The following is a 144,179-nucleotide window of genomic DNA, read 5'->3' as shown; positions in this document are numbered from 1 at the left end:
AAGAGATGTAAACGTTGTTACTGTTCAGCCCTACGGCCCTCTCCCCTCCTTCACCCGTTTGTGAAGGGGTTGTGCAGGCAAAAAAAACATTTAAGTCTTTGTGTATTGCTTGAAAATTAACATTATGGCCATTGTTGTGCATTTTACATTTTGATACCTGTTTTCCATGGTCTATACTTCTCTCCACACGTGACCGTCACTGCGACTCCTGACGCCTCGCTTTGGATGGGGCCACACTGGGGGTGAGGGATCGGTAAAGGACACGTGACCAGAGAAACTGCTTTAAATATCCGTTGTGCGGGGGAATTCAAGAAAACCACTTCCCTGTAAATAATTGGATGTTTGACACAAACATTTTGTTTATTGCTCTTCTCTGCACGGCTGTTTTTATAAAGAACCCCCCTGTGTAAGTCATGGAGTGCAGCAGCAGCAAAAGACACTGCAGTCTGTGCAAAGCAGTGAGGCATACAAAGTAAAGCTGACAGCGTGTGAGGGTAAGATCACATGACATGCAGCCTGTTTATTATTTGTCTACTCCGTTCAGAATTCACCTGTGCAGGCTGCGTTATTTTGATATGTAGAAGGGCCGGTTGAGAATAACTTTTTCTTCCAGGGCTTCTGCATTATATCCTTTCACTATTCACATAAACGCACTCATTTCCTGGTGTAATCACAGCTTCAAGGATAACCAAACTTACAAAATACAGTTCTCCAAAATGCCTCCTCATGAAGGCCCCACCCTTTTTCTTCTCAGACCACTGATAGCAGATTCCTCCTCACCCGTATCTGCAGGTACCTGAAAAACTGGTACAGTGGGTGTGTCCATCCAGCAGAACTGCTGCATCCAGCTATTGGGTTGACAGGAGGCAGACATTCTACCGCATTGTAGACCCAGCATTTGTGGTGGGGAAGTGAAGTTTGATGTAATCAGAAGTCCAGGCTTTTCACATTACTTGGCCCACTATGCTTGCAAAGCTGGAGGAGGTGGCTGTAGGTGGCGGTTTGTGAAGCTGTACTTTGTAAATACAGCTACCCTTTGCAGCATCTACCAAAACCTTAATTTCATTTGAACTCTGTTTTCTCGAGGACTCCGGCGGTGAGATGACCATAAAGGAGTCACTGTGTCTGCACTTCTGCTTTTTTTGAGGACTCTGGCGGTGAGATGGCCATAAAGGAATCGCCGTGTCTGCACTTTTGCAGTGAGCGTTACAAGATGCCGTACTCCCTAGGTGGAGTTTTTAATTTATTTTTATTGATTGCCTTTCACATAAAAAAAACTGGGAGAGAAGAGTGGAGAATAGAGATGGTCAATAAGTAGCTAACCTTTATGGCGGGCATGCAAATTGTATGCCGATTGGAATTGGGTAAATTCAGCACAAAGTGCATCCGCTGCAAACTACATACAACTTGCATTCAATTTGCGTGGCAGTCAGAAAAACGAGTGCTGATTGAACATCTGTGTTGGAGACTATCAGATCCAGAAAACTCGAACTGGACTATTTAGAAAGACCATACTTGGGTGCCAAAGGATGGCAACCCTTGCCGAGGAGGTCATATTAAGCTCCTTAGCGGTAACCCCGAGTCAGGCTTTGGGCAAAAAAACTGCAGCTCAGAGCAATAACCTCGAGCCTGACTCTAGGCAGACGCCGGGAGGTATTACATATCATTGTGCGCAGCGGGCATTTCAACTCGTCTCCCTCGGGATCCAGACATTGGCAGCCATTCTCCTTCCGGTCCACGGAGGCTCTGGATCCCTCTGGTGAGATTGCGGTCTGTTGTCGTGATGACAGCTGGGGATCTCACTATAGGGTTACAGCACCACCTGGAGTACTTGGGGAGAACTGCAGCACTGGATCCCAGGGAGGTGGGTAAGTGCAGGGGCTGTTCCAGGCTCTCTGAGAATATGATTTCTCTGTTGTTTTTTAGGGTCTAAAAGCTACTGAAAAAAATTGTTCAGCTTTTAGACCCTAAAATCTAAAACCCTGCTCACCCTTAGTGAAAAACAAAAGGTTTTTGCTAACCTTTCAGTGAGGGCTGCAACTTTTTTACAACTATTAGATACTTTTTAAAAGAATCAAAGTCCAGTTTTGCCGAAGTATTAATGGTGGGTACACACGATTGGAAAAACGTTGGGCAAAACATTGTCATTGCCAGCGACTGATTCCAGCTCCAAATCAATCTCTTTCTTGGTTGTAAGCAGATCAGACAGGCTGGAAAATATTGTTTGTTTTACTGGCTATATAGCTCAAAATATTGGCTATCGTTTTGTGTTTATGTCCTTTCGATCAATGTCCAGTCGGAAAAATGAGCAGAAAACTGATCGGTATTTGGAAAAATTGCATCTTGTATGCTTTTTTTTTGTTTTTTTAGATATAGCCGACTGATGTCAGATCTGAATATCGATCTGATCAATTGATCTGAAATACAATTGCATGGTGTGTACCCAGCTTAATATTCTCAACTCAAAGAACAACTACAACAAGAGGGATAGGGAGGCTGCCATATTTATTTCCTTTTAAGCAATACCAGTTGCTTGGCAGTCCTGCTGATCCTCTGCCTCTAATACTTTTAGCCCTAGACCCTGAACAAGCATGCAGCAGATCAGGTGTTTCTGACATTGTTCTGCAAATGGAACGGTTTCTGACGTTGTCAGATCTGGCAAGATTAGCTGCATGCTTTTTCCCTGGTGTGATTCAGACACTACTGCAGCCAAATAGCAGGGCTATCGGCAACTGGCATTGTTTGACAGGAAATAATGTAACTACGGCAGCCTCCATATACTTCTCACTTCAGTTGTCCTTTAAGTAAATCAACCTCAGAGATTCCAAGGTGGGCAGAAACTGTGGCAAGGTTGCATTTCCACCATGGGCCCCACAATATACTAGGAGTCAGGAGGTGGTTTAGCCCAGCAAATTCATTAGCTGAACTATCCCTTTAGGGCCTGCCGTCCCTTTAAATTATGATAGTTGGCCTATCCCTACCCCATTTAGGATATTCTACACGTTTTCTGACTGCTAAATGTCCTTTTATAGCAATGTGATGACCTCTGCTCCACCATATGGTGTACATAACAGAACTACAAAGATGTCTTGTAAAGACCATAGCTGATAAAGTTTAACCTGTATTTTTTTTGCTGAGAGAAATTTGCTGTAATATCCATAGAGTTTCTTTTAAATAACGTTTTTTTTCCTGTACCTTTAAACACAAGCGACATGTAAATAAACCCAAATGTGTATAATTTAAACTAAAAAAAAAAAAAAGTGAAATGCAATTTGCTGCTAGATTATAATGGGAGTTCTATTGTGCTTTTATTGAATTAAGAAATGTTTGTGAGCAGAATATTCAATAAAAAATATGACTTTGTCTCGCCTGGTGGTTGGTAGGAAAGTTTTGAGTTGCATAAAGAGAACTACACACGTCTGTAGAATAAAGGGTTAGGTTACTTTTTATTTTTATTTGCATAAAGAGAAAACTAAGTGCGATAAAGTAGAATGCAATAAATTATTCACAATATTCATTTTGTGGAAATAACGTAATGAATACAATTGTTTTTTAATTTGTTTTTTTCCACAATATTCATTTATAGATTATTTAGTCAGTGTTTGCCTGTTATAAAATCTTTCCTCGCCCTGATTTACACTAGGAAAATTCATCACAGATAGCGATATGTTTAGTCCTGTCAGGTGATCTCTGCGGAATGTTTGAAGATCTACCTGGTCTGGGAGGAGAAGTCCACATAGCTAATCTGCTTAGTCTAAGCGGCACAGAACTTTTCTGTCATGCCCTGTTACGCTCCTGTGGCTGGAAGTGTTCAGGGTTGGTGAGGAAGCCTACAATCTGAAGGGGGTTGGAGAAAGCCCCAGGTAAGTATCGGTGGTTTCATGCACTTCCTCTCAGGTACATTATAAGTGCCAGAAAACTAGGTTGGCAGGAAGAGCAGCTTCACTCTCTGTAACTTTTTGAATTTTAATTTATTTACTTTTTTCAGTTCCCACATAGCTGTCTGACTGAGCCAAGCCTGCCTGCTGGTCCTGGATTTCTGATGGTTACTAGTGGCAAAAAGGACCCCCCCCCCCTCCTTGTACTGCAAAAGATTCTTTCCCCTAAATCAGTTATGAATAGGAAGAAACAGGAAATAAAAATAAAGTGAAAATCTCACTCTCTCCTGAAAAGTCTGAACACTACTTAATCCCCTACTGAATGCAATTGTAGATCCAGAAATTGCTTTGATTAAATCACATGATTTAATTATTGCTGTGCGATTCCAAGCATTGTTACAGTACAAATTGCAAAAAGCTGCATTTTTTTTTTTTTTACAACCCACAAAAACAATATGTTGTAGTGATAAAGGGCTACCCCAATTTACATTATCTTGCTTGTGTCCTTGCAATTTGCAAAACACACTTGATCCAATAAGCGGGTTGGACAGCGTATGCAGTGGGAAACTGCTTTAACCTCTTGAGGACTGCAGGGCTAAAACCACCCCTACCCCTAGTGACCAGGCCATTTTTAGTAAAAAAGGCCACTGCAGCTTTAAGGCCAAGCTGCAGGGCTGCACACCATAGCACTTCCCCCCCACCCCCCTTTTCTCCCCACCAACACAGCTCTCTGTTGTGGGGTCTGATCGCTCTCCCCCATATTTTTTTTTTTTTTTTTTTTTAAAGACCTATTCCTTTAAAGCCCCCCCCCCCAGCCAGCCAATCACGGTGTCGCACGGCTGTCCCCAGTGCAGCGCTGCACCATATAAATAGATGGCATGATCGCCGTCTAACAGTCTCCCGAGCTGAAGGGGGAGGGAGCTCCGCCCCCAAGCAGGAGATGCTTGGTGTTCTGCAAATGTAAGCCCCAGGACTTTACGTCAATCGGAGTTAGGCGGTCCTGGGGCTGCAGCCACGCCCATCAGCGTGACGCGGTCGGCAACAGGTTAAGGGGAACCTAAACTGAGAGGGATATGGATTTTTCCTTTTAAAATAAGTTGCCTGACTCTCCTGCTGCCCCTGTGGCTCTAATAATTTCAGCCACAGCCCCTGAACAATCATGCAGATCAGGTGGTCTGACTGAAGTCAGACTGGATTAGCTGCATGCTTGTTTCAGGTCTATGATTCAGCCACTACTGCAGTCAGAGATCAGCAGGACTGCCAGGCAACTGGTATTGTTTAACAGGAAACATCCATAGCCCTCTCAGTTTAGGTTCCCTTTAACATGTCTTACACATCAAAATCCGGTGAGGTACTTACGTCTCATGGCCACATGGCGGCGCTCAAATCCTTTATTTAAAGCAAAACTGAAGTGAGGATCCTCGCTTTAGGTTAGGTACATACCTAAGAAGAGGGAAGGCTCTGAATTGAATGCAGAGTCTTGTTCCTCTGTCCACCCTATTGTATTGCGCCATCACCAGTTTAACCCATTTGGGACTGGCTGCCTAACCCCCCCCCCCCCCCCCCTTAAAGGGGAACTGAAGAGAGAGGTATGTGGAGGCTGCCATGTTTATTTCCTTTTAAGCAATACCGGTTACCTGGCAGCCCGGCTGATCCTCTGCCTCTAATACTATTAGCCATAGCCCCTGAACAAGCATGCAGCAGAACAGGTGTTTTAGACTTTAAAGTCAGATCTGACAAGACTAGCTGCATGCTTGTTTCTGGTGTTATTCAGATACTACTGCAGAGAAATAGACCAGCAGGGCTGCCAGGCAACTGGTATTGATTAAAAGGAAATAAATATGGCAGCCTTCGTATACCTCTTACTTCAGTTCCCCTTTAAAGCGGACCCAAACCAAACATTTTTTTAATTAAAAATCGTTATAAATCACCTTTTGCTCCGGCACCAGCAAACTCATCAGCAAGAGTTGCAGACACGACTCATCACAGCAAGCAGGAGATAGACTTTCTCAGTCATCTTCAAAGTTTGATGGAGTTTATTAAAGGGAACCAGAGGCCCCAGGAAAAAGATTCTATACATACCTGGGGCTTCCTCCAGCCCCATACGCCTGGATCGCTCCCACGCCGCCGTCCTTTGCTGCCTGGATCCGCCGGTACCGAGTCTCGTCATGGCGGCCAGTCGGCTGGCAAATTCGGCCAATTGTCCGCATCACACGGGGCTCCCTCCATATACGTACGTGTGAGGCAGCTTACTGCGCAGCCACATACGTACGGGTATGGAGGGAGCCGCTGTGATGCGGACAATTGGCCGTGTCCGCCGGAAGTGACGGGACCCGGTACCGCCGATCCAGGAAGCGGAGGATGGCGGCGTGGGAGCGATTTAGGCTTATGGGGCTGGAAGAAGCCCCAGGTATGTATTAAAGCTTTTTCTTTTTTTTTTCTCACGTTTCTTTCTGGTTCCCTTTAAGTACACAGCTATACCAATACAATTCGTCATATCCTAGCCAAGCAAAGTTCCATGTTGCGTTACATCGGCGTGATTACCTTCCTGCTGAGGGTAATCAGGTCCTCTTATGTCTATTCTAAGTTACATCTTCTAGACTACCTATGTACAGCATACATTATATCAGCTTACATAAAGAGGAAATTATTAGGTGTTCTAGTCAGCAGAACTAGTCAGTTCTAGTCAGGTGCTGAAATCGAAATACAAACAAATCAATTCTTATTAATGATTTGGGTTTCGCCCTGCGGCTTGTACTCTACACTTTAAATTAATCAATATATATACCGTAATTGATCTCGTTGCTTTATGGTTCTCATAAACTTTGTTTACTCTTTTTGGTAGATTGGAGTTAAACTTCTCTCCCCTACCTCAGTACTCTCCTAAGTACTTACCTGTTTAAAATATGCTCCCATAGACTTTAGACTTCACCTTTGGAAGCTCTCACCTCATTGCAAGCTCTCTCCACATCCCCCCTTCTGTACATACGCCGCCGTCGCATGCACAGATCACGGATGCCACACACCTGTTGCTGCTTTGCAGGTGAGCCTGCAATGCTCTTGCTCATTTTCGCATTTACTCACCTAGAACTTCTTTGCGATACCAGCTCTGCTAGAAGTTCTGTGTGTTGTACCCTCTGACCACTGTTTGCTGTGCTACTACCACCAGACTACAGAAAAAAAAATTTGGCTGCCTCCCTGTAGGAAGGAGCACTTTGCACTTAAACTACACAGGGTGCAGGGCTAAGCATTCCAGCGTCAAATGCCTGTGTGCAGATCCCTGAATGCCCACTTGGTAGGTAGTCATATGGCAAACACTGTACAGATACACTGTCACTCTGTCAAAGGCAATTATTTCATCTTTATAATTGCCCCTTGAACCGCTTCCAGTTCTGTTCTGTGCTAAACTGAATCAGAGCTGGAGAAAAGAAGAGAAAGAAAAAAAATATATATATTTGACCAATCGGTGGGTGAGGAAAAACACGCTAACAGCCCAGCAATGACTTCTTTGTCAATCTCTGGTCCTGTCCCTGACACAAAAAACCCCAGAAAAAAAACACTCTGCAGTCGCAGCGAGTACACCTGGATTGGTCAACTCCTTTTCTCTCTGTTCCTCTCTCCTTCTCCAACTATGCACTGTCCCCCCTATCTCTATTGGGAACACATGCTGCACCGCACTTTAAGATGCCTCACTTAAAGGAATAATCCCCTAAGCAACCCAGTACAAATACCCCCCCTGATCCGCTCTTGCAAATCACTCCCTGGGAAATATCTGACTTCTACGTGTCTCCATGCCCCTGGCTGGTAAACACTTCCAATCCGTGACCATGCAACTTGCTTGGCTCACATATGCGGACACTCCCTGTGCCCAGACTTCTTTTGAGGAAATCATCTGGAAGCCAAGAAACTCAGTAGAATCTCTCTTCTGTCCCCACTCTGGACCCCCCTCCCACCAGCTGCTTCCGTGCACGGCGCCGTGTGCACAGCTGTGACATGGGACGTGGGAATCCCCCCAGCACATCCTCCCCCCTGCCCTTGGGGCATGCCTATCGGTGGGTGCTTCCCGCACCCTCCCCTCCTAATACATCATGAAGGTGAGAGTGGCTTGCTCAAACCTCCGACTCCATTTTGAGTCCTGGCATGCCAGCAAAGATGGCTGCTATGTAATCCCCCATAGCAACCTCTTAATCCTATGCACCTTTAGGAAAAAAAACAGTCAGAACATACAATGTATATGCACACTAAATATTCCAGCATATATATCTCTCGGATACCTGCAGAAACAGACAAATAGCACAGCGGTTTGTGAAATTTCCTATCTCCTCCCCAGAAAAAAACGCAAATCATCTTGGACATGTAGACGGAGGGAAAAAAAAACATGCACCCAACCCCGTGCACTCAAACCTACGCTCTGCGATCCGTGAATCTAAAAAAAAACACACATGATACTGAACTGAAACCAGCTCTACTAGAAGTCCTGTACAGCTCTCTAAACTCCGCTATCCACTGACAACTAACTAGCCTCGCCGCCCAGCAACATAACAAAAAAAACACACAAACAAATAATACAGCTGGCCTCTCTAGCTTCTCTCCTCCATCCACTACTCGTAAACTGCAGCCCCCCTTTATCTCGCCTGCGGGGGACAGTTCACCCACATCTGGCAAACCTCCCAGACTCTCGCTGTGACACACGGGAGAAGGAAAAAAAACCTGAAACTGCATGCAGCTGCCACTAGCATAACCTGAGAGAAAAAAAAAACAACACATGAAGACCAGTAAGAACACACTAGAAAAGTTAGAATAAACACTGCTGGAGCAATCTGTCAACATGTAATACCAAACATTTGCATTAAAATTAAACAAATGAAACTATACTTGCCAGTTCCTTGAGACGTTCTCCATGAATGACCGTTCGTTACAGCATCGGTCAAGTTTTGCTCGCGAAGTTCTGGACCTTCTCGGGCTACTGATTCCTCTGTTCAGCAGATCGATACCACTACGGCACTTGCAACCAAGCCGCCGCCGGGACAGCCCACGATTTGTATTTTGGCGTTAGGTGTGTGTACAATCACACCTATATTATTCAGTCCACGAGCCTTCGCCGCTGTAATTACTCAAACGTCATTCCGTGCGCCTGGCTTCCTCGCAGCCTGGCAGCACCATTTATCGCTTCTCGATACGTTTCCAGCGAGCGTCTCAGCGTCTCCTCCGCTTGTTACTGTGGAAGTCCTGGAAAAACTAGATAACAGACTGACATCTGGACCGGTCCTTGCCTGCCTTTCCTGCTAGACAGCGCTGGGTTCTCGGCACCACTGTTATAAATCACCTTTTGCTCTGGCACCAGCAAACTCATCAGCAAGAGTTGCAAACACGACTCCTCACAGCAAGCGGGAGATAGACTTTCTCAGTCGTCTTCAAAGTTTGATGGAGTTTATTAAGTACACAGCTATACCGATACAATTCGTCATATCCTAGCCAAGCAAAGTTCCATGTTGCGTTACAGCGGCGTGATTACCTTCCTGCTGAGGGTAATCAGGTCCTCTTATGTCTATTCTAAGTTACATCTTCTAGACTACCGATGTACTGCATACATTATATCGGCTTACATAAAGAGAGGAAATTAGTAGGTGTTCTAGTCAGCAGATAGAGAGCATGAAAGTAGGAATCAGAGTGAGCTCCGTCAGCCCATCCGGCCCTTTAATACCGACTAGGAAAGCGTTAAATGTGACCTCATCTTAGCCATCCCCCAGACCCGACTATTGGCTTAGACCCCTCGTGGTGTCATAATACCCACCTACTCGATTCATATTTAATGACCACTTTTCACTTACTTACAGGAATGTGATATTTTGTAAACATGGCCTATGTTGATTGTTCTCGTAGTCCATTTGTCTGGGACAGTGTAGGCCTGTGGCCTTCCTTCAGGAACATGTTCTCAGTATCTGCTTGTTATCCATCTGCTTCAAGCAGACACTGAGATGCCTCTGCCTGCATCACAAGAAACTCTATTTTAAAGGTATATTCTGCGAACAAGCCTTTTACCTAAACTCAGTCCAAATAACTGAGGCCTACTTAAAGAGACTCTGTAACATTCAAAACATCCCCTGGGGGGTACTCACCTCGGGTGGGGGAAGCCTCCGGATCCTAATGAGGCTTCCCACGCCGTCCTCTGTCCCACGGGGGTCTCTCCGCAGCCCTCCGAACAGCCGGCGACTGTGCCGACTGTCATTTCAATATTTACCTTTGCTGGCTCCAGCGGGGGCGCTGTGGCGGCTTTCCATTCCGAACTACACGGAAATACCCGATCTCATTCGGGTCCGCTCTACTGCGCAGGCGCAGGAAACTTGCGCCTGCGCAGTAGAGCGGACCCGACGGCGATCGGGTATTTCCGTGTAGTTCGGAGCCGACAGCCGTCAGAGCGCCTGCGCAGGAGCCAGGAAGGTAAATAATGACGTCACCGCTGCCCGGACTCCACGGAGGGCTGCAGCGAGACCCCTGACGGATGGAGGACGGCGTGGGAAGCCTCATTAGGATCCGGAGGCTTCCCCCACCCGAGGTGAGTACCCCCCAGGGGATATTTTTATGTTACAGTTCCTCTTTAAATTCTAACAAAAATATTTAATTGCACCACTCTGACACATACAACGATAAATAAACACTCCTTCAAGCCTATGAGCATTTCAGTGTATGCTTTTCACCCTTCTCTTTTCATAACTCGGATTATCCTGGGGGCAGCCAGCCATTAGCAATTCCTCCATTGCTGGACACCACCTACTTCACCAGTTTGCCGGATTTTGTCCCGGCAATTTGAAAGGAAGGGAGGGATTCCTCCAATAAATGTAAAATATTTTATATTTGTCATCATGCAGCTGAAAAAGGCTGCTATTTATTATTATAAGTTTGAAAATAGATTTTATTTCTGAAATCTTGTATTTTTTATTTGGGTCCACTTTAAGGACCGGGTGTTTTTGCATGGGGGGGTGGGGGGCTGTGTAGCCCGTTGTCTACCCTGTAGCTGGCAGCCTTTACTCACCTCCCAGGCTCCAGTGATGAGCTGCAGTAGACCCATCCGCACGGCATCCCTGCTCGTACTGACTCTCAGTTCCAGGTCGTGGCTTGATGACGTCATCAAGCTGGGACCTGGCACTGAAGTCAGAGCAAGTGGGAATCCCGGCCAGAGCAGATGGGAGCGCCGATCGTCGGAACAGCAGGGAGGTGAGTGGATCCTCTTCCCCCCACCGCCGCAGCTGTCACAGTGATCACTATGATCCGCCGGTGATCATAGTGATCGCATGATCAGAAGCCATACGCGATGGCTTCTGATCACTGAGGGGAGATGTCAGCTGTCATATGACAGCTGAAATCTCCCCTCTCGGGTGCGGGCGGCGTAGATCCTAGGCTAGAACAGCCACAGGTGCGGCGTAGGATCTCGTATAAAAACGTATTTTATATAGTCTGGTTTACTTTAAATTACGGACTCGTAGCTACTTGGTATGAGCAATACTACCCATTACCCCCTTTCCTACAAAAAAAAAATCTACTTTTTCACAAATAGATCATCGGGTGCTCTGTATGGCTGAAATTGTAGTAAAGCCCCTCCCACAGTGTGATGTCAAACTTAAAGACTGCAGAAGATGGATCAGGGAACGTCCCGCACAATCCGATGAACGCTTGCTACCTGATCCATCTTCTGCAGAGGGTGCAAACGATGGCAAGCGACAGGTGTGAGATGATCACGGTGCTTTTGCGCGGAAGTCTATGGCGATCGGATCCGCCATGATGGTCATTTAAAAATGTGTGATTTGACGCAGGTGGCTTGTTGCAACATTGTTTAACAAGGCTTTGTTAAACGATGTCGTGAAAAATTGCTGTAAAAATTGTCGAAGATATGGGCCTTAACCTCATTGGCGGTATGCCCGACACTGTGTCGGGCATACCGCTCTGTGGCCCCAGAAGTCCCCCATAATTAAATAATTGTTCAAAATGACTGTAAATCCTTTAGCCAGCACTAGGCTAGCTAGTAAAGGTGTTGGGCACCTGCCGCTCCCCTGCGATTTCCCCCGTTTATACATTACCCTCCGTGGATCCAGCGATCGCGCAGCCTCCCTGCACAGCTTCAGTCTCTCTATGGGGAGGATCGGGTTTGTGCTTGGCGTTGGCGACGTCAAGTGTGATCCTCCCCATAGTGAAGACCGGAGCTGTCTGGGGAGGTTGCGCCGATCGCTGGATCCAGGCTGGGTAATGTATAAACGGGGGATCGGAGGGTGCTGGACACTTCTACTAGCTAGCCTAGTGCTAGCTAAAGGATTCACAGTCATTTGGAACAATTATTTATCTATCGGGCAAAAAGTAACAAAACCTCCTGAGCAGCGTAATGCTGAGGAGGTTAAAGGGAATGTCCAGGCTCCGTAAAAAAAAAAATATATATCTGCTTACCCAGGGCTCCCTCCAGCCCCTTGCAGCCGACATGTCCCACATCTCAGCCACTGTCTCCTGGTCCCCTCTGCTTCACAGGCTGACTTCGTGAGGTCATCCTCTACTGCGTCTGCGTAAGCATCACTGTCAATCAGAGTGTACTGTGCAGACGCAGTAGTTCTGCCCCTGCGGAGTTTATTCCGGACAATGTGGACTTGATTGATAACTGCGCTTGTGCAGGAACAGTAGAGGATGACTTCGTAAGGTCGATCTCTGCACTGGTGAGGATCCCGGGCCGGCGGCATCACCACGAGCGCTTTAATTACAGAGCAGGAAGATTTGAGTGCAGCCGCCGCCACCATAGGCTGTAATAGGAATTACAGCTATAACAGCGCACTCAGTAACTCTGGCGCTGTCAGAAGACGGAGCTGAAGTTACATTTAAAACACTGTAATTCGGCCTCCAGCAATTGCTGGAAGCCGAATTACATCATTCCCCAATATCCACATTGACCTACAGGGGGAATAGTATTTAACGCCGCCGGGACTTGTGCAGCAGCAGGATGTGCCATACCGGCTGTATCCTGCGCCCAAGTCTCCCGGCGCTAATTTTGTATCCTGGCTCCGCCAGCGAGCGAAGCTGCAGCATGGAAGGGGCTGGAGGAAGACCTGGGTAGGTAGATTTTTTTTTTTTTTTTTAATACAGAGCCTGGACATTCCCTGCATGCACATGCATGGTAGTTTTGTTTGTTTTTGATTTGTTTAACTTGATATTCAGGAGGAAATGAAGCAACCCTGCCCATTTCTGTATCTCTGCATATTGTTACCTATAGAAAGACTCCACATGCATCTTTTGGTCTGGCCTGGTCACAGATATGTATTTTAGTATCTGGGTACTTCCTTTATAAACATAACACCTTTTCGTTACTATCATCACATTGCAGTAAATGTTACCCTTGTAGAATGGACTATGCTGCCTTCTGTGTGACCACATCCCATTACCAAGCTGTTTTAAAATGGACATAAAGTAATTTTGTACTTGATGAAAAAAAAATGTATACTATATATACTTATATACTGCTCTGCCAAGGCTTTGAAACAATCTTCTTAGTTCTGAATTGGTTCTCCATGTGCTATTAAAGTGGACCTGTACTCAGGACTTACTCTCTGCTCTAAAAGATAAGCAACAATAATAACCTCTAAAGAAAAAAACGTTTCCTTGTTACAGCTTACAGAACTCCTACTGAGATGCTGCAGTGTGGTTACTTCCTGGTTTGCTGGGAGCACAGAAAAGGTTAATCTCCTGTGTTTACATATTCGCTATCAAATTGGAAAACAGCTGGGAGATCATATTACACTGGCTCTTAACTTGCTCAGTAGGGAAAATTATACAGGCTGTTCTCTATAAATACATGCAGGGTGTTTTCCATCTCCTATGCAAGAGTCCAGGTCCACTTTAACCACTTGAGGACCTAGGGCTTTACCCCCCTTAAGGACCGGCCACTTTTTTTCCATTCAGACCACTGCAGCTTTCACGGTTTATTGCTCGCTCATACAACCTGCCACCTAAATGAATTTTGGCTCCTTTTCTTGTCACTAATAAAGCTTTCTTTTGGTGCTATTTGATTGCTCCTGCGATTTTTACTTTTTATTATATTCATCAAAAAAGACATGAATTTTGGCAAAAAAATGATTTTTTTAACTTTCTGTGCTGACATTTTTCAAATAAAGTAAAATTTCTGTATACATGCAGCGCGAAAAATGTGGACAAACATGTTTTTGATAAAAAAAAAACCCATTCAGCCTATATTTATTGGTTTGGGTAAAAGTTATAGCGTTTACAAACTATGGTGCAAAAAGTGAATTTTCCCATTTTCAAGCATCTATGACTTTTCTGACCGCCTGTCATGTTTCATGAGGGGCTAGAATTCCAGGATAGTATAAATACCCCCCAAATGACCCCATTTTGGAAAGAAGACATCCCAAAGTATTCACTGAGAGGCATAGTGAGTTCCTAGAAGATATTTTTTGTCACAAGTAAGCGGAAAATGACACTTTGTGACCAAAAAAAAAACAAAACAGTTTCCATTTCTTCTAACTTGCACCAAAAAAAAATGAAATCTGCCACGGACTCACCATGCCCCTCTCTGAATACCTTGAAGTGTCTACTTTCCAAAATGGGGTCATTTGTGGGGTGTGTTTACTGCCCTCACATTTTGGGGGGTGCTAAAGGTGCTCATTGGACTTTGGGCCACTTAGCGCAGTTAGGGTGCAAAAAAGTGCCACACATGTGGTATTGCCGTACTCAGTAGAAGTAGTACAATGTGGTTTGGGGTGTATTTTTACACATACCCATGCTGGGTGGGAGAAATATCTCTGTAAATGACAATGTTTTAATTTTTTTTACACACAATTGTCCATTTACAGCCACCCACACCAATAAATCGCCCGCAGATCCGACATCAGATCACCACCCAAGCGCAGTGTTTACATCTATTCTCTACCCTAAACACCCACTAATTACCCATCAATCACCCCCTATCACCACCTGTCACTGTTACCCATCAGATCAGACCCTAATCTGCCTCTTGCGGGCACCCAATCACCCGCCTACATGCTCAGATTGCCCTTAGACCCCCCCTTATCAATTCGCCAGTGCAATATTTACATCTGTTCTCCCCTGTAATAACCCACTAATTACCTGTCAATCACCTGTCAATCACCTATCAATCACCCATCAATCACCCCCTGTCACTGCCACCCATCAATCAGCCCCTAACCTGCCCCTTGCGGGCAATCTGATCACCCACCCACACCAATAGATTGCCCGCAGATCCGACGTCCGATCACCTCCCAAGTGCAGTGTTTACATCTGTTCTCCACTCTAAACACCCACTAATTACCTATCAATCACCCCCTGTCACTGCTAGCTATCAGATTAGACCCCTATCTGCCCCTAGGGCACTCAATCACCCGCCCACACCCTCAGAACGCCCTCAGACCCCAGTCCTGATCACCTCGCCAGTGCATTGCTTGCATCTATTCCCCCCTCTAATCACACCTTGAGACACCCATCAATCACCTCCTGTCACCCCCTAGCACACCTACCCATCAGATCAGGCCCTAATTTGCCCCGTGTGGGCTCCTGATCACTCGGCCAAACCCTCAGATCCCCCTCAGACCCCCTTCCGATCACCTCCCCAGTGCATTGATTGCATCTATTTTCCCCTCTAACCACCCCCTGAGACACCCATCAATCACCTCCTGTCACCCCCCTAGCACTCCTATCCATCAAATCAGGCCCAATACAACCTGTCATCTAAAAGGCCACCCTGCTTATGACCGGTTCCACAAAATTCGCCCCCTCATAGACCACCTGTCATCAAAATTTGCAGATGCTTATACCCCTGAACAGTCATTTTGAGACATTTGGTTTCCAGACTACTCACGGTTTTGGGCCCGTAAAATGCCAGGGCGGTATAGGAACCCCACAAGTGACCCCATTTTAGAAAAAAAAGACACCCCAAGGTATTCTGTTAGGTGTATGACGAGTTCATAGAAGATTTTATTTTTTGTCAAAAGTTAGCGGAAATTGATTTTTATTGTTTTTTTTTCACAAAGTGTCATTTTTCACTAACTTGTGACAAAAAATAAAATCTTCTATGAACTCGCCATACACCAAACGGAATACCTTGGGGTGTCTTCTTTCTAAAATGGGGTCACTTGTGGGGTTCCTTTACTGCCCTGGCATTTTAGGGGCCCTAAACCGCGAGGAGTAGTCTAGAAAACAAATGCCTCAAAATGACCTGTGAATAGGACGTTGGGCCCCTTAGCGCACCTAGGCTGCAAAAAAGTGTCACACATGTGGTACCGCCGTACTCAGGAGAAGTAGTATAATGTGTTTTGGGGTGTATTTTTACACATACCCATGCTGGGTGGGAAAAATCTCTCTGTAAATGGACAATTGTGTGTAAAAAAAAATCAAACAATTGTCATTTACAGAGATATTTCTCCCACCCAGCATGGGTATGTGTAAAAATACACCCCAAAACACATTATACTACTTCTCCTGAGTACGGCGGTACCACATGTGTGGCACTTTTTTACACCCTAAGTATGCTAAGGGGCCCAAAGTCCAATGAGTACCTTTAGGATTTCACAGGTCATTTTGCGACATTTGGTTTCAAGACTACTCCTCACGGTTTAGGGCCCCTAAAATGCCAGGGCAGTATAGGAACCCCACAAATGACCCCATTCTAGAGAGAAGACACCCAAGGTATTCCGTTAGGAGTATGGCGAGTTCATAGAAGATTTTATTTTTTGTCACAAGTTAGCGGAAAATGACACTTTGTGAAAAAAAAACTATTAAAATCAATTTCTGCTAACAAAAAAATAAAAACTTCTATGAACTCACCATACTCCTAACGGAATACCTTGGGGTGTCTTCTTTCTCAAATGGGGTCATTTGTGGGGTTCCTATACTGCCCAGGCATTTTAGGGGCCCTAAACCGTGAGGAGTAGTCTTGAAACAAAAATGACCTGTGAAATCCTAAAGGTACTCATTGGACTTTGGGCCCCTTAGCGCAGTTAGGGTGCAAAAAAGTGCCACACATGTGGTATTGCCGTACTCGGGAGAAGTAGTATAATGTGTTTTGGGGTGTATTTTTACACATACCCATGCTGGGTGGGAGAAATACCTCTGTAAATGACAATCTTTTGATTTTTTTACACACAATTGTCCATTTACAGAGTTATTTCTCCCACCCAGCATGGGTATGTGTAAAAATACACCCCAAAACACATTGTACTACTTCTCCCGAGTACGGCGATACCACATGTGTGGCACTTTTTTGCACCCTAACTGCGCTAAGGGGCCCAAAGTCCAATGAGTACCTTTAGGATTTCACAGGTCATTTTGAGAAATTTTGTTTCAAGACTACTCCTCACGGTTTAGGGCCCCTAAAATGCCAGGACAGTATAGGAACCCCACAAATGAATCCATTTTAGAAAGAAGACACCCCAAGGTATTCTGTTAGTAGTACGGTGAGTTCATAGAAGATTTTATTTTTTGTCACAAGTTAGCGGAAATTGATTTTTATTGTTTTTTTTCAGAAAGTGTCATTTTCCGCTAACTTGTGACAAAAAATAAAATCTTCTATGAACTCACCGTACTACTAACGGAATACCTTGGGGTGTCTTCTTTCTAAAATGGGGTCATTTGTGTGTCATTTGGGGTCACGGATGACGCGATCGCTCCGCCCATGCCCCTACAAGGACCGCCGCCTTTGGGCATGAGCTGGTCCTTGTGGGGTCCACTTCCCGGCCGCCTCTGTGCGTTAGGCGGTCGGGAAGTGGTTAAAGGACAACTGAAGTGAGAAGACTGGAGGCTGCCATGGTTATTTCCTTTTAAAGAGACTGTAACAAAATTTTGAGCCTTATTTCTTCTATCCTATAAGTTCCTATACCTGTTCTAATGTGGTCTGTCTTACTGCAGCTTTTTCCAGTTGCACTGTCTCTGTAATAAATCTTATCTTCTTTCCTCTGTCGGCTCTGTCGGGCTGAGGCTGGAATGTGTGGAATGTGCAGCACTGCTTGTCATTGGCAGAAGCTTTACACACCCTCTTCAAGCTCTGCATGAGTCACACAGTAAGCTAGTTCTCAGCCTATGATACTCTGGTTAGAAGCCAGTCTTTTGTTTGTAAACACTGCCTAAAACTGTTAATTACAAGCCAGGATTGCAGCAGGGAGTGTCATAAACAGCACAGAGGGGCCCAGGAGAACATAATGAAGAGAATGGTATGCTTTTTATTATAAGAATTTTAGAGTACAGATTCTCTTTAAACAATACCAGTTGCCTGGCAGCCCTGCTGATCTGTTTGGCTGCAGAAGTGTCTAAATAACACCAGAAACAAGCATGCAGCTAATCTGTCAGATCTGACAATAATGTTAGAAACACCTGATCTGCTGCATGCTTGTTCAGGGTTTATGGCTAAAAGTATTAGAGGTAGAGGGTCAGCAGGGCTGCCAGGCAACTGGTATTGCTTAAAAGGAAATAAACATGGCAGTCTCCATATACATCTCTTTTTAGTTGTCCTTTAAAGCAGCTCTGTCCCATCAAGGAATAAAGTCAACTACTGGTACATTTACTGTAGCTGCCACTTAATTTGGGTGCCAGTTGGACATGTAGAACTGCCAGTTGCCATGTAGAAGCTTTGGTGTTTGTGGTGCTTCTTCTCAGATGTGTTCTTTTTGAGCCACAAATTATTATGAAAATTTAAAACACAAGATAACCTAAAAACTTGGCCCAGATTTGGCCACTACAATGTGAACCTAAAGCTGGTCATACACCTATAGATTTTTTTTTAAATTGAATTCTGGCCCATTTGAACCCGCCATTAGGCTATTATTCCATTAAATCCGATCGATATTTTTTTTGTGCAGTTTATCAGTTTATCTGATAAGACATTTTGGAAAATCTCCATCTGCAGGAGGCGGGACAGGAGCGGTGGGTGATCGATGGATCATGGCGTTGCACTTCATCCAGCAGTACAACCTTTGTGGTTCAACCAATACTCAATAGATTTCTTATGAAATCTATAAAAATTGAGATTGCCATAAGCGGAAGAAATTGATCACTAGGTGGATAGGGACCGATCAGCTTGGCGCATTAGGCCATAATTGATCCATGTATGGCCAGCTTAAGGCCTTTCACACAGCAGCAGGGGCGTAACTAGAGAGGAGAAGCCTCTGCAATCGCATAGGGGCCCAAAGCTGTGGAAGGCCCCCAACTACTAACCTTCCCTTCCTCCAATAAAGTGTGCCATACTTCACATTGGGTATGTTTTATGGGTGTGAACATCATGATGGCTACACCTGTTTTATAACCCATGTGAGATGGGCCCTAAGGCCACGAAAAGCACCAAGGGCAAGGAAAGAGGTGTGAACAGTTGGGGGGACCCATGGATTGTAGTTACGCCACTGCACGTGAGGCTGAAGTCAGTGAATACACTGCCTGTCAGCAGCTTCCATGCACCAGCTAGGCAGGCACTTACTAGATCCACACATGACAGGTGGTCACTGTACTGAGTCACATCTTAGCATGGCTGTGGCCATGCTCAGACTAGACATTTCCCTTTTTTTTTGCACTGACAGGCGTGGGGTTACAGACACTGCCATCCAAAGGCACGCGTGGCCATTAGACAGGAAGCTGAACCAGTCGTCTGTCTGAAAGAGGCCTTGTGCCTGGTACACACCATGCAATTTCCCGTCAGATAGGTGGGTCAAATCAGAGATGGATTAAAGTGGTCTGAAACTGACAAAACATTCAATAAAAATGTGTTTTCCTACTTTTTATTACTCATACAGTTATCATATTTGCTTTTGTGCACAAGTAATATTGTCTGTTTACAAATTACAAGTTTCCAAAGTGTACTTTATCTTGCCCTGAAGGCTGCCATTGCATTTTATTCCAGCTGCTTTTTATTATATATTAAAATCCTCTAGTGAGCTGCTCTAAACTGTGTGTGTATGCAAGAAGCACACAGCTTCTCAGAGAGTGCTTTGTGGATGATCCAGCTCTGGGTTGAAATTGATTATTTATGACAGATCTGATCTGATTTCCGATAGTCTTTCTGATCGATTTTGAAATCGATCAGAAAAATCAGACCTGTTGAAAATGATCGATTTAACCTGTCTATCTGACGGGAAATTGCATGGTGTGTGCCAGGCTTTACAGTGTCAGACAAGATAACTTTTTTCAGTATTGGCGAAGAAAGAAAACACTGAGCTAACTTACTGTCAATAACTTTATTGAAACAAAACAAACTCTCAGATACGTCACAAATATGTAATTTAAAAATGACTTCGCAATGTAATGGTATTTGTCAAAGCAAAATTAAGACATGGACAAACGAGTACAAAAAAACAAAGATTCAACATTATAATGGTAAGCTATGTACATTGGAGGAGCTGGTGTGGTAAAATGGCAGTTTTAGCAGCTGCAGCAGTGATCAGCTAATCTATACACCTGTAGGTTACACAGTGCCCTACTTTTATATTCAATGTGAAAAACATGCATTTCAAATTGGTGTAAACAGTTGTTTACTGTTTTGTGCAAAATCACCATGTGCCTTCAGCTCTATGTCATGTGACAGGGACGGGGGCAGCTGATTGGCTGGATGCAGGGGCGTAACTACAGGGGAGCAGCCCCTGCAATTGCAGGGGGGCCCAGAGCTGTGGCCTACCTACCTCCAATAAAGTGGTCCATCTTTCAGAGCAGGCTTTTGTGGCTTCACTTTTTATGAGTGTGAAAGGTATGATGGCCACACTTGTTTTATGACCCTTGCAAGATGGGCCCCCGGCTGTGAGGGTCACCAAGGGGAGGCAAAGGAATGCATGTGAACATGGAAGGGGCCCATAATTTGTAGTTATGCCCCTGGCTGGCTGAACAACACTTGTAAACTGAAAAGAAAGTGAAGCTGATTCACGAGTGTGCAGCGTGCAGAGCGTGCAGTGCCCACCAGCTCCCAGCCCACCACAATGGTGCGGGTCACTGGGGCTATTGTTAAGCATGTAGCTAGCCTATCGCTAGCTACATGCTTCCACCCTCCCTGCTCCATCCCTCCCACCCTTCTGATCGCCGCCGGCATGAAGACTCGACTGGAAATCCCGTTCTGAACGGGATTTCCTTTAGGGCTTCCCCCGTTGCCATGGCGGCGATCGGACTGACGTCATCGACGTCGTGACATCAGACGGAGTCCTGATCCACCCCTCAGCGCTGCCTGGCACTGATTGGCCAGGCTGCGCACGGAGTCTGCGCGCGGGGGGGGACCCTCTTTCGCGGCAGATCGGCAGCGATCGGAGAAACACGCAGCTAGCAAAACGGACCAGCAGGGCCTGAGTGGTGACCCCCGGCGTCTCTGGATGAGCTCAGCTTGTCCAGAACGCTAGGGAGGTTAAAGTGTACATGTCCTAAGTAAAAGGAAAAATGCACAGTATACCCTGTCTGGTGGAATTACTGGGCCGCCTAACAGAGCATCCAGGTGGCCTGGGAAGACAGCGAGGGATTGATCAGCCGTAAGGGAGCTGGAGGAAGCCCCAGGTATGTGTATATTTTTTCTTTTACTCGTCTCAGGTAAATCTAAATTTTCCACACATAGTGAGTGAATCAGAGTCATTGGCAACCTTCTAAAAGCACAGAGCACTTTTGTTAGGACTATTAGTGCTATGCACCTGTTTATTCGAGCAGTTGTCAGTCACTCGTGGCAAACAGTGCAATTAATACAATGTGGCAAGTGGTTATAACTTAAACCAGGGGCCTCTCACGTTCACAGACCCAACTCCTACGGTGACCTTACAGCCAGGAAGCTCATTTGCCAGTGATTATTTAACATGTATGGCTATGATGACCCCCCATAAAAGTACCCCCACCCAGAACAAGTGTGAGCACAACACCTGCCTTGCAGAATGGGCAAACAGTTGATCCCCCCAAAACCCTGGGCCACTCGCAGTTACATCTCTACTAGCAAATATGGGTCTGGACCTCGGGTTCATATCAAACAGAACAATGAAAAAGTGGAATTTCATTAATATAATTGGCATGATTGGCTGCTTTGAGTATTTCTGAATCTGCTGATCTCCTGGGAATTTTCTGCATAAACTCTGGAGTTTTTTTTTTTTGCATAAAATGCAGTTTATGCAGTGAGTTGCAGTTGTAGGGACAGAAATGGAGGTTATAAGAGAATGGTTTGACATGTTCAAGCTGACGGAAAGGCTACAGTAACTCAGAGCAGGCCAAATTTCTAGAAAGGCAACAAATACCTGGGCCTTGGGTGGCTGTAGCCAAAGGGGCGGCTGGACATGGAAGAGGAACGGCTGCATAAGGAGTGGAGACTGCAAATATAAAAGGGGAACAACACATGGAAGAGGGGGTGCTACTTCCCAAGACAGCTGTACATAAAAAGAGAGGTACTGCTGTGCGTAGATAGTCCATATGGGATGGGTGGCTGCACATGAAGTGGGGGTGCTGCTGCACACGACGGAGAAGGTTGGCCTAGGGGCTTGAAAAGTAAAGTAGTAGTAGTCTCTACAAGGGTGGTGAGCACAACAGCATCTCAGAATGATGAATGCCAGTCTGGCTGTAGTCTGGACTCTATCCTTGAGATTGGGTATTTTTGTGGCCACAGGTGTTCTGTATGGGGGGAGGAGGGAGAGGCTTTGATGCCACACTTGTTATATGAGATCTGGCAGATGGATCCCTAGGATGTTGGGGTCACCAAGGGAAGACAGGGAAAGGAGTGTGAATATTGTCCGGCTCCATTAAAATTTTGATGGGGGAGGAACCATGATTTGTAGTTAAGCTCTGTAAAGGAAACCTAAATTAAAAAAAAAATGCCCATTTACTTACCTGGGGCTTTTTTCAGCCTCCTGCAGTCTTCCGGGTCCCTCGCTGTCATCCAGCACTCTGCCGTTCCTCCAGTGTCCCCCTCCAATGCCAAATGCACGGCCTCATGCCTCTCATCTCATCCAACGCGCTACCATGGCCATGAGCGCTCAGCGATTGTGCAGTAAACAAAAACTGCCAACGCGCATGCCTATAACGCTTCCAGCCATGGAATCGCAATAGTCAACATGCACTGCCAGCCACTGCGTATGCATGACGCTGGCTGTGGGACTCAGTTGGCCAGATTATGGAGGGAGACTGAGCGTGGAATCACGGCGAGGGAGCAGGAGGACTTCCGAGGCCTGGAAGAAGCCCCATTTTAGTAAATGGGCAATTTTTTTTTCACTTAAAGAGAACCCAAGGTGGTTCTTGGGGAGGGGGGCAGATAGGACACAGAGACATATTATCTGCTTTTTGGAGGTAAACACAGGGGAGAGGGATTCCTTGTTCAAAACGCCCACCAGGGGCATTCCTGCAGGGTTTCCTGAGCTGCTATTGGGCAGCTCTCTCCCTAGCCACGCCCCCTGCCGCTGTGAATGAGGGACAGTCTATCGTTCCAGCGTCGTGATCAAGAGGTCACGAAAATGAAAGTACACCATTGCGGCTCACAGGAGTGGCGGGGAGCGGCGTTTTTTGCGTCTACCTGGTCCGCTCAGCCCCCCCCCCCCCCCCCCGGATCAGGTAGCCTACTTTTAGAAAAAAAAAAATGATGAGCCCACCTCGGGCTTTCTTTAAGGTTCATTTTAGGAGAAGTATTAACATCTCAACAACATACTACAAAGGCTAAAGCCTGGTACACGCCTTTAATATTGACTGGCCAATGACTAACCAATTTTACCTACTCCATGTAGTAGGAGGGTAATCAGATTTTGAATGCTATGAACAGTTGTGTAGGTAAACTCTTATATTGCATGGCGGTGGTAAAATTGGTCAGTGATTGGCCAATCAAAATTGAAGGTGTGTACCAGGCTTAAGGTTGACAAAAGTAGGACCTACTCACTATTAATCTAGAGTTCCTACAAAAAGTGCTCAGTGAGTGTAAATGATTAGACTACAGCAACTGCCCAAATTACTCAAAAAGTAGTATAAACAGAGGATTAAAGCTAAAAATAATAATAATAAAAAAATAGTATTAACGGGTCATCAAAGTTGACCTCTATATTTATTTGTTAACAGGACTATTTTACAAGCTTGGTGCATGAGCCTAGGTACTTAAAGGACAACTGAAGTGAGAAGACTATGGAGGCTGCCATGTTTATTTCCTTTTAAATAATACCAGTTGCCTGGCAGCCCTGCTGGTCTGTTTGGCTGCAAACGTGTCTGATTAACACCAGAAACAAGCATGCAGCTAATCTTGTCAGATCTGACAATAATGTCTGAAACACCTGATCTGCTGCATGCTTGTTCAGGGTCTATGGCTGAAAGTATTCGAGGCCGGGCCGAGGCCGAGGTGAGAGAGGCTCCAGCCTCAGGGTGCAGTGTAGGAGGGGGCACACAACTCACTCAGCTCTCATTCCCCTGTTGTGTTTGAAGCAGAGAGAAATAAGAAAAGAGGATACATGGCAGTGACTGCAAGCCAGATAACTAGAGATTAAGGTGTTGGGGGCCCTGGTGCGCCTCTTAGTCTAATAGCAATCAGTGTGTGACGGCTGGGGTGGGAGGGATGTAGGGGTTCACTTTGGTGTATCAGCCTTGGGTGCTGGAGGACCTTTTTCCGCTCTGGGAAGAGTGTCAGGAGGGCTGCCAGGCAACTGGTATTGCTTCAAAGGAAATAAACATGGCAGCCTCCATATTGAGATAAAAGTATTTGGAAAATGAAAGATCACAGACTGATTTTACCCCCTTCCATTTAGTATGAGAGCCATACTCAACACAGTCTATTCTATTAAGCTGAATACACCCATCAGATAAAAATCAAGATGCAGTACATAAAGATGCTGTATACATGCAAAAGATCAGTATCTGTAAAAGATCAGTTCCTGCATCTTTTGCAGGAACTGATCTTTTGCAGATACTGATCTTTTGCATGTGTGCAGCATCTTTATGTACTGCATCTTGCAAAGATTTTTATCTGATGGGGGTGCTCAGCTTAATAGAATAGACTGTGTTAAGGGGCCCATACACCTAACGATTTTCCCGCTGATATACAGCAGATTCGATCACTGTGATCAAATCTGCTGTGAAATCGTTGCACAAACGCAAACGATTGATTTTCATGCGAAATCAATAGTTCCCGTCGATTCCCGTCGAGCCATCCGTGCGGAAGATTTTTCTCAATCGCCGGCAGGTCGGGAGTGCATCGATAGCGGCGTTCGAATGTCCGATGACCGACGCAATACAGCTGCAATACATTACCTGACCCGGCCGGTGCGTATCCCCACTGTCACCACTGCTCCGTCTCCGTGCTGGGCTCCGAGTCCAGCAGGCTTCTCTTCTTCCTGTCCCGGCGGGAAGTTTAAACAGTAGAGAATTGAACTTTATCCCAATCAGTAGCTGATACCCCCTTTTACATGAGAAATATATTGCTTTTCACAAACAGACCATCAGGGGGCGCTGTATGACTGATTTTGTGCTGAAACCCCTTCCACAAGAAGCTCTGGGACCGCTGTACTTTTGGCAGTTTGTTACAATGTAACAAGGTTCACAGACAGGAATTAGCTGTTTACAGCTGTCTCTAACAGCCAAAACAGCTAGGAGCAGCTACATAACCTGCCCACAGTAAACATGTCACCATGTAATACATGTCAGAATGTAAATTGGGGAGAGGAAAGATTTTAAAGATTTTACAATGAGCAAACACTGACTAAATCATTTATACATAATTATTGTAAAAATGAAGCACTTTTATTACATTATTTTCACTGGAGTTCCTCTTTAAGTGTTCTCATACTACATGGAAGGTGGTACATTTGATCTGTGATCTTTCATTTTCCAAAGACTTTTATCTTAAGTGTGTACTGTAGCTTTAATGTAGCAAACACTTTCACCCGGCATAAATGGGTCGGGATGAGCTGTAAAGGCAAAGTAAAAGGTTTTTATACTGCTGATTACTTAACACATGCAGTGTGATTATGAAAGGTGACAGCAGTGTCACAGGTTCATATAAAGATCATTCTTTATACTGGTCACATGGGCTGAGTGGTTCAGGCAGACACACGCTGCAGAGCGGTACACCGAATTCATTTCCTGAAATGGTTCATCTGACCATTCTTCTCATCCAGGGGCCTAGAAAACAGACACAAGGTGATTCTTTAGCTAAATAACTTATATTGTCAGATTCTGCAGATATGTACAGGAAATTGGCATCAAAAATAAATTCTCTGATAAAATGCTTAGATTAAAGGATACCCGAGGTGACATGTGCAGGGACGGACCTAGACCAAATTGCGCCTGGGGCAAGGTCAGGTTTTGGCGCCTAAACTGCCATTCCCATCCAGTTTTGGCGCCTAAGGTCAGGTTTTGGTGCCTAAAGGTCAGGTTTTGGCGCCTAAACTGCCTTTCCCTATCCAGTTTTGGCGCCTTTTTAAGAATTCAACAAACTGCGCCTAGGGCAAGAGACCCGCTCGCCCCCCCCTAGATCCGTCCCTGGACATGTGACATGATGAGATAGGCATGTGTATATACAGTGCCTAGCACACTAATAACTAGGATGTGTTCCGTTTTTTTTCTCTGCCTGAAAGAGTTAAATATCAAGCGTGCAAGTGACCCAGTTGGGACTGGGTCGGACTATTGTGTAACCGTCACTGATGAGGAATTACAGCCACAAAACACTTTCCTTGCAGAAAATGGCTTCTCGGATCAGAAAAGAGATAAAAAGGGTCAATAGTTCATAGATTTGAGCTCTGGCATGCTTAAATTAAGCAGAGGCAATGAAACAGTAAACTCTTAAAAAATACATTTAAATATAAAATTAAATTGTGGGTTATATATAAAAAAGACATTTTTGGAGGAGGAGGAGGATAGAAATAATTGTTCATCTCATCAGTTTATTTTCATCTTGTGTTTCCTTTAAGCATAAGGGCCTGTTTCCACTACAAGCAGATTGGATGCAGAAAAGCTGACTCCAATGAAAGCCTATGGGTCTGTTTCCACTAAACGCGATCTTTCTGATGCAGATTTTCCCATAGGCATTCATTGGGGTCAGTTTTTTCTGCATCTATTCTGCATCCAATCTGCATATAGTGGAAACAGGCCCTTAGGGTCCTTTCACACTGAGGCCCATATGCAATTCACTTTTTCTCCTGAGATTTCTCCTAGGAGATCAATTTTTATCTTCGATTTAAAATAACTTTTTGGCATTTTACAATTGAAAAAATACCAAAAAGTAGGTAAAACAATACTGTAAAAATGATTTGGGGTATTTGTTTGCTTGCTGTCAGTTTAAAAGGCATTTTATTTACACATTGTGAAAATATCACCTAGGAGAAAACGGAGGTGAAAAAGTGAATTGCATACTGTATGGGCCTCACCATATGCAATTCACTTTTTCACCTCAGTTTTCTCCTAGGTGATATTTTTTAACTTGTCAATAAAATGCCTTTTAAGCCCCCAGAAAGCAAGAAAATACTCAAAATAATGTTGATATTACGTTTTCGCCTACTTATTGGTACTTTTTAGTGGAAAAGTGTTGGAAAATGATTTTAAATCGAAGATGAAAAATTATCTCCTAGGAGAAATCTCAGGTGAAAAAGTGAATTGCATATGGCCCTGAATCTGTTAATACACAACATTTGGCTCAATTTTTACTTTCTAAGGAAGAAAATCAGGGGCTTAGCAATAGCCATAGTAACTGCTATGGGGCCCTGGAGAGGAGGGGGCACGGGTGGTACTTGATGCGTTCACTTTGTTTCTCTACCCTCTGACTCTGTCTCAGTGCCCATGGACTATACACAGTGTACATTGCATGGAAATGGAAATTGCCCGGTCAACTCATATCCAAAGAGTAGGGGCAGGTGGCGTTGCTCAAGAGTGCCTAGTTCTGATGGCAGGCCCAGATTTACATCACAGGAGCCTATAGGCACATGTGTCCTGGCATCCTAGACTTCGCCCTCCATGGACCTACAAATCCCTTCCAAATAGCACTGCACATGTGCTGGCAGGCCCAGCTGTCACTTCTCCCTTAATCTCTTTGCCCAGGCTAGGTAGCTGCATGTGCCATTTAGTATTAGGTAGCCAGAGGTACCCTCAGTATTAAGTAGATAGAGGTTAGCCAAAGTATTAGGTAGCTAGAGGTGCCCCCAGTTATAGGGAGATCTTGTCAGTGGAATGCTGAGAGCTGGGTGAGTATCCTCTCATTTACATTCCACTCAGGACTCTGCATAGTGAACGAGAGAGGGAGGCACTAGGGGAGGGGAGTGAGCCGCCTTTCCATCATCAGGCGCCTGTAGGCAAGTGCCTATAGTGCCTTATGGTAAATCCAGCCCTGTCTGATGGCCCCATAAAAATGTTGCTATGGGGCCCCATAGCAAATCTAAAGCGTCCTGTAAACTAAAAATCCCCCAACGAGCTCACCATTACTAATGGGAAACTGTCAGATTGTGAAGAAGTGAAACTGAACAGTTTACTTGTCTTGTGACCACATGAGAATGTCTTACCTAGAAAACAATAAACCACAGTTCACCTTTAGACTGTGTGTGGCCAGAAAGTTGTTTTGCTGCTATTACCAGTGACATCAGTAACACCCTCCTTCTATTCTTCACACTGACCATCAGTGGAACAGAGCTAATTACAGATCATCGATGGAAAAAGCTACATAGCAATGGCCTGTTGTGAGACAACCATACAGCACAACAGCAGCTTCAACAGAACTACAGTCACAAATCACTCTCCAAGAAACAATTCATGTGCTTATTTCATTACTTTCCTTTAAAAGCCAGTGGCCTAGCAATAGGGGATGTAGAGGTAGTGACCGCACCAGGGCCCCTGGACCAGAGGGGCCCACTAAGGGTTTCCCCTTTCCCACGAGTGTTACCTTTTTTGGAATAGATCATCAGGGACGCCTGTATGGCTGATATTGTGATTAAACCCCTCCCACAGTGTGATGTCAGGGCCTGAACGTTCCCTGTCTGTGAACCTTGTTGCATTGTGGGAAATAACAGCTGTTTCCAACTGCCAAGCAAGCAATATCTCCCTGTGTGCATTTGTACATATAAAGCTATATATTTATATATATTAAAAAAAAACTTCTAGCCTATCATGTTTTTAGTAGGTGTGTTTATAGATAACGGCAGTTGGTTCTGCTTCTTTTTTTTCATATCTGAAAGCAGCAAAGATGATTACCTTCAGGGTCTCTGTGGATCAAACAACATGTATTGATTTATTTTTGTCCCCCTACTATCTTTTGGTAAATTTCCTCTTAAACAAACTGCAAAAAGACCATCTATAAACTGTACCAATTACATACTCACTTGTGTTTACATCGGCATCTCCTTCTCCTTGTGCCTAAAAGAGATAAAAACAAATATACACATTGTATATTGTACTTCCTTAAAATGGTGCATTTAGCTAAAACTAACTTGCTGCTTTGTCCCTATGACCTCTTTTCCATGGGCAGCTGAACTGCGCGCTTGTTGGGCAGTATAGCCTCCCAGCTGACTGCCACAAGCACCTTTCAGCTACAATTACATACAGCTGAATGGTAGTGTTTGGTAATACCACAGTTAATACGCAGTGGCATTACCCAGTTGCCCAAAAAAATCTCACGTCTCCTATAGAACTTATTAGATTGGACTGATCCCTAGGATCTCAGTAGGAGGCACTATTGTGCCCCATTTCCTAGGTTGAACGGTATGGACATTGGAATTTCGCTGTTCAATATATATATGCGTAGGATGTGTATCCACGTTTGATATTATTCTTTTTTTTTTTTTTTTGTATTTGTTCTGCTATCTCTAGCTTGTTGTTGTATTTGCCTTATTGTACAATAAAGCTCTTCATAATAAGAAAAAAAATAAAAAAAATCTCACGTCTCATCTGAAGATGGGCCGTGCTCAGATGCTACTCCATTGGATGTTGCCTGTCCATCACCTGAATGCTAGCAAGTGCCGAGTCAGCGAACAGCGGTTAATTCATCACCTTTAGAGATGAAACTCAAAAAATTAGAATATCGAGCAAAAGTCCATTTATTCAAGTAATTTAACTTAACCACTTAATCCTGTCTAGATGACTATTGTCGTCTAGATAGGAACCGCTCTATTCTATCAGGACACGTTTTTGCATCCAGTGTTGCTGCAACACGGGCACTGCTTGCTTACAGCGGGATTAAAATAGCAGTGATTGGTGAATTTAATCAATTAATTGAAGTGCCTGTAATTAATGGACATAACCCCATTCAAGGGCCCTGTTTATTCGTAATAATGAAAGTAAAAACAACCATAAAAAAAAAAAATCAAACACTTCCTGGTAAGGATAGTGTGTATAGTGACATCTAGTGGTGAAAAAATAAAAGTGCAGTCAGCTCCTATCTGCCTGGCTAACATCACAGGAGGAGACAGTTTTACTGCTTGAAAAGCCGTTAGCAACCCGCAGTGCAGTCTAATAATTTAAGCCAGCAGATATGAGCTGGAGCTGCTCTCCGTAGGAAGAGCTGTCACATTCACACTACCATGAATGTGTAAACAGCAGGGTGATTTATTTTTTAAAGCGGTATTGTCACCATAAAAATCAAATTTCATTTTATTAAGTGATAAATATGCTAACCCTGCATTCAAAACTTGCAAAACTTTTTCTGCTGTTATGGTTTGGAGTTATCACATACTTTAGGAGCACTGGCCCTTTAGTAGTCAGTGCCAAACAGTTGAATGCTGGGAGTTATTTTTATCTATAATATATTCCTCCTCTTCCATTTATTTCCCTGCCTAGCTGCTTATCAGAAACACCCTCTGATCACTTGTGTTTACAAGCAAGGCTGAGGTGACTCAGTGATTGGGGGAGTAAATTAAAAAAAAAGGCAGTGCAGTTCCTAGTATACCCCTCAGTGGGAGTTTCTGAAGACTCTGGGAGGAGGACAGCTAATGAATACACAATGAGCAGGAGAAGGGAGGGGGAAACAAGAGTCAGGGAGGATATGATGTCAGCATTAGCTTGGCAAAATGGCCACTGCCTAGAATAGGATTTTCTGCTTTTCATTTACAAAATTCACAGGAATCATTACATGGATAGCACAAGAAATCTGTTATGTAAGTAGAAGTCGTATTTATCTACTTATATATGCATTTTTTATTTCTAGGTTAGCATGGGTGTCGCTTGTTCTTGAATAAATTTTTAACCCTTCACTATCCCTTCTACTAGCATTCTTTCCAGAATAAATTTTTTTTTTTTTTTTTTTAGAAATTTCGTGATAGTGGTCCTTTACAACAAAAAAAAGCATAAATAGTTGCCTTAGGGACTCAGATTTTTTAATATGTATGTCACGAGGGTATATTACTGTTGATTAGCAAATAAAGGCTTATATTTATTGATCGGGTACAAAAAATGAAAACAGAAAAAAATAAACATTAACCACTTCCCAACTGAGGGGTTTTACCCCCTGACCACCAGAGCAATTTTCACCTGTCAGCGCTCCTTCCATTCATTCGTCTATAACTTTATCATTACTTATCGCAATGAAATAAACTATATCTTGTTTTTTTCGCCACCAATTAGGCTTTCTTTAGGTGGGACATTATGCCAAGAATTATTTTATTCTAAATGTGTTTTAATGGGAAAATAGGAAAAAATGTGGGAAAAAAATTATTGTTTTTCAGTTTTTGGCCTTTATAGTTTTTAAATAATGCATGCTACTGTAATTAAAACCCATGAAATGTATTTGCCCTTTTGTCCCGGTTATAAAACCATTTAAATTATGTCCCTATCACAATGTTTGGCGCCAAATTTTAATTGGAAATAAAGGTGCATTTTTTTCAGTTTTGTGTCCATCCCTAATTACAAGCCCATAGTTTATAAAGTAACAGTGTTATACCCTCTTGACATAAATATTTAAAAAGTTCAGTCCCTAAGGTAACTATTTATGTATTTTTTTTTTAATTGTAATTTTTTTTTTTTTTTTTAATTATAAGAAAAAAAATTGGGCAGTGTGGGAGGTAAAGGGTTAATTTTGTGTGTTAAACTAGTTTATTTCTATGTAAAAAATGCTTTGGATGTAGTTTTACTATTTGGCCACAAGATGGCCACAATAACATTTTGTTTATGCGACCTGCAAGCGTCAGGAAGGACGCTTGCAGGAAGTAGAAAGAGGCTGAAAACTTTTTTTTTCCCACAATGGTCGCGCTGCTCAGCCGAGCGGCAGCGGATCATTGCGGGGCTGAGATCAACGAACGGGAATGGATTTTCCCGTTCATTGATCTCCGGGCGAGCGGGCGGCGGCGTGTTTACTAGCGGCGGGCGGCGTGTTTACGAGCAAGAGCGCGGACAGCGGCGGGAGCGCGGAAAGTACGTATTTCTCCGTCCCTGGGGGTTAAAGGATGGAAAAAGGGACAGAGAAATATGTACGTGCGGGGGTAAAGTGGTTAAGGCTGGTTTCACACCAGGACGTTGCGTTTTAGGGGACGTTATGGTCGCATAACGTGCCCCTAACGCAACGCCTGGTGCTCTCTGATGTGGACGTCAGAGTGAGCCGCGTTGTGCAGCTCACTCTGGCGTCCGTGATGCGTACTCTTGGACGCATGCGGCATCACGTGGTCCCGCCCGGCCAATCGCCGCACAGAGTGGCGGCTCCAGGAAGTAAACACTGCACGTCACTGAGTGCAGTTAATATTAATTAGCCATGTGCCTGGCCGCTCTCCGCTCCTCCCCAACATTACTGCGCATGTGCAAGCAGTCTAACGCGGCTCTGCCGCTTATAAAGTACTGCATGCAGTACGTTCTGTTATGGCGCAGCGTTACTGTGTAACGCAACGTGGGCACTGTGAACAGCCCATTGATTTTTCATTGCTGTGCGGTGGGGTGCATTACAGGCTGCTCTAACGTGCGCCTGTAACGTCCCACTGTGAAACCAGCCTTATTTCCAAATAATATATTGTCGCCATACATTGTACTATGAACATAATTTAAATGTTTTGGAAACTGGGACTAACGGGCAAATAAAATGGGTGGGGTTTATTTATAGTAGCATTGCTAATTTTAAAACTATAGGGGATGGAATTGGAGAAATAGTGTATTTTTTCATTTTTTTCTTATTTAGCCCTATAAACCGCATAGAAAATAAAGTAATTACTGAAAACAACTTGCAGGTCGCATACACAAAATGTTACTGTGGCTATCTTGCGGCCAAATAGTAAAACTACACCCTAAAGCATTTTTCACATACAAATGAAAACAAAAGTTTGCTTTCCTAAAACAGAAAGAATTTGCGATAATTCAGGTTGGAGTGAGCTTGAGATGTCTCCCAGGGCATCACTGCTGAATATATGCAAATTAACCATTCTACCCTTAGAAGCTAAACACACCTCCAGAACCGCTGGAATGCAATGATGTGTCAGCTTGTTCATATGTACAGAGCCATAATAATCCAACATGCATACAGACTGTTTCGGATTTTTTGATTCTCATCAGTGCATGGCATGGATTAATTTGGCTCTATGGAGCATGGCTTGTAAATCCGAGAGGCACAGGCTAACCAGCAAGCTCATGGTGACTCAGAACTTATTGGGGTGTGTAAGGGACTACAATGGTCCTAAAAGCCCCCTTACTAAGATGTTAAGAAAAACAAAAGTTTGCTTTCCTAAAACAGAAAGAATTTGCGATAATTCAGGTTGGAGTGAGCTCGAGATGTCTCCCAGGCACCACTGCTGAATATATGCAAATTAACCATTGTACCCTTAGAAGCTAAACACACCTCCAGAACCGCGTGAATGCAATGATGTGTCAGCTTGTTAATATGTACAGAGCCATAATAATCCAACATGCATACAGACTGTTTCAGATTGTTTGATCCTCATCAGTGCATGGCATGGATTAATTCACATACAAATACTGTACATTACTTTTACACAAAAAATTTACTCCTTACCTCCCACACTCCCCAAATTTTTTTTTTGTAATTAAAAAAAAAATAAAAAAATGTACAATTAAAAAAAATACATAAATAGTTACCTTAGGGACTGAACTTTTTAAATATTTATGTCAGGAGGGTACAACACTGTTACTTTATAAACTATGGGCTTGTAATTAGGGATGGACGCAAAACTGAAAAAAAAAATGCACCTTTATTTCCAAATAAAATATTGGCGCCAAACATTGTGATAGGGACATAATTAAAACGGTTTTATAACCGGGACAAATGGGCAAATACATTTCATGGGTTTTAATTACAGTAGCATGCATTATTTAAAAACTATAATGGCCAAAAACTGAAAAATAATGAATTTTTTCCCACATTTTTCCAATTTTCCCATTAAAACATATTTAGAATAAAATAATTCCTGGCATAATGTCCCACCTAAAGAAAGCCTAATTGGTGGCGGAAAAAACAAGATATAGTTCATTTCATTGTGATAAGTACTGATAAAGTTATAGAAGAATGAATGGAAGGAGCGCTGAAAGGTGAAAATTGCTTGGTGCTCAAGGGGTAAAACCCCTCAGTGGTAAAGTGGTTAAAGAAAACCTGTACTGAAAAAAAGTTCCCCTGGGGGGTACTCACTTCAGTAGGGGGAAGCCTCTGGACCCTATCGAGGCTTCCCCCGTCCTCCTGTGTCCCACGGCGGTTTCGCTGCAGCCCCCAGAACGCACAGGCGACAAATCCAACAGCCTGTGCAATATTTACCTTTTCTGGCTCCAGCAGGGGCGCTGTTGCGGCTCTTCTGATGGAGATAGGCGAAAATAGCTGATCTCTGTTGGGACCAGGAGACTTGCGCCTGCGCAGTAGAGCGGCCCAACGGAGATCGCCTATTTTCGCCTATCTCCGTGGGAAGTGCGGATACTGTGTCTGCGCTGGAGTCCGAGAGGTAAATATTTACATCGCCGCCGCTCCGGGAGGATTTTCGCCGCCGCCGCCGTGGGACCGAGGAGGACGGGGAAAGCCTCGATAGGATCTGGAAGCTTCCCCCACACTTCTGTTCCCCGCTTCTGTTCTCCATGTACACCAATAACTGCACTTCCGCCTCGGACTCCATCAAGGTCATCAAATTTGCTGACGACACAACAATCATCGGTCTCATCGGCGGAAACGGAGAGCGGGAATACCACAGGGAGATAAAGAGAATCTGCAAGTGGTGCGAGAACAACAACCTGGTCCTCAATGCAACAAAGACTGTTGAGCTGATTGTTGACTTCAGGAGGAACCCTCCCTCCCACCCACCAGTCTACATAGGCGAGACCGAAGTCTCCAGAGTATCATCGGTCCGGTTCCTTGGCACAACCCTATCCACCGATCTAAGGTGGGAACAGAACACCATCAAAATTCAGAAGAAGGCACAGCAGAGGCTATTTTTCCTGCGCCAACTTAAAAAATTTGGCATGCCTCGGGAGCTGCTGACCAGCTTCTACACGGCTACCACGGAGTCTATACTTTGCTCCTCAGTTATCGTCTGGTACGCCCGCGCAACGGCCAGTGACAGGCATAAACTGCAAAGAATCATTAGGGAAGCGGAAAGGATCATCGGATCGCCCCTGCCACCTCTCGATCTCCTCCACGCGGCTAGGATGAGGAAGAGGGCCACCAGGATCTCCCACGACCCCGCCCACCCTGGCAGCCGCTTCTTCGAGCCCCTCCCATCCGGCCGCCGCTTCCGAACTATCCCATCCAAGACCACCAGGCGCAGGAACTCTTTCTTCCCCCAGGCAGTTCTGCTGCTCAACAACACCGACCCCTGACTCTTCCGTCCTAGCCTGAATCCAGCATACTTGCCTCAGTGTTGCTCTTCCGCCTTCTCGTCTGCATTTCTAACACACAATATCTCAGAGATGCTATCGTACTGTTATGCTGCTAGTATGTGAAACTGTAGCCGCTAATGTATTGTAAATGCTATTAGTATGTGTAATTTGTCACCGTGTATATGTAAAATGTACGTGTCCAAGCCGTGTGTATCACAAGCAATTCCGAGTATGGCACCACCGTACTTGGCGAATAAATCCATCTTGTATCTTGTATCTTGTATGTGAGTACCCCTCAGGAGAGTTTTTTTCATTACAGATTTTCTTTAAATTGTATTTTATCAGATCCCTGAGACATGAAACCACAGGCAGGCTACAATTCGTGCCGCCCTCCCCCAACCAAAGCTGTATTTGTGGTGTCTCCCTTAGTCTTCAGACTCATCCGCCAGGGGTCATTATTAGAGTGGCAATTCTTATCCCCGGACCTAGAACAAAGGATGCCACAACACCGTCTAATCTGCCGGATGGGGCGTACTCCGGGATTGGACACGGGTAAGTAATTGAGGCCCTCCACAGTTCTAGGCATCTCTGCGGTCACAGGTAGTGTTGGGCGAACATCTAGATGTTCGGGTTCGGGCCGAACAGGCCGAACATGGCCGCGATGTTCGGGTGTTCGACCCGAACTCCGAACATAATGGAAGTCAATGGGGACCCGAACTTTTGTGCTTTGTAAAGCCTCCTTACATGCTACATACCCCAAATTTACAGGGTATGTGCACCTTGGGAGTGGGTACAAGAGGAAATTTTTTTTTAGCAAAAAGAGCTTATAGTTTTTGAGAAAATCGATTTTAAAGTTTCAAAGGGAAAACTGTCTTTTAAATGCGGGAAATGTCTGTTTTCTTTGCACAGGTAACATGCTTTTTGTCGGCATGCAGTCATAAATGTAATACATATAAGAGGTTCCAGGAAAAGGGACCGGTAACGCTAACCCAGCAGCAGCACACGTGATGGAACAGGAGGAGGGTGGCGCAGGAGGAGAAGGCCACGCTTTGAGACACACCAACCCAGGCCTTGCATGAGGACAAGAAGCGTGCGGATAGCAATTTGCATTTTGTCGCCATGCAGTCATAAATGTAATACAGATGAGAGGTTCAATAAACAGGGACCGGAAACGCTAACCCATCACAGATGTTCATTGTTCATGTTACTTGGTTGGGGTCCGGGAGTGTTGCGTAGTCGTTTCCAATCCAGGATTGATTCATTTTAATTTGAGTCAGACGGTCTGCATTTTCTGTGGAGAGGCAGATACGCCGCCGATCTGTGACGATGCCTCCGGCAGCACTGAAACAGCGTTCCGACATAACGCTGGCTGCCGGGCAAGCCAGCACCTCTATTGCGTACATTGCCAGTTTGCGCCAGGTGTCTAGCTTCGATACCCAATAGTTGAAGGGTGCAGATGGATTGTTCAACACAGCTACGCCATCTGACATGTAGTCCTTGACCATCTTCTCCAGGCGATCGGTGTTGGAGGTGGATCTGCACGCTTGCTGTTCTGTGTGCTGCTGCATGGGTGTCAGAAAATTTTCCCACTCCAAGGACACTGCCGATACCATTCCCTTTTGGGCACTAGCTGCGGCTTGTGTTGTTTGCTGCCCTCCTGGTCGTCCTGGGTTTGCGGAAGTCAGTCTGTCGGCGTACAACTGGCTAGAGGAGGGGGAGGATGTCAATCTCCTCTCTAAAGTCTCCACAAGGGCCTGCTGGTATTCTTCCATTTTGACCTGTCTGGCTCTTTCTTCAAGCAGTTTTGGAACATTGTGTTTGTACCGTGGATCCAGAAGGGTATAAACCCAGTAATTGGTGTTGTCCAGAATGCGCACAATGCGTGGGTCGCGTTCAATGCAGTCCTAGGCCGAAGAGGTCATAGCCTAGGGTCACAAAACCTGATTATTTGGGCAATTTCAATGGTGGCGAGTCTGACGTACATAAATCGCAGCAATGGCCGTTAGCAACGTCTGAATCTCACGAAATGCCTCATGCATTTAGAAGACATATTGTTAGACTTGGGCTCCAAAGATGGGTTCCCTACATCTCTGCAAACCAGAGTTACAGGGCTCCAAATTTGGTAAAATCCCCCATAGGCTTTCATTGGGCCTCCTATTTACAGTTCCAAAATCTCACATCTTTTCAAAGGGCAATTACTCAGCAGTGGCAAATTTTCTAGCATTGTAGGGACCCTTAGGGGGAACATGACTGGTGAGTTTCGGGCCCCTAGGCCAAAGAGGTCATAGCCTAGGGTCACAAAAACCTGTTTATTTGGGCTATTTCAATGGTAGTGATGGTGACGTACATAAATCGCAGCAATGGCCGTTAGCAAAGTCTGAATCTCACGAAATGTCTCATGCAGGTAGAAGACATATTGTTAGACTTGGATTCCAAAGATGGGGTCCCTACATCTCTGCAAACCAGAGTTACAGGGGTCCAAAATTGGTAAAATCCCCCATAGGATTTCATTGCCTCCCTATTTCACTTTCCAAAATCTCACATCTTTTCAAAGGGCAATGGCTCAGCAGTACCAAATTTTCTAGCATTGTAGGGACCCTTAGGGGGAACATGACTGGTGAGTTTCGGGCCCCTAGGCCGAAGAGGTCATAGCCTAGGGTCACAAAAACCTGTTTATTTGGGCTATTTCAATGGTAGTGATGGTGGCGTACATAAATCTCAGCCATGGCCGTTAGCAAAGTCTGAATCTCACGAAATGTCTCATGCAGGTGGAAGACATATTGTTAGACTTGGATTCCAAAGATGGGGCCCCTACATCTCTGCAAACCAGAGTTACAGGGGTCCAAAATTGGTAAAATCCCCCATAGGATTTCATTGCCTCCCTATTTCACGTACCAAAATCTCACATCTTTTCAAAGGGCAATGGCTCAGCAGTACCAAATTTTCTAGCATTGTAGGGACCCTTAGGGGGAACATGACTGGTGAGTTTCGGGCCCCTAGGCCGAAGAGGTCATAGCCTAGGGTCACAAAAACCTGTTTATTTGGGCTATTTCAATGGTAGTGATGGTGGCGTACATAAATCTCAGCCATGGCCGTTAGCAACGTCTGAATCTCACGAAATGTCTCATGCAGGTAGAAGACATATTGTTAGACTTGGATTCCAAAGATGGGGTCCCTACATCTCTGCAAACCAGAGTTACAGGGGTCCAAAATTGGTAAAATCCCCCATAGGCTTTCATTGGGCCTCCTATTTACCGTTCCAAAATCTCACACCATTTCAAAGGGCAATGGCTCAGCAGTGGCAAAACTCACCAGTCATGATCCCCCTAAGGGTCCCTACTATGCTAGAAAATTTGGTACTGCTGAGCCATTGCCCTTTGAAAAGATGTGAGATTTTGGAAAGTGAAATAGGGAGGCAATGAAATCCTATGGGGGATTTTACCAATTTTGGACCCCTGTAACTCTGGTTTGCAGAGATGTAGGGACCCCATCTTTGGAATCCAAGTCTAACAATATGTCTTCTACCTGCATGAGACATTTCATGAGATTCAGACTTTGCTAACGGCCATTGCTGAGATTTATGTACGCCACCATCACTACCATTGAAATAGACCAAATAAACAGGTTTTTGTGACCCTAGGCTATGACCTCTTCAGCCTAGGGGCCCGAAACTCACCAGTCATGTTCCCCCTAAGGGTCCCTACAATGCTAGAAAATTTGGTACTGCTGAGCCATTGCCCTTTGAAAAGATGTGAGATTTTGGAAAGTGAAATAGGGAGGCAATGAAATCCTATGGGGGATTTTACCAATTTTGGACCCCTGTAACTCTGGTTTGCAGAGATGTAGGGACCCCATCTTTGGAATCCAAGTCTAACAATATGTCTTCTACCTGCATGAGACATTTCGTGAGATTCAGACTTTGCTAACGGCCATTGCTGCGATTTATGTACGTCACCATCACTACCATTGAAATAGCCCAAATAAACAGGTTTTTGTGACCCTAGGCTATGACCTCTTCGGCCTAGGGGCCCGAAACTCACCAGTCATGTTCCCCCTAAGGGTCCCTACAATGCTAGAAAATGTGGTACTGCTGAGCCATTGCCCTTTGAAAAGATGTGAGATTTTGGAAAGTGAAATAGGGAGGCAATGAAATCCTATGGGGGATTTTACCAATTTTGGACCCCTGTAACTCTGGTTTGCAGAGATGTAGGGACCCCATCTTTGGAATCCAAGTCTAACAATATGTCTTCTACCTGCATGAGACATTTCGTGAGATTCAGACTTTGCTAACGGCCATTGCTGCGATTTATGTACGTCACCATCACTACCATTGAAATAGCCCAAATAAACAGGTTTTTGTGACCCTAGGCTATGACCTCTTTGGCCTAGGGGCCCGAAACTCACCAGTCATGTTCCCCCTAAGGGTCCCTACAATGCTAGAAAATTTGCCACTGCTGAGTAATTGCCCTTTGAAAAGATGTGAGATTTTGGAACTGTAAATAGGAGGCCCAATGAAAGCCTATGGGGGATTTTACCAAATTTGGAGCCCTGTAACTCTGGTTTGCAGAGATGTAGGGAACCCATCTTTGGAGCCCAAGTCTAACAATATGTCTTCTACCTGCATGAGACATTTCGTGAGATTCAGACGTTGCTAACGGCCATTGCTGCGATTTATGTACGTCAGACTCGCCACCATTGAAATTGCCCAAATAAACAGGTTTTGTCACCCTAGGCTATGACCTCTTCGGCCTAGGACTGCATTGAACGCGACCCACGCATTGTGCGCATTCTGGACAACACCAATTACTGGGTTTATACCCTTCTGGATCCACGGTACAAACACAATGTTCCAAAACTGCTTGAAGAAAGAGCCAGACAGGTCAAAATGGAAGAATACCAGCAGGCCCTTGTGGAGACTTTAGAGAGGAGATTGACATCCTCCCCCTCCTCTAGCCAGTTGTACGCCGACAGACTGACTTCCGCAAACCCAGGACGACCAGGAGGGCAGCAAACAACACAAGCCGCAGCTAGTGCCCAAAAGGGAATGGTATCGGCAGTGTCCTTGGAGTGGGAAAATTTTCTGACACCCATGCAGAACAGAACAGCAAGCGTGCAGATCCACCTCCAACACCGATCGCCTGGAGAAGATGGTCAAGGACTACATGTCAGATGGCGTAGCTGTGTTGAACAATCCATCTGCACCCTTCAACTATTGGGTATCGAAGCTAGACACCTGGCGCAAACTGGCAATGTACGCAATAGAGGTGCTGGCTTGCCCGGCAGCCAGCGTTATGTCGGAACGCTGTTTCAGTGCTGCCGGAGGCATCGTCACAGATCGGCGGCGTATCCGCCTCTCCACAGAAAATGCAGACCGTCTGACTCAAATTAAAATGAATCAATCCTGGATTGGAAACGACAACGCAACACTCCCGGACCCCAACCAAGTAACATGAACAATGAACATCTGTGATGGGTTAGCGTTTCCGGTCCCTGTTTATTGAACCTCTCATCTGTATTACATTTATGACTGCATGGCGACAAAATGCAAATTGCTATCCGCACGCTTCTTGTCCTCATGCAAGGCCTGGGTTGTTGTGTCTCAAAGCGTGGCCTTCTCCTCCTGCGCCACCCTCCTCCTGTTCCATCACGTGTGCTGCTGCTGGGTTAGCGTTACCGGTCCCTTTTCCTGGAACCTCTTATATGTATTACATTTATGACTGCATGCCGACAAAAAGCATGTTACCTGTGCAAAGAAAACAGACATTTCCCGCATTTAAAAGACAGTTTTCCCTTTGAAACTTTAAAATCGATTTTCTCAAAAACTATAAGCTCTTTTTGCTAAAAAATTTTTCCTCTTGTACCCACTCCCAAGGTGCACATACCCTATAAATTTGGGGTATGTAGCATATAAGGAGGCTTTACAAAGCATGAAAGTTCTGGTCTCCATTGACTTCCATTATGTTCGGAGTTCGGCCATGTTCGGCCCGAACCCGAACATCTAGATGTTCGCCCAACACTACACGTGACCCGTTCGGCCAATCACAGCGCTAGCCGAACGTTCGGGTAACGTTCGGCCATGCGCTCTTAGTTCGGCCATATGGCCGAACAGTTTGGCCGAACACCATCAGGTGTTCGGCCGAACCCGAACATCACCCGAACAGGGTGATGTTCTGCAGAACCCGAACAGTGGCGAACACTGTTCGCCCAACACTAGTCACAGGCACTGCTGTAGTTATGTTTCTGAATAGGCTTTGTTAGATGCATTCATATGCATAGGTTTACTATAGGAGCTAATGAGTTTGGTATCACTAGACCAGCCTTTCTCAACCAGGGTTCCTTGAGAACATTGCAGGAGTTCTCTGGCATTTTTCCTCTTTGAGGTGAGCTGCCTCAGCTGGCTGGTTCTGAATGTTTCAGAATGATGTCCCTAGCTTCTCAATGTCCTCATTAGAAACATGGAATGTGGACTGTTACAATAATACAATGTTTAACCTCACCCACTTTTAATGACCAATCCTAATAAAAAATAAATTACCTCTACCTCCAGTAATCCCGGGGTTCCCTGAGATCTCAAAATTATTGGAAGGGGTTCCTCCAGGGTAAAAAGTATGAGAAAGGCTGCACTAGATGATAGTATTAATATTGGTGATTTGATATTACCAGTATAATGATATTATTCACGTACTGCTGCTTCAAATATGTCTCCTAATACTGTCTCTATACTGTACCACAACTTCTACTCTAACCTACTTCTACACTATGTCCATGTAATTAAGGTACTGGGAAATTTGGGCACAAGTTGAAGCTGAAAAATGGCTCACCCTGCTCCTGCAAAAGTCCCTGCAGCCCTAATTACTATTCCTCCTCCAGGCCATCTTGGACTCTTGGGTAAGGCGTAATTGCTGGCAGGCGAATTAAAAGGGCACTACGGCGAAACATTTTAAAATTTAAAATATGTGCAAACAGAGAGAAATAAGAAGTACGTTTTTTTCCAGAGTAAAATGAGCCATAAATTACTTTTCTCTTATATTCCTGTCACTTACAGTAGGCAGTAGAAATCTGACATAAGTGACAGGTTTTGGACTAGTCCTTCATAGAGGATTCTCAGCAGTGCAGTTTCTAGGCTAAAATGCACCCAGGGCGAGTGTGTAAAAATTGCGCCCCCCCCCCCCCCCAAGCAAGGTATGGGTGCCCGCAGTATAGGTTAGCCAGGTCTAGTTGCACTTAGTATAGGTCCCCCCAGTATAGGTAGCCAAGAATAGGTATCCCAGTATAGGTAGCCAGGCATAGGTGAGCCAGTATAGTTGCCCCCGCTATAGGTTAGCCAGGTAGGTGCCTCCAGTATAGGTAGCCAGTATAGTTGCCCCCAGTATAGGTTAGATAGGCAGGCGCCCCCGGTATAAGTTAGTTAGGTAGGTGCCCCAGTACAGGTTAGCTAGGTGGGTGCCTCTAATATAGGTAGCCAGAATAGTTGCCCCCAGCATAGGTTAGATAGGTAGGTTCCCCCCAGTATAGGTTAGATGGGTAGCTGCCCCCCAGTATAGGTTAGATTAGGTAGGTGCCCCCCAGTATAGGTTAGATTAGGTAGCTGCTCCCCAGTATAGGTTAGATTAGGTAGCTGCCCCCCAGCGTGGGTTAGATTAAGTAGGTGCCCCCCAGTGTAGGTTAGATTAGGTAGGTTCCCCCCAGTATAGGTTAGATAGGTAGGTGCCCCCCAGCGTAGGTGAGATTAGGTAGCTGCCCCCCAGTATAGGTTAGATTAGGTAGCTGCCCCCCAGCATACGTTAGATTAGGTAGCTGCCCCCCAGCATACGTTAGATTAGGTAGCTGCCCCCCAGTATAGGTTAGATTAGGTAGCTGCCCCCCAGGGTAGGTTAGATTAAGTAGGTGCCCCCCAGTGTAGGTTAGATTAGGTAGGTGCCCCCCAGTGTAGGTTAGATTAGGTAGCTGCCCCCCAGTATAGGTTAGATTAGGTAGCTGCCCCCCAGCGTAGGTTAGATTAAGTAGGTGCCCCCCAGTGTAGGTTAGATTAGGTAGGTGCCCCCCAGCGTAGGTTAGATTAGGTAGCTGCCCCCCAGTATAGGTTAGATTAGGTTGGTGCCCCCCAGGGTAGGTTACATTAGGTAGGTGCCCCCAGGGTAGGTTAGATTAGGTAGGTGCCCCCCAGTATAGGATAGATAGGTAGGTGCCCCCCAGCGTAGGTTAGATTAGGTAGCTGCCCCCCTCCCTTCCAGTATAGGCTAGATTAGACAGGTGCCCCCCAGTATAGGTTAGATAGGTAGCTGCCCCCCAGGGTAGGTTAGATTAGGTAGGTGCCCCCCAGTATAGGATAGATAGGTAGGTGCCCCCCAGCGTAGGTTAGATAGGTAGCTGTCCCCCATAATGGAGGGGGGAGCCGGAGCCGCGGGGAGGGCAACCCGACCTCTCCCTCCCTCTCCCCGGGCCGCCCTCCGTGCTCCCCCCTCAGATGTAGAGCGCAGCAGCAGCAGCCAGGGAGGAAGCGCTGTAAACAACATACCTCCCTGCGTTCCAAGTGCTGCTCTCTCGCCGCCGGTCTCTTCCTCTCTGCCTATACGATGATGCACACGCTGGTTCCTGTTAGCCGGAACTAGTGTGTGCATCATCGTATAGGCGGCAGAGAGGAAGAGACCGGCGGCGAGAGAGCAGCGCTTGGAACGCAGGGAGGTATGTTGTTTACAGCGCTTCCTCCCTGGTTGCTGCTGCTGCTGCTGCTGCGCTCTGCATCTGAGGGGGGAGCACGGAGGGCGGCCCAGGAGAGGGAGGGAGAGGTCGGGCTGCCCTCCCAGCGGCTCCGGCTCCCCCCTCCATTTCAGCGCCCACCTCCCAACAGCGCCCTGGGCGGCGGCACGGCGCTAAAAACGGGCCTGATTCTCAGCAAGGCTTTTATTCTTTATAAAGATATTCCCTAAAAAGGATTTCAACAATGATGCTGGCCAGCCTCCCTGCTCGCTACATGGTTTTTTGGCAGTTGGACAGAGCAACTGCCATTCACTAAGTGCTTTTGAAAATAAATATATCCCTGAGAATCCTATAAAGAGATGGACTAGTCCAAAACCTGTCACTTATGTCAGATTTCTACAACCTACTGTAAGCAGTGGCGGCGCCAGGGGGGTGCTTTGGGGTGCTGAAGCACCCCCTAAAATTCTCCAAACACCCCTAAAGCACCCCCCAGCGTGAACTGACTTTCGGCGTCTAATAGACGCCATGTCAGTTCACCGGCAGCTGCAGCCCGCAACTCCGGCAGCGGCAGAGAAGGGCTACGGTAAAATGGCATCCGAAGCCCTGCTCTGGAGACTGAGTCTGCAGTGCAGGGCTTCGGGTGCCATTTTCCATAGCCCTGCTCTCAGTGCAGGAGTTTTAGTTGCTGGCTGCAGAGGATCCTGGGAGCTGCGCGCCAGACGGAGGCCAGGACAGGAGGTCTGCTGCTGCAGGTGAGTAAATGTTTTTTTTTTTTTAATTTATATTAGCAGGTGTATGTTCTGGTCAGGACTGCCACATGATTGCACGTATTTTCTGGTCAAATCTGCCACATGATTGCATGTATTTTCTGGTCAAATCTGCCACATGATTGCACGTATTTTCTGGTCAAATCTGCCACATGATTGCATGTATTTTCTGGTCAAATCTGCCACATGATTGCATGTATTTTCTGGTCAAATCTGCCACATGATTGCATATATTTTCTGGTAAAATCTGCCACATGATTGCACGTATTTTCTGGTCAAATCTGCCACATGATTGCACGTATTTTCTGGTCAAATCTGCCGACATGATTGCACGTATTTTCTGGTCAAATCTTCCACATGATTGCATGTATTTTCTGGTCAAATCTTCCACATGATTGCATGTATTTTCTGGTCAAATCTGACGACATGATTGCACGTATTTTCTGGTCAAATCTGCCACATGGTTGAACGTGTTTTCTGGGCAAATCTGCCACATGATTGAACGTGTTTTTTGGTCAAATCTGCTGACATGATTGAACGTATTTTCTTGGCAAATCTGCTCACCTTATGTGTATTTTCTTGAGAAAACCTGCACAATTATGTAAGGGTTGGGTAGGAGGCGCCCGGTTCAGGGAATGTCACAATATAGGATGCTTGTAACACTGTAATGGTTGGTTAGTCCATTCACTACCACATATGAAATTACAAATATGGAATAATAAAATTGTCCTACCTCACAGGTGTTTGGCAGGACATAAAGGCTCATAGGAGTCACGATCAAATATTCGAAATTTTTTTATTTTTACAAATGGTGCACTTCGACAACGCGTTTCTCGGCCTAAAGCCGCTTCTTCAGGTCAATAAAAAGTGCCTTTTAGCTGCATCGGTAACGCATCCGGGCGCCAAGCAGTGGCGGCGCCAGGGGGGTGCTTTGGGGTGCTGAAGCACCCCCTAAAATTCTCCAAACACCCCTAAAGCACCCCCCAGCGTGAACTGACTTTCGGCGTCTAATAGACGCCATGTCAGTTCACCGGCAGCTGCAGCCCGCAACTCCGGCAGCGGCAGAGAAGGGCTACGGTAAAATGGCATCCGAAGCCCTGCTCTGGAGACTGAGTCTGCAGTGCAGGGCTTCGGGTGCCATTTTCCATAGCCCTGCTCTCAGTGCAGGAGTTTTAGTTGCTGGCTGCAGAGGATCCTGGGAGCTGCGCGCCAGACGGAGGCCAGGACAGGAGGTCTGCTGCTGCAGGTGAGTAAATGTTTTTTTTTTTAATTTATATTAGCAGGTGTATGTTCTGGTCAGGACTGCCACATGATTGCACGTATTTTCTGGTCAAATCTGCCACATGATTGCATGTATTTTCTGGTCAAATCTGCCACATGATTGCACGTATTTTCTGGTCAAATCTGCCACATGATTGCATGTATTTTCTGGTCAAATCTGCCACATGATTGCATGTATTTTCTGGTCAAATCTGCCACATGATTGCATGTATTTTCTGGTAAAATCTGCCACATGATTGCACGTATTTTCTGGTCAAATCTGCCACATGATTGCACGTATTTTCTGGTCAAATCTGCCGACATGATTGCACGTATTTTCTGGTCAAATCTTCCACATGATTGCATGTATTTTCTGGTCAAATCTTCCACATGATTGCATGTATTTTCTGGTCAAATCTGACGACATGATTGCACGTATTTTCTGGTCAAATCTGCCACATGGTTGAACGTGTTTTCTGGGCAAATCTGCCACATGATTGAACGTGTTTTTTGGTCAAATCTGCTGACATGATTGAACGTATTTTCTTGGCAAATCTGCTCACCTTATGTGTATTTTCTTGAGAAAACCTGCACAATTATGTGAATTTTCTGGGGAAAGGGTTACCAAAACTTGGGCCCACTGTCTTTGCGTTGCACTTTTAAAGGGAACCCAAGGTGAGAATAATATTGAGGCTGCCATATTTATCTCCTTTTAAGCAATACCAGTTGCCTGGCTGACGTGCTGGTCCTCTGCCTCTAATTCTTTCAACCATAGACCCTGAACAAGCATGCAGCAGGTCAGGGGTTTCTGACAATATTGTCAGAACTGACAAGATTAGCTGCATGCTCTTTTCTGGTGTAATTCAGTTTACTACTGCAGCCAAATAGATCAGCAGGACAGCCAGGCAACTGGTATTGTTTAAAAAGAAATAAATATGGCAGCCTCCATATCACTCTCACCTCGGGTTCACTTTAAATTAGTTAGCTCCGCCTTCATCTGGTCATGACCACACCCATTTTTTGCAGCGGCGCGTGATCAGCTACCCCAGAAATTGGTCCAGCGCCTGCATAGCACCCCCCCCCCCCCAAAAAAAAAGTCCTGGAGCCACCACTGACTTTGACAGCAACATGGGAGAAAATTAATTTATGGCTCATTTTACTCTGGAAAAAATGTACTTCTTATTTGTATATGTTTGCACTTATTTTAAATTTTACAGTTTTTCACTGTAGTGCCCCTTTAAAGAGAACCTGTACTGAGTAAAAATATTTAAAATAAACACATGCGGTAACTTCAAATGAACATTGCATAGTTACCTTGCCATCAGTTCCTCTCAGAAGCTCACCATTTTCTTCTGACAATGATCCCTTCCAGTTCTGACAATATTTTGTCAGATCTGAAATATATCAGTTGCTGTCACTAAAATATCAGTTGCTGTCAGTTATAGCTGAGAGGAAAACTGATGTACCAGTTAATGTCCATGTTTCCCTATGGCTCAAGTGGGCGATGTTACAGTTTAACTGTGTGCTGACCAGAAAGCTGTTATGGGCAATAGCCATTTTCAAAATGGAGGACGGAAAATTCCCTTGATCACAGTGAACAAACAGGACGCGGGACAGGAGAAAGATACTGAGGAGTAGACTACATGGAAGGTAAGTATGACTTGTGTATGCTTATTTAGACTTTTAATTTTCAGTACAGGTTTTCTTTAAAGAGAATCTGTATTGTTAAAATCGCACAAAAGTAAACATACCAGTGCGTTAGGGGACATCTCCTAATACCCTTTGACACAATTTCGCCGCTCCTCGCCGCATTAAAAGTGGTTAAAAACAGTTTTAAAAAGTTTGTTTATAAACAAACAAAATGGCCACCAAAACAGGAAGTAGGTTGATGTACAGTATGTCCACACATAGAAAATACATCCATACACAAGCAGGCTGTATACAGCCTTCCTTTTGAATCTCAAGAGATCATTTGTGTGTTTCTTTCCCCCTTCAGTTCTCATGCACTGAAGTTTCAGGCTGCTTGTTTCTTCCTGCAAACAGCTTTGCCCTTGTCTGTAATTCTTCAGTATGTGAAAGCCCAGCCAGCTCAGAGGACCATTTATCCAGCTTGTAAAAGATAAGAGAGAAGCTGCTCTAGTCCTAAATAACACACAACCACAACACTGAAGAACTTGGCAGCCTTCCAGACACAGGCCGACAAGTCTGACAGGGGAAAGATACACTGATTTATTACAGAGACAGTGATAGTATAGAGTGCTGCAGTAAGCCAGAACACATTAGAATAGCTTTTTGAACTTGTAGGATGATAAAAAACAGGATGCAATTTTTGTTACGGAGTCTCTTTAAGCTGTTTTTATAGTATATTGGGCTCTGTCTTTTCCTAATGCCTCCATGGCAGCACCTACGGGTTGTTGCCCCGCCCACAATCCCCATAGGACAAGTGAATAGATAAGTTAAACCCCACCCTGCTACTCCCTGTCTTTGCTTTTCGTCCTCCCCTCGGACATGCTGGATTGCTGCTGCACTCTTACCGGCCATCCCTGTGGTGGTTTTTTGTCGCCAGGTTCAGCCACTCCTGGTTGGCCCCGTGCACTCCAAAGGCGTGCCTAGAGGCAGGATCCCGTTGTGCTGGTCTTGGGAATCGTTTTGCTCCACGCATAGGGCTGTCAGGTAGGAGGCTAATAGCCACCTTTTCTTTTATGCTGGACGCTATACATGTTTGTTTGCTGGCTAATCGCCGGCTCTAGCGTGGGTCTCTGCCTCTTTCCGGGCTTCCGTGTGACACGCACCACACGCTTCCGGGTGCGCTCCAACATGCCTCAGCCTCTGATTGGTGTAGGCCGATCGTCACTTCCGGTTTCGCGGCGAAACCAGAAGTGGGGCGGCCGCCGGCGCTGTGTCAATATTTAAACAGCGGCTAAGCGGGGAGTCGGCGTCCATATGCGGAGTGTCGCCGGCAGTGCTCCAGGACGCCGATTCCCAGGGATTCAGCTACCGTATAGGTGGGTTTAGAGGTCTTATCCTCGGCCACTCTGTTTTTTTTTGTGTGAGCATGATGTTGGCTCAAGGAGCCTCCTGACTCAAGTTTATATATTATCTTTGTATGTCCTTTGCAGTTTCTTTCTATGGCTGATCAGGCTGAGGAGGTGGACGGGGTCACATTGAAAATGGAGACCACGCACATAGACCAGCAAGTACAGTTTAGGTAAGGATGCAGTAGGTGAGTATTTTACTTTTGAACGTATCAAAGAGCGCAGAGGAGTAATGGACATTTATTTGTTCCCTGACAGCCCTGAAAGACTTTCGAGTACTAGAAATTATTACTACAACAGAAGGCCAAGATCGCCACGAAGATCAGATTACCACTACTATGAAAGATCGCGGAGCAGATCTCCAAGAGACTATAGACGTTCTCACAGACATAGACACTCTAAGCCTTGCTGGGCTTGTGGAAAAACACCTCTACCCGGAAAGTTAGTTTGTCAGGATTGCTTTACTCAAATGTCCGCGGAACAGCAACAGCCGGTGGAAGTATCAGAATTAATTAAAAAGGCTGTTCAGGATTCCATGGCGGAGTATGTGGCGAAATTACCTCATGTAAATGACTCAGATATCCCGTCGACTGCTTCTCAACAGGAGGAAGATGAGGATTTCGAAGAAGGTCAGGCAGGATTTGACTTTGCCCTGGTTGAACCCTTTGTCAAGGCAGTCAAACAGGCCATAGAATGGGAGGAAGGGGAAGAGCAGGAGGAAGTACAGAAGAAAGTCTACTATAAACGTTTAAAGAAATCCTCGACTGCTTTTCCCTTCATGGAAGAAATAGCAGAAATTATTGAGGAAGAGTGGACTAAAGTCGAGAAGAAGGCTACCCTAAACAACAGGCTTGCGAAATTATATCCCTTACCAGAAAAGAAAACGAAGTCCTTAGACGAAGTTCCGTCAGTAGACGCCTCGGTTATGAGATTAGCCAAACACGTTACTCTCCCAATTGACGACGCAGTATCTTTCAGGGAGCCAAGCGATAGAAAAATTGACGCAGATCTGAAAAAATTATATACGGTTATGGGAGGAGCCATGAGGCCAGCAGTTGCCCTAGCCTCAGTAAGTAGAGCCGTTAGAGCCTGGACTGAGAACCTGCAGACCGCGATCACCACCGGAGCAGACAAGGAAACGCTAATTAACGGCTTACAGGATTTCAAACTGACAGCGGATTTCATTGGCGAGACAGCTATAGACCTGGTGAGAGCGATAGCAAGATCAATGCTATATGGAGTGACGGCTAGGAGAGCCCTGTGGCTCAGATCGTGGTTTGCAGACCCCATGTCAAAGCAAAACTGGTGCAAGATTCCGTTTGACGGGAAGTCACTCTTCGGTGACAGAATGGATTCAGCAATCTCCAAGGTCACCGGAGGTAAATCAGGACTAATACCACAAGATCGTAAGACAAAAAAAACATTTTCTTCCCAATCAGGCCGTTTCCAACAGACAAGATATCGTAACGCAAGGTCATATAGACCCGGCAAGGAATATCGCAAGAATTGGCAGGGGGGTCAGTCAACCCTTCAGCGACTGAACAAGCAAAAGGCAACACCGCCTGCTCCGAGTACTTCAAAGGGGTTTTGATGGTGTGTCCGCCCAGGTGAGCCCAGTGGGGGGAAGGCTCCAGTTTTTCGGACACACTTGGGCGGAGCATATTCAGAATCCCTGGGTGCTGGAGACAATTACTCAGGGTCATCGTTGGAGCTTCATAGACAAACCTCCACCAGATATTTTTGTAGCAACAAAAATTCCAACATCAAACGACAAGAGACAGATCCTAGAAACATACATTCAGGAGTTGGTCTCGAAGAAAGCCGTGAGGGAAGTTCCAACCGAGGAAGAAGGCAAGGGGGTCTACTCACCCCTATTCCTGGTGGAGAAAAAAATCGGGGAAGTTGAGACCAGTTTTGGACCTAAGAACTCTGAACAGACACATAAGATCACACCATTTCAAGATGGAATCTTTACAATCTATAATCCTATCAGTGGAGCAGGGAGACTGGATGTTATCCGCGGACCTAGAGGACGCATACCTACATATCCCTATCCATCGGGATTTCCAGCGCTATCTACGATTCTGCGTGGGAAACCTGCAATTACAGTTTACCTGTCTCCCTTTCGGGATAAGTACCGCCCCCAGAACTTTTTCCAAAGTATTAGTCCAGGTGATAGCCCTACTTCGTCTGAAGGGATTGAGAACACACCATTACCTGGACGATATACTTCTTCTATCCCAGGATATAGAGTTGATTCAGTCTCAGAGGACGCTTCTTTTGACCACTCTCCAAGACTTCGGCTGGCTAATAAGCTGGGAGAAGAGTCAGCTTACCCCTGCGCAGGATATGGTTTTCTTAGGAGCAAGCTTCCAAACCGTATACAACTCGGTAGGTCTGCCAGAGGCCAAGATACACACCATAATACAGAGAATACGACAGGTGGAACCTATTCAAAGGTGGAGAGCGAGACAATGCCTCAGCCTCCTTGGAGTCCTAACATCAACGATAGCCATGGTTCCATGGGCCCAGTGGCACACGAGAATGCTTCAGTGGGAATTCCTCACCCAATGGGACGGCATCAATATGAATCAAGACATCTTCCTAACAGAATCGATCAAGGAAAGTCTCCTTTGGTGGGGAAACAAGACAAATCTGTCAAAGACCCACAGTATAGTCAAACAGGAATCATTACTGTTAACAACAGATGCGAGCAACAAAGGTTGGGGGGCTTTTCTTGCATCAGCGACAGTACAGGGAACATGGCACAGGAAGGAATCAGAGGAGTCAATCAATATCTTGGAGCTGAGGGCAGCTTACTATGCTCTTTGTCATTTCCTACCGACATTGTCCAGCAAGTCGGTTCTACTGAGAATGGACAACAGAACTGCTGTAGCCTATGTGAACAGGCAGGGGGGCACCAGGAGCTGGAAATTGTTAAAAGAGACGGCTCGAATCATGATTCTAGCGGAGAAGAACCTGGTAGATCTGAAAGCCTTATACATTCCAGGGATACAGAACACGAAGGCGGATTTTCTGAGTCGGTGCAAGCTATGCAACAACGAGTGGTCCTTGAACCAGAAGATCTTCGAGGAAATCTGCAAGAGGTATGGGAGGCCACAGATAGATCTAATGGCAACTCCCCAGAATGCAAAATGTCAGAGATTCTTCTCCCGCTGGAAGTCGTACTCAGCAGAAGCAATGGATGCAATTTCTGCACCTTGGAATTTCAAGCTGGGGTACGTTTATCCACCTGTTCCCATGGTGAGCAGACTACTCAGGAGAATATCCCGAGAGACAATGGTAGTGATAGCGGTAATTCCATACTGGCCGCATCGACCTTGGTTTTCCCGGCTGTGGAAATTGAAGATACAGGCTCCATGGAGAATACCGATAGACAGGGCCGGCCCTAGACTTTTTGCCGCCTGAGGCAAATTTTTAAAAATAAATTGCCACTGCCGCCCCTCCCCCCCCCCTCGGGGGAGGGGCCGCTGTGGGGGGCCGCCGAGCTGGAGGGGTAGCTGGCAGGACGGGGGTATTGGGCCAGCGGCGGGGAGGGGGGTCGGACCCCCCCCCTCCCTCGCCTGGGTCCCCCGTCCTCCGCTCCCCTCCAGCCTAAATAGACGCAGCCGTATATGTAAGAGGCACGGGCGGGGAGGACACTCACCTCTTCCCAGCATGCGCTCCACTGACATCACTTCCTGCAGCGTTGCAGGAAGTGATGTCAGTGGAGTGCACGCTGGAGCGAGGAGGAGGTGGGTGTCTCCCCGCCCGTGCCTCTTACATATACGGCTGCGTCTATTTAGGCTGGAGGGGAGCGGAGGACGGGGGACCCAGGCGAGGGAGGGGGGGGTCCGACCCCCCTCCCCGCCGCTGGCCCAATACCCCCGTCCTGCCAGCTACCCCTCCAGCTCGGCGGGCCGGCTCCCCGCACCCACGGACGGGCGGGTGCCGCCCCTGGAAATTTGCCGCCTGAGGCAAAAGTTTCACCCCGCCTCATGAGCGGGCCGGCCCTGCCGATAGAGACGAACATGATACAACAGGGACCGTTTGTGCACCCCAATCCACAAATTAGCTTTGACGGTATGGCTGTTGAAGGGAGGAAGCTAAAGGATGCAGGATGTTCAGACGAAGTGATTGAGACACTCTTAAAGGCTAGGAAATCCACAACAAACCGGACCTATCATACGATCTGGAATAAATTCACGACTTTTGCGAACCAACAACAATTTAACCCCTTACATCCGGAAGTTCATCAAATATTACAGTTTCTCCAAACGGGATTGGACAAACAGCTAGGCTACTCGACTCTTAGGTGCCAAGTGACGGCTATATCAGCGCTAACAGGGAGAAGATGGGCAACCAACCCGTTAGTGACCCAATTCTTGAAAGCGGTGATGAAGATCAAACCTCCGATACGTAATATATTTCCAAAGTGGGACCTGCCTATAGTTTTGGAAGCACTTGCAGGGCCACCTTTTGAGCCCATGGAAGAGAGCTCATTATGGCATCTCACCCTAAAGTCTGTTTTTCTTCTAGCCATTGTTTCAGCTAAGAGGGTATCTGAACTTCAGGCCATCGGAATAAAAGAGCCTTCTCTGAACTTCTTTCCAGATAGAATAATCATACGCCCGGTACAACAATTTATTCCCAAAGTATCTACTGTATTTCATTTTAACCAGGAATGGACATTACCCACATTCCAGACTACAGATTCAGAGGAGCCGCACAGCCTGGACGTGTCACGTGTACTTAAACAGTACCTAAGGGTGACAGAAACTTTTAGAAAAACAGAAAGACTGTTTGTCATCGCGGCAGGATATAGGAAAGGCGAAGCAGCATCGTCTAGATCTATTTCATCCTGGATTGTAAACGCAATCGAAACCGCCTACAGGGTCAGTAACCTAGAACCCCCACAGGAGTTAAAAGCCCATTCCACCAGGTCCATGTCTACATCATGGGCAGCTTATTCTAGGGTGTCAGCGGAAAAGATCTGCCAGGCAGCTAGCTGGAGTTCTGTGCATACATTTATGCAACACTACAGGGTAGACCCAGCAGCTAATTCCACAATTGACTTTGGTAGAGCGGTTCTTTCTGTTACCAAACCTGTATCAGTCACGTAATACTTAATTTTGTATATATGCTGAGACTTACCTGTCTGACAAACTTTTGAGTGTTTGCACTGTAATAAAATAATACTTTTTTGTGCACCAGCAATAATAGCCCTCCCTTGATTCTGTTATTTAGCTAGTTATATCCCGTAGGTGCTGCCATGGAGGCCTTAGGAAAACGGAAAATTGTATACTTACCTATCAGTAATTTTCCTTTCCTGATGCATCCATGGCAGCACATAGGACCCACCCTATTGCTTGGTGAGGTCGAAAAGAGAATAGACAGGGAGTAGCAGGGTGGGGTTTAACTTATCTATTCACTTGTCCTATGGGGATTGTGGGCGGGGCAACAACCCGTAGGTGCTGCCATGGATGCATCAGGAAAGGAAAATTACCGATAGGTAAGTATACAATTTTCCGTTTTGGTGGCACTCAAATTACAGCCTGAGCGCCACTATAGCCGTAATTCACATTACAGCCTATGGGGGTGCCTGGTGCCCCCAAATTTTCTGTGCCATTTTTGCCTGTCTCGTTCTACACTAACCTAACCTCACTACCGTTACTCCTAACATTACCCTTACTGCTCCTACATCTAAAACTAACCTTACTTACTGATGTCTTCAGGACACTCGCCAAACCATTGCGCTGGCACCTCTCAATCATAAAAGTGACGTGACACAGCTTTCCCAGTCAGGACAAATGTATTGTTGATTAATGCCAAATCTAAGCACCCCGGTGCACCATAGCCGCAATTAAGATTGCTGGCTATGGTCCTGCTGAGGACACAGTTTGGGCACCCATGACAGTAAATTCACACATTTCAACAGTGCTGGCTCCACTCCCTCACTACATGCGACTGCTCTCTGGCCTGTGTATTGGTGTATAAGCCAGAAAGTGTCATCAGAGGTGGTTGTACATACAGAAATAAGGGCCCTGCCAGGGCACACAGGGAATCTGCTGTTTTCCTAGCTCCTTCATATAACGTAGTCTTATTGTTAGTTTCATTATTTTTGAGCAAGTTCAGAACGGGTTCAAAAAACCTCTAGCTCTAAGCCCAAACTTTAACTTGTGAAAAATGGATTCGTTTTGCTATTTTTTTTTGAAAATGGTGCTGGTGGCTTATAGGCATGAGCAGCACTAGTTAGAATTTACTTTTGAAATGACTATTATTGTAACTTATTCATAAGGATCTTTCTTCCCTGTACTACACAGTCATTTCTGGTATTTCACAACTCATTGGGTTACACCAGCTGCTTTGTATGCAGCAATGTATTTGCCAGCAAAACAACTGATTTGCCGATTGCTTTTTAACAATGGGTCATGTGTGTCTCACATGCAGTTTTTTCAGATAAAGACAGGCTAAAGTTAAAGTGTACCTGTAAATAAAAAAATTGATTTACAGTAAATTTAAAAAAAATTGTGTTGCTCCTTTAAGCATTTACTGCGGCCAGTTGCTTCCAGGGTTCCACTTGTTCATAGGCAGCGCTACACTGGGGCACCTTGGGGCACTTGCTCTCCCTGGGAATCCCCTGGTCCCCTCTGAATGATCCCCCCTCCTTCAGTAACATACAGTTAATGGTGTCCAGCCCCTAGCAGCGTACACTGAACAGGATGGGGTCTGTAAAAACTCTCCATGTCAGCGTGAGTCTATGTAAACATTAGAGTGTACCTAAGACGACAGGACATAAAAGTTTTATACATACCTGACCTTCCTCCAGCCCCCTCCACACAGACCGCTCCCTCACAGCCATCCAAAGCCTCCAGGATCCTCTTGTAGCAGCTCCCTTATCATTGGCCAGTCGGTGCAGGCGCTGTCCACCCGTGCATGTTCCCCCATCGCGCTCCAGAGGCTGGGAGAGTTCTGCACCTGCACAGTAGTAATGTGCAGGCATGGACCGCTCCCAGCCACGGAGTACGCCCTGACTGTTGGAGATAACGGTGCTACTACTGGAGGGTCCAGGAGGCTTTCAACAGCTGCGAGGGAGCGATCTGTGTCAAGAGGGCTGCAGGAAGCCTCAGATATGTATAAAACATTTATGTCCTGTTGTTTCTTTTAAGCAAACCAAGGGTCTCATCTATTTGCCATAAGTACCTCACAATCCTTTCAAGATCCCTTGTAATTAATGTATCTGGATGAAACTTATATTTGTCAAAAAAAAAATCTCCCTACCTCCTTCGGATTGTATGTTTTAGCATTGTCAATCAACAGGAATACAGTCTGAAGAAGGCTTACAAGCTGAAAGCTTACTGTTTTTATTTTGAATTAGCCAACAGAATAAATAATCCTGATTCGAAACTTCCTGTCTGTAAAAATACATGCTCTAGTCTCCAGCAAAGCTTATATTCAAAGATAAGGAATTACACACACAGTCTGGGCCATATCTCTTAAGAGGCACTTGCTGGCATGTGCCCCTAGCAGCTCTTTAATGGGGGCGGCGACTTGACTACACAGTTTTTGTTTTTTCTTGTGAAGAGCCTTCCCCATTGGCAACAGGGATAACTTGCACGGAAAAATGACCAAGCCAAACAAGCCAAACAAGGAGCATCAGCAGTATGGCCACCAGCAGGAAACGTCTAACAAAAGTTTTGCAATGTACTTTCAGGCTGCAACAGCCAGACCTACCACCATGTATGACTCACCAGCGGTGCCTCTCTGCTAAGGTCATTAAATTGCCCTGATAAAGACACCTACTTAGTCTTGCAAAGTTGGCTTGATATTGATTTAATAAAGTTTTATTTCAGAGTGCAACCACCATACTGGATTTTTAGCTTTGCCATGGGGAAGTGCAGGGCACATGATATCTTTTCATTGGTGGGTAGCGTACTGGTAAGGCTGCTGCCTTTGATGTGGGAGTAAAGCCTTTGACCAGGGTTTAAATCCCAGCTCAAGCCAGTATGTAATACAGCAAGAAGTCTTTGGGCAAGGCTCCCTAATTATCCTAGCTGCGAATGGAGAGCACCTTAGGGGGCTGCAGCCCTGAAGCGCTTTGAGTCTGCCAGGAGAAAAAGCACAATGTCAATGTTCTGTGTTTTGTCTTGTCGATCAAAGCGAACCGAAGGTAATTCAACCAACACTAACTGTTCCATCAAAGAAAATTGGATACAGATAGCTTGTAACTTATCAGCCAATCAGCTTTTAGCTGTGGAAATAAACAAGAATTCTGATTGATTGCACACAGCAACAGCTTATTTCTTGCACCTGTTTTATGTGCACCTGTCTTGATAAATCAGCCTTTCAGTTTCAGTTCTTGACATGAGCAGATATTTTACAGAGCACCTGTCTCTAAGCAGTCTTGATGTAATGAGGACAGGCAGATATGGCAAGATAAGACCAACAGTCTTTTTTGTAAGCACATTTTTATGCAAAAATAAATAAATAAAAATAAATGTTTTAAATGGAGGAGGGGGGGGAGGGGGGGGGGGGGGTTGCGGGATAATTAGCATACATTTACAGTGCTAAATTTGAAATAAATATGAAGCAATCACAGAGGCTGCCTACAGAGAGTTATTGTTGCAGATTTCACGTACGTTATGTCTGATATTTCTAGACTAAATTTCGTTTATTACGTTTTCACACATAAAGCTTATAGAGGGTCCCAGTAAACGGATGTCACAGAAACTGTCACCACATTTGACATATTCTGTACCATTATCAGAACGTGTATCTTGCACTGCCCCGGAAATCTCTCAACTAGTATTTTTATTCAACGGATATAAATTCAGTGGTGTACCCCGCACCTGCTAAGCATTCTTAAAGGGGTCGGCGAGGCTATGATAGTGTGAAACAAGGGAAAACGCTCTTTCAGTTTTGATAAGAGCTGTTAAAGGACCACTAACGGAAAAAAAAAATATGTAAGATTGAAAATACACACATATAAAATGTGCATTTCTCCCAGAATAAAATGTACTGTAACTTACCTATTCCTATGTTGCTGTCACTTACAGTAGGAAATAAAAAGACAGATCTGGCAGATTATGGACTAATCCATTGCCTCATTGGGTATTCACAGTATTACCTGTATTCTTACCAAAAGTAATCACTAGAAAGGGCCTATACAGAGATGCTGGCTGGCTTCCGTATTCGATTGAACGCTATTTTGGCAGATGGACTGACTAACTGCAGTTCAGTAAGTGGTTTTGTAAATAAAGAAAAACCCCAAAAATCCCCTATGAAGTCGGTCAGATTTTCAAAAATTAATGTATAGTTCATCTTACTCTTGCAAAAAAATCTACAATTTTATGTATGTATTTTAAATTTGATACTTTTTTTTAAATTTACAATTCTTATCCTTTAAGGGTATTGAAGAAATTCTGCCATTTATTTTTTTTAGTGCCGTGTTTGCACCATTAGCAAGATTTCCCCTCACTTGCTCACAGTGAGACAAAGAAGAAAACTGGAAACCTTCCCCAGTAAGGAACATCTCACAATTGTAGTCAGATCAGACGCTACAAGCGAAACTGTATCATAAACCAGAGGTGTAACTACAGCCATAGAGGGTGCTCTTGGACCCAGGTGGTCTTTGAATGTTTTTACTAGCCTTTTACATTTTTTTGTCACTGTGCGCCTTTACATTTCTCTGTTCATGTGCCGCATGCACATCACTTGAGTATGGGCTTGATTCACAAAGCGATGCAAACTGTTTAGCATGGGTGTGCTAAACACATAGCAGGTGAAGTGCCGTTCGTGGACTTTTGCGCGTGCAAAAGTCCGCAATCGCGCAAATCGCGGCACTTTGCGCGCGCAAAAGTCTGCGAACGGCACTTCACGTGCTAACTGTTTAGCACACCCGTGCTAAACAGTTTGCACCGCTTTGTGAATCAAGCCCTATGTGTTGCCATTTCCAATCACACACATTTCTAGGAGAAGTTGACATTGCCCAGATCTAAATTCTTCTATTGAGCTCGTAATATCTAGTTTCTGTCCCTGTTATCTGGTCTGGTTATCTCTGTAAAAGTTTAGGAATCACATCACTTTTGGGTTAGTAACGAGTCTCACAGGCGTAGAAGAAGAAGGCAAATTTAACCGTAGTGGCTGGATAGTGTAATGGTTAAGGGCTCTGCCTCTGGCACAGGTGACCTGGGTTCAAATCTCGGCTCTGCCTGTTTAGTAATCCTGAACCTATTCAGTAGGAGACCTTGGGCAAGACTCCCTAACACTGCTACTGCCTATAGAGCGCGTCCTAGTGGCTGTAGCTCTGGCGCTTTGAGTCCGCCAGGAGAAAAGCGCAATATAAATGTTCTGTGTTTGTTTAACCAAATGGATACAGATAACAGATTTATTAGAGGTTTTGTCCCTCCTCTTCTCTGTCCAAAACTTAAATATATATATATATATATATATTGGCACATCCAAATCCAGTGTATTATGTCTGACCAGGAGATTATGCCATCCAAGGCAAAGCATGCTACAAGATTAACTGATGCACACCATGTGGTACAATAGTACATCCATAATGATGATAATAATAGTAACAATAATTCATCATCATCATCATTATTACAATGCATACAGAGATGTGCCAAATTGGTTTATGTCAGTTAATCTGCTGGTATGTTTTTGAGGAAATAGGAGCAACAAAATACTTTGATAAAATTGTTATTAGAAGTAGTATTACCTATTCCGGTCCAATAATGTTTCTTGACAATGCTGAATTTCTACATACAACAAATAGATCTTTTTCTCTTTCCTATAGGTATTAAAAATATGTAACTTGAATGTAACTACAACATTGGAATCCACTTTATACTGTAATTGTTGATATAATAATTAATTAATATCACTTCAATAGTCCACTCCACCCTTTTATTCTATGGCCTCAATTCACGGAGCATTATCAAACGTTTATCAAACACTTTATCAAACGTTTGATAATTTACCTCAAGGGTAAAATCTCATTTTGAATTCATTAAGATGTTATATATTTGTTGAACGTTTTATCGGTAAAACATTCTATAAATATATAACACCTTAGTGAATTTAAAATGAGATTTTACCCATGAGGTAAATTATCAAACGTTTGATAAAGTGTTTGATAAACGTTTGATAATGCTCCGTGAATTGAGACCTATGTCAATAATTAAAAATGGTAAAAATCTTTTTCTTTTTTTTTTTTTTAATTAAAAATATTTGTTGATGTTACATTTTTGTGGCAGCCACATAGTACTGTTTATCATTTTTCTGAGTTGATAAATTCGCACAGGAAATCATGAATACTGGTGATCCGTGTTCTAAGCGTTTTAAATACTGTTTGCTTTTGCTCTAACTTTGCAAATCAGACAAGCACATTTATTATAGTTGTGTGCATAATTAACTACCATAATAATAATAATAATAATAATACGTTAAAAAAAATTATTATCGTAAATCAATTGAGGATTTCAAAAAAATTGATGGAGAAGTAGGGAAAAATTCAATCTCAATCTATTTACTGACTATGTGATTTGTCTACAGTAGTAGGATTTTTTTTTTGAAAGCAGTAAGATTTACAAAAAAGATATGACAGGGCCTGATCCAATTCCATTTTTCTCCTAAGGTTTCTCCCAGGTGATATTTTCACATTTTGAATAAAATGCTTTTTAAGCCGCCAGCAAGCAAGAAAACACTCAGAAACATTTTGAAAGTACTTTTTCCCCTACAGGTGAAACTCGAAAAATTAGAATATCGTGCAAAAGTCTATTTATCTCAGTAATTCAACTTAAATGGTGACACATATATGAAATAGGAATCCTTTGCAGGTGTTTTGGATGAATTAGCTGGTTAGAGTCTGACACTTTGAGCCTAGAATATTGAACATTTTCACAATATTCCAATGGGCTGAGATTTTGATTTTGGGGTTTTCATAAGCTGTAAGCCATAAGCATCAACATTATAACAACTAAAGACTTGAAATATCTCTCCTTGCATGTAATGAGTCTATGTAATATATTAGTTTCACCTTTTAAATTGAATAATAAATGGACTTTTGCACAATATTCACATTTTTCGAGTTCTAGCTGTACCTTTTGTTACTTTTTCAATTGCCAAGTGCAAAAGTTATTTTAAACACAAGATGAAAAATTATTTCCTAGGAGAAAACATGGGAGGAAAAGTGAATTGGTTTGGACCCAATATTACATAGTTTGTCTGAAAAGAAAAGAAAAAACATTACGTATGTGCTTAGACAAAGAGAAAGCAGAGGTCAGAACATGGAAACATAACATGTAGTCTTTTTGTTTGTTTTTGTTTTTCTTTAATGTTAGGAGATGATTCATGAAAACTAGCAAAGCAACACAGGGCCATTGCTTATGCCAGTAACGGCATCTCAGTCTTCCATTCTGTAACTAGTGCTGATATAAATAAATATGGAAACTGACTGGTTGCTAATTGCTTTCATCTACTCTTTACTCCTACCACCTCTAACCATTATCAATACGCAAATCTTCTACAATAATATGATAAACAAAATGTAGTCATGTTTTCTAGGCAATTCATGTATCACTTTCCCTTTGAAAAGGTCACCAGAAAGCTTTTATATAGTACAGGATCTTCTCAAAAAATTAGCATATTGTGATAAAGTTCATTATTTTCTGTAATGTACTGATAAACATTAGACTTTCATATATTTTAGATTCAGTACACACAACTGAAGTCGTTCAAGCCTTTTATTGTTTTTCTTATTGATGATTTTGGCATACAGCTCATGAAAACCCAAATTTCCTATATCAAAAAATTAGCATATTTCATCCGACCAATAAAAGAAAAGTGTTTTTAAAACAAAAAAAGTCAACCTTCAAATAAATATGTTCAGTTATGAACTCAATACTTGGTTGGGAATCCTTTTGCAGAAATTACTGCTTCAATGCTGCGTGGCATGGAGGCAATCAGCCTGTGGCACTGCTCAGGTGTTATGGAGGCCCAGGATGCTTCGATAGCGGCCTTAAGCTCATCCAGAGTGTTGGGTCTTGCGTATCTCAACTTTCTCTTCACAACATCCCACAGATTCTCTATGGGGTTCAGGTCAGGAGAGTTGGCAGGCCAATTGAGCACAGTGATACCATGGTCAGTAAACCATTTACCAGTGGTTTTGGCACTGTGAGCAGGTGCCAGGTCGTGCTGAAAAATGAAATCTTCATCTCCATAAAGCTTTTCAGCAGATGGAAGCATGAAGTGCTCCAAAATCTCCTGATAGCTAGCTGCATTGACCCTGCCCTTGATAAAACACAGTGGACCAACTCCAGCAGCTGACATGGCACCCCAGACCATCACTGACTGTGGGTACTTGACACTGGACTTCAGGCATTTTGGCATTTCCCTCTCCCCAGTCTTCCTCCAGACTCTGGCACCTTGATTTCTGAATGACATGTAAAAGTTGCTTTCATCTGAAAAAAATACTTTGGACCACTGAGCAACAGTCCAGTGCTGCTTGTCTGTAGCCCAGGTCAGGCGCTTCTGCCGCTGTTTCTGGTTCAAAAGTGGGTTCATGCTTCCATCTGCTGAAAAGCTTTATGGAGATGAAGATTTCATTTTTCAGCACGACCTGACACCTGCTCACAGTGCCAAAACCACTGGTAAATGGTTTACTGACCATGGTATTACTGTGCTCAATTGGCCTGCCAACTCTCCTGACCTGAACCCCATAGAGAATCTGTGGGATGTTGTGAAGAGAAAGTTGAGAGACACAAGACCCAACACTCTGGATGAGCTTAAGGCCACTATCGAAGCATCCTGGGCCTCCATAACACCTGAGCAGTGCCACAGGCTGATTGCCTCCATGCCATGCCGCATTGAAGCAGTCATTTCTGCAAAAGGATTCCCGACCAAGTATTGAGTGCATAACTGAACATAATTATTTGTAGGTTGACTTTTTTGTTTTAAAAACACTTTTCTTTTATTGGTCGGATGAAATATGCTAATTTTTTGAGATAGGAAATTTGGGTTTTCATGAGCTGTATGCCAAAATCATCAATAAGAAAAACAATAAAAGGCTTGAACTACTTCAGTTGTGTGTAATGAATCTAAAATATATAAAAGTCTAATGTTTATCAGTACATTACAGAAAATAATGAACTTTATCAAAATATGCAAATTTTTTGAGAAGATCCTGTATTGTCCAGTTCTGAGTGTTTGTTGTCAGGGTGGATCTCATGCAAGTTTACTATATTGTTCAGGTGTGTTGGTGGTCGTATAGACGCACTACCAAGCTTCAGCTCTTCCCAATCTCTTATAAAATAAAAAGATGGTACCTTGTCCTCTAAGGAAGAGTTCCCTAACCCTGTCCTTAAGGCCCACCAACAGTACATGTTTAGCAGGAAAGCACACACATGCACAGGTGAGGTAATTAGTGTCTCAGCAGAGCTGATTAACTACATCTGTGGATTTATACAAAACATGTAGTGTTGGTGGGCCTTGAGGACAAGGTTGGGGAATACTGCTAAGGGGATTTTAATACTATGGAATATTTGAAGAGTTCAGTTGCAGGAGAGTGCCTTTTCAGTATGCCCTTAACCCTGGCGTTCTATTAAAATCGCCAGGGTGGCGGCGCAGCAGTTTTTTTTCCAATTTTTTAAAATCATGTAGTTAGCCTAGCGCTAGCTGCATGATAAGCACTGTGCAGCGGCATCCCCCCACCCCTTCCGATCGCCTCCAGCGATTAGAGCAAACAGGAAATCCCGCTCAGAACGGGATTTCCTGTTTGGCTTCCCCCGTCGCCATGGCGACGATCGGGGTGATGTCATCCACGTCATGGCGTCGGAGGGAGTCCCGATCCACCCCATAGTGCAGCCAGGCGGTGATTGGCCAGGCTGCGTAAGGGGTCTCGGGGGGGGGGGCCTGTAACATGGCGGGTAGTGGCGCATCGGCGGCGATCGATCACAACACGCAGCTAGCAAAGTGATAGCTGCGTGTTTTAAAAAAAATGTGTGAAAATCGGCCCACCAGGGCCTGAACAATCCACCGCGGCGGTCATGGACGAGCTGAGCTCGTCATTACCGCCAAGGTGGTTATTAAGGGAGGACACAGAGATGCAACCAATGAAAATCTTTCCAAAACATTAAAGGAAAGCTAGTGTGAAAGTAAGAAAAAACCTCTGTACTTTCCCACAACCCTTAGCTTGTAGGTCTATTTGGCAGGACCCCCCTCCCCATGTGCACTTCTCTGCAACCATATACAATCAGTGACTTGTTTGCATATTTCGGCTTGGTTCACAAATAAAGAGGGGTCCAGTCCTGTCCTGTCCTGTCCTGTCAGTTTTTGACAGTTGGCATCAGTTTTGTATGTGTTTATAGAATCAGAATCACTTTTAATTGCCAAGTACAGCAGGTGTCATACCCGGAATTATTATTGGCACACATGGCATAGGCAAAGTACTTAGGACAGGCATACACAGATGTGCAAAACAGACGATTACAGATGTGCAAGTACATATGTCAATTACAGGAGATCAACAGTTAGAGCAAGCAAGCCTGCCACGCCTTTGCTTAGTCAATTAGAACAGTTCCGGCCAGGCTGTGGAGCAAGTGCTGACCCACGGGTGCTCTGAGGAACTGGATGGGCGGCTGAGAAGTTATGCTGACCTAGAAGCTAACATACTACGTAGTGCTGTATGGGAGACATTACAACATTAAATAACGTTACACATGGACAAGGTAGCGTTAGTGCAGATTGGAATTCAGGAATAAAGTCTGGTTCACACATAAAGGTGCGTTCACACGCACTACGGCCGCCAACGACGGGTCCGTCAGACCCTCCCACTGGGTGGACTTTCAGGCGACAGTAGCGCATGTGTACGCACTGTTGGCGGACTGATAAGGCTGTTTCTGAGCGATCTGTAATGTCTCCCATACAGCACTACATAGCATGTTAGCATTATTTTCACAATAATTTATGTTTTTTATTTAAAAAAGAGGGACAAAATGTAAAAAGTCAAGAGATGTTGTACCCTTGTAAAGATAAATGGAGATGTGTTTGTACTTTTACTAATCTGTCATCATTATCATTTCCTGCAATTTCTGAGAAATTAAATTTAGATGCCCTTCCTATTAATAATAGTAATAATGTATTGTGAATGTATTTCCTGTTGTCATGTTTGGTCACTGGCACTAAAAACGGAAACCGACCGTAGGCAGCTGCCAAAGACCACAAGGAATAATGAGATATGTGGTCCTGTGTTCAGCAGGCAGCTGGTCCAGGAGGAGACAGCTTCAATAACTTACTGTTTACACAGTGCAGGGGGGCTAAAATCGTGATGTCATTGAGATATTATATTAAAAATCATTTGAATGTAACCTTTATGTTTCAAAAATGTAAAAACTAAATTTTTAAAAAACTTAGTACAAACAATTTAACAGAAGCAAATACCTGTGCTTAGAGGCTTTGGGCCATATGTAATTCCCTTTTTCTCCTGAGTTTACTCCTGAGTTTTCTCCTTGGTGATATTTGTATAACTTGCCAATAAAATAGGGATGCTCATTCGGATTCCGCGGAAATGCAATTTCCGAAATTCCAATCCAATTCTAGTGCGGTAGGCGGATTTCCGCCGGAAATCGCGGAAATTCCACCCGACTTTAACATCTATTTTCTCAAACTATAAGGTCTTTTTGAAAACTTTTTTTTGCATCTTATTCACAAGATGCAGTTTAATAAACCCTAAAAATGTGGTGTTTCTAGGAATTAAGGGGGCTTTGCTATTAACCGCTAAAGTCGGCGGATTTTTACTCTTCTGCATTTTACATTACAGTAAAAATCCGCCGACTTTAGCAGTTAATAGCAAAGCCTCCATAAGTCCTAGAAACACAAAATTTTTAGGGTTTATTAAACAGAATCTTCTGAACAAGATGCAAAAAAAAGTTTTCAAAAAGACCGTAAAAAACTGTGAGATAAAGAAAAGGAGGGGTGTAACCTGACTGAGTACAAACGAACAGATTTTATTCAAAAATGTACCAAAACTTTATTCATTATAAATCCAGGTGCTAAAAACATGAAATCTAAGACAATTCCCGCCAAATAGCTTGCCAACTGCCCAAACCCACCCGCAAGCCCCCACACAGAATACCCCGGCCTCGTAAGTCCCACCACTATGTCATGTGCACATGAGCTAGTTAAAGACTGCGCAGTTTCTGACCAATCGTGTCTAGACTCAAGAATAGAAAAAATGTATATTTAGGCAATTGCTTCGTTACAGATCAGCCTCTGAGCTTCTTGTAAGTTATCCACTTGGACATTTATATTAGGCCAGAATTTGAGTGCAGCCCATGCAGATATGTCAGGTCTTTTCAAAAAGACTTTATAGTTTTTGAGAAAATCAATGTTAAAGTCGGGCGGAATTTCAGCGATTTCAGGCGGAAATTCCGCATTGGAATGCGGAAATTGATAGCGGAAGGTGGAATCAATAATTTGGCAATGGCGGAATGCGGATTTACCGCGGAATCGGAAATTGGCATTCCGACCATCCCTTTAAAATACTCTTCAAGCCACCAGCAAGCCAGAAAATAGTCAAAACAATTTTAACAGTACTTTTTCCACCTACTTTTTTCAATTTTTCAATTGCAGAATGCTGAAAAGTTATTTTAAAGAGAAGATGAAAAATATATCCTTGGAGAACAAGGGAATTGCATATGGGCCTTTGCCTCTTATTCAATTGACTTTTTTTTCCTCCTAAGTTTTCTTCTAGATGATATTTTCACATCTGATCAATAAACTGCATTTTAATGCCACCAGCAAGCAAGAAAATACTCAGAATGATTTTGCAAGTACTTTTCACGTAGTTTTTCAATTGCTGACTTCAGAAAAGTTATTTTAAACAGAAGATGAAAAATGATCTCCTAGGATATTATTTAATGACCTGCATACTTTGCAAACTTAAACTACTATTAAACTTTCATTTACAAAACATTTTACATAATAATGAAAAAAAAAGCTTACATGTGCAAATGTGTAACAAAAGTTTCCACAAACTGTTAAAACTAATCATAAAAATAATGCTGTAAGTAACATGCCATAATTCTGCTTTTCATAATGGCAGATATAGCTTAAAGTATAACTAAAACCACATAAACTTGTCTCAGGTTGGTGGCACGTGCTAGCATGTCAGACCGAAGCCACTTCTACCTGCGCTGGGAACCCTCAGAGTCTGCACTGCAGTCAGGCCACTTCCTGTTGGTATGCGAGTAGTCACGCTTTTTCCACTCAATCGCAATGTACTGCATATAATATAGTGCCTGAGTGACCTATGGCATGGTCTGAACATAGTCATGTGGGGCAAAACCTCATCCTTTAGGCCTCTTGCACACTGCAAGCGATTCAGATTCAGATTCCGCTTTTTAATCTGTTTTTACTTCCGATTCAGATTCAGATTTGCAGTTTTCTCCCTGCACACTGCAAATCGGAATCTGAATCTGATGTAAAAAACAGATTAAAAAGCGGAATCTGAATCTGAATCGCTTGCAGTGTGCAAGAGGCCTAAAGGATGAGGTTTGTCAATGTCTATGTGAAACCTCACTGTGACAGAGTCAGCAATCCCATAGAAGTTGAAAGGGCCTATCCTGGCATGAGAAGCTGTATAGATATTTGTATATAACCGTATGAGGTGTAACCAGGGCGTAACTACAGGGGAGCAGACCCTGAGACTAGGGGGGGGGGGGCTACAGCTGTAAGAGGGCCCAAACTAGTACTCGACTTCCTCTGATAAAGGGGTCCATTCTCTAGATGAGGTGTTTTTGTGGCCACACTTGTTATGGGTGTGAAGATTATGATGTCCACACTTGTTTTATGTCCCTCGTGAGATAGGCCCCCTGTCTGTGAGGGTCATGAGTGGTTGGCAAGGGAAAGGATGTGGACATTGTGGGCCCAATCAAAGTTTTACTGGGTGGCCCCACGAGTTATAGTTACGCCCCTGGGTATAACCCTATAATAATACTGTCATTGATTAATAGACATCAATTTTACAAGTCTTTAAAATTCAAAACCAATTCACTTTTTCTCCTCAGTTTTCTCCTAGGGGATACATTTTTATCTTCTATTTAACCCATCTGGGACTAAAGGCTCTGGCCTTTTTTTTACTGTTGCATTTCCTGATCACTGTGATTGGCTCACAGTGATCAGGCAGTCAGGAGCCAATGAAAACGGTTCCTGACCAATGGACCGAATGTCGCTGTCTTCAGACAATGGAGATCTGTGCCGGTGGGGAAGCGATATTACGTCTTCTGTTTTAATGCCACAGAGGGCTTGGGCAGCCAGAAGTGCTGTGTATTTTTAACCTGGGGCGGTCCCTAATCAGTTAAAATAACTTTTCAGCACTCTACAATAGAGATGGCCCCGAATCTCCGATTTTAGGTTCGCGAACCTCCGCAAACGTTCGCGAACTTGCAAACTTTTGCGAACCGCAATATACTTCAATGAGGAGGCGAACTTTGAAAACTAGAAACATTTATGCTGGCCAAAAAAGTGATGGAAAAGATGCTACAAGGGGTCTAACATCTGAGTTTTTGCATGGAGGAGTGGGATAGACGCCAAAAGTCCCGGGGAAAAATCTGGATTTGACGCAAAGCAGCGTTTTAAGGGCAGAAATCACATTGCATGCTAAATTGGAGGCCTAAAGTGCTTTAAAACATCTAGCATGTGTATACATCAATCAGGGAGTGTAATTAGAGTACTGCTTCACACTGACAGACCAAACTCACTGTGTAACGCACCGCAAACAGCTGTTTGTGTTGTGACGGCCGCCCTAGACTGGTGCGCACCATGGCGAGAGTGCAGGCGATAGCGGTTTTCAAGCCCATATGGTCGCCAGGCTGAGGTAGCTCAATGACAGAACAACAGTGATTGTCCAGCTGATCGAATTTGGTCTGTCCACAATGAATCAACAACCTTATTATCTTTGGTGTGCCACCCCCCGAGACACTCATATAGCTGACGGTCATTGCTTTATTGTGATACGTAAGCCCCTTCACCGCAGCAAGGTAACGATCACAAAGCGGAATTGAAACATGTACATGCCTTTTGTTTTGTTGTTGCAGCTGCAGTGCAGCCAGAAAAATTAGGCAGGCATGTACACGCACCAGAAAAATTACTATAGCGGCCGCTGCTAAAAATTCAGGAATCCGCCTGGAGTCCTGGTGGACCCTGTTGGTGGTGGCGGAGAAGGCAGACAAGCGGCCTGCAGGCAGAGATGCTGTGTGGGGACTGACTTGAGGCATGAGCGTGCTTTGCAGACCAGGCATCCATGGTCAGATGGACCCTTGACCCAACACTGTGTGCCAGAGATGTCACCACTTGCCTTTCAACATCACGGTACAGTTTAGATATCGCCTTTTTTGAGAAAAAATTGCGGCCTGGTATCTTCCACTGCGGTGTGTGGCTTTGCTTTTGTGTGCTGCTTTTCCTCAGGTTGTCATCCCATTGCAGTTTGTGCTTTGTAATCATGTGCCTTTGTAAGGTAGTTGTCCCTACGTGGGTCTTGGTCTTTCGACAGCTCAATTTTTGGTAGCAGAGAGTACAGATGGCATTGCTCTCATCTGAGGCAGACACACAAAAAAATGTCCACACCGCTGAGCCCTGGGGTGATGGCACTTTGGTGGTGGCCGCCGACTGAGTATTAAGTGGGGTGCCAGAATCAGAGCAGGAGGAGGAAGATATGTCCCGCCTAGAAAGCTGAGAAAGATGAGGTGTTCTGTGTTAAACAGTCAACTACGTCCTGACAATATTGAGGGTTGATGGCACGTGCCTTCTTCTGAACACTACTTTGGTCGAGGGCCGCACGAAATCACGACAGCGTAACCTCGAACAGACCTGCCAGGTGGCCTGCCTCTGGCTCTGCCTTTTTTTTTGTCCATATTGGGGGGGATGAAGTGAAAGGTATGCACTGACTTACATAGGTGCAGTGAACAGGTATGCATGGAGTGGTATATCACACTGCGTGCGCTCACGTAGGTAGGTGGGTGCACTGAACAACAGGTAGGTATATGCAGTGATGGGTATTACAAATGTGCACCTGTCACACACACATACCATGAACAGGTACAGTGACTGGTGGTATTAAATATCACACTGCATGCGCTCACGTGGGTAGGTGGGTGCACTGAACAACAGGTAGGTAGGTATATGCAGTGCTGCTGGGTATTACAAATGTGCACCTGTCACACACACACACACACACGTACCGTGAACAGGTGCAATGAATGGTGGTATTAACAATGCATGCGCTCACGTAGGTAGGTAGGTAGGTAGGTAGGTGGACTAAACAGTGAACAGGTGCAGTGATTGGGATTACAAATGTGCAGCTGCCTGTCACACACACAGGTAGTCACTGAATGTGCTAGGCCTGGCAGTGGCACAGTAGGAATTAAGGGGCCTGACTGACAGGGCTGTATATAAATATAATGCAAGTGGGCCACACACACACACACAAAAAAAAAAACAGATCACAAGAACAAGATTAGCTCTCAAAAGAGCTGTTGAGGGGTGCTTTTTTAGCAATAAGAATCAGCAAGGAGCAAGCTAACAAGCCTAGAAGGGCCTAACTAAGCTTGCCCTATGACAGTCTGCAGCAGCTCTCCCTTCTCTAATTACTGCAGGCACACGAGTGAGCCCAATGTCTGACGCTGCCTGCATTTTATAAGGGGGGGAGGGCCTCCAGGAGGGAGTGTAGCCTGATTGGCTACAATGTGCCTGCTGACTGTGATGTAGAGGGTCAAAGTTGACCCTAATGATGTACTATGGGGGCGAATCGAACTTCCGGAAAAGTTTGCGGTTCTCCGCGATCGCGAACCCCGGAAGTTCGCGGGAACCGTTCGGGCCATCTCTACTCTGCAATTGAAAAAGTACCAAAAAGCAAGTAAAAAAGTACTGACAAAAATCATTTTCTAGTAGCTGGTGGCTTACAAGGCATTTTATTGATAAGATGTGAGAATTCACCAAGGAGACAACTTAGGCGAAATAGTGAATTGGATTGGACCTTTATGTCCTACAACTAATCATCTTGACGCTAAACATACTTCGCTAAACATAAAATCTTTTCTTACGGCAGCAGAGTAGTATAGAGGTGATCGTCAAACAGATCAGCAGAAAAGCACATAACACTGCTAGCGGAGCCCAGATGTTTATATCACAGTTGAGGTCCCAGAATCCAGTTTTTTTGTCTGTTGATTCTAAAAAATAAGTAAAAATATCACAAAAACAGTGTAAGTCGTACAGTCTCCATATGAGCGATCTGTATATTCTAGGCTATGACACATGCTTGGCCAAGATTGTAGTAGCAATAATTCTCTGCTTGCAATTCCTGCTTATATTATTCAGTACAATGTACGGTAACTTTAAAGTAGAACTTAATTCAGAATTTCCTCTCTGCTCTAAAAGATAAGCCAGCAGCATGATAACCTTTATGAAAAAAAATATTTATTACAATTTATGGAAAATAGTTTTACTTAGTGTTTACAATATGGAGAGATGCATAGACAGAGTTATCCTGCATTCTATTCATAGTTGCTGATAAGAACTAATTAGACGGATTGATCTGCCTAAACAAACACAGAGCACGGAGAAGTGAATTTCTTCAGCAACTATATGTGGAATAAAGACTTTTTGTTGTGTGCTGTGTAAGAGTTCAGGTCTGCTTTAAAGGAAACTGTAATTGAAAAAAGCAGCTTCTACTGGCCCCCAGCAGCCTCCCTGTGCCGGTGCCGTGACATACCGATCCTCCAGGCCCCCACAGCGACACACTTTCGTTTCCAGCAACTCAGCGAGTCGATGGCCATTCCACCTGCACGGCCAGTGGCCACGCACGTTCTCGAACGCACTTACATCGTCGGGACTCGGGAGCGTCCTGCGCATGTGCAGTATGAGAAAATCTCGAACTGTGCATGTGCAGGATGCTCCCAGCAATGGGAGCATGATCGAGGATGAGCGTGACCAAGCCCCACAGGCAGAGTGGCCATTGACTCGCTGGAAACAAAACTAAGTCGCGGTGGGGGACTGGAGGAACGGTTTATCATGCTGCAGGCAAGGGCAGCTGCAGGTGGCCGGTAGAAGCCCCAGGTAAGTTAAACTGGCTTTTTTTGGGGCTGCAGATTTGCAAGCCTAAAATGTAAAAAAATAAATAAATAAAAAGTTATCTGTTAAAAAAACTGGCTTTTTAAAAAAATTACTTTAGGTTTTCTTTAACATGTTATTAATTAATAGTAGCTTGTAGCTACATAAAATTGCAATCAGCTAAAGTCGCTGCTATGAAGTTGAATAGCCCTAAAGCTCCTTCTGTCATTTTCTGTTGCCTCTAATTGACTGACAGTTTAAACATGTGCATAAGCAATATTTTGACACATTTTTGGTTAAAACACCATGTAACCCACAACAGTTCCATAGCAGTTTTTGGGTACCTGTATTTCCAGAGGAGCAATCACAAGCATTTGCTGTCTGAGATCCCTTAGTCGTGATATTTACAGGAGGTGGTTTAGTTATTCTTGGTTTAGGAGTCGTCACTGTGTGAGAGAAAAAAAAAGGAATTGTAAAAAATTAGATTTACCGGTATTTGGACATTCCATCTATTTTGAAACCAATATACTGTAGGTTGCGGAACATTTTTTGCTGATGAAAACGGGCATGAAATCAGAGTAAAGTGATCACAAGTAGAGCAAACTGAGGCAACTAGGGCAAATCGAGGCCATTTGCCATGTTTTGTTGAAAGCTGTGAGCTAAACATGCAGTGTATCCCTATTGGACTTTTGTGATTTAAGGAAATTTTTGTTGATAGTTTGCGTTTCTTTTTTTCACGATTGCGTTGCAGGAAAAAAAAACACTTGTGTTATTTTTGCATCCCGTGAGAATTTTGAATTGAAATGTGTTGTGCTGCAATTTGTTCAAATGCACGCAAATGCATTTCCAAAATGGAGGATTGCACGCAAAAAAGTTAAATGCAACTTCAGCAAAATGCTTGCGATTTTGTAGGTAAAATACCTCATGAGGCATTTTCCTCTTCTTTTATCAATTCTAAAAGATGTTTCTCCATTTCCAAACATGAGGTAAAACATGAGGTAAACATGAGGTAAATGCATAGAGTGAGGTAAAACACAGGATGTAGGAGCACTTTTAGAGGCCGGGGAGGGGTCAGCACTTTTAGAGACTGGGGGTGTGAGTACTTTTACTTTTAGAGGCTGGGGGTCTGGAGGGGGGGTTTCAGCACTTTTACTTTTAGAGGCTGCTGGGGGGGCCTCGGAGCACTTTTGACCAGAGGAGGAGGGGGGGGGGGGGATCGTTGTTTGCCGCAGTTTTACTTAATTTTTAAAAAAAATAGAGGCTGTGGGTTGAAGCATTTTTACTTTTTTTTCCAACCAGAGGTTGGGGAATGGCAATGTTGAGGGGGGGTGCAGCAGATGAAGGATTGTACAGGGTTTAGAGCACTTTTTATTTTTTAAAACAAAATGTAAGGGGGGGGGGGGGGGGGGGGGCGTTGGTCAGATCACTTTTACTTATTTCAGCAAAATATGGAGGCCCTGAACACAGAACAAGCTGAAAAGGCTCCATGTTATGTGACAGATATCACAATTCTGTCACAGCACTGCATTTATCATGTGGTAGAGGTAGGTCTAATTATGTGAGGTAAAAGACATGCAAACACGCACCTTATTTCACTTCAGAATTCAAGTGTGAGGTATTTCACTACTAAATACCACACATTTTTAGTAGAAAATTACCACATGAATTACCTCATGAAATTACATGAGGTAAAACTTTACTTAAACTACCAGAATTCAAAAGTTGATTTCCCTCATGAGGTAAACCCAATTCCATGAGGTAATTATTTGCTAAACGCTACCAGAATTGAGCCCATTGTTCACAGTTCTTGTCTTCATACTTCAAACAAAACCAAAACCCATCTTTTCACCATCGCCTACCTTCCATCTTTTTAACCCCAATCTCCTCCACTGAACTCAGGGCCGGATTTACCATAAGGCACTGTAGGCACAGGCGCCTGATGTGGGAAAAGCGGCTCACTTCCCTACCCAAGTGCCTCCCCCCCTCCTTCTCTATACAGAGTCCTGATGAGCGTGTAAATGAGAGGTTACTCACCTGACTTTCAGGTCTCTTTCACACTAGAGCCCGTTTCCTGCGTTTTGACGGAAAGTCGAAACGTTGCATTAACCAAGGTAAAATGAAAGTCCATAGACTTTCATTTTACCTTTCACAACACTGCATTTCGGTACGTTGCGGTACGACGCACCCGGGAGCTTTTAATCGTCAGGAGCCGGCATTTTCCCGTCTAGTGAATTAATAGCTACCACCGCTGATTGTGTCGCACCGCAGCATCCCGACGCAATTCAACGTGTGCAGGAGAATGGCTCCTGCACGCGTTGTCTGATGTGAAAGAGCCCTCAGCATTCCACTGACCAGATCTACCTTCAACTTGAGGCACCTCTAGCTACCTAATACTTTGGGTCACCTCTAGCTACTTAATACTGAGGGTACCTCTGGCTACTAAATGGCACCTGTAGCCACCTACACAAGGCAAGTGGGGTAAGGGAGAAGTGATAGCTGGGCCAGCCAGCACACTTGCGGTGAGGTTGGGCGGGGTTTGTAGGTTCATGAAGGGCGGAGTCTAGGGTGCCAGGACATCTGTGCCTATAGGCTCCGTGGATGTAAATCCAGGCCTGACTTAACTACAAACCCCCCACCATGTGTCACTCTTCCTCACCCTTTAGATTGTAAGCCTATGTTGCATACCCTTCCCAGTGTTCTCTTCTCCGCCAGGTATGGACTCAGTGACTCGTCCTCTATATTTATGTGTACCATTGTTTAACATTGTATTGTCTCTGTGTAACATTCTTTAAACTAAATCTGAACTCAGAACTTCCTCACTGCTCTTAGATTAGTCACCGTATGATGACCATTAGGGGAAGAAAATCTTCATTACAATGTAAAAAAAAGCCCTGAAAATCTACTGGATGAAGTTCCAGGGAGCAAAGAAAGGGTTAAAGCATCTGTATTTTCCCGTACAGCCAGTGCTGTGGCACTGTGAGTGATACCTACTGAAAACACAAATAATTACACTCTGGTGTAGCTAAAAAAACAAACTCAGTTTAGTGCAGCTAATTTCTACAGCATTTCTATGTGGAATGAAAACTTTTCAGTCTGTTCTAAGCAAGAGCTCGGGTCCACTTTAAAGGTGTCCATACATTTATCGACTTGGCTATCTATTAACCATATGATTCGATACATTTTATCGGATGAAAATCGGTTCCACCAAGAGCATGCCCAAATGATGGTGCTACTGATTTTGGTCCGAAATTGGTCACATGCATCGATCGGACATGCTGCAAGATGTGCCGTCGTGGTCGATTGGGTACACGGCGATAATGGCGAGCAATATTGGGATGAGCGATGAATGCGAGAGAAATCATGTATCTGTGGAGGTAGGACTTTGTAGTTTACAGGACGAATGTGTAAGACTCCATCTCTCCTCAAAGGGAGCAACAGTTTCTAGTGGTCTTCACTTTTACTCCTTAAGGTTCCTGGCAATTTTGGCATTTCAGCTGTGTCCCTATTGATACAGCAATAACTTTTTTTTTACTTATGCCATCAAAGTGATACATTTATTTTTTGGAACAATCCAGGCTTTCTTTTGGTAATATTTTTTTCCCAAGAATTGTTTAATTTTACAGGCAATTTAGAGGGGAAAAATAGGTGTAAATGCAGAAAATACACATATTTAATTGTTCACTCTTCCTAATTTTCACATAACAGGGGCCAGAGTTATAAAACACTTCAAAATATATTATCTGACATATTTTGGGTTAAAATGATACCATATGTGCCATATTTCATTACTAGTTGGGCATGTAGCGTACCACCTTATCACCAGCCTGTACGTCTGTAGCACATACAAAAAAGAAAAACGTCTGTATGGACTGTAGGCAATCGCTAAGGGCTCTTTCACACTAGAGCCCTTTTTCTGCGTTTCAATGCAAAGTCGAAACTTTGCGTTAACCAAGGTAAAATTAAAGTCCATAGACTATCTTTCACACTCGATGCTGGGTGTCGATGCATTGCGGTACGACGCACCTGGGAGCTTTTTATCATCGGGAACCGGCATTTTCCCGTCGGGTGAATTAATAGCTACTGTCGCTGATTGCGTCGCACCGCAGCATCCCGACGACACGCCGCAGGCTATTCAACCTGTGCAAGAAATGGCTCCTGCCATTTCCTGCACGGGTATCACGGGTTTTCTTTGTTTTCAACAGCATTTCCTGAACAGCAGTTGCAAAGTCTAAGGCACTAATGATCCAATCATTTTCATCCAATCTTACCATTTCTATGTAATATAGGGGACTGCCTATAGTATCCATTCACTATATATTCACTCATTTTACTCTTATACTACATAGATTTGGTAAGATTGGATGAAACAGGTTGGATCATTAGTGGCCATAACTGACCAAATAGTGTGCAAGTGATTAGGGAGGCTGGCTGGCATCTTACTATTTTGGCAGTTAAACTGCTGCTCAGGAAATGCTGTTGAAAACAAAGAAAACCTTGAGAATCCCCTATGAGGAGATGGACTGGCCCAAAACCCTTTGGTTCTGTCAGATTTTAACTGCCTACTTTTTCGCAATAGGGGTCCTTTAATGCTGGCCATAAGAATAAAGTGTCACACAGTGTATCTCAGCTAGCTGTGGTCAGGGCATCATATCCACGGGCCAGAGAGTGTGCAAATGCCAACCCTGCCCACTTCCCAAAACACCCACAATGGGTACGTGTGAGTCATAACTGGACTATGTGGCAACGGAAGATAGGGGACTGGTTTGATGAATCACATTTCCTTTGGCCTACTCATTCCCCAGATCTTAGTCTGGTCAAACACCTGTGGTATGTACTGGAAAAAATGTCTGATCCAATGGAAGCCCTTCTATGCAGTGGAGAGGATCCACAGTTTATTTGTTTTTTTTGTGTGTGTTGCAGTTTGTTTCTGTAAGTCTAGTTGTGTTATACCTCACCTGGCCTCACCTGTGTGTGTTGGCACTTCATGCTGTCAGTTTAACTTTTAAAAAAATGACAAAAATAATTTCCAACAAAAATCTGAAATATTAATTGTTTGACAATTATTATAAGTATTTTTTATTTTTTTATTTTTGCTATCAACCCTAAGAAAATGAATAAAAGGAATATTAAAAATTACACTATTTTTTTCCAATTTATATTCCTAATGAACGTATATCTTCATAAATCTGCAAATGGATGACCTTTTTTGGGGTGCAGGAAAAAGGGCGCCAGGAAAAAAGGGCCCGGCTGGATAACGAAATCTCAATAACGATAAACATTGTTAACGAAATTCGTTAACGATACATTTTATAACGTAATATCTGTACATACAAACAAAATAATATGACAAAAACTATAACGTTGCAAGCTTCTAAAACGATAACACATTTCAAAAACTTGAATGTTCTAATGTTGTTAACGATATTTATTGGGCGCCCTTTTTTCTGCTTTGGGTGCCGTATTAACAATAAATACATTAGTCCACTAGCTGCCGGCGCCCTTTTTTCCTGCTACCCCTTATTTGAGATTCTTAACAAGCAGTCTTGCTCTCTTTATCGACAGTAAAGATTTATTATTTACAGTCTTTAATAAATATGTCAATATCAAGATATTGTGATCGTGATGCAAGTAGATTAGCTGCAGTCGGATGCTGTGAATTATTATTATTATTTTTTATTTATATAGCGCCAACATCTTCCGTAGCGCTGTACATAGTACAAACAAAAACGTGCAGAAGTGATTCAATGTGTTCCACTCTCAGCGATAAAACAAGCACCCCTCCAATGTAGCAGTTCACCAGATGGACACCACCTCAAAGTCCAGGTGGGCAGGGCCGGATTTCTGTAAAGGCCGCAAAGGCCATGGCCTAGGGCGGTAAAAAATCAGAAGGATAAAAGGGTGGCAGGACCTGAGAGAGATAAGAGGCTGCATGTCAAAATAAATAATTTCTCCTGCTCTGAAGCCTCCCGGCTTTGCTGCACACACAGTCAGATTTCCAGAGCTCTGTGTATTTCCTTACTTCTTGGTGTGCGATGAGACAGTGCTATCTCCTGAACATACAAGCTTCAGTTTAATGCCAGGGGTGTAGGGAGACATGGATCACCATGTACTTGCTGAACAGTCTGTGACTCTGGTTGTAGACACAATTTCTGATCCAGTAAGGTAAACATTTTAACAGAGTTATTCCACTTTACAACTCAAGCTGGGCTAAACAATGTATTGCTGGTCAGACTCTGTTAATGACTTGAGCCATTCCTTCTCTCTCCCCCTGGATTGTAAATCTTAAACAGAAAGATAAGGTTTTTTCTTTTCCTTAAGGTGGCCATACACTGGCCCGATTCGCGGCCGTTTCGACAGCAGATTCGATCCTGGGATCGAATCTGCTGCCAATCGTTCGCGCTAAACGCACCCGCCGATCCGATTTCCTCCCGAAATCGGATCGGTCCGTTGATCGCGCCGTGCAGGAAATTACCCTCGATCGCCCGCGGGTAGGGTGCGCGTCGCTAGCGGCGGCCGATCCAATCAGGTATACATTACCTGACGCTGGCTCCTGGGCGTCCTCTCCGCGCTGCACCGCTCTGTTCCGGCTCCATCCCGGCGCTTCCTGTGTCACTGCAGTGACCAGGAAGTTCAAATAGAGGGCGCTCTATTTGAACTTCCTGGTCACGGAGTGACACAGGAAGCGCCGGGATGGAGCAAGAACAAAGCGGTGCGGTGCAGTGTGGAGAAGACGCCCGGGAGCCAGCTTCAGGTAATGTATAGGGGGGGGGGGGGGCACAGGCGGCAGGAGCAGCTCAGCAGATTGTGATCGGTTTCAGGCTGAAATCGATTCACAATCTGTTTGCAGTAAAGGCAGCCATATGATCCCTCTCTGATCAGATTCGATCAGATAGGGATCTGTCAGCTGGTCGATCTAATGGCAAATCGACCAGTGTATGGCTACCTTTAGAGAGATTTATGGCAGCCCCTTCTAAGCTAAATCTTAACCCCTTGCTGGCTCATTTTAAAGGCAGCAGTACTGCAGTAGTATGAGATAGACAACTTCTCTATAATTATAATTGCAAATGTACTGTTGTATACTTCTGTATTGTTACTTTCTCTTTTGTATACCAAAAGTAATAACATATACTAAAAATGTAAAAAATATTGTTGGTGGTACTGGGCCTAGGGCACTGTGAAGTCCAAATCCGGTCCTGCAGGTGGGTCTAGTGCATAGCCTTAGAGCGGCACCCTTTAAATCACAGCCCACAGCTCTGTTTTCAAAAACCGTATAAATCCAGAATTTATTGCACAATTCCACATGTAAAAAAGATAAAACCAATATAGCGTAATACAGCCTTGCTCGTGACGCCGGCGCCGCCAGAGAATGAACGATATTGCCTCGCTCGGGACGCCGCCAGAGGGTGAACGATATTGCTGGGCTGTGATGCCCGATATGCCCTATATTCATCTATCCATGTGAGTGCGCTGTATTGCGCAGGTCCTAGGATTAATCTATTAAGGCTGTATTACGCTATATTGGTTTTATCTTTTTTACATGTAGAATTGTGCACTAAATTCTGGATTTATACGTTTTTTGAAAACGGAGCTGTGAAGGCTGTGATTTAAAGGGTGCCGCTCTAAGGCTATGCACTAGACCCACCTGGACTTTGAAATGGTGTCCATCTGGTGAGCTGCTACATTGGAGGGTGCTTGTTTTATCACTGAGAGTGGAACACATTGAATCACTTCTGCACGTTTTGGATGACATGTGTGTTGCCTGCAACAGGAGACTACAGTTATGCACTGTAGCTTTTTGTTTAGTTTTCAGATATCAAGAGGAGTGCTGTCACAATCTATATATATAATAGGCTAAGTGCCTCAACCATCAAGAAAGAAGAAGAAGTAGCGCCCTGCGCCCAGGGCCGGTCCAAGCAAGAAGAAGGGGCCGGTCCAAGCAAGAAGAAGAAGTAGCGCCCTGCCCCCAGGGGCGGTCCTACACTTGCCGCCGAGCTGGAGGGGGTAGCGAGCAGGAAGGGGGTATTGGGCACAGCGGCGGGGAGGGGGGTTGGACCCCCCCTCCCTCACCTGGGTACCCCATCTGCGCTCCCCCTCTAGCTTAAGTACAGCAGCAGCAGTGGCGGACATACGGCCGTGCAGGCCGTGCCGCCGCACAAGGGCCCCTGAAGTTCTGCTGCTTCAGGGGCCCATTAAGTATTGCAGGGTTTTTTGTTTTTTTTTTTATGTTTTTTTTTTTTAACCTGGGGGGCCCAACTCCTGTCCTCCCCCCTCACCTCGCCCCCCCCCCCCCTCATGCGGCGGGAGAGCGGAAAATACAAGAAGTCTCCGGCCGGGGCGGCAGCTGCCGCTCGGTCTCCAACTTTGGAGACATATCGGAAACTAAGCAGCAGCTGCCTCTAGCGTCTGCTGCAGCCCCGGCCGGAGACTTCCTGTATTTTCTGCTCTCCCGCCGGCTGCAGCGCATACCGGGAGGGGGGCCCCGAGGTGAGTGAGGGAGGATAGGAGTCGGGCCCCCCACCCGGATAGCTACCCACCCGGCTACCTTACCCACCCACCCGGCTACCTACCCCGCTACCTAACCATCCACCCGGCTACCTACCCGGCTACCTAACCAGGCTACCTACCCACCCACCCGGCTACCTAGCTACCCACCCGGCTACCTAACCACCCTGCCGGCTATCTACCTGGCTACCTACCCACCCGGCTACCTAACCACCCGGCTACCTAGCTACCCACCCGGCTACCTAACCACCCTGCCGGCTATCTACCTGGCTACCTACCCACCCGGCTACCTAACCACCCTGCCGGCTATCTACCTGGCTACCTACCCACCCGGCTACCTAGCTACCCACCCGGCTACCTAACCACCCTGCCGGCTACCTACCTGGCTACCTACCCACCCGGCTACCTAGCTACCCACCCGGCTACCTAACCACCCTGCCGGCTATCTACCTGGCTACCTACCCACCCGGCTACCTAGCTACCCACCCGGCTACCTAACCACCCTGCCGGCTATCTACCTGGCTACCTACCCACCCGGCTACCTACCCACCCGGCTACCTAGCTACCCACCCGGCTACCTAACCACCCTGCCGGCTACCTACCTGGCTACCTACCCACCCGGCTACCTAGCTACCCACCCGGCTACCTAACCACCCTGCCGGCTATCTACCTGGCTACCTACCCACCCGGCTACCTAGCTACCCACCCGGCTACCTAACCACCCTGCCGGCTATCTACCTGGCTACCTACCCACCCACCCGGCTACCTAACCACCCTGCTGGCTACCTACCCACCCGGCTACCTACCCACCCACCCGGCTACCTACCCACCCGGATACCTACCTACCCACCCGGCTACCTACCCACCCACCCGGCTACCTACCCACCCGGCTACCTAACCACCCTGCCGGCTATCTACCTGGCTACCTACCCACCCGGCTACCTACCCACCCGGCTACCTAGCTACCCACCCGGCTACCTAACCACCCTGCCGGCTATCTACCTGGCTACCTACCCACCCGGCTACCTAACCACCCTGCCGGCTATCTACCTGGCTACCCACCCACCCGGCTACCTACCCACCCACCCGGCTACCTACCCACCCGGATACCTACCTACCCACCCGGCTACCTACCCACCCGGCTACCTAACCACCCACCCGGCTACCTACACACCCACCCGGCTACCTACCTACCCACCAGGCTACCTACCTACCTACCCACCCGGCTACCTACCAACCCACCAGGCTACCTACCCACCCACCCAGCTACCTAACCACCCACCTACCCACCCACCAGGCTACCTACCCACCCGCCTACCCAGCCACCCACCAGGCTACCCACCCGGCTACCCAGCCACCCACCAGGCTACTTACCCACCCGGCTAAGGGCTACCTACCTACCCACCCGGCTGCCTACCTACCCACCAGGCTACCTATCCACCCAACCACCCATGGGAGCTGCGCGCCGGATGGAGGCTGGGACAGGAGGTCTGCTGCTGCAGGTGAGTAAATGGTTTTTTTTTATTATTTATTTTAGCAGGTGTATGTTCTGGGCAGGTCTGCCACATGATTGCGTGTATGTTCTGGGCAGGTCTGCCACATGATTGCGTGTATGTTCTGGGCAGGTCTGCCACATGATTGCATGTATGTTCTGGGCAAATTTGCTACATGATTGCATGTGTTTTCTGGGCAAATCTGCCGACATGATTGCACGTATTTTCTGGGCATATCTGCCGACATGATTGCAGGTATTTTCTGGGCATATCTGCCGACATGATTGCAGGTATTTTCTGGGCATATCTGCCGACATGATTGCAGGTATTTTCTGGGCATATCTGCCGACATGATTGCACGTATTTTCTGGGCATATCTGCCGACATGATTGCACGTATTTTCTGGGCATATCTGCCGACATGATTGCACGTATTTTCTGGGCATATCTGCCGACATGATTGCACGTATTTTCTGGGCATATCTGCCGACATCATTGCACGTATTTTCTGGGCATATCTGCCGACATCATTGCACGTATTTTCTGGGCATATCTGCCGACATCATTGCACGTATTTTCTGGGCATATCTGCCGACATCATTGCACGTATTTTCTGGGCATATCTGCCGACATGATTGAATGTATTTTCTGGGCAAATCTGCTCACATTATGTGTATTTTCTTGAGAAAACCTGCACAATTATGTGAATTTTCTGGGGAAAGGGTCACCAAAACTTGGGCCCACTGTCTTTGCGTTGCACTTTTCAAGGGAACCTGAGGTGAGAATAATATTGAGGCTGCCATATTTCTCTCCTTTTAAGCAATACCAGTTGCCTGGTTGCCGTTCTGGTCCTCTGCCTCTTATTCTTTCAACCATAGACCCTGAACAAGCATGCAGCAGGTCAGGGGTTTCTGACAATATTGTCAGAACTGAGAAGATTAAGCTGCATGCTTGTTGCTGGTGTAATTCAGTTTATTACTGCAGCCAAATAGATCAGCAGGGCCGCCAGGCAACTAGTATTGTTTAAAAGGAAATAAATATGGCAGCCTCCATATCACTCTCACCCCGGGATCACTTTAAATTACAGTTAGCTCCGCCCTTATCCGGTCATTGCCACGCCCATTTTTTGCCGCGGCGCTACGCGCCGCAGGTTCTATCCACGCCCATTTTTTGCCGCGGCGCGCTTAGCGCGCCGCAGGTTATAGCTGCACCCATTTTTTGACGCGGCGCGCTTAGCGCGCCGCAGGTCAGGGGGCCCACAATTGATATTTTGCACAGGGGCCCACTGCTGCCTGTGTCCGCCACTGAGCAGCAGCCGCCGCTATTAGTAAGAGGCAGTGGGCGGGAATGACTCACCTCTTCCGCGTTCCAGCGTGCGTTCCACTGTCATCACTTCCTGCAATGCCGTCCACTTACAATACAGTGGGCGGCATTGCAGGAAGTGATGACTAGGGATGCTCAAATTCGGCTTCGGGAGATATCCGGATTTTTGCTATCCGGATATAGCGCGTCACGTGATTACAAACACTTCCTCCTTCAACCCGGAAGGAGGAAGTGTTTGTAATCAGGTGACCGCCGCTTGGAGCGCATCGTGGGAGGCGCCGAGGGACGACCGAAGAAGACGTCAGAGAGGTAAGCTTGACCCCCCCGCCCAGCCCGCACAGCATTACTGGGAGATATCCGGATAGCAAAAATCCGGATATCTCCCGAAGCCGAATTTGAGCATCCCTGGTGATGACAGTGGAACGCACGCTGGAACGCAGAAGAGGTGAGTCATCCCCGCTCGCTGCCTCTTACTAATAGTGCCGACGGCTGCTGCTGAGCTTAAGCTGGAGGGGGAGCGCAAAAGGGGGACCCAGGTGAGGGAGGGGGGGTCCGACCCCCCTCCCCACCGCTGTGCCCAATACCCCCTTCCTGCCCGCTTCTTTCTTATGCGGCGTATGCTACGCCGCGGGTCCGTGGCTTTGTGGTAGCGAGTACTCATTTTCAGAACTCAACCTTTTGTGCTCTAATGTCCTGGCAGGCGCGGTTTTTACTAAGACTAGTTACATTTATACCCCCTTGCAGGTCAGAGAGAATTTTTTTTTACAAGTTGTAAATATGTTTTGCTCACCACGAATCAGCAAATGCATTATGTTTTAGTGATTATGGAGTAAATGTTTTCTAGGATGCCAAAGTTGAATCCTATGCTGAAAATCCTATAGCTATATTGATCTATACTTGAAATAAATCCTAGACATATAATTACATTTTATTTATTATCTATGTGTATGTGTATCATGTAATGTATGTATGGTAGTCTAGGGCCAATTTAGGGGGAAGCCAATTAACTTATCTGTATGTTTTTGGCATGTGGGAGGAAACCCACACAGACACGGGGAGAACATACAAACTCCAGGCAGATAGTGCCCTGGCTGGGATTCGAACCGGGGACCCAGCGCTGCAAGGTGACAGCTCTAACCACTACGCCACCGTGCTGCCAAATTATAATATTATGCTTCAAAGCTTCTGTTATTAACCTCATGAGAAATAATGTAATAATAATAATTCCAGTATTTGTATAGCGCTTTTCTCCTGTCAGACTCAAAGCACTTGCAAGGCAGCCACTTGAGCACACTCAAGTAGGAAGGGAGCCTTGCCCAAGAACTCCTTACTGAAACAGAAAGAGTCGAGATTTGAACCCCGGTCGCCTGTGTCACAGCCAGAGCCCTTAACCAATACACCATCCAGGGAGGGAGGGAGGGAAGGAAGGAAGGGAGGGAGGGAGGAAGGGAGGGAGGAAGGAAAGAAGGAAGGAAGAAAGGGAAGGAGGGAGTAAGGAAGGAAGGGAGGGAGGGAGGGAGGAAGGGAGGAAGGAAGGAAGGGAGGGAGGGAGGGAAGGAAGGAAGGGAGGGAGGGAAGGAAGGAAGGGAGGGAGGAAGGAAGGGAGGGAGGGAGGAAGGGAGGGAGGAAGGAAAGAAGGAAGGGAGGGAAGGAAGGAAGGGAGGGAGGAAGGAAAGAAGGGAGAGAGGAAGGGAGGGAGGAAGGAAGGAAGGAAGGAAGGAAGGGAGGGAGGGAGGGAGGAAGGAAGGGAGGGAGGGAGGAAGGGAGGAAGGAAAGAAGGGAGAGAGGAAGGGAGGGAGGAAGGAAGGAAGGAAGGAAGGGAGGGAGGGAGGAAGGAAGGAATTTATTTCACCAAGTAAGTTTGCACTTACAAGGAATTTGTCTTGGCAGTTGCTTAACAAATGCAAGCACAAAAAAATAAAATAAAATAAAATACAAGGACAGACAGTGTGTATATTACAAGTCAGGGACATTATGCAAGTATAGTGGCAGTAAGCAATGTGAGAATTGTTCATTTTCAGTTCTGTGCTGATTACTTTCAGTCCTAGCAGCTCTAACGTGGTTCAGCATTAAGTATGGCTACCGCTTGAGGAAAAAAACTGTTCCTGTGTCTAGAGGTTTTGGTAGCGATTGACCGGAATCTTAGTCCTGAAGGCATGCGCTGGAAGATGGAGTGAGCTGGGTGAGAGGGGTCAGAGGCAATTTTGGTTGCGTTCTTTCTGCACCTGCTAGTGTAAAGATCCTGCAGGGAAGGTAAGCTACAGCCAATTATCCTTTCTGCTGTTCGGATGATGCGCTGCAGCCTCCCCTTTTCTAATACCTGAGCAGGAGCCGAACCATACAGTCATGGATGATGTTATGGTGGATTCGATGATTGCAGTGTAGAACTGCACCATTAGATTTTTAGGCAGGCCAAACTTTCTCAGCTGCCGCAGATGGTACATCCTCTGCTGCGCTTTCTTGACGATAGTGGCCGTATCGTTATCCCATTTTAGGTTGTTTGAGATTGTGGACCCAAGAAACTTGAATGACTCTACTTGGGTTATTGTGGATCCATTTATGGTTAAGGGGAGGTGCTGGGGGGGAGATCTGAAGTCTATTATCATCTCCATGGTTTTGAGAGCATTTAGTTCCAAGTTGTTGCTTCTGCACCAGGAGGAAAGCTGTCCCACCACATGCCTGTATGCAGACTCATCCCCGTTTTGTATGAGCCCAACCACTGTTGTGTCATCTGCAAACTTCAGAACCTTAACAGATGGATCTGTGGAGATGCAGTCATTGGTGTAAAGTGAGTAGAGTAGTGGGGAAAGCAGACAGCCTTGGGGTGCACCAGTACTGACTGTCAGAGCTTGATGGGTGTTTATCAAGTCTAATACGCTGTCTCCTGTCATTTAAGAAATTGGTTATCCATTTGCAGATGGATTCAGGTATGTGCAGCTGGGAGAGCTTGCTGTGTGGCAGTAATGGAATTATGGTATTAAATGCAGAGCTGAAATCTATGAATAAAATCCTGGTGTAGGTTCCTGGGGTGTCTAGATGCTGTAGTACATAATGCATACACATGTTAATGGCGTCGTCTGTGGATCTGTTAGGCCTGTAGGCAAATTGCAGAGAGTCCAGCAGGGGATCTGTGATGGATTTCAGATAAGCCATTATCAGTTTTTTGAATGCTTTCATAACCAATTATGTCAGGGCAACAGGCCTGTAATCGTTTAAGCATGTAGGTTTTGATTTTTTGGGAATTAGTACAATGATTGAGCTTTTAAAACAGGCAGGGACAATTGAGAGTTCCAGAAATTATTTGAATATGTCTGTGAATACAGGCGCTAATTGATCGGCACAGAGTTTCAGACATTTTGCAGTTACAGAGTCTAGCCCAGGTCCTATATTTGTTTTCTGTCTTTTGATGAGTTTGTTTACATCTAATTGGCAGATTGGTAGAGCATGCACATCCGGGGACAGGTTAGCAGATTGTGTCTGGTCTCCTGTGTTGTGTAGATGCTGAGGCGCCGCAGGGGGTGGAGACGTAGGCTGGCTGGAGGAGTACTCAGTTTGCCTGTTGCAGAGATGCAAATTGACTTGGTGTGTTTGGCTTTTGTTGATAGTGTCAAATCTGCAATAAAATGTATTCAACTCATTTGCAAGCTGCAGGTTGTGTAGTGAATGTGGAGATTTCTTCCTGTAGTTTGTAATTTCATGTAGAGATTTCCATATTGTTGATAAGTCAGCGTTGGAACACTTTTCCTCAAGTTTTTTGGAATAATCTTTTTTTGCGTCAGTAATGGCTCTCTGCAGTTTGTATTTTGCAGCTTTGTGGAGGACTTTATCGCCCATACGTTATGCCCTTTCTTTGTCAAGGCGCAGCTTCCTAAGATGTGATGTAAACCAGGGTTTATCGTTGTTGTACCTGATGCACTTTTTAGTTGGGATACAGGACTCTTCGCAAAAGCTAATATATGATGTCACAGCGTCAGTGTATTCATTTAGGTCACTGGAGGATTCTTTGAATATAGTCCAGTCAGTTAAATCAAAGCAGCTCTGCAGTTTTTCTACAGCTTCACTAGTCCATTTCTTAACTGTGGTCACTACAGGTTTGGCAGTTTTTAGTCTTTGGATGTATGTTGGGATAAGCTGTATAACAGCATGATCAGAGTTCCCCAAAGCTGCCCTGCTGACAGAGTGATACGAGTCCTTAGTCGTAGTGTAGCAGTGATCAAGTGTCTTACCTTCTCTAGTTGCGCTTGTGACGTGTTGTCTGTATGTGGGGAGTTCTTTGGAAAGGTTAGGACTGTTGAAATCCCCTAGTATGATAAAAAAAAAATCTGGGTGCTCCCTTTCCACCTCTGTGATCTGATCTGCGAGATCTTGGAGCGCATGCTGCATACATGTTTGTGGAGGGATGTACACAGCAACCAAAATAAATGAAGAAAACTCACGGGGTGAATACTAGGGTCTGCTGTTTATGAAGAGTGTTTCCAGCCCAGCTGAGCATGTCCTCTTAATAACTGTAACATCTGTGCACCATCTATCATTAATATAGAAACAGAGTTCTCCACCTTTGGTTTTGCCAGAAATAAGTGGGTCCCGATCAGATCTGTAGAGTGTAAATCCATTAATCTGCAGAGTGTTGACTGGAATAAGGAAGGAAGGAAGGGAAGCCTTGCCCAATAACTCGTCACTAAATAGGTGCTGGCTTACTGAACTCCTATGTCGATTTGAACCCAGGTCTCCTATGTCAGGACCGGAGCCCTTCACCAGTATCCAGCCACACTACCCCTCACAGACTCAAAGTGATTGCAAGGCAGCCACTAGAGCGCACTCAGTAGGAAGGGAGTCTTGCCCAAGAACTCCTTACTGAATAGGTGCTGGCTTACTGAAATAGGAAAAGCCAATATTTGAACCCTGGTCTCATTTAAGGACACAATAAATATACTTAAAGCGGATCCAAGATGAAAAACTAACAATAACAAGTAACTTGTCTATATATCTTAAAGAGAACCCAAAGTGTGTTTAAAGAATGTTATCTGCATACAGAGGCTGGATCTGCCTATACAGCCCAGGCTCTGTTGCTATCCAAAACCCCACTAAGGTCTCCCTGCACTCTGCAATCCCTCATAAATCACAGCCATGCTGTGAGGCTGTGTTTACATCTGTAGTGTCAGTCTCAGCTGCTCCCCCACCTCCTGCATAGCTCCGGTCCCTGCCCCCATCCCTTCCCTCCAATCAGCAGGAAGGGAAGGGATGCAGGCGGGGACTGGAGTTCTGCAGGAGGCGGGGAGAGCAGCAGACTGACACTATAGAGATAAACGCAGCCAGCTCTGACAAGCTGTTTGTCAGCAGCAGGGCTGTGATTTATGAGGGATTGCAGAGTGCAGGGGGCCCAGGGGGGTTTGGGATAGCAACAGAGGCTGGGCTGTATAGGCAGATCCAGCCTCTGTATGCAGATAATATTCTTCAAACCCACCTCGGGTTCTCTTTAATGAAGGTTTAGATAATTTACACAGCAAATCTAGCTGCAAATAGCTGCAATAGTTTATGATGATTTATTCCTGTGATACAATGAGAGCAGCCATGTCCTGTTTGTTACATTACACACAGGCAAACTTGCCTGCATCTCCACCCCTCAGCCTGTGACAAATTCACTCCCCTCTCCTACTCCTTCCTCCCTTCTGTCTCTGAAATCTCTGGCTAGTAACCCCCTCCTCCTCCTGCCCAGACTGAGCTCCCATAAGCCCTTGCTACTAAGGCTCAGAGTGCCAAGGCACCCTGGAGAAGCTGTGGGAGAGGCTTGTTTAGTCTATAGGGAATTAGAATATTAAAACAAAACAAAAAAAGTATTTGGCTTGAGGAATTTCCTATAAAATATATGAAAGGAACACAATTATGCAAAGTTTATCTCGGATCCACTTTAAAGCTTATCTAAACTTTGTACTTTTCAGGTTCAAACGTTCCTAGTGAAACAGTGTTTGCTTGCAACTGTGAGCCTATACAAACAGGACCTCTCCATCCTGTTGGCATAGTTGCGGTTTTACAGTTGCACACCTCCTACTAACTGACTACAAAGTATTGTTTCCTCATGTAGGCACATGGGCCCATATGCAATTAACTGTAATGCAGGAAATGTGGGTAGTGTAGCCTCTTTAATTACTTGTTTCTTAGGTGTCCCATGGTCATACCTGGCAGCCTGACCTAATCAGCAGCTAAATCCAGAGAGGACGAGAAACAAGCTGTACTGCAGTGGCAAATGTAGCTGGCCCATGAAATTAGAATTCTGTCAAGAACTTCTGTTTCCTGTTTATGTGAACTTATTGTCCTGATTGCTATTAGAAATTTCTTTGCTCAGTTTTGGCATTACCTGGGCTGTAAGTGTTAGGAGTACATTAACTCTTTAAACCGAGTTATTATTAATGACTAGTAGAAGACCTGGCATTGCTAAGGTATCGATTTGGTTGTTGTTGGGTCCGGCCACTTTCTCTAACCTGGACACACAGTCACTCAATGACCAATTTTGTGAGCTTTGGGGACCTTGGCATCTATAATGTGAGAATTGCAGCAGTTTATTAATCAAACAAATCTGATTGGCTGTTTGTGGCTTCACCCCTTTTCTAAATTTGAACCATAGTCGCCCATTAACCTACTGTAGCAGGTTTGAGGCCTCTGCCATGAACAGTGTAAGAATGGTAGCAATTTACAATTCCCCTTGAAAATCAATAGGTGAATTTTGATTGGCTGATGTAGGTTCCACCCACTTAACTGAATATTAATCCCAGTCACCCAGTGACCTCGTTCAGACTATACGCGCTGCCGTGCGCATTTTGGCAGCGCGTATAGTGTGCGACACGCAAGAACGGTAGAAGGGCATAGACAGCCCTTCTACCGTTCCCATCATATGCGCTGCGTGGCAGCGCGATTGCGCTATCGCGTGCTGCATGCATGTTTGGGAATCGCAGCGCAGATCCCATTCATTGTAATGAATGGGATCTTCAGCGCAGCGCATAGGAGCGCAGATGGCATGCGATTGGACGCGTTGCGATCCGATCGCACAGCCATCTGCGCTAAATGATGTGAACGAGGCCTTAGGCCTCGTTTCCATCTATGCGCTTCTGTCCGCTTTTCAGCAACATGAATCAATCTGTAACATTGATGTGCTGATAAAAAGCGGATAGAAGCGCACTAAGTGGAAACAAGGCCTTAATACTGTGCCAAGTTTGAGAACCCTGCCATTAACAGTGTAAGAATAGCTGCAGTTTACATTTGCCCATTTAAAATGAATGGCTAAAATTTGATTGGCAGTTTTATGCTTCGCCCATTTTTCCTGAATTTTTAACCTTGGTCACCAATTGGCCTGCTGGGGACTGTGACTTTATTACTGTGAGAATGGCAGCCTTTTACATTTTCCTATTAATGTGAATAAATTAAATCTAATTGGCTGTTTGTGGTTCCACACAGGTGTGCAGTGGAGACGTGAGAACCCCAGAACATATCTTCCCAGGTAATAAGGAATCTGTATACTAAGTTTTGTTGAAATCGGTCAAGGCGTTTTCAAGTGATGGCGGGTGGCACATACACACATACACAAATGTCCGATTGTACAGTATATATAGAGAGAGATTATTTATATTACATCAGTAACTTCTGTGTTGCTATTTTTAGGTGTCTGGGTACACAGTCATATTGTATGTAAGGGTTTTGTTTTTATATCTATGTTTTGAAAGTGTTTTATTTTGCATCTGTTCAAATAATCGCCTTGAGCAGACCACATTTATGTAGCTCTGCTTTAGGTGAAAAGGTTAATCTTGATTTACTGGTACCTTTTAGACCACAGCTGTTTCCAGTCATCCCCAGATACATTTCTTTTAAATACATGATAAGCAAAAGGCCCAACGTCAGCCATGATGATGACATATGTATAGTGAAGTAAAAAGGAACAAGCATTCTTGACTCCTCCTTGGAACTTGACTACCAGAATCTTTAGCCTTTACAGCAGCCGTTGTTCCTGCTATCAGGGCCATTTTGTTAAATTATTTTTTAGCATAGACCACCTAGGCATGCATCTTGGGTGCCACCCAATGGTCAGGGTGAAAGTTTAACTGTGTATGTATACATTTGATATATTTGTTACGGCCAGAACCCGAAGTGTGGCCACTTCTAGTTCTGGCCGGCCACTTCGGGTTCTGGCCGGCCAATGCGCGAAGTGGCCGCAGCGCAGCGGCCAATGTTAGAAATGGAATGTTTCCTTTTATTATGAATGTAGTTTTCCGGCCGTCTCTGGCCAAAATGTAGCAAAACAGTTCGTTCATTAAATGAAATGAAGCTGGCGGCAATGTAGAAGGATGAAGCCGCCCGGCTTCTGCTCCGCCTCCTCTCCTCCGCCCCTGCCTCTCTCTCTTCTCCCCGATACTGGCAGCGGTGGACATGCGTGTCCCCCCAGAGTCGTTCGTCGCGGCAGGCAATCCTGTCGTTCGTCCCTGCAGAGCGGGTGCCGGCAGAAGCAATGTCTGCAGCCTCCCCGCTCTGCTTTCCTGCCGCCACGAACGACTCTTGGGGACACGCGTGTCCCCGCCGGCTGCCCGAAGAAGAGAGAGAGAGAGAGAAGAGGCAGGGGCGGAGGAGAGGAGGCGGAGCTGCCAGCTTCATTTCATTTAATGAACGAACTGTTTTGCTACATTTTTGTAGAAAAAATTAGGCAGTGTACAGTGGTTGGGGGTGATAACACACACCCTAAAATGAAAAAAACACAGAGACAACAGGAGCCCAAATGATGCAGTATGTCAGAATGATTGGAAGATGGAAGAAGTAATGTCAATTATACTCACAAAGCTGGGTTGCACTCTTGGAACAAGCACACAACGCCCTGATTAAGCTATGAGATGATTGGAATCAATAAGGATCAGGGGAAGATGATTTCCCTCCCAGAGGAGGGTAAAGGCACAAGAACAACAGGGAAGAGTCACCCAGATAAGATAAAATATGTTAAAACCCAAAAATAAAATTGAAAAAAATGAGGTGGCTTAGCTTAATGAAGATAAATTCTTATATAAAATTAATTTTGTTTATTAATTTTTATTACAAAGCCTGTAATAAAAAAAATAATCTTATATATGAATTTGTCTTCATGGAGGTAAGCCGCCTCATGTTTTCTATTTTATTTGGTTTCAACGTATTTTATCTTATCTGGGCGCCTCTTCCCTGTTGTTCTCTATTAGGCAGGGTTCACAAATATTAAAACTTTCGTCCGAATTGTCGTTCGATTTTCCAAAATCGTGCACACCTTACATCCAATGTTTTTGCAATTTTTAAAATTTGGATGTCAGGTCTGCTTCTTTTGTGGGTGCGAAATGCAAGTCAATGGGAATGCAGAAAAATTGTGTTTTACACCAAGAATTGCATGGGATTTTTCAGTTAACAAGATTGAGTATTTGAGTATTACCGTATTTTTTGGAATATAAAACGCTCCGGAATATAAGACGCACCTAGGTTTAAAGGGCAAAAATCAAGGAAAAAAATGTATACAGTATACTAATCCAGGTGCGTCCATGTTCCAGGAGCGTCCTGTACATGTTCTCCCCCCCATTATCCTCCTGTGTCCACTATATGTCCCCTTCCTGTCCTCCTGTGTGTGTCATCCCTTCCTGCCACCCTGTGTGGTCCTCCTTCCCCATGTGTCCCCTCTTGTCCTGTGTGTGTGTCCTCCAGCCCCCCTGTGTGGTCCTCCAGCCCCCCTGTGCCCACTCCTGTCCCCCTGTGTGTGTGTCTGTGTCCCCTCCTGCCCCCTTGTGTGTGTCCCCATGTCCCCTTCAGCCCCCCTGTGTGGTCCTCTAGTCCCTGTGTCCCCTCCTTTGTGTGTCTGTGCCCCCTCCTGTGCATGACTATGTCCTCTCCAGCCCCCCTGTGTGCTCCTCCAGTCCCCCTGTGTCCACTCCTGTCCCCCTGTCTGTGTGTCTGTGTCCCCTCCTGCCCCCTTGTGTGTGTCCCCATGTCCCCTTCAGCCCCCCTGTGTGGTCCTCTAGTCCCTGTGTCCCCTCCTTTGTGTGTCTGTGCCCCCTCCTGTGCATGACCATGTCATCTCCAGCCCCCTGTGTGGTCCTCCACTCCTCCATCCTGACCTCCTCTCTGTTGCCTTGTCCCCCTCCAGCCCCCTCCTCCTCCCCCACATGTCTCCACTCCCCCGAGTAACAATTATGGCAGAGCGACTCACCTCCTTATTGATTCCAGCGCTGGGTGGTCCTCTCCGCCTCCAGCATTTCTGCGCTACACCTGTAAAAGAATAGTTAGCGGCAGAGCGGCTCACCTTCCCAGCGGGGGCGATCTGAAGACATCTCGCATTCCACGCGGCTTCCTCTAGTGACGGCACCTGTTGATGAGTCATCACCAAGGTGCCGTCACTAGAGGAAGCCGCGTGGAACGCGAGATGTCTGCAGATCGCCGCCGCTGGGAAGGTGAGCCGCTCTGCCGCTAACTATTCTTTTACAGGTGTAGCGCAGACATGCTGGAGGCGGAGAGGACCACCCAGCGCTGGAATCAATAGGGAGGTGAGTCACTCTGCCATAATTGTTGCTTGGGGGAGCGGAGACATGGGGGGGGGGGGCAGGCGGACCACACAGGGGGACAAGGCAGGGAGTCCCCGATGATGCGGCGGCTCGGCGGTTCGTATCTGCAGGCATCCTGAAGTCGGGGATTCCCTGCCTTTGGAATAGAAGACGCAGGAACTTTTTCTCCCCATTTTTGGGGGAGAAAAAGTGCATCTTATATTCTGAAAAATACGGTATATACATGAGTATTTTTCATGTACACTAACTTCATTGGTATGCACTGAAAAATCGCAAAGCAAAAATTTGCATACAAAAATGCACACAAAAGTTCTTAAAAAAAGACCTGAAAAATTGGAAAGGCAGATTCAAACATAAAGTAAATCACATGCAAAAAAATAGGACAAGACAGGACCTTGTACTTAGTGTCCTGGTAAAGGGTGTCACACACAACAAGAAGCCAGAGGTATCCTCCCAAATAGGGATTTGGAAAGCAATAAAAACCTGAAAGAGACTACAGCCTTCTGTTAATGTAACCCAAGGTGAGAGGGATATGGAGGCTGCCATATTTATTCCCTTTTAAGCAATGCAAGTTGCCTGGCTCTCCCTCTGATCCTGTGTCTCTAATACCTTTAGCCATAGACCCTGAACAAGCATGCAGATAAGGTGCTCTGACTCAAGTCTGGCTGGATTAGCCACATGCTAGTTTCAGGGTTGTGACTCTACTGGTATTGTTTAAATGGAAATAAATATGGAAGCCTCCATATGACTCTCAACTCAGGTTCACTTTAAATAATTAGGTATGCATGAAGTTCCTATGAATCAAACCTAAAGAAAACAATTTACATATATGTCATTAAATATTGACAAAGAACTGTACCTTCAGGATAGTTGAGCTTGAGTCCAGGACTGAAGGAGAGCACAGAGTTCTTATTGATCATACAGTAGTAGGTTCCCTGGTCGTCCTCCTGAAATAAATTAGTGGACAGGGTTCCTTCCTTCCCCAGTTTGAAACGTTCGGAACCTTTGTCTTTATATGTTGTTTTTCCTACTGAACTGACATACCCAATAGATTCTGGATATTGAGTGGATTTCCTTTGCCGTAACCAAAACACTCCAGTATCTAGGGATTCTCCACTGTCTGCAGAACATGCCAACGTCACCTCCTGGTCAGATCTCTTCTGGAGCTCAGGACCCTTAAGTTTTAGGTGGAGTGAACCTATAAGAGAATGAATGGTGTTCAAGTACAGTTGTATGCCAGATCTGTAAATGGTGCACACAGTCTAAACAAGAGTACATGTTCATACATAGTAACTGATTAATCTTACATTCATTTTTTTTAAATTAAATTTAATACAGCAACAGCAACAACTATGATTATTATTATTCCCTGCAGTACTCCGTTTATTATATTTAAAGTGAAATTCCATTCTTGCTAATAATTTACTATCAGTATGCATTGTTATGCACACATTTACCTTTTCATTTCAATTTTCAACCAGCTATGAATTTTTTATTTTCACCATAGCCACAAACAGAATATATTTTTTTCTAGCCTGAAATCTGTAACTTGTGTTACATTACAGGCAGCCCAGAGCCCATATTTAATTAACCTTTCTCCCAGGGGATACAAGACAAATTCGATTGTTATTGCACTTTTCTCCTGCAGCTCTGGCAGACTCACAGCACCCGAGCTGCAGCTCTGTAGGGGTGCGCTCAGTAGGCAGTAGCAGTGTTAGGGAGTCTTGCCCAAGATCTGCTTACTGAATAGGTGCTAGCTTACTTAACAAGAAGGGCCGAGATTTAAACCCAGGTCTCCTGTGTAATGCTGGGGATACACGGTACGTTTCTGTACCGTGTATCAAGCAGCTGATCCGGCCAGCTGATAATATTCAGCTGATCCGATCACGCTGCTCGACCCCCGCCCGCTCGATCCTCGCAGGCGGACAATGGCAGGGAATCGAGCAGCTGATAAGGAGCGCCGGCAGGGACGAGCGGGGACGCGGCAGGGGTCGACCCGTGTACTCCCAGCATACGAGGAAGAACCCTTAACCAGTCCACTATCCAGCCTATTGATTTTTTCAGCACCTGGTGGGTTTTGTCATATCCCCCAAAATACTGATTGATTACACGCACATCAATTGTGTTGTTTAGAGCCAAAGCTCACACCGTGAACCCTGTTTGTATGACATTTTTACTAATAAAACTTATAGTATTTTATATGTACATTTAGGCTTCTTCAAATGTAGTTATGCACCCTGACAATAAAAGTGACGTGCCAGGCTGGAAGGACAACCAATCCCATCAGCAATGTAGAAAAGCAGTCGGCACCGTCTTCAGTTGCTATTATTTATTCAGCTTAGTCATATGAAACACAACGTTTTGGAGCGCAGCTCCTTTCTCAAGTGATGGCTATCTGACAATAAACATGAATACAAATCTCCTTTATATACCCAAGCGCATGTCTAAAGCACACCCCAAGGCTCCAAACTAGCCAATCGCCGCTGTCCTCTGGAGCGGACCTGATGGGGAACACATGTCACATGGAGTGAACCAATGAGTGGACGCCAGAAACCCCATGTGATGCGGAGGGAGGACGCGGAAGAATAGGCGCATCACGCAATGCGCCCCTGCTCCGCCCGTCGACGTCACTGACTCCACCCCCAGGTACACGGACCTGATGGGGAACAGGACTCCTCAACGTCACCGCTGACGAAAGTCAGCGGGACGCCGCCCAGTTGCCACTCCCCGCCGCCCGCCAGCAACTCACTGAAGCCGCCAGCCACCCACCGTCAAGCCCTCTCCATGGCAACATGTCAACAGACAGCGGTGTAAACATCGCGCTGTCAAACACACTGCCATGTGTCCAGGCAGACAAGGGGCGGCCGCGGGTCAGTACAGCCCAGAGGATTGGGGAGCCTGGCAGCAGAATAATCGCCACCACCGCCCCATGTCCAATCGGCCGTTGTGGCCAGCACGCAGCAGCAAGGCCAGCCGGGCGATGTGGCAAGCCACATAGAGGCGACAGGCGGAGGAGGAACTCCCCACCCTCCAATCAGCACACATGGTTAAGAAAGTAAAAAATAAATAAAATAAACAAAGTTAAGTAAGCATAAGAGAAAACCAAAAACAGAGAACAACCTGAAGGGAAATTGTAGTACAGTAGTTACAAGAATTGTCCGAGATCAAGTTCCCTATTCATGCCTCGGGGCTCCATACAATCTAATTGTTTGATCCAGTGAGCTTCTCTCAGTAATAGTAATCTATTCCTATCACCACCCCGTTTGGGGGGGGGGGGGGGGTACTTGTTCAATAATCTGACACCTGAGTTGGTATATGTGGGCCAGACCACAAAGAAATTTAAAGTGCGTCTGTCCTCACATAAACATGCAATCCGCAATAAACTGTTAGACCAGGCTGTCTCTTACCATTTTGCTACATTTAATCATAATGTGAGCCAACTCAGGTGTCAGATTATTGAACAAGTACCCCCCCCCCCCAAACGGGGTGGTGATAGGAATAGATTACTATTACTGAGAGAAGCTCACTGGATCAAACAATTAGATTGTATGGAGCCCCGAGGCATGAATAGGGAACTTGATCTCGGACCATTCTTGTAACTACTGTACTACAATTTCCCTTCAGGTTGTTCTCTGTTTTTGGTTTTCTCTTATGCTTACTTAACTTTGTTCATTTTATTTATTTTTTACTTTCTTAACCATGTGTGCTGATTGGAGGGTGGGGAGTTCCTCCTCCGCCTGTCGCCTCTATGTGGCTTGCCACATCGCCCGGCTGGCCTTGCTGCTGCGTGCTGGCCACAACGGCCGATTGGACATGGGGCGGTGGTGGCGATTATTCTGCTGCCAGGCTCCCCAATCCTCTGGGCTGTACTGACCCGCGGCCGCCCCTTGTCTGCCTGGACACATGGCAGTGTGTTTGACAGCGCGATGTTTACACCGCTGTCTGTTGACATGTTGCCATGGAGAGGGCTTGACGGTGGGTGGCTGGCGGCTTCAGTGAGTGGCTGGTGGGCGGCGGGGAGTGGCAACTGGGCGGCGTCCCGCTGACTTTCGTCAGCGGTGACGTTGAGGAGTCCTGTTCCCCATCAGGTCCGTGTACCTGGGGGTGGAGTCAGTGACGTCGACGGGCGGAGCAGGGGCGCATTGCGTGATGCGCCTATTCTTCCGCGTCCTCCCTCCGCATCACATGGGGTTTCTGGCGTCCACTCATTGGTTCACTCCATGTGACATGTGTTCCCCATCAGGTCCGCTCCAGAGGACAGCGGCGATTGGCTAGTTTGGAGCCTTGGGGTGTGCTTTAGACATGCGCTTGGGTATATAAAGGAGATTTGTATTCATGTTTATTGTCAGATAGCCATCACTTGAGAAAGGAGCTGCGCTCCGAAACGTTGTGTTTCATATGACTAAGCTGAATAAATAATAGCAACTGAAGACGGTGCCGACTGCTTTTCTACATATGTACATTTAGGGAATTGTCCTACTGCATTGTATTGCACAGCTGCTGTATTTATATATTTTTATTATAACCAGTGAAAGTTCTTTGCTGTTTTTAGTTTTTGCTATCAGTGCAAGCTCATACACCACACAGCAATGTTTACAAATAGTAGCTGCATAACTGCTAAACTAACATAAACAAGATAATGTTATCAATTGAGATCAGATCTAATGCCTATGCTGGGTACACACGGTACGATTTTCTGTGCGATAGATGCATCCGATTGATACAATCCCTCATTTCCTATATTACTCCCGATCGATTCTGCGCTCGATTTCTCATAGAAGTGAATGGAAAAAAGATAAGAAAAAGGAGTAAAGATAAGAGAATCAAGAGCAGAATCAAGCGGAAAAAATGATCGGGTCGGAAAATCGTACCGTATGTACTCAGCATTATACACGCAATGAGATTTTCTGACAGATTTACTGCCAGATCAACTATTTCCAGCATTTCCGTTCTGATATCCGATTGATTTTCTGTTCACTTCCATGGAAAATCGATCGGAAAAATCGATTGGAAATTGGATTGGACATGCTGGAAATAATCGTTCTAGAATAATCTGCCAGAAAATCTCATTGTGTGTATTAGGCATAACTTCTCTAACTTTGGCAGCAAGTTTCCCACTGAAGAAGAAAGTGCTTTGCTTAGCAGTTTGAATGATATTCTGCTGCCAATTAGTTCTGGTAGTAAGTTTAACGCTGTAAATAAAATACAGGATTCTCCACATGCCTTGTGGAATTCCCTTCCTAATTCGGTTTGATATTTGACAAGTTTTATTATTTACAATTGTAAAATAAAAACGCACTTCTTCAGGAAGGCATATAATCTAACCAATACCATTTTAGCTGGTTACTTAAAGGGACACTTAAGCCAGGAATAAGAAATCGGCGGAGCGGTGGGGGACCAGAGGCTCTGTGAGTGACACGGGACGGCTGCGGGGGGCTGGTAGAAGCCACAGGCGAGTATGGGCTCATTCACACTACACAATGCAAGCACGAATACGATTTCGTGCCTGCGTTGCCATCGCACGGTCAACGCACGGAATGCACGTCGGGGAGCGCTAGAGCGCAGACGCCGGCAGCCGTACCCGTCGGGAAACGTGTGCGTCGTGCGATTTTATATCCCCAGAGGCGTTACATCGTAACGCATGGGAACGCACACCTGTAGTGTGAATGGTAACATGAAAGTCTATGGACTTTCATGTTGCCATGTGGATCGTACACTATGTGCGTTGCGTCAAAACTGACAGCGCAGCACATAGTGTGAATGAGCCCTTAGGCCTCGTTCACATCTGCTGCGCTGAAAAACGTGTTAAAGCGCGTGGTAAAAAGCGCATGCGCTTGTGCGCGCTTTAGTGCGTGTTTCTGTACGTTGTGCTGCGCTTCTTTAAAGCACATTTTGCTTACTGTAGCAGCAGCAGTTGTCAATAAAACTTTGTTTTTGTATGTAAATGTATTTTTTTCTCCAATTAGGGGTAAAAAACGTATGCGCTTCTATGCGCTTGTACGCGCTTCTATGTGCTAAAAAGCGCACCCATTCACTTGCATTGATGTGCGCTTTACAGCTCAGCGCACAGAAATGAATGCAACACTACGTTTTTGTAACGCTGCTCAGCGCAGCACATAGATGTGAACCAGCTACATTTAATTACATGGAAAAATCAATACCTTGCTGAACGCACAGAGCAGTGCACTGTGGAAAGCGCACAGAAACGCCCCTGATGTGAACGAGGCCTTAAACTGATTTTTTATTCCTGGCTTAAGTGTTCCTTTAAGTAACCAGCTAAAATGGTATTGGTTAGATTATGTGCCTTCCTGAAGAAGTGCGTTTTAGTTTACAATTGTAAATAATAAAACTTGTCAAATATCAAACCGAATTAGGAAGGGAATTCCACAAGACGCGTGGGGAATACTGTATGCTGGAGTGGGAAGAGATGACTAGGATGGGTGAGCAAGGAAGATCATTGGCGCAGGGATTTCCAGAAAATCGGTATACTGCAGCTATTGCCAGATTGGAGAAAATTTTGTTTGAGAAATTTGCGGACATAGAAGGGTTGCTGTCCTTTAAATGACAAAAAAAAATGATAGAAGGGAAATATGTGGTGTTATGGTACCTAGAGATGTAAGATGGATGCCACCTGATCCCGTATGCTGGATTGTGCATTAGTAGCTTTCCTTGACTATAAATGCAGACCCTAACACTGTAGAAATAAAAACACAACCGTTCCAACTGCCTCCACTACAGTCTGAAAAACACACAGTACTGAATGTTGCATCTAAACCTCTTGACTTGACCTATATCTAACTACACAAGTCAACTAGTAGTCTTTTTGCATACTGCATACACTTTTCTTTGGCTAAAAGCTATGGGCTTTGAAAGATGTTTTATTGATGACGTTTGAATACTACACCAGGGACCGTATGCAATTAACTTTTTCTCCTGGGTTTTCTCCTAAGCGATAATTTTTCATCTTCAATTTAGAATAACTTTTCAGCACTTTGCAATGGAAAAGTACCAAAAAGAATAGGTGGAAAAGTACTATCCAAATTATTTTGAGTGTTTTTTTGCTTACTGGTGGTTTAAAAAGCATTTTATTGACAAGTTTAAAAAATATCACCTAGGAAAAAACTCAGGAGAAAAAGTGAATTGCATGCGGGCCCGTATGCGTAATGCCTACATGACAAGTACAGTGTACATGTTAACAACGGACATGAAGAATTGCTATGTAACATGTTCATTATCGCACACATCATCCAGAAATGCAACATAGAAATTGTGTTCAGATAATATGGTCAGTTACATCACAGAGGTTGATATGTTGATAAGTTCACACCTTGTCCTTGTCAATAAAATGCCTTTTAAACCCCCAGCAACCAAGAAAATACACAAAATAATTTTGAGGCCTAGTTCACAGTGGTCAGTTGCATTGCAGAATAATTCTGCATGTCAGCTCACTGCCCATATAATCCTATGGAGCTGTTCACAGTAAATTAAGCGTTATAACTGATCGCGTTATTCTTAACTCACTGCATGCAGGCTTTGCATTAAAGGGGCACTATGGTGAAAAATTGTAAAATTTAAAATATGTGCAAACATATACAAATGAGTGCTTTTAAAAAGCAGTCACAAGATCGCTTTCCCAGATGCTTTTTCAAGCGCTTAGCGATTTTCCTATGCCTTGCATTGAAGCGCAAACGCTCAGGAAATGATGAACTTTGTTGAACTGCAATGGAGACTGGACATAGACCTTAAAGGAGCACTATGGCGAAAAATTGTAAAATTTTAAATATGTGCAAACATATACAAATAAGAAGTACATTTTTTTCCAGAGTAAAATGAGCCATAAATTACTTTTCTCCTATGTTGCTCTCACTTACAGTAGGTAGTAGAAATCTGACAGAAGCGACAGGTTTTGGACTAGTCCATCTCTTCATAGGGGATTCTCAGCAAGGCTTTTATTCTTTATAAAGATATTCCCTAAAAAGGATTTCAACAATGATGCTGGCCAGCTTCCCTGCTCGCTATACAGGTTTTTGGCAGTTGGACAGAGCAACTGCCATTCACTAAGTGCTTTTGAAAATAAATAAATCCCTGAGAATCCCCTATGAAGAGATGGATTAGTCCAAAACCTGTTGGTTCTGTCAGATTTCTACTACCTACTGTAAGTGACAGCAACATAGAAGAAAGTAATTTATGGCTCATTTTACTCTGGAAAAAACGTACTTCTTATTTGCATATGTTTGCACATATTTTAAATTTTACAATTTTTCGCCATAGTGTCCCTTTAAGGTCTATGTCCAGTCTCCATTGCAGTTCAACAAAGTTCATCATTTCCTGAGCATTTGCGCTTCAATGCAAGGCATAGGAAAATCGCTAAGCGCATGAAAAAGCATCTGGAAAAGCGATCTTGTGAGTGCTTTTTAAAAAAATAACATTAAAAAGATTCAGTTCCAGGTCAAAGAGTTCACTTCCTTATGGACTGGTAAAAAACAAAACAAAATGCTAATCGCCACACAAAAGCCCTTACAAAAGCGCTTAATAAATTTGCTAATCATTCTAAAATCGCCGGCAAAATCGCTTTGAAAAGTGCTCACAAAAGTGCTCAGCACTTGTGATTTATAATGTGTACTAGGCCTTAAAGTATTTTTTCTACTACTTTTAGTTTTTTTTTTTTTAATTACGAAATGCTGAAAAGTTATTTTAATGAGAAGATGAAAAATTATCACCTGAGAGAAAACGTATGCGAAGAAAGTGAATTGCATATTGCCACTAGTGTTGGGCGAACATCTGGATGTTCGGGTTCGGTGTGGTTCGGCCGAACATGCCCCTGATGTTCGGCATGTTCGAGCCGAACCCCGAACCCAACCCGAACATGTCCCTTTGGGGCCCCTATAGGGTCCCAGCATAAAAGGAGAGCATGCCCCGAGCGTGGGGGGGGTCGGAAATGCCCCCACCCCTCCCCGCTAAGCTCTCCCTTCTGCCGGTACCCTATAATTAAATTTAAGTGCCCAAAAGTACCTGAGGAGGAGGAGGGCAGGAAGAGGGCAGCCGAAGTTCTTGGGCACTAGTACCATCTGGTGCTTCCGCCCTCTCTTGACGCACTTCCTGTTTACATTTGAAGTCGCATCAAGAGGGCGCAGAAGTACCGCGATGACGCGAACGAGGGTACGCGTCATCTACATGATGACACGTACCCTCGTACGCGTCATCGCGGTACTTCTGCGCACTCTTGACGCGACTTCAAATGTAAACAGGAAGTGCGCCAAGAGAGGGCGGAAGTACCAGATGGTACTAGCGCCCAAGAACTCCGGCTTCCCTCTTCTTGCCCTCCTCCTCCTCAGGTACTTTTGGGCACTTAAATTTAATTATAGGGTACCGGCAGAAGGGAGAGCTTAGCGGGGAGGGGTGGGGGGCATTTCCGACAAACCTCCCCCCCCCCCCGGCGTTCGGGGCATGCTCTCCCTTTATGCTGGGACCCTATAGGGGGCTATGTTCGGCCGGACACGGCTGTGTCCGGCCGAACAAAGAAGGCCTGTTTGGGTTCGGGCAGCATGCCTGAGCACCCTCCCGAACACCATGAGGTGTTCGGGGGGTGCCGAACCGAACCCGAACAGGCCAAAATCCGGGCGAACCCGAACAGTGGCAAACACTGTTCGCCCATCACTAATTGCCACTTGTCAATAAAATGCCTTTCGAATCACCAGCAAGTGAGACAATACTCAAAATAATTGTCATAGTATGTTTTTAACTACTTTTTGCTACTTTTTCAATTGCAAAGTGCTAAAAAGTTGTTTTAAAAAGAAGTTGAAAAATTATCCCCTAGGTGAAAATTTATGAGAAAAAGTTAATTGCATATGGACCCTTATCAATAAAATGGCTTATTAAGCCACCAGTATGCAAGAAAATACTCAGAACATTTTTGAGGCTAGGTTCACAGTGGGACATTGCGATGCTGCATTATAAAGTCTTATAACGCAGCTTACCGCACTGCAATGCAAAGTCTATGCGACGTTCACTGTGCGAGGTTAGTGTTGCACTGTAACGTGTATCGTTATGGTAACGCACTGCTGCAGTGCATTACCTCTAAATGCACACGTTACCAGGTACAGGAAAGCATACTTTTCATTGCCTGTATGCTTTACTGTACCTACTTTATGCGATGGTAATGCACCGCTAATCTGCACTACCACTTTTTTGCATTGCGTTGCGTTGTAATGTTATGTTGCAACTTTACAATGCAACGACCTACTGAGAACATAGCCTGACAGTACTATTTCACCTACTTTTAGTACTTTTTAATTTGCAAAGTACTGAAGAATTATTTTAAACAGTAGATGAAAAATGATCACCTAAGAAAAAACTTAGGAGACAAAGTGGATTGAATAAGGGTCATAGAAGTGTATGCAATAAACTGTGTTAAGCAGAAGAACATGTGTAAAGTCTTACCACACAATGAGTAGAGCAGAATGCAATACATTACATGCAATGCATTACGCTCTACTAATTGTACGCAAAAATTTACATGCGTAATTCTGCTTAATGCACCTTATTGCATACGCACCAAAGTGTGAACTCACACCCTTTTCCAGAGAGCTGATAACATATCATACAAAACCAAGCTAAGGGGTCCAAAATGGGAACTACAACATACTGTAGTATTTTTATAGCCCCAACATCTTCTGCAGCGCTGTACAGAGTATATAGTCTTGTCACTTAACTGTCCCTCAGAGGGGCTCACAATCTAACAAACACAGAACATTTATATCGCGCTTTTCTCCTGGCGGACTCAAAGCGCCAGAGCTGCAGCAGTAGCAGTGTTAGGGAAACTTGCCAAAGGTCTCCTACTGAATAGGTGCAGGCTTACTGAACAGGCAGAGACGAGATTTGAACCCTGGTCACCTGTGTCAGAGGCAGAGCCCTTAACCATTACACTATCCAGCTACTAGTCCCTACCATAGCCCTATGTCTGTGTATGTATTGTGTAGTGTACGTATTATAGTCTAGAACCAATTTTAGGGGAAGCCAATTAAGTTATCTGTGTGTTTTTAGGATGTGGGAGGAAACAGGAAGGTCTGTAGGAAACCCATGCAAGCACGGGGAGAACATACAAACTCCATGCAGATAGTGCCCTGGCTTGGATTTGAACCAGGCCCCAGCGCTACAAGGCAAGTGTGCTAACCACTATGCCACCGTGCTGAACAAGTGCTGAAAACGTTCCAAACTAAACATTATCTTTTAATGAACAGGTTCAGAGAAGGAGATGCTACAAGTTTCCAACTGGATTTATTTCTTAAGATCATGTATGCTTCAGGACAAAACAACAATCTCCTTTAACTGAAGTTTAAAACGACTTAAAAACAAAAGACAGGTGGAAAAGAGCAATGAAACAAGAAAATAAATATTAAAGGATCTCTGTCACAAAAATCTTAACATTTGAAATATATGTAAACTAATACAATTAAGAAGTATGTTTCTTCCAGAGTAAAATGAGCCATAAATTACTTTTCTCCTATGTTGCTGTCACTTACAGTAGGTAGTATAAATCGGACAGAACCGATAGGTTTTGGACTAGCCCATCTCCTCATTAGGGGTTCACAAGGATTTCTTTATTTTCAAAATCCACTTAGTGAATGGCAGTTGCTCTATCCAACTGCCAAAAAAGTGTATGGTGAGCAGGGAGACAGGCCAGCATCTTTGTATATCTCTTTTTCAGGGAGTGTCTTTATTAAGAATAAAGGCCATGCTGAGAATCCCCTATGGAGAAATGGACTGGCCCAAAACCTGTTGGTAATGTCAGATTTCTACTACTTACTGTAAATGCCAGCAACATACTAGGTAAGTAATTTATGGCTCATTTTACTCAGAAACATACTTCTTATTTGTATGTGTTTTAAATTTTAAGATTTTCACTACAGTTTCTCTTTAATAATACCTAATAAGCTTTCCTGATCTTCCCATCCCTACAGCTACCTAAAATCCCTAGAAGTTGCTAACCCTTGCCATCTTTAGTGAGGGATGAACATATTTGATCCATGGGTTCCAAATCTTTAGAGAGTTCCTGTCGGTGTCTAAGTACAGGTACATTTATCAGCTTCTCAATTACCATGAACCCCTACAACTGGGTCTTAACTCACCCCTGCTTACATCTAGGGACCAGCAGTCTATTTAGCCACCAGTAATGCAAGCTGTACTATTTTTTTTGTGGGACTCAGTTTGCAGGTCTACCCAGTGATCCCTCTAGTCCACCCCTGCTTCTGACAATACCAAATAAATAACGTATCAGGTCACAAACTCACAACCAGACTTGTACAAGCCTTGGACATGACCACCACGCATGAAGAATGGCTCTGTCCCATATCTGGGAAACATTCCTGACTATTGGTCTGATTCAATTAACTTTTTTCCTGAGTTTTCTCATAGAGGATAAATCCTTGGCTGATCTATACAATAGTTTTTCAGCCTCTAGCATATGAAAAACAACTAAAAAGTAACTATGAAAAGTACTATTAAACTCAATATAAATTAATTAAATCAGCGCCTATTTGTGCAAGTCTATATGTAAAAGGAACAGCAAAACAAGTCCACTGCGCTTTGATCACCAGAATTTTCCACAATGTAACAATAACCCTTCACCAGAGTGCAGCTCCTATCATACCCTGGGATATGAGTATGTCACTGTAGAAAACAGAAAAAGGAGGGGGAGAACAAAGAGCGCTCTCTGGTGTATTAACTTTTTAATGAGCTTCTTTTTTAAAAAGATAAAATTACACGTACAAGATCAAAAAATGGAAAGTGCATTCATAGTATGTCTACTGTACATCACCACGTCCTCTAGATGTTATCACCAGCTAGCGCAGCTCCACGCTGTGGCCAATAGCGGGGGGAACCGATGAATTCCAGCGCCGGCGAGTGGGGGGACGCGGGGAGATGGTGGCAGCTGCCTTGCGCCTATTGCGCAATAGGCGCAAGGCAGCTGCCACCATCTCCCCGCGTCCCCCCACTCGCCGGCGCTGGAATTCATCGGTTCCCCCCGCTATTGGCCACAGTGTGGAGCTGCGCTAGCTGGTGATAACATCTAGAGGACGTGGTGATGTACAGTAGACATACTATGAATGCACTTTCCATTTTTTGATCTTGTACGTGTAATTTTATCTTTTTAAAAAAGAAGCTCATTAAAAAGTTAATACACCAGAGAGCGCTCTTTGTTCTCCCCCTCCTATATGTAGAAGGAATTATGAGAACAGTGCTGGTACTATATATATTTATCTACTGTATGTCTGGCAACTGTCTTGATTTTCAGAATAGAGATGCCATATCATCCTTTTTCTACACCAAAATGCTATTTAGTGGTTCACATTTTTTAAACATTTTACAATTAATTATACACACATTTAACATAAAATTAGAAAGATTATTTTTAATTGCCCAGTCGTGCGATTACAGTCTTGTCGTTTGCTTTATTTAGATTTAGAGATGGCATATGCATGCTTTTCTATCATGCGACTGGGCAATTATCTCCCTCAACTAGACTACATATGGAGATTAATTGCTCAAAGATATTGAATTTATGTGCTTTTTTCCCCCATCATAGCTATATCCTCCACATCACGTCCCAAAATCCACCCCCCACCTCTCCTTCCCCCCAGTAGCACTAAATACTGACTGTGTCTCTGAGTTTTCCTTTCAATGTCCAATATTTGGAATTGCCCTCGTCAACTCAACAGCAAAATGTCCCTGGCAAGGGCAAAGCAAATGACATAGCAGCCATAGTAGCTGCTATGGGGCCCTGGTGCAGAAGGAGCCCAGGTGGTACTTGATGTATTCAACCTTAACTATCTTGTGTACCTCTACCCTATAAATTTGTCTAAATGCCCATGAACTAGATGCAGTGTAGATCGCATGAGAATATTAATTGCCCCTTCAACTCATATACATAGGGTAGGGCAGGTGGCATTGCTCAAGAATGCCTACTTCTGCTGCCCCCGTGAAGGTTTTGCTTTGGGATCCCATAAACTGTAACTACGCCACTGGCCTGGGATATTATTTGGCATTACTGGTGACAATTAATATATATATTTTTTATATAATCCTTGATACACCCTTGAAAAATCAAGCAGTGTTTTTTTATTGCTGAAAAATTGCTAATATACATCTTTATAACTACACTTATACACCTTAAACAAAATTAGGAAAACAAAAAATTGTGAAGTAGAGTATTGGTCCATATACAGGTAATATTCTTTATGCTAAGAAAAAAAAACATAGAAAAAATAAAAATAATTAAAAATCAAAAAATGTAATGCCATTAAAACCCTTTTCCTTTGTATTATTATTTAGCTCATGACATATGAAGTAAGGCAGCTGTATTTTACAGAAAATACAATAATGCTCAGTCTTTATTACTGTGTTTTTAAAATGATATTATAATGTTAGGTAATTATTATTATTATTAGATTTATAAAGCGCCAACATAGTCCGTGGCGCTGTACAAAGAAAAACAATCAGAAGAAATCAACAGCCTTTGTTGATTCTGTTTAAATCTAGCTGTGCTAAAATACTGCAAGGAGTCAGATCTATGGACATTGCGACACTATTGAGAACTGATTAACTATCAAACAGTTCATGCATGTAGTGTTTTATTGTATAGTAATGACACTGTCCTCTTGGTGTGAGATCCCCTATAAGAGCTAATAATACTATAACACTTATTATCTAACAAGCCCAAAGCCTATCCTGCAGAGCACACCGATAAAGAGAACTTCAATAAGCTCTGTCTTACCTGGGAACAGGCATAGGAGAATAAGGAGAGGTGGGATCAGTCCCATTAAGTTGCCCTTCATGATTCTGCTGAAGTCTTCTCTCATTGCAAGCAGAGAATTGTGATTCTCACTTCTGGAGTCCCAACACAGAGGGAGGAAGTGATGTCAGACCCCCACACTGCTGATCACAGAAAGACTCAGATCGTCTCACATACAAGATAAACAAGTGCAATACACACAGCTGCAATGTATGGAGATGCAGATGGTTGCTGCATAGGTCATTGGGGAGGTTTAGCTAGACCAGTGCAAACATTTTTTAGTAAACATTGAAGTATACCTGAGTAAAATCATCAGAAGAATTTATACTTACCTGGGGCTACCTCCAGTCTCCTGTAGTAAATGGGCTCCCATGGTGTACTCCCAGGCTGCCCCATTCACCCGCTGTCTGCCTCGGTAGTCGGGGACTACTATGCATACACAGCCCTGGCTGCAAGCCCCCTTGCTTAGTTAGGGCTTAAAACTGCGCAGGCTCACAGCGCGCCCGGTCAGTGGCATAGCAATAGAGGGTGCAGAGGTAGCCACCGCATCGGGGCCCTTGGGCTAGAGGGGCCCTGAGGAGCCCACACCTCAAACACAGTATTAGCTCTTTATTGGTCCTGTGCTGATAATATTCACTTCTATAATTGATTTGAATAGTAGTGATCATTAACACACAGTTTCCCATCCCCTTCTTGCACCTCTGACACTGTGGTTGTCCTTGATTGGTTTTGGTGTGCCGTATCATTTGTTATGTGTAGAGTGCTTGGGGGGCCCCAATGCTACACTTGCACTGGAGCCCACAGCTTCTTAGCTACGCCACTGCTCCCGGTTACGGAAGCTTGACCAAGGAGGCACACGGGCAGAGCCATGTATGCACAGTAGTCCCCAACTGGCTCAGTCAGGGACTTTACCTGAGCTGCCATCAGCAGGGTAGAAATCGGCAAATATGCTCACTGGGCTGGGTTCGCTCTCTCTACTCTCACTAGTGTTGGGCGAACACCTAGATGTTCGGGTTCGGGCCGAACAGGCCGAACATGGCCGCGATGTTCGGGTGTTCGACCCGAACTCCGAACATAATGGAAGTCAATGGGGACCCAAACTTTTGTGCTTTGTAAAGCCTCCTTACATGCTACATACCCCAAATTTACAGGGTATGTGCACCTTGGGAGTGGGTACAAGAGGTAAAAAAATATTTGAAAAAGAGCTTATAGTTTTTGAGAAAATTGATTGTAAAGTTTCAAAGGAAAAACTGTCTTTTAAATGTGGAAAATGTCATGTTTCTTTGCACAGGTAACATGCTTTTTGTCGGCATGCAGTCATAAATGTAATACATATAAGAGGTTCCAGGAAAAGGGACCGGTAACGCTAACCCAGCAGCAGCACACGTGATGGAACAGGAGGAGGGTGGCGCAGGAGGAGAAGGCCACGCTTTGAGACACAACAACCCAGGCCTTGCATGAGGACAAGAAGCGTGCAGATAGCAATTTGCATTTTGTCGCCATGCAGTCATAAATGTAATACAGATGAGAGGTTCAATAAACAGGGACCGGAAACGCTAACCCATCACAGATGTTCATTGTTCATGTTACTTGGTTGGGGTCCGGGAGTGTTGCGTAGTCGTTTCCAATCCAGGATTGATTCATTTTAATTTGAGTCAGACGGTCTGCATTTTCTGTGGAGAGGCGGATACGCCGACGATCTGTGACGATGCCTCCGGCAGCACTGAAACAGCGTTCCGACATAACGCTGGCTGCCGGGCAAGCCAGCACCTCTATTGCGTACATTGCCAGTTTGTGCCAGGTGTCTAGCTTCGATACCCAATAGTTGAAGGGTGCAGATGGATTGTTCAACACAGCTACGCCATCTGACATGTAGTCCTTGACCATCTTCTCCAGGCGATCGGTGTTGGAGGTGGATCTGCACGCTTGCTGTTCTGTGTGCTGCTGCATGGGTGTCAGAAAATTTTCCCACTCCAAGGACACTGCTGATACCATTCCCTTTTGGGCACTAGCTGCGGCTTGTGTTGTTTGCTGCCCTCCTGGTCGTCCTGGGTTTGCGGAAGTCAGTCTGTCGGCGTACAACTGGCTAGAGGAGGGGAGGATGTCAATCTCCTCTCTAAAGTCTCCACAAGGGCCTGCTGGTATTCTTCCATTTTGACCTGTCTGGCTCTTTCTTCAAGCAGTTTTGGAACATTGTGTTTGTACCGTGGATCCAGAAGGGTATAAACTCAGTAATTGGTGTTGTCCAGAATGCGCACAATGCGTGGGTCGCGATCAATGCAGTCCTAGGCCGAAGAGGTCATAGCCTAGGGTCACAAAACCTGTTTATTTGGGCAATTTCAATGGTGGCGAGTCTGACATACATAAATCGCAGCAATGGCCGTTAGCAACGTCTGAATCTCACGAAATGTCTCATGCAGGTAGAAGACATATTGTTAGACTTGGGCTCCAAAGATGGGTTCCCTCCATCTCTGCAAACCAGAGTTACAGGGCTCCAAATTTGGTAAAATCCCCCATAGGCTTTCATTGGGCCTCCTATTTACAGTTCCAAAATCTCACATCTTTTCAAAGGGCAATTGCTCAGCAGTGGCAAATTTTCTAGCATTGTAGGGACCCTTAGGGGGAACATGACTGGTGAGTTTCGGGCCCCTAGGCCGAAGAGGTCATAGCCTAGGGTCACAAAAACCTGTTTATTTTGGCTATTTCAATGGTAGTGATGGTGACGTACATAAATCTCAGCCATGGCCGTTAGCAACGTCTGAATCTCACGAAATGTCTCATGCAGGTAGAAGACATATTGTTAGACTTGGATTCCAAAGATGGGGTCCCTACATCTCTGCAAACCAGAGTTACAGGGGTCCAAAATTGGTAAAATCCCCCATAGGATTTCATTGCCTCCCTATTTCACTTTCCAAAATCTCACATCTTTTCAAAGGGCAATGGCTCAGCAGTACCAAATTTTCTAGCATTGTAGGGACCCTTAGGGGGAACATGACTGGTGAGTTTCGGGCCCCTAGGCCGAAGAGGTCATAGCCTAGGGTCACAAAAACCTGTTTATTTTGGCTATTTCAATGGTAGTGATGGTGACGTACATAAATCTCAGCCATGGCCGTTAGCAACGTCTGAATCTCACGAAATGTCTCATGCAGGTAGAAGACATATTGTTAGACTTGGATTCTAAAGATGGGGTCCCTACATCTCTGCAAACCAGAGTTACAGGGGTCCAAAATTGGTAAAATCCCCCATAGGATTTCATTGCCTCCCTATTTCACTTTCCAAAATCTCACATCTTTTCAAAGTGCAATGGCTCAGCAGTACCAAATTTTCTAGCATTGTAGGGACCCTTAGGGGGAACATGACTGGTGAGTTTCGGGCCCCTAGGCCGAAGAGGTCATAGCCTAGGGTCACAAAAACCTGTTTATTTTGGCTATTTCAATGGTAGTGATGGTGACGTACATAAATCTCAGCCATGGCCGTTAGCAACGTCTGAATTTCACGAAATGTCTCATGCAGGTAGAAGACATATTGTTAGATTTGGATTCCAAAGATGGGGTCCCTACATCTCTGCAAACCAGAGTTACAGGGCTCCAAAATTGGTAAAATCCCTCATAGGCTTTCATTGGGCCTCCTATTTACAGTTCCAAAATCTCACATCTTTTCAAAGGGCAATTGCTCAGCAGTGGCAAATTTTCTAGCATTGTAGGGACCCTTAGGGGGAACATGACTGGTGAGTTTTGCCACTGCTGAGCCTTTGCCCTTTGAAATGGTGTGAGATTTTGGAACGGTAAATAGGAGGCCCAATGAAAGCCTATGGGGGATTTTACCAATTTTGGAGCCCTGTAACTCTGGTTTGCAGAGATGTAGGGACCCCATCTTTGGAATCCAAGTCTAACAATATGTCTTCTACCTGCATGAGACATTTCGTGAAATTCAGACGTTGCTAACGGCCATGGCTGAGATTTATGTACGTCACCATCACTACCATTGAAATAGCCCAAATAAACAGGTTTTTGTGACCCTAGGCTATGACCTCTTCGGCCTAGGGGCCCGAAACTCACCAGTCATGTTCCCCCTAAGGGTCCCTACAATGCTAGAAAATTTGGTACTGCTGAGCCATTGCCCTTTGAAAAGATGTGAGATTTTGGAAAGTGAAATAGGGAGGCAATGAAATCCTATGGGGGATTTTACCAATTTTGGACCCCTGTAACTCTGGTTTGCAGAGATGTAGGGACCCCATCTTTGGAATCCAAGTCTAACAATATGTCTTCTACCTGCATGAGACATTTTGTGAAATTCAGACGCTGCTAACGGCCATGGCTGAGATTTATGTACGTCACCATCACTACCATTGAAATAGCCCAAATAAACAGGTTTTTGTGACCCTAGGCTATGACCTCTTCGGCCTAGGGGCCCGAAACTCACCAGTCATGTTCCCCCTAAGGGTCCCTACAATGCTAGAAAATTTGCCACTGCTGAGCAATTGCCCTTTGAAAAGATGTGAGATTTTGGAACTGTAAATAGGAGGCCCAATTAAAGCCTATGGGGGATTTTACCAAATTTGGAGCCCTGTAACTCTGGTTTGCAGAGATGTAGGGAACCCATCTTTGGAGCCCAAGTCTAACAATATTTCTTCTACCTGCATGAGACATTTCGTGAGATTCAGACGTTGCTAACGGCCATTGCTGCGATTTATGTACGTCAGACTCGCCACCATTGAAATTGCCCAAATAAACAGGTTTTTGTGACCCTAGGCTATGACCTCTTCGGCCTAGGACTGCATTGAACGCGACCCACGCATTGTGCGCATTCTGGACAACACCAATTACTGTTTATTGTTTATTGAACCTCTCATCTGTATTACATTTATGACTGCATGGCGACAAAATGCAAATTGCTATCCGCACGCTTCTTGTCCTCATGCAAGTCCTGGGTTGTTGTGTCTCAAAGCGTGGCCTTCTCCTCCTGCGCCGCCCTCCTCCTGTTCCATCACGTGTGCTGCTGCTGGGTTAGCGTTACCGGTCCCTTTTCCTGGAACCTCTTATCTGTATTACATTTATGACTGCATGCCGACAAAAAGCATGTTACCTGTGCAAAGAAAACAGACATTTCCCGCATTTAAAAGACAGTTTTCCCTTTGAAACTTTAAAATCGATTTTCTCAAAAACTATAAGCTCTTTTTGCTAAATTTTTTTTCCTCTTGTACCCACTCCCAAGGTGCACATACCCTGTAAATTTGGGGTATGTAGCATGTAAGGAGGCTTTACAAAGCACGAAAGTTCGGGTCCCCATTGACTTCCATTATGTTCGGAGTTCGGCTCGAACACCCGAACATCGCGACCATGTTCGGCCAGAACCCGAACATCTAGATGTTCGCCCAACACTACACGTGACCCGTTCGGCCAATCAGAGCGCTAGCCGAACGTTCGGGGAACGTTCGGCCATGCTCTCTTAGTTCGGCCATATGGCCGAACAGTTTGGCCGAACACCATCAGATGTTCGGCCGAACTCGAACATCACCCGAACAGGGTGATGTTCTGCAGAACCCGAACAGTGGCGAACACTGTTCGCCCAACACTAACTCTCACTAGTGCCCCTGGCTCACAAGTGTCAGCTGTACCCAACTGGTTTCTCCCATGTGTTGGTCAGGCTCTGATGTAACAAAGCAGTCGGAAGCCATGACAGTGACAATCACACTTCTACACTGAACAAGAACAACAAAAGTGTCTTGGGGCTGGCTTATACTACACGTGATTTGAAAAGCTCTTGCAAATGTAATTCTATGTGTGCATCCTCACTTGAGCAATGATTTTTGAAAAATCACACATAGAATTAGCAAGCACTTTTCAAATCACTGATGTTTAGAAAAGTGCTCGTAGTGTGAACTAACCCTTACTGACATTCTCACCAGAGGGTGGAGACAAACACTTGTCTGTTTACTTTTACTTAAGTATCCGCATAATTTAAAGTGTACCTGAGATGAATGTGTAGCAAAAATGTATACATACCTGGGGCTTCTTGTAGCCCCCTTCGGCCTGATCGCTCCCTCGTAGTCTTCCGCCATCTCCTCATTCGTCCGCAAACCTTGTTTTTGTTTAAATTGAGAAAAATTACAGTTTAAAAAACAGTTTTCCGGTGTGTACCAGGCTTCAAGCAGAAGGATCTTCTTTCAAATTAATTTTTCAAAAAGTGGGTGTTATCTCCACAGTAAACAGGTGAATAAACAAGGGAATGCCCTTGAGGGTAATCCAAAAGCTATACATAAAGCTGGTTTGGACTAGGAGGACGATAAAGACCACTTGGACCGAGAATCGTGACTCAAGACAGTGTTTGTACAGCAAACCTGGGAAATTTGCTAAGCCCACATTTAGATACTTACCTCCAGAGGCTTCCCCATCTCCCTGCACCTCTCCGTTCCAGCGTTGAGTCCCCAAACGCACAGCTGCAGTGCATCTATGCAACAGCATGGACCTGCTCAAGTTTCAGGAGAAAAATCCAAGCCCCTTGGGTCTGCACAGGTGGCTTACGCATGATAGCACAGATTCACTCGGGCATGTGCATGTGCAATAGCACAGATTCACTCGGGCATGCGCAATAGCACAGACTCACTCAGGTGAAAAGAACCAAGCCCGATCTGGTCTGTGCTACTGAACATGTGCGAGCCGTCGACAACTGTTTTTCCAGACAGGACATCGCTGAGGCTGGCACATGGAGGAGGCTTCCCTCTATAGGTGTTTCCCAGCATCCCCCTGCATATGGGGTGCTTTCTGTAACTATCACACACCAACAGGGATCATCTCTGAGCTTGGCTACTGCCATTCATCCATGAAGGACACACTATCATTTTACTCTACTGCTGCAGTAGGTCAGCAACCTCTCTACACGTTTTATTAAAAAGGTTTTGTCCTTGTACTGTATTTTGATTGCATTGAATGGCTCAATACATGGCAACTGTTGTCAGAAGGAGAAATAACATAAAACTCTCTCTGCAGCCTGCCTTTCCATTGAAGTCTGGCACCCAGAGACGGATGGCAGATGTGTGCTGTCACAGGTGTCACAGACGCATCCACAGCCTCCTGTAGAGGAAGTGGAGCGCAGTGTTTGGGGGTCTTGAGAAAGCCACTAGTGAGGTCCTGTGGGCCATGTGCCCTATATGTCTGCACACGCTCCCCTCCCGACTGCAACCACAAAAGACTTCCACCCTGTATAGAAGTGTAAACACAGTGTGTTCAGTGATGTGCTTCTGTGAGTGTGCCTAAACCACATCTACATGGCTGGTACCTGGAAAAGAGTATGGGGGGCTTTTGCACAGCTCTGAAACATATCATCCTTAGGTACACAAGCCCCGTACTTCCACCTTCCGTACATCAACACTCTCTCCACCTAGTAGACAGCAACACCTGTACTATGCAGCTGAGAACTGTAATGCTCACACCTGAGTGAGCCTGCTGAAGGCCCCACATTTGTGACAAGATTGTTAGATAATATGACTTTCTATGCTCCAAGTTAATCTCATATATCTAGCCTGTCTAAATAACCACGAGGCTATGACATTATTTTTTTGTTTTCCATGATTAACATGGTTATTATTCTGTAAAGCGCTTTGAGCACTCTTGCACCTTACTGATAGTACCCCTGACGAAGCCCCTGGTTTTATAGGGTGAAACATGTTGGGTTGTTTTGATGGGGGGGATATGTGTTTAAATACAGGTTATTAGTATTGGCTAGAGGGATACCCACTGTGTCAGGGCATCTTAAGCATCATGCATAGGGATTTGTTTTTACTACCCTCCCTCCTCCAGAGTTTTTTTTATGTTGTGACTCAAAGTACAGTGGTTAGAAGTTTTTCAGCAAGGCCCGTATTTGTACTTTTTACTGCCCAAGGCCACTATCACCAGCCGCCCCCTAGCAAACAGCAACTCCTCCCCACATACATACACTTTTACTGGTCCCAGAAATCAATGTATTTAAGATCTTGGCAATCATGCGCAGACTCTGTGGAGGAAGCAGGGTGGCCATGCGCCAGGGTCTGGAAGAGAGTTTACAGCAGAGTGCACAAACAGACAGCGCCGGCATTTAGAATAGTGTGGTCAGGCACTTGCCGCTGTGGTCTTCTTACAGTATTTGGCAATTTAACTAACTGAGTGTGCCAGCCTGCTGCCCATCCCTTGCTTCCTGGTGCTCACGGTCATGGCCTTTGTGGCCTTGGCAGAAATCCAGCCATGTCTTTTAGGCTGGTCTTAGTTGGTAGATTCTAGGATTCCTACTAAACTCACACTGCTGCTGTAAACTAAACACCACCCCACACAAACCCAACATGTTTCACCTCCTGAAATGGGAAGCTTTGTCAGGGCTACAAAAGTGCCCGGTGCTATATTGCCCAGCGGTAAAGTGCAAATTTACACATTAAATACAGTCAACACATATCACATAATAATTGACTGTCAGCTCTATCAGCAGCCCCCTCCCCGCAAACTACAAATTTACTGGATATGTGAATTGCTATGTAGTAACAGTGTAGCTGCTATTCTAAAGTTGGGGTGCGCACTGATGTCGAAATGTACCTTCTATGAGTAAAACAACAACAATTGTGACGGTACTCCAAACTAAAAAGGTGATTTATTAGCACAGCTGTGGAGAATATATAAAGGGAAAAACAAAAAGATACTTCTCAGCAAGTATTTCTGATTCAAACTTGGCATTAGGGCAGATTATGAATTTGGAGAAGAGGTATATGCTTCAAAACTATTAAAGCGTTACAGTACAATCAAAAGTTTAGTGTTAATGGTATAACAAATTGTTAGTAATGAGGTAGTGTTCAATTAAATGTTGTGTCATTTTGAATATCCAATCAGGCATCATGTTGTTGCTCTTAGACTGTGTCTCTTCCTAGTTGCTATTTACTTTTATCTGCAGACGTGGAAAGCCCCAAATTGTCAATTTCTGTAAGCTAGATGTCCTCAGTTCCCAGTTCTCCTAACCCTGGATGGACCCACTTTTTCAACAAGTCACAACGTTTCCAGATTTTCACTGGAAGTTCTCCTTTTCCTAGACACAGTTTCCAGAACACAAAACCTCAAGGATCTTGCTGAGTCTGAAAAAGAAAATGGCTGTTAATTACATTTAAAAGCTTAAGTTTCTACTGCATCTCCTTCCCTCTGGTCATTTGGTGACCTACAGGAAACCTAATTATCATCTTAACCTAACCCACACTTAAAGAGACTCTGTAACAAAATCTTCAGCCTTATTTCTTCTATCATATAAGTTCCTATACCTGTTCTAATGTGGTCTGTCTTACTGCAGCCTTTCCTAGTTGCACAGTGGCTGTATTATTTCTGTTATATAATCCAATCTTCTTTCATCTGACGGCTTTGTCAGGCTCAGGCACTCAGGCAGGAATGTGCTGCTCTGCTTGTGAAAGGATAGAAGCTATACACACCCTCTCCACGCCCTCTGCAGGCTCTGTATGAGTCACAGACTGAGCTCCTCTCAGCCTATCACACTCTGGTTAGCAGCCATGTCTTTTGTTTGTAAACACTGCCTAAGACTGGCAATTACAAGCCAGGATTGCAACAGGGAGTGGTAGAAACAGCACAGAGGGGCCCAGGAGAACATAATGAATAGAATGGTATGCTTTTTATTGTAAGAATTTTAGAGTACAGATTCTCTTTAAGCTATGAACCCACGTCATGATTTTACCAAGGATTTCACGACGTGGGTACAGGTGCACGACCATGCAAATATCCCTTAGCAGCAATAACGACCGTCACAGTGGATCGGATCTTTAAGAATCCCGACGACTCGCCCGCAAAGTAACGCGATTGCTTGAAGTCTCATTCGCGTCCAACATGTAACGTTGTGTGACGTCGTACATAGCCGCCGTCAGGAAGAGGCATCACTGAACGACCGCCATCAAGAGGACATGGCTGGACCCGTCGGGTGGTGAGCTTGACTAGGCCTTGATCTCAAGACAGTATGTTGCAGACTTCACTTTTGCCTCAGAGAGAGTCTGACTTGTCTCTGATGACCTGAAGCTTGTTCTTGACCAGAGTGATTGTGAACTTAACACTGCCATCCTGGGGGCTCAAGATTCCATTCCACTCAGCTGTCCTGACTCCTTTCTATTCTATCTATCGCTAACATGCGAGTCTGTTACTTTTTTGAGTCTGTTTTACTTAAAGAAACACTGAAGCCAGTTTTAAATGGCTTTTTACCTTTTATTTATGTGAGGCATGTTTGCCCTTTTTAAAATGCTGCTACCCCGTGGCAGAACGAGGGGTCTTTACCCCCCAAATCCCCTGTGCAAAATACACAACTTTCTTGGTTGTGGATTTTGCTACTCATGGAGGCAGAGCTTTCGGCTGCAACTCTGCCTCCATGCGCGTCAATCAGCCGTGGATCTCCGCCTCGCCCCGCCCCTCTCAGTGAAGGAAGACTGAGAGGGGCGGGAAGAGGCAGTGATCAGACTGATAGACGCGTGTAGAGGCAGAGCTATAGCCAAAAGCTCTGTCTCTCACGGAAGTGCTCCCCCCAGTGTGCCCCAGGGGATTTGAGGGGTAAAGACCCCTCGTTCTGCCGCAGGATAGCGGCGTTTTAACAGGGGCAAACATGCCTCACATAAATAAAAGGTAAAAAGCCATTTTTAAACTGGCTTCAGTGTCTCTTTAACTGTTCACAATACACAGAAGGAATAAAGTGTGGGACATCTAGTGGCCAAATAGTATCACTACACCTGCATACTTCGCAATAAATAAAAGTAAATAAAATACCCCATTAATTAACCCTTTACCTCCCCTCCTGTAGTTACCAAAATAAAAAAAACTTTGATTAAAAAAAAAAAAGATAAAAAAGTGACATTTAAAAAAATACATAAATAGTTACCTTAGAAGTTAACTTTTTAATATATATATATCATAAGGGTATATTACTGTAATTTTTGCAAATAAGGGCTTGTAATTAGTAACAGATGCAAAACTGAAAAAATTACACCTTTATTTCGAAATAAAATATTGTTGCCATACATTGTGATAGGAATATAATTTAATGTGTGGGTTTTAATTACAGTAGCGTGTCTTATTTTAAAACTATAAAGGCTGAAAACTGAGATGTAAAGATTTTTGATTCCATTTTTTTCTGTATTATTCCCATTAAAATACATTTAGAATAAAATAATTCTTAGCAAAATGTACCACCCAAAGAAAGCCGAATTGGTGGCAAAACCCCCCAAGATATAGATCATTTAATTGAAATAAGTAGTGATAAAGTTAGTGGGGAAGTAAAGGGAGGAGCGCTGAAATGTGAAAATTCATTTCGTCCACAAGGGGAAAATCCCGTTAGTGGTGAACAGCTATTGCACAAAGTGCAATTAGAGCCAGTGAAGACAACAATCTTCAACTAAGCAAAATGAAAATTGTCAAGAAGAAAAAAAATATAATATGATAACATTTACTGTCAGATTTTCTTTCTCTTTTTGCTGGCAGGTCCCTTTTTTACGTACTTGTGTCTTTACCCTTTACAAGCTTCCTTGCGTTTCAGTGTTCTACAAATGTTGCTTGACACGATGTCAGACGGGAAGGACACATCTGTACATAGTCAGCAGCAAATTTAGGTAATCGGAAGTGCAAGAAACCTTTCAAAGTATTGCAGCAGGTACAATACCCCCTTGTGGTAATATTGTAAATACATAAACTTTACCTGATATTTTACTTATAAACACTAGATGGTGCCATTGTTATTTTTTTTGTCTTCAACTTAATGTCATGGATTCAAACGCATAATGTAGTGAAGTCCTGAAAAAGGACGTATACCTGCTTTGTTTCAATTGCAGTAATATGCCTGACATGGCAGAATGCAGGGGGCAATATTTATGTTTAAAAAAAATTGCATACTTTTCTGTAGAGATGGTCAATGAGATAATAATTATGGTTTGCATGCAACTGTACTGAAAATTTTATGTAGTTTGGAACTGGGCCAATCAAAATTGTCAGGAAGGCCTGGAACCCACTAGCAGTACAGTCCTAAGCCGTTACTAAGCACTTGTGATTTTAAAGCAGTAGAATTAGCCATACTATGCCAGGGGGAAAACACATATATAAGTAGATAAATACTTGATCTACTTACATAAGACATGTATTGTACTGTCCACGTTTTGATTTCAGTGAATTGTATATAGTATATAATTCTGTTCCTGGTGGAAACCATGTCTTTTGCCCACAGTTTGAGGTTAAATACTGATGTCATTTCTGCCCTTAACTTTTTTTCACCTCAGCCTTGCTTGTAAACACAAATGAGCAGAGGATCATGTTTCAGATAGGCAGCTATGCAGGTATATAAATGGAAGAGGAAGAATATATTATAGGTAAAAAGAACCCCCAGCATGCAACTGTTTGGCACTGACTATTAAAGAGCCAGTGCTCCTAAAGTATGTGATGATAACTCCAAACCATAACTGCAGAAAAAGTTTTGAAAGTTTTGAATGCAAGATTAGCATCTTTATCACTTAATACACTTGGACCAATTGCTGTTGAAATTTGATTTTATGGTGACAATGCAGCTTTAAAAGCTCTTGCTAATGTAATGCTATGGGTGTGATCTCACTTGAGCGATGTGATTTTATAAATATGCCCCATAGCACTGCATTACCAAGAGGTTTTTCAAATCACCAGCGCATACAAAAGGCTGCTAGTGGGTTTGAGCCTGAAGAGTGATTGGTTGGGCCATTTCCAAGCTAAGCAAAATTTCCACGAAAGAGCACCTCCAATAAAATTCAGGTCAGTCTTGGTTATTATAAATGTTATAAATATACAGTATTGTCCCCTAACAGGGGATCAGCGATTGAATAGGTGAATGACTCATGAAATGAAATGGTCATTCATTTTAAACCTCACCAGGTCGCCCCTTCTCAATTGCCCAAAGTCTTGCCAAGATCTCCCGTGCTCTGCTACTCGACAGGCTTCTGGCAAAAACCGCCACAGCGTGTTTTTTTAGATGGCGTGGAGTCTAAGATTAATGATAATTTCACGGCAAATAGTTGAGTTATTGTAAGGAATGTACCTGTTTTTGCTGAAAGCGCTGCCAAGACCTGGGCTGCAGCTGCCACTTCCGGGTGTTGGCCAGGGGCGTAACAATAGAGGTTGCAGAGGTTGCGACTGCATCGGGGCCCTTGGGCCAGAGGGGCCCCGAAGGGTCCTCCCTCAACTACAATATTAGCTCTCTATTGGTCCTGTGCTCATAATAATCACTTCTATAGATACTTTGAATAGTGGTAATCATTAACAAACTGTTCCCCATTCCCTTCTTGCACCTCTGACACTGTAGTTGCCATTGGAAGGTTTTGGTGCGCCATATCAATTGTTATGTATAGAGTGCTTGGGGGGCCCCATCGTAAAACTTGCATTGGGGCCCACAGCTCCTTAGCTAAGCCACTGGTCTCGGCGCTTGTTCCCCGCCGCTGGCCCTGCCGGTGATGACTCACAGTCCACACACACTGATAGGCGGAGTTCACAGTATGCCCTCCACAAGGGTAAACAATACAAATGCCAGTTCACAGTATGCCCTCCACAAGGGTAAACAATAGTCAGCTGACACCGCTCCTGATCCCTTGCTGATTATGCCTTGCTGTGTGATTGGTTGAGCGGAAGGTGGCCGGCCACTGATTGCAGAATGATTGCTATTTAAATGCACAGAGTGCTCCCAGTCATCGCCCGTGATAGCATAAGCTTTGAATAGTTGCTGGGTGCGCACTCTGAATCCTATTTTGATATTCCGGACTTTGATCTCGGCTTGTTTTGGACTACTCTGTTGTATTTAACCTCTGCTTGATTCCTGGATTACCCTTTGCCTGCTGCCTGGACCGACCTCTGCTAAGTTACTGGACTTCCCTTGAATTATGCCTGGACCGACCTCTGCTAAGTTGCTGGATTTCCCTTGATTGCTGCCTGGACTGACCCTTGCTTGTTTACTGGATACTTCTTTGCTTGCTGCTTGGATTACTTGTTACCCATGGACTTGTCTGCCATCTACTGCTAACACACAACGTTGATAGCCTCATCCTTCTGAATCAAGGTAATACCTGTGTGTTACTGCTGAACTGTGTTGCTGGCCTCAGTGGTGACCTCTGGTGGTACTCTGGCTTTCTGGCCTCAGCTGCTATGCCTTGCATCTCCAAGGCCTGGGTGTAACCGAAATCGGGTAGGTGTTACTTCCTCACCTCCCATTCAAGCGGGGATGCGCCACATAGGGTGAAGAAGGTGGTGGTAGATTGGGGCATAGCAGCTGAAAGCAAGCAGGAGATCTGCCAGGCATTACAGTTATTGAGGATAAAGATGCTGGACTGGCCAAGCATGTCTCCAGACCACAACCCTATTGAGCCTCTGTGGGGCATCCTCAAATGGAAGGTGGAGCCAAGGTCACTAACATCTACCTGCTTCATCATGCTCTAGTGAACTCCAAGATAGTTAAAGTGAACTTAGCACGTTTTTTACTTGCGTCCATGGACTACATCTCCCGGCATGCATTGTGGTGGGTGTACGTGACCTTGCTGGGAGTTACAAATGCCAGCACAAGCTGAAGGTCAGGTTAAGAAGATGTTGTCGGGGGCCATAGAAGCAACACCCTGTAAGTAAGTGATGGTGCTTCCCAAAACCCCCAATGGTACACACCATTACTAACCTCACTTATGGGGAGGTTGTTATTTTTCTTTTTAAATCCAGTTAACTTTAAGGCAGTGCTGGAAAATAATTGTTGTCACACCAAATATAGACACTTTGGGCGCAATTTTGTCATTCTTCATTTAGAGGTGTACTCACTTTTGTTGCCAGCGGTTTAGGCATTACAGTATAAGCTGTGTGTTGAGTTATTTTGTTTGGGCAGCAAATTTACACAATCACACAAGCTGTACACTGACTACTTTATGTAGAATCAAAGTGTCATATCTTCAGTGTGGTCCCATGAAAAGATAGAACAAAATATTTACAAAAACGTGAGAGGCGTTCTTACTTTTTTGAAATACTGTACATATATATTTGACAATGAACTGGAACCTCCTATTAAAATTATTACATTGCCTATTTCCTGTACTAAGGCTTTAACGTGCACCTGTCTTCAAATCCTGTGACATAAAGGAGAACCTTACACATGGGAATTTCTGACTTAAGTCGGCTGAGGTGGCCAATAACCATTGCTTCAGCAGACAATGAGGCATGTGTATGGCAGCCTGTGAAAGTAGCAGCTGTGGCATTTGAATAATCCATTTCAAAGCTGCATAAATTTGCCTAAGATTTCTATGTCATGTACATCAAAAAGAAAAGGAACCCAATCAAAAAATATTTTGTATAAATAAATAGGATGCTGAAAAAATCGTATCAGTGTAACAAATAATGTTTATTAAACTCTTGATCAGACATCACAATATAATAAAAACAAATACTTAAACCCCCTGTCTGAATCCAAAGGTGATTGGAAATCCCAGTAGCAGCAAATAAACATAAAAGTGCCTGGATTCAGACAGGGGTTTTAAGTATTTGTTTTTATTATATTGTGATGTCTGATCAAGAGTTTAATAAACATTATTTGTTACACTGATACGATTTTTTCAGCATCCTATTTATTTATACAAAATATTTTTTGATTGGGTTCCTTTTCCTTTTGATGTACATTGTGCAGTTTAGCCCAATTGAACATTGATGATTCAATTAATAGCTCTACTATTGTTTGGTGGCATAAGATTTCTATGTCATCGACAATCCCTTGTAGGAACTCAGTATTAGCCGGTTTCGGTTCCCTGCCACGCATATCTAAGCCCCTGAAAACTTCACTTGTGTATCAGGGGCATAGATATGTGTTTCTGGCTGTCTTGCTGTCTGCTGATGATTGTGCGCACGCACAAGCATGCCTTCATCGCCAGCCCGCTGGTCTGGGATCGGTGAATGTGAACATGTGTTCCCAAAGTCAATCAGAGTGCCTGTAATGAATGATCACCGTCATCAACAAGATTCCAGTGGTCATTCAGAAAACAAAAGTAAAAACACATACACATAACACTTCATGAGTACTCATTTACAGAACACAGGAATAAAGTGTGGGGACATCTAGTGACAAAAAGTAAAAATATGCTTACATAGACTAAAATACCCCCCAAAATGAATCTCCCATTAGTTATTTACCCCTTTTACCCCCTCACTGTAGTTACCCCCCTCTCCCCCCCCAAAAAAGTGACAGCATTTAAAAAAATACATAAACGTTACCTTACTGACTTTTTTTAATATGTATGTCATGAGGGTAAATTACTGTTATTTTTGCAAATACGGGCTTGTAATTAGTGATATAGTAAAAAGAAGCTTGAAATGGGAAAAATACACCTTTATTTCTAAATAAAGTATTGTAGCCATACATTGTACTAGGGACATTATTTTTAATGTTGTAATAACCGGGACAAATAAAATATGTGGGTTTTATCTACAGTAGAACATTTTATTTTAAAACTATATTGGCTTAGAACTGATAAATATATATATTTTTTTAAATTCTTAATATTCTCTTTAAAATGCATAGGAAATAAAATAATTCTTTGCAAAAAAAGTACCACCCCCAAAAAAGCCTAATTTGTGGCTAAAAATATAGATTATTTTGATGTAATAAGTAGCGATACAGTTATTGGAGAATGAATGGGAGGAATATGATGTGAACATTGCTCTGGTTTTTAAGTGGAAACAACCTGTGGTAGGGAAATGGATAAAGCAGGTAGCTTTAGAGTAACGGGATGGCACATAACAATCACACTACCAAGGGGAGGAGGGTCATTAGCTGCCTGGTGAGGGAGGGTTATTAGTTGCCCGGGGGAGGATTCTGTGTGAGAGTAGGGAAAGGTTAGGTTATAGTGAAATATCTTCAAATATTGCAGATATTTCACTATATCAGTCATATAAATTGTTATTTACTGTAATTGTTATTTAACTCTGCGCCTAAATTAGAGTGTTTTTTTTTTTAATGTATGCCCTGTGAGTCTCTGTTTGACAGACAGTGAACTGGATGTATTTTATATGCATATAAAAACACAGAAAGCAAACTGATTTTTTGTTTTCATTAATCCTTGCAGTATAAACCCAAACATTTAGGTCATTTTTCTCAACAACAGTGGCATTCCACCTACTGGAATGAAGCTGAGCTGTCAGATATCACATAATTGTTTTTTTTTTTTACATTAGGTCAGTATTTGGGTGACAAAAGCAATAACATTTTTTTACACAGGTTTAAATTTGGAAATGTATTTTTTATTTTTCAGGGACACATCAAGCAAAGCAATACATGCACAGCAGCAAATTGTAGTAAACACGGGCATTTTTTTTTACATTACCTCTTTTACTTTCTTAGAACTCTTCATGTTACAGTTGCCATCTGCAGCCCCCCTAACTCCCAGACCACCAAGTCGGCATGCTTGTACCCTACTTATGCAGCCGTCGCCACATCAAGCTGCCCACAGACTGCAGGTGCTGAGCTCCGTGGCGGTAGCAATGTCGCTGGATACAGCTTGACACTGTTTCAGGTTTTGCGTAGGATTGAAAAAAACACTGGTTTGCCTGGATGTTGCTCCACTTTAATCTGGATCACTGAACAGTTCAAAGAACCTTGACAATGAATCTTGCGGCCAGAGTCTTCATGGGTGTGTCTTCTTATTCAGATACAAACATATAATTATTATATATGCAACCAAAAAAATAATAATAATTGTTAAGTGCTTTACTCCCTGAGGACCCAAAGCGCATAAGCTTTGTACATAGTGATGTGTACAGGGGAAAAAGTTACATTATGTGATCAAAAATAAACTAAACAGTTGGCTTTTCGGTTTTTATAAATGTGTCCAGGGTTGGAGCTGTCTTGATTAAGTTTGGCAAGGCATTCCAAAGGGATCCAAAGGTTTTTAGTTGTTTTGGGTTTTTGGTTGGTTTCAAAATGCTTTTAAACTGTTTTAAAGTACTTATAATAGTTTATAGAATACTGAAACATTTATCAACAAGAATATGTAATAAAAAGCAGCATTGTATATTTTGTACATGAAGACAACTTTGTTTGAATCTCTGAAACGCTTTAAGGGCCGGTTCACACGGACGCTTGGCGGCGTCTACCGTCAAGCGTTCGGGACCCATCGGCTAAACTCTCCCATTCAAGTGAATAGGAGCGTTTAGCATTGCGCGGTTACCATCGATTACCGTCGATTGCATAAACGCGGCGTTCTGATCCCGATTTAACGCATCGTTTCGGCCGTCCCTAGAAGCCGCATGCAACGTCTAGGGACGGCTAGCCGGCGCGTCTTCATGTCCCCCTGCGGGGACGAGAAACGCCGATCGCGACGATCTCTGTACCGCCGCCACCGAACGGGACGTCACAGGACGACGCGACTTCCTGGCCGCCCCAACGCCGCCTGCCGTCCGTGTGAACCGGCCCTAACTCAAATCATTTTTAAGTAGGGGACTGCCTGTAGTCTAGTAACGTAAGAAATATTGTATCATAAAACATTCAAATATATTGTATAGAAAGAAAATTTGACAAGGGAAAGGGGATATAACATTCTGCATGACTGTATGATTGGTAAAAGACCCCAACACTCCTCTATGTTAGTGGTGCTAACCACTGCTCTGACCATTGTTTTAGAGGTTTTCGAGCTGCCGCAGATCAGGAGCATTGCTGGTGGTCTTTTCCTATATTGCAGAGGGGGTGGGTGGAGTGTTTCCAGCTAGCTTCTATGGTCCTGCGTACTGATATCTCACTTAACCCGTGTATGGCCCTTTTTGGTAAAAAGATATCTTTCCTTTCTAAAGTAGTGGTGTATCACCCCCTTCCCCGCTGTCATCCATAAAATAGGCGAATGTTACTGGATGGAAAAGTTCACCTCCAGACTGAACAACCGAGAGGGGTGATTTCATCTCGTTTAGGCTACTTGGTCAACATGGAGTTCTCCATGCTGACCTCTATATCATGTTCTTGATCTCAGTAGTATTTTTCAATTTATGGAGTGTATGTATTATCGTTATCCTCTGTGGCTCTAGTAGACCTCACATGCATATCTCACTTTTGTATGATGCTGTACACTGTATTTTGGCAATTTTGTTATACATTTTTACCTTTTTCAATTAAAAAAATATGTTTTTCTTGCAGAAGATTGCAAAAGTGCCTCCACTTTTGTGAAGTATACCTCGTTATCTCGACAGAGCAGGAGATTGGGACTGGGACCACTTGGGGAAGTGGGGATCCAAAACCTGCAATAAGATTCTGGGGAAGTGACATCTGCAATAGAATGTGGTGCAGACCATTTGCCTTATTTTTAAATCTAGCCCTGTAGAGAGCAGACAAAGGGGTATCCTCCAGGCCAAAGTATTGTGCCCCAGCATGAAATTACCTGGCATAGGTTAGGATTATTAAGATTTTATATACTACTGTTGTCCCGGCAGGGACGCTCGGAAATGCCCATTTTCGATTCCACAGAAATTCCAATTTTTGCCAATGCTGATTTCCGTTCTTACGATCTCTGGTTTTCTGTTTTTCCCGATTTCCATTTTTCCGATTCCCAATTTTTTGTTTTTCTGATTTCTGACTTTCTGATGAGTATTTTATTTGCCAATTTTGGCATCAGAGAATGCAAAACGTGACAACAAAGAAATCGGAAATACGGAATTTTGTGATTGATCTAAAATCGGTAATCAGATTTTTGTAAACAAATTCTGCATTCTCTGATTGGTCCAGTGCTTCTGAGTTCTGTCATTGGACTAAAATTACTGAGTTGCGGTAAATCGGATTTCCATGTTTTCCAAATTCTGATTGGAAATACAGATTTCCAATCGGAAATGCGGAAATTTCAATTCCGCTTAATCTGAATGAGCCTCCCTATTTACCAGCACTTTACAGAGTCCATAGCCATATCCCTCAGAGGAGCTCACAATCAAATCCCTATCACCATCTTAGGATTGTTACCCAAAGGTTTTTTTAGGATGTGGGAGGGACCAGGGGAAATCCAGGCAAACATGGGAAAAGTACACAGACTCCATATAGTGTACAAATTTAACTCGGGACTGCAGCGCTGCAGAGATCCCTCTATGCCACTGACTGTGCAGTGAATCTGTCACATATAAGGAATGAACCTGAAATTGTACGGACAATCGCTGGGCATATATATTTAGTGGATGTCATTGTTGATATCAACCTGATATTGATCCTGCCTCATTGCCTTACTTGATATTACATCAGATCTCAGCAGAGATTCAATCTAATATCCCACTCTTTCTAATTAAAAGCTGCTGAGCATCACTCTTGTCCGCAGCCCCCCCCCCCCCCCCCCCCCACACACACACACACATGCTGTAGCCAACTCAATGTTCTAAAGAGCAACTTTTCTTCCTAATCTTTATCTAACCTCCCTGGCAGTAACCCAGAGTCAGGCACGGGGTGGAAAAAAGAAGCCAGGATCAGTAATCCTGAACCTGACTCTGGGTAGTAGCCGGGAGATATGCAGCGCATAATGCAGTGTGTATGGCGTTTCAACTCAGCCCCCCGGGATCAAGACACTGGCAGTCTCTTCTTCCGGTCTTCGGAAGCTCTGGATCCCTCGGGTGAGATCACCGTTTGTTGTCATGAGGACAGACGGCAATCTCACTAGAGTGGTACAGCGCTATCTGGAGGATGGAGGGAGAATTGCAGCGCTGGATCCCAGGGAGGTGAGTAAGTGTGGGACTGCCGCAGATCTCACTGCGATATGCTTTTAGGGTCTAAAAGTGTGTGAAATATGTTACACCCTAAAACCCGAAAAGAATCATACTAGCAAAATAGCTAAATAATTGAACCCTGATTGAGGGTGTCATTCTTTTTAATAGATTTTTATAGATTCCACACTTTGATAAAAATCTAATATCTCAAATGCAAGAAAAAAGCACAGCAAAAAACAAAACAAAAAACAAAAAAACAACTACGATAATTGTCTGTAGGAAAAGTTTTTACATCTCTGTGGATTACAGACGTGCAGTGTCTGCAAGGAGACTGTGCACAATGCTACATATAGGAAGTGCCTAGACATCGTGTACAGCACTAGCAGTGTCTAGAAGGAAACTAGATACAGATTCTTTCAAAATTGTTAATTACCGTACATAACAAGGCAAAGTTCCTTTGTTTTTCTGTAGAAGAGCATGCACAACTCAAGGTGTCAACCAAAGTCAGATCCCTTAGTCCCAAAAAAACCTAATTTGGGCACTTGCTGCCTTGTTGATACACAATATTGAGGCCTGGAGAGTGGGAGGAAGTGCAATTCGTAAAGTGCTGCCCACTCAGTTACGAGAGTCAGGCCAAGGAAATGTGGTCGCTGTGACTGATACTTGCATATGTTGTGTGAAGAATGTTCTGTGAAAATGAAACCGTAACATCTGGGTGCTTTTCGTGTACTCATAACGGTGTCCCTGCAAGAATAACAGAATATCGAGTGAGTCCCGTCAGTGATGTCAAATAAAGAGAACAAAAAATCTAAACCACATAGTTAAAAAAACTTTTCCATAATTCAGTTCACTGAAGACTCCTCAGGAGACTTCCTGCTACTGTTATGTTTGTGTCCAGCTATAACTAACATTGGGCGCAGAAGCATGCAAAGTCTACGGCACCAATAAGCATGTCTGGTCTTTGTACGTTACTGCATCGGTGCGGAGCTGATGTGGTGGCCTCCAGATAGTTCTGCTCTCAGATTACCTAATGCAATATTTATACATTTAATTGGTGGAACTTTTGATAATTTAGAAAGTAACATGGCAAGCTACAAAGGATGTTCGATGAGATCTCTGTCATTTTACATATACAGATGAAACTCATTAGACAACATTAGAATATTGACCTTTCCTATATACTTCCTGGTATGCCACCATGGACTTATTAGGCATGTTAGGCTCTCTGAAAGTAACTTAAAAAGAATACCTGAAGTGACATTTGACATGATGAGATAGACATGTGTATGTACAATGCCTAGCACACAAATCACTATGCTGTGTTCCTTTTTTTCTTTGTCTGAAAGAGTTAAATATCAGGTATGTAAGTGGCTGACTCAGTCCTGACTGACAGGAAGTGACTACAGTGACTACAGTGTGGCCCTCACTGATAAGAAATTCGAACTATAAAACAATTTCCTAGCAGAAAATGGCTTCCGAGAGCAAGAAAGAGATAAAAAAGGGAATATCTTATCAGTGAGGGTCACACTGTAGTCACTTCCTGTCTGAGTCAGGACTAAGTCAGCCACTTACATACCTGATATTTAACTCTTTCAGGCAGAGAAAGAAAAAAAGGAACACAGCATAGTTATTTGTGTGCTAGGCACTGTACATACACATGTCTATCTCATCATGTCACATGTCACTTCGGGTTTTCTTTAAGCCTTTCCATTGGGGATAGCAGGAACAGCAGAAATGGGGGGAGGGGGGTGATGCTAGGATGATAAGTGTGTGTGTGTGTGTGGGGGGGGGGTTCTCTTATTTTATTTGTTTTGTTTTATTTGAGTTTATGGTTTTACTACTGATCATACTTTTACACTGGGGCCCATATGCAATTCAGTTTTCTCCTAGGTGATATTTTTAAACTTGTCAATAAAATGCCTTTTGAGACACCAGCAAGCAAGAAAATACTCAAAATAATTCGGATAGTACATTTTCACCTACTTTTAGGTATTTTTTAAGTTGATAAGTGCCAGATAATTATTTTAAATAGAAAATGTAAAATGTTCTCCTAGAAGAAAACTCAGGTGAAAAAGTTAATTGCATATGGGCTTGGGTATTACTTGTTAACGCTTGCAAGCCAATATGCCACAGTGTACATATTTCTTGTTATGTACGCCCAATGAAGTTATATACTTAAAAAAATAGAATATCGTGCAAAAGTCCATTTATTTCAGTCAATTAACTGAAAAGCTGCGTGTTTAATATAAGATGCATGTTTTAACATCTTGTTAATATACAGGAAGTCCGAAGAAGACTTATTAGCCGAAAGCTTACTTTTTATTTACCTCTAAGTTAGCCAATAAATGGTACCATCCTGATTCAAAACTTCTCGCTTTTACTGATGGCTAACACGGTACGATACTACTACTATTTTTTGTTTTAAGAGAAAAGTAAAACTTGACTTTTATAGAAAAAAAAAATCAACAAGTCCATACTACTTATCAGTTACTATTGCAGATTGTTGTTTTGCTATGGGAGTTTAGACTTCTCAGAATTTTTTTTTTAAATAAACATTTTATGATAAATAATATTTCTACATTTTTTACTGTCTAATGCAGAATGACTTTCTCTCGACAACAAAAGCTAGATGTATCGTAAAGTTTTCCTGAGCTTTGAAAGTTTCTCCTAAGATGTGGTAGAGCCGCCGTACATATCTATTTCTGCGGTCTACGAGGCAGGATTTTGTTTTCTCCCTCCGAGCAGCTAGATAAAGCTATCTCCTGTTGTTTCATCTGTTTCTCTTTTTACGCAGTAATATCATGTCTGTGTATGTACAGTGCAGTCATATTTTCTGGCGCTAATAAATATTTTAGAAGAATCAACTTTATGAAAGTTTATCTTATTTCCTCACATGTAGGTATGATATATGGGCCAGATTACAGCTGAACTGCAAGACTCGACTTTTTCTAACACTGGAACAGAGAATTGAAGTGTACCCGAGGCGACATGTGACATGATGAGAAAAACATGTTTATGTACAGTGCAAAACATATTAATAACCATACTGTTTGACTTTTTTTATTTTGCTGCCTGAAAGAGTTAATTTCTAGGTGTGGAAGTGACAGCTTCTGCCTTGTCGGGAAAATAGTAAACATCACTGATAAGCAAATTACAGCCATAAACTTTTTCCTGGCAGAATAAAGCTTCTGAGGGCAGAAGGAGATAGAAAAAGGTCAATAGTTTAGTCATTTTAATTCAGAGGCTCTTAATAGGCTGCCATTCATCAGAGACAATAAAACATGCAATCTACTTTGTAAATATTTAATTATTTAATTATAAAATAAAACCATGGGCTATCTAAAAAAATGTCATTTTTAGGAGTAGGAGGATAAATAAAATTGTTTATCTCATGAGTTTATTTTCATCTCGGGTTCACTTTAAGAAAACAGTCATATTCACTTTTTCTCCTAAGTTTTCTCCTAGGTGATATTTTTACAACCAATCAATAAAATGCCTTTTAAGCCACCAGCAAGCAAGAAAATACTCAGAATAATTTTGACAGGACTTTTTCACCAACTTTTTGGTAGTTTTTAAAACTGCACAGTGCTGAAAAGTTATTTTAAATAGATGAAAAATTGTCTCCTATGAGAAAATGTATGAGAAAAAGTGAATTGAATCAGGGCCTCTGGCCCACATGCCGTTAACTTTTTCTCCTCCGTTTTCTTCAAGGAGATAATTTTTCATCTTCTATTTACAGGAACTTTGCAATTGAAAAAGTATCAAAAAATAGGAGGAAAAGTACTATCAAATTTAATTTAAGTATTTTCCTGATTACTGTTGGTTTAAAAGTCATTTCATTGACAAGTTTGAAAATATCACCCAGGAGAAAACTAAGGAGAAAAGTGAATTGCATATGGGCCTCTGTCGTAAAATGATTTTTAAACCATCAGCAAGCATTAAAATACTCAGAACAATTTTGATGGTACTTTTTTTTTACCAACTTTTGGATACTTTTTCAGTTGTAAAAAGGCTTAAAAGTTCTTTTAACGATAATAATAATAATAATAATGTGAAAAGTATCTCTTATGAGATAACTCAGGAAAAAAGGTGAATTGCATATGGGCCTCTGTGCTCATTGCTGCTCACCCAATCTACTGATCCAGTCCATGTCCTCTCCCAATTCTTTCTCTTATCAAAGCTCATTTACTATATGTTTCTCCTCCTAATAATTTTGACCACTTGCGCCTTGTGTTTCCTTTCACCTCTTCTACTAACCCTGGTGCAAACTTATGCCTAGCACACACCATACAATTTTCTGTTAGATTTTTCTGTTAAGCACTACCGCAATGAAGGACGGGTCCGTCAGACCCTCCCGCTGGGTGGGTGTTCCAGTGACAGTAGAGTGTGTGTACAGTCTGATAAGGCTGTTTCTGAACAATCCGCTCAGTGTATCGTTCAGAAAAAGCCTTATCAGTCCGCAGACAGCGCGTACACACGTGCTACTGTCGGCTGAATGTCCACCCAGCGGGAGGGTCCGGTGGACCCATCGTTCATTGCGGTAGTGCGTGTGTAGGCACCTTTAGATTTTCTGTAATTAGATTATTTTCTGTAAAGTACTGGTAGAGGCTGGTCATTTTCTCTGGTGCATTGTCTTCTGGTTATCTCCTGCTGAGTAGAACAATGCCTAATTGCTCTGCAGATAGATGGTTAGATAGATACTTTCCAACATGTTGGAAATTATCTATCTGCCAGGTAAATCTAACAGAAAATCTTACAGAAAATTGTATGGTCTGTACTAGGCATTATGCTTATCATTATGTACTCTCACTTTCCTGCTAAGCTGGCTTGGCGCTCCCTCTGTGGGCTTACCAGCTCTTCACCATTGCTACCAAACCCCACAACCCCCACTCAGCATGCCCTTAAAGGAATACTGTAGGGGGGGGGGGGTCGGGGGAAAATGAGTTGAAGTTACCCAGGGCTTCTAATGGTCCCCCGCAGGCATCCTGTGCCCGCGCAGCAACTCACCGATGCTCCGGCCCCGCCTCCGGTTCACTTCTGGAATTTCAGACTTTAAAGTCTAAAAAGCACTGCGCCTGCGTTGCCGTGTCCTCACTTTCCCTGATGTCACCAGGAGCGCACGGAGCAGGCACAGACCATACTTTTTGGTGCCATCCACGGGAGTGAGGACACGGCAACGCAGGCACAGTGGTTTTCAAACTTTAAAGTCTGAAATTCCAGAAGTGAACCGGAGGCGGGGCCGGAGAATTGGGGAGTGGCTGCGTGGGCACAGGATGTCTGTGGGGGACCATTAGAAGCCCCGGGTAACTTCAACTCATTTTCCCCTGACCCCCCTACAGTGTCCCTTTAACCATCATTCCCACAGTTAATCGCCTTTTCATTTGCCCATCCAGCCAACACTTAAACATGTAACTGGCTACACACACACAAAAAAATACCAATAATATTACAGCAATGCAGACAAGAAATATATATATATTCCACCATGTATACTTTTTAACAACCTTTTGATTTCAGTTTTCTAATTAATGAAACATTTTTGAATTACTTGTAATGTAAAAAAGATTTATGTTTTTTTCTCTATGGAAGTGAAAAAAATTGAGAACAGTTGGTTATGGTTAATGTGTGTGGTGTCGAAACTTACTTACACGAGTACACGCCCAGAGAGGCAGAAAACTAAACAACCTATAAAGAAAAAAAAAAGCAGTACTCATGAATTCTCATTGGACTGGGCAGTGAACAAGATTAACATTTATAATGTACAATTTTATTTTTTTTGTACCTTAACCATTTCAGCCCGTGGGTATTTTTCACTTTATGTATCAGAGCAATTTTCACCTCCCATTCATTTGCCAATAACTTTATCACTAATTATCACAATGAATTTATCTATAACTTGTTTTTTTCCGCCACCAATTAGGCTTTCTTTAGGTGGTACATTTTGCTATGAATTATTTTTTTCTCAATGCATTTTCACAGGAATATTTAAGAAAAAAATGGAAAAAATTCATTATTTCTCAGTTTTAGGCCATTATAGCTTTAAAATAATACATGCTACCATAATTAAATCCTATGTATTTTATTTGCCAATTTGTCCCGGTTATTACATCATTTAAATTATGTCCCTATCACAATGTATGGCGCCAATATTTTATTAGGAAATAAAGGTGCATTTTTTCAGTTTTGCGTCCATCACTATTTACAAGCTTATAATTTAAAAAAATGTTCGTAATATACCCTCTTCACATGCATATTAAAAAAAGTTCAGACCCTTAGGTAATTATTTACGTTTTTATTTTTAATTGTAATTTTTTTTTTCATTAAAAATTTTATTTTATTAGTTTTTGGTGTGGGAGGTAAACAGTTAATTTTAACTGTAATAATGTGAGTTTATTTTAATTAAAAAATGTATATAGATGTAGTTTTAATATTTGGCCACAAGATGGCCAAAGTTAATTTTTTTTATTTTTTTTTTAGCCCTGGAAGCGAAGTGCTCTCTTCCAGGAAGCATATGGAGGATGGGAAACTTTTTTTTTTGCTCAGAAAGACTGCGGCTTCTGATATGAAGCCGTCTGTTTTTCTGCCCGGGACTTAGATCAACTTGTAAAGTACTGGTAGACAGCACTCCTATGGTAATGCGTGAGATGTGCAAGGTCAGGTAGGCAGGCAGCACTCCTGGCTCCAACTTCAGTTCAAGACGTAATGTGTATTTTTATCTTTTTGAAGATGATTCAGTGTGTGGCTTCATAAGTTACAGCTTTATTCGGTGTATTGCACGGAGAGAGGGGGAGTGTCTGGCGGCATTGGATGTCCCACTGCAAACATGTGGGTGGTTTGTTTACATTTCACCCACGTGATTTGCTGATGCCAGAACCAGAGCGGGCAGCGGTTTCGCCGCTCTCTCTAGCTACTGGGGTTCCCCATCAGGTCCGCCTCTGGGTGAGGTGTGGTCTGATGACGATTTCCAGCTCCTCTTAGCTTATTGGTCGGTGCCTAGTGGAGATGGGGCGGGTGCCGCCGTCACTGCTTCCACTCGCTCCTGCGCAGAAGGAGCTTCTAGTAGTCTGCGCACATTTGAACATTATACACACAGTTCTGCATCAGGTCCACCCGAGGTGGTGGTAGGGGATTGGTCGCCAGAGGCACCTTTTAAATGTGATTGGCTATTTTCCATTAATGTGAATGTATATAAAGCAATGTATGACAGCATGTACTCAGACACTGACACTGGCTTGAGAAAGAAGGGGGTCCCCTCCGAAACGTTGCTTTTCTATGTGAATGTGTCTTTCATATTAACCACTTTACCACTGTAGTAGCGTGTATCCACGCTCCTTTTAACATCCTTTCCCTACCAGGAGCGTAGATACACGCACCCCCGCCGCTACCGCCGCTGTCCGCGCTCTTGCTCGTGCGCGGGAGCGCACACGTGCACGCCGCCGCCTGCTCGCTCGGAGATCAATGAATGGGAAAAACCGTTCCCGTTCGTTGATCTAAGCCCCTCAGCAGTGATCGGCTGCTTCTATGAGAAGCAGCGCGATCATTGTGAAAAAAAAAGTTTCCCAGCCTCATCGCACTTCCTGTAAGCGTACTTCCTACGCTTACAGGACGCATGCACAAAAACTGACTGTGGCCGTCTTGTGGCCAAATAGTAAAACTACACCCAAAAACATTTTCCATATATAAATATATAGTTTTACATTATAAATTAACTCATTACCTCCCACACTCCCCAATTTTTTATTTTTTGTTTGTAATAATAAGAAAAAAAATTACAATAAAAAAATACATAAATAGTTACCTTAGGGACTGAACTCTTTAAATATTTATGTCAAGAGGGTATAACACTGTTACTTTATAAACTATGGGCTTGTAATTAGGGATGGACGCAAAACTGAAAAAAATGCACCTTTCTTTCCAAATAAAATATTGGCGCCAAACATTGTGATAGGGACATAATTTAAATGGTGTAATAACCGGGACAAATGGGCAAATACATTTCATGGATTTTAATTACAGTAGCATGCATTATTTAAAAACTATAATGGCTGAAAACTGAAAGATAATAATTTTTTTCCCACATTTTTTCCTATTTTCCCATTAAAACACATTTAGAATAAAAAAATTCTTGACATAATGTCCCACCTAAAGAAAGCCTAACTGGTGGTGAAAAAAACAAGATATAGTTCATTTTATTGCGATGAGTAATGATAAAGTTATAGACGAATGAATGGAACGAGCGCTGTACAATTGGAGAATGCTGATATTTTATTTTAAACAGAAGATGAAAAAATGACCTCCTAGGAGAAAACTTGGGAGAAAAAGTGAATTAAATGAAGACCATTATGTTATAAAAAGGCAGTACTCTTCTAGTAGGGGGATTTTAGTTGACAATGATTTTGGTTCTCCATAACTTAAAGCGGACCTGAACTCAGAACTTCCTCTCTGTTCTAAAAGATACGCAACAGCATAATAACCTTTAAAGGAAAAACTTTTTTTTGTTACAGCTGATACAAATCCTGCAATAAATCTGCAGTGTGTTTACTTCCTGCTTTCATGAAAGCAGACATAGGGTTAGCATCCCGTGTTTACAAATAAGCTGCTCTGCCATTACAGAGGAGATTCCTGAGCTGAAACAGCTGAGAGATCAAATTAAGGTGGTGATTAGTCACAGATGAGGGGGAATTAGACAGGATAAACTCTCTAAATACATACAGGGTGCATTTCTCTATGTTTTCCTTCTGTCCTGTGCAAGAGTCCAGGTCCACTTTAATACATGGATACCCTGTAATACTTGTTTCCTTCTCACATGTCCTGAGCACAGAGCCATATCCAGTTCTTACCTTGCACTGATAAATATGCCCCTATGTTGGATTGTATATCTCAGTAAGATTATTACCTATGAGTGTGCTGTAAACCAGCAGTTCTAGGTGTTTGCCTGGCTTACAGATACATGAAGCAATGTTTTACAGGCTTCTTCCTCTATCCTGAAGTGATGCATTGTGGGTGTTGTTTATTGCATGTGTTGAAGTGAAAATTACAGATTTAGGGCTCACTTTCCAAAAGGTTACTGCATGCAGTACAGCAGAAAACAACTGATTTTACCGAAAATTTTCCAACTAGACAAGACAAATAAAATTTATATCACGCTTTTCTCCTGGCGGACTCAAAGCGCCAGAGCTGCAGCCACTAGGACGCGCTCTATAGGCAGTAGCAGTGTTAGGGAGACTTGCCAAAGGTCTCCTACTGAATAGGTGCTGGCTTACTGAACAGGCAGAGCCGAGATTCGAACCCAGGTCTCCTGTGTCAGAGGCAGAGCCCTTAACCATTACACCATCCAGCCACACCTTTACAGACTGGTGAGGTAAATGACTGACTTGTGCGGTAATTACCTCATAAATGTCAATTTACAAAGGCTAACACATGGTAAAGCAAGTGGGATGTTTGGTATTGTACCTCCAGCCATTTGGAAGGTTATAGAAGGGTGGGAGGAGAGAGAAGGGGATGCAGCTAAGACTGGCTATTTATTTGTCAGTATGCAATAATAAAAATGCATTCTGCGTATCACATCTTCCTTCTATTTTCCCTGCACTGCAATACTCCATCAAATACCAAATGAAATATCACATTATTCCTTAAAGCATACCTGAACTGAAAATTAAAAGTAAAAAAAATATATAGACGCCATACTCACCTCCCGTGTAGTCTACGCATCAATCTCTTTCTCCTCTCCTGCGTCCTGCTTGTCCAGTGCTATCAATGGAATTCTCCATCCTCCATTTTGAAAATGGGCATTATCTCTTAACAGCCTCCTGGACAGCACACTGTTTAACTGTAATATCGCTCACTTCAGCCATAGGGAAACATTGACATTACCTTGCTCATCAGTTGTCCTTTCAGTTATTTATAACTGACAGCAACTGATATATTTCAGTTCTGACAAACTCTTGTGGTGAGCTTCTGAGAGGAAATAATGGCAAGGTAAGTATGTAATATTCACTTGCAGGTACGTCATGTGTTTATTTTAAATAATTTTACTCAGTTCAGGTTCACTTTAAAATACCAAAAGAAATACTGCATGAGATAGGAAAATCTTATGGAATACGCTCCCCCCCCCCCCCCCCCCCCAAAAAAAAAATTAAATAAATAATAATAATAAAAAAGTACTGTGTGAGATAATTTACCTCACAATTCAGAACAGTGTAAATCCTCGTGGGCCCTATAAATGTGACAGTCTGGCAAATGGCAGTAAAATTAGATCAAATAGCGATCGCAGTAATAGAGGTGCTGAAGTTGAACAATGCTGATGCTTTCAGCTGAAAGCCATTTTTTTTTACTTCCGTAAAAAGTCAACGTGAACTGGCCCTGATTTACAATAATTAAAAAATGCTAGTGATCTAGCAAACCTACACTGAAAAAAAATATATTGTCCGCCATTAGGTGGAAAATGTGTCCACCCTTCCTCTGGGTCACATCAGAATATAGTGAAGACTGAGGAAAGGCTAGTTAATTAGACTTTGTGGCATTGCAGTTTTGTGCAGTATCCTCAGCAAGAACTTATCTTTAGTAAACTCAGGTCAACCTGCAATTATTGCAAAAAGCTTTAATTCCAGATGCAGCATATGACTGCAGTCAAGCCACACGTTTTCAGAAACCCCACTATGTTCGGATATGACCCTGACAATGATTGAAAACATTTGCCACATAAGAGCAGAAAAAAAATACAAGTTTTCTGCATTATTTAGGTTCTCCCCATAAATGAAATTATATAAAGCCATATACAGTAAATTTGCCCTTGGAAAGCTTTGGTTTGAATACTTGAAATGCAGCTTTTCCTATTATACTGTGTTTTAAGTGCTTCTATGACTGCAATGAGGTATATGGGGAAGCACTGCAAATGCAGAGCAAACGCATCGCACAAGTACAATAAAGACATCTAAGGACAGGTGCCCACCAAGATCGCCTCTGAGTGCTTTTAAAATTGCTAGCGTTTCGAAAATCACTTGTCTTATGTGTTTGTATGGGCTTGGTCCCACCAGAGCGATATGATCTTTTTCCCAAACGCAAATGTTTGTCCTGCAGCATTTTTGGAGGCAATCCCCCCTAAATGTTAAGTATAGGAAAAGTGGAAAATCGATCTTAACACTGCTAAATAGCGCAATTTTTCAAAGAGTTTTTGCCCAAAGCTGCTCACTTCCAGAACAAAGTTTACAAGAACTACAAAATCACTACAACCAAAAGCTCCAAAATCGCTAGGCATCAATAATAAATCGCTAGGCACATGCCTAGAGTCGCTACTGCAAAACGCTTCAAAAAACGCTGAGCGTTTACAATTACGCCTAGTGATTTTTGGTGTGCACTAGACCTTACGTACATTATAAAATGTAGCCATAATTTTGAAGTCTTGTGCTCCTCTCACTACATGGACAATGTTTCGACACTCAGTTACTACTAAATACTTAGGGCCTCAATTCACGGAGCTTTATCAAACACTTTATCAAACGTTTAATAATTTTCCTCATGGGTAAAATCTAATTTTTAATTCACTAAGGTGTTATAGATTTATCGAATGTTTTATCGATGAAATGATCAATAAATCTATAACACCTTAGTGAATTCAAAATTAGATTTTACCCATGAGGTAAATTATCAAACGTTTGATAAAGTGTTTGATAAAGCTCCGTGAATTGAGGCCTCACTACTAAACACAGAACTCACCTTTTTCTTGCTGAAGGCTGCTAATCCTTACCTTTATACCAGGGTGAACCTGGCCTATTAGATGTCTGAAGTATTGGACATTAGCCCAGGATGTTGTCACATGGCAGCAACAGGAAGCATCTGTAGAAAATCTCTGACAACATTCATGGCAGACAAGCACCAAGGGAAAGCAAGCGCTGGACAGATAAGGAGGGAGACACGCTTAGACGATTGATGCTGTGTGAACACTGAGCTGCAGTGATGAGCACAGGGCTTACCCAGGACCTTCTCTGATACTAAATGACTCAACTTGTCTAATAACACAATGTGCTCATTACCACGGAAAAGGAAAAGATCAGAGACGCAGGCCCCCTGACTATCGGCCTGACTCAAACCAAGAGAGGTTCGTACGTTATAATATACAGTGCTGGATGTAGTATTGAAACTCCGCACTCCTACCTCTTCTTCATATTTTATACAGATGCAATCCTTTCTGAAACGACAAACTACCAGCAGAGAAACGTAACTGAACCCCTGCAGGTAAGAACAAAAGGTGGGCACACTGTTCATTTTCTTTCCAACTTTTTCAAGTGCTTTCATAAAAGCATATTTTTACACACTCGACTTTGTCCCTGAGGAGGAGGTGTGACTTTCTCAGCCCCTGGCCTGCAGTTTCCTTAAGCCTGCATGCAACATGTTCTCGATACACACCAGTTAACGCTAACTACCACTAGAGGGTGCTGTTGGGAGAGAAAACCTGGGTTGCTAATTCGACCCAACACAAAATTTGCCCTGCATCTTATATTCTGGAATTTACAGTCAAGATTAACTTTAAGCAGTTAGACACGTGCAGCTCCAGTTACTGGCTGTGGCTGCACATGTAATGGATTAATGTAGACTGGTACCTTGTGTCATATTCACCATTGTTCAATCTTGTTTTGGCATCGGTGGGTATCTGCATGCCTTATTACCATGGTCAGGGGAGTGGGCACACTTGTTTGACATGGCATCAGAATTCACTAGAGCATGTGCAGAGACTGGTGCTGGCCGGATGACGCCTGGAAAAGCATGCCAAAGTAGAGATCTCTTGGCAGTGGCTGGATGGTGTACTGGTTAAGGGCTCTGCCTCTGACACAGGAGACCAGTGTTCGAATCTCGGCTATGCCTGTTCAGTAAGCCAGCACCTATTCAGTATGAGACCTTAGGCAAGTCTCCCTAACACTGCTACTGCCTATAGAGCGCGTCCTAGTGGCTACAGCTCTGGCGCTTTAAAAAAAGAAAAAGAAAAGCGCGATATAAGTGTTCTGTGTTTGAATAAAGGCCCCCTCCAAACAGTACACAGTGCTGATAGTTCTGACAGCTCTGGTGGTGTCTCACTGAACTTTTGAGCTCTTCGGCCCACCTGTGTGTTGATCTGTGGTCAAAAAGTGAGACATATCTAATCAGGACACAAAATCCATCAATCACAGAGAATCATACAGTCCTGACAAATAATGTCAGGAAAAACTATTGTGCTTTGTTAGAGATTTCAGGGAACAACACTAATTCGTTTTGGAGCACGTTTTAATCCTTCATCAGGCCTTTACAAAGCATAAGCAAATCTCACACAAAGGAAAACAAATTTGGAAGAAATCTGGGGCATCTGTTCCCACCAGACACACCTCTGCACCTTACTGATGGCCGGCAAGACAACGTGTGGGCTGGGCTGCAATGATCTGTGACTGATGGATTTTGTGTCCTGAAAAGATGTGGTTCACTTTTTGACAGAAAAAAGAAAACTTCTATCCAGATTTTTTGCATTTTTAATATATTTGATTCTGATTCTGATAACTGATCCTCCTAATTTCTAAATACACAAATGATTGTTTTCGAGTGTGGTGGCTTACTCGAATGAGGATATTCACTCTACAACTAGTTAATTAAGACTTGCTCCCAAATACCATAAACATGTTGATCTGTGGTTCCATTACCTGACCCAGTTTGGCTGACCATTGTCTGACCTTGGCCTGACCCATCATCTACACATCTGTTTGCTCACAGTCTGCCACTCACTCTCCATCTCTCCCAGTGGTCTTTTAAAATAAAAACGTTTTTTGATCAAAAACCAATCGACAGGGCCATCAACAATGCTGGACTTATTCTTTTTGTGCCCCTCAGCCAAATATGTGGTGGCTCCACTTTCTTCTGCAGCAGCCCCCTCCCATTCCATGTGCAGCCCCCTCTTCCATGTGTATCATCCATGTACTGTAGCTCCTCTCTTTCATGAACAGCTCTCTTGTGCATCAGCTTTCATTTCCATGTGTTGCTCCCCATTTTCAGCCTCCTCTTTCATATGTAGCAACCTCTCTTTCATGTTCAGGTGCTCCCTTGGGCTGCAGCTGCTCAAGGCCATGGCCTTTGTGGCCTTTCCAGAAATCTGACCCGGGCCTTCAATTTTCATTTAATTCAATGTTTCCATCAAGTTGAATGTCTAACCTCAGAAAAACATCTCATACTGTATACGTAGCTTAATTCCTAGTGAACTAGTCAGAGACCTAACTAAACAGGCAAATCAGGGAGTGTTAACCAGTACCGGCCCATAGGTTTACAACCCCTAGTGACCAGGCTATTTATTTACAATTTAGTGCTCTGTAGCTTTAACCCCTCCTGGCGGTAATCCCGAGTTGAGCTCAGGCTGAGATATTTGAGCTCAGAGCAGTAAGCCTGAGCTCAGCTCAGGC

At 44.0% G+C, this 144,179-nt stretch overlaps 2 protein-coding genes across 4 annotated transcripts in view; one reads left to right on the top strand and one right to left on the bottom strand.

Moving 5' to 3' along the window:
• Nucleotides 1-3,363, top strand: part of RMND5A (required for meiotic nuclear division 5 homolog A) — a 59,911-nt gene extending 56,548 nt beyond the window's left edge. The window contains exon 9 of the mRNA XM_068275271.1: nucleotides 1-3,363. This exon is cut by the window's left edge and continues 356 nt beyond it. The gene's annotated coding sequence lies outside the window, so the exon portion shown is untranslated.
• Nucleotides 3,364-24,808: 21,445 nt separating this feature from the next.
• CD8A (CD8 subunit alpha) lies at nucleotides 24,809-109,175 on the bottom strand. Of its 3 annotated transcripts, XM_068275231.1 has the most exons (6): nucleotides 109,058-109,175; nucleotides 95,144-95,482; nucleotides 72,762-72,863; nucleotides 71,412-71,537; nucleotides 29,141-29,174; nucleotides 24,809-25,958 (listed from the first exon to the last, which is right to left on the bottom strand). In XM_068275231.1, the coding sequence occupies exons 1-6, from the start codon at nucleotides 109,140-109,142 to the stop codon at nucleotides 25,913-25,915; spliced, it is 732 nt and encodes a 243-aa protein (XP_068131332.1). In that variant the 5' UTR covers nucleotides 109,143-109,175; the 3' UTR covers nucleotides 24,809-25,912. The 3 variants fall into 3 exon arrangements, with proteins under 3 accessions (XP_068131332.1, XP_068131348.1, XP_068131342.1); XM_068275247.1 differs by lacking the exon at nucleotides 29,141-29,174; XM_068275241.1 differs by lacking the exons at nucleotides 24,809-25,958; nucleotides 29,141-29,174 and adding an exon at nucleotides 60,043-60,103.
• Nucleotides 109,176-144,179: the final 35,004 nt, after the last annotated feature.

The sequence above is a fragment of the Hyperolius riggenbachi genome, chromosome 1 (genome assembly GCF_040937935.1).
Source record: "Hyperolius riggenbachi isolate aHypRig1 chromosome 1, aHypRig1.pri, whole genome shotgun sequence".
NCBI classification, from domain to species: domain Eukaryota; kingdom Metazoa; phylum Chordata; class Amphibia; order Anura; family Hyperoliidae; genus Hyperolius; species Hyperolius riggenbachi.
Note: the sequence above shows the minus strand (reverse complement) of the source record. Positions and strands in the feature narration are given on the sequence as shown.

Excerpts from the sequence above, each read along its gene's own strand:
- CD8A (XM_068275231.1), bottom strand. The coding sequence starts at position 109,142 with ATGAGAGAAGACTTCAGCAGAATCATGAAGGGCAACTTAATGGGACTG. Across the intron at positions 29,175-71,411 it reads CTCTATACTACTCTGCTGCC|GCACAAGGAGAAGGAGATGC; the intron begins GTAAGAAAAGAT and ends TATCTCTTTTAG. Across the intron at positions 25,959-29,140 it reads AGATGCCGATGTAAACACAA|GCCCCTGGATGAGAAGAATG; the intron begins GTGAGTATGTAA and ends TCTGTTTTCTAG.